Here is a 144,179-nt window from a genome sequence, read left to right as displayed (position 1 = left end):
AAATTCTGAAGAGCTAATGGTCTAAACAGACCAGTGTCTTAAAGGCGATTGGTGAAATAAGTTTTCTAGCAATTATCTTAGACCTCATGTAGAATACAGACACCAAACTAAATACTCAGCCTGTCATATCCTATCAACAAATAGAAACCTCAGACAGCATGTCAGACTCTAGCACCAAACCAATCTCTACCCAGACCTGTCAGAATTCAGGGGCTACAACTCACAGCTTGTGATGTCGTTCAAGCAGGAGCAGATCCCAGAGTTCCAGTCTCTCGTCTGCAGCTTGTCCTTGCTGACGAGTACCAGGGTGTTGCCCGTCCCTCCCCCCGCCCCCACCATGACTGTGTTGTTTATCATGTTCATGTTGTTCATGGGGATGGCCTGGGGTTGGATGACGTAAGGTACCCCTGGCTGGGGTTGTTGGGGTTGTGGTTGGACCACGTAAGGCATGCCCTGCTGAGGTGGTTGTTGGTGGTACTGTAGAGGTCAATAGAAAGTTTTATAAGGGCAGTGTTGATAGCAGCATTTTAACAAAAACAATACACTAGTTTTATAAGGGCAGTATTGTTTATAACATTCTAACAAGGACAACACAATAGTTTTATAAGGGCAGTATTGTTTATAACATTCTAACAAGGACAACACAATAGTTTTATAAGGGCAGTATTGTTTATAACATTCTAACAAGGACAACACAATAGTTTTATAAGGGCAGTATCTATCCGATGGGGGTGGGGGGGGGGGTAGGGGAAAGGAGGGGGTGGGGGTTATCGTCCTTAACGAGATACTGATAGTGTTTTAAAAAGCAAATATATTCAGTGGCAGCATGGGTACAGTAGAATTCACAAATTATGAATTACTGAAAAGTAGAAAATAAAACAACTAAATAGCGGCGTATGATACGCTGCGGGTCGGCTCGTTGTTTATAACATTCTAACAACGACGACACAATAGTTTTAAAGGCAGTATTGGCTCTAGCTGCTAGGTAACTCCTCGGGTACATTTGTTAGGAGTAAAGTTGGATGTGGTAAGAGATTCTGAAGTTTTTTGTTGTATGTATAAAGTTCGAAATTGTAAGAGAAACTGAAGTTTTGTGTTGTTGTATGTGTAAAGTTTGAAATTGTAAGAGACAGTGGCGTAGCCAGGATCGTCTCAAAGGGGGGGGGGGGGGTTCCAATTTTTACCCGGGGACAAACTTTCGATTTGCACCCCCCCTCAAACTTTCGATTTGCACCCCCCCCCTTCAAACTTTCGATTTGCACCCCCCCCCCCCCTCAAACTTTCGATTTGCACCCCCCCCCCCTCAAACTTTCGATTTGCACCCCCCCCCTCAAACTTTCGATTTGCACCCCCCCCCCCCCTTCAAACTTTCGATTTGCACCCCCCCCCCCTCATACTTTTTATATATACCGAGGGGTCTATGGGGGGGGTTATGACCCCCCCCCCCTAACCCCCCCCCTGCCTACGCCACTGGTAAGAGATACTGAAGTGTTGTGTTATTATATGTGTAAAGTTTGAAATTATAAGAGATACTGAAGTTTTGTGTTGTTATATGTGTAAAGTTGGAAGTGGTAAAAGATACTGAAGTTTTGTGTTGTTGTATGTGTAAAGTTGGAAGTGGTAAAAGATACTGAAGTTTTGTGTTGTTGTATGTGTAAAGTTTGAAATTGTAAGAGATACTGAAGTTTTGGGTTGTTATATTAAATTATGTGTAAAGTTTGAAATTATAAGAGATACTGAAGTTTTGTAATGTTGTATGTGTAAAGTTTGAAATTGTAAGAGATACTAAAGTTTTGTGTTGTTGTATGTGTAAAGTTTGAAATTGTAAGAGATACTGAAGTTTTGTGTTGTTATATGTGTAAAGTTTGAAATTGTAAGAGATACTGAAGTTTTGTGTTGTTGTATGTGTAAAGTTTGAAATTGTAAGAGATACTGAAGTTTTGGGTTGTTGTATGTGTAAAGTTTGAAATTGTAAGAGATACTGAAGTTTTGTGTTGTTATATGTGTAAAGTTTGAAATTGTAAGAGATACTGAAGTTTTGTGTTGTTGTATGTGTAAAGTTTGAAATTATAAGAGATACTGAAGTTTTGTAATGTTGTATGTGTAAAGTTTGAAATTGTAAGAGATACTGAAGTTTTGTGTTGTTATATGTGTAAAGTTGGAAGTGGTAAGGGATAATAACATTAACAGCAAGTTTTAGGTGTATTTTAGGTCGATAAAAAGTAAACAGAAATAGTTTAATAAGGGGCATATTGGCAGTTCATATATAGCTGATAGTGAACTCTTAGTAAACATTTGATACATTGTTTTGGGAAACTCAATAAAACTAAATGAAGTAATCGTGTAAACACTAAGTACAATCTGTTATCAACAAAAACCGGATTAAAAACTAACTAACCATTGTATAAAATAGTACAGAGTCTGGTAGGTATTCAATACCCTCGGAAAATGTCCAAATCCAAAGATCCAGTGTCCTCAGTAAATGTCGTGTCTCTTCTGCGGAACACACCTGACCTGGTACCATGTGTGTTACCGGCCCGACACACCTCCATGATTTCCTACTCACAGATCAGAGTCAGTCAACCATACCCGTCACCAGTCATACAATCAAACACTTCATCATTTGGCTATTTCAAACAACAACAACATCCTTAAGACATTTTCAACAGACTTTCTTAAGTTCACCCTATCACTTGTTAACCCTAACACAGCTATGTAAACACTAAGAAAATATTTGATGCCTTCTGTTTATTGTGTTGGATTGTGTATAAGAATACAATACAGGCACAACAACACGGTATTCAGATCTGCTAAACACAAAGGACACAGTGACAATTTGACGTCAATGTAACTTGATTACAAGGACACCAATGTGTAAACGTTCACTTTCGTCTTTCTGTGTTTGGGTCGGCGTGGTCGAGTCGGTAAAGCTCATGGTTGCGAAACCGAAAAGTTCGAACCCTCGGGCAGATGAGGCTCGTTAGCTGATGACAGCCACTCTTCTAGGAGAGACAACTCCAAAATCATACAACTACTGTCCTGTAGTTTGTTCTTGGTTGGACAAAGGCTATGGAAGCAAATCATAAAAGAAAAGCAGGCTGAAATCGGAGTCAATGGCCCCAATGGCTCATAACCAGTTGGCACGTATACTTAATTGTGTTGGAGGGGATGTCTTCCAATAATAAATTAAGAACGAACAAGATCTTCCTGAACCACACCTCAACATTATAAAATAAAGCCATATCCCACCGTAATTATTACACGTATAATACCACAATTTTATTCCACGTACACACAAAATAGATGTACCAAATCCCACCATTAAAATAGCATACCCATCATTTAATGATTACCTTTTTAGTACCACCATTACATTATAACACAGCAAAATACCCTTGCCTTATAATACTACATCGCACCTTTACTATTACCTGCATAATATCACCATTATTTATAAACACCACATCCCGAAATTACCTACACACACAACATCCCACTATTACATACCCACACCAGATCCCACTATTACCTACACACACCACATCCCACTATTACCTACACACCACATCCCTCTATTACCTACACACAACTCATCCCACTATTACCTACACACATCACATCCCAATATTACCTAAACACCACATCCCACTACTTCATACACACACAACATCCCACTATTACCTACACACAACTCATCCCACTATTACCTACACACACCACATCCCACTATTACCTACACACAACTCATCCCACTATTACCTACGCACACCACATCCCACTATTACCTACACACACCACATCCCACTATTACCTACACACCACATCCCACTATTACCTACACACCAGATCCCACTATTACCTACACACACCACATCCCACTATTACCTACACACCACATCCCTCTAGAACCTACACACCACATCCCACTATTACCTACACACAACTCATCCCACTATTACCTACACACACCACATCCCACTATTACCTACACACACCACATCCCACTATTACCTACACACACAATATCCCACTATTACCTACACACCCCACATCCCACTATTACGTACACACACCACATAGTACTACTACCTACCCACACCACACCCCACTACTACCTACCCACACCACATCCCACTATTACACACACACCACATCCCACTATTACCTACACACACCACATCCCACTATTACCTACACACCACATCCCACTATTACCTACACACCATATCCCACTATTACCTACACACCACATCCCACTATTACCTACACACCACATCCCACTATTACCTACACACACCACATCCCACTACTACCTACACACCACATCCCACTATTACCTACACACCACATCCCACTATTACCTACACACCACATCCCACTATTACCTACACACCACATCCCACTATTACCTACACACACCACGTCCCACTAATACACACACCACATCCCACTATTACCTACACACACCACATCCCACTATTACCTACACACACCACACTACCACTTTCCCCCCCACACGCACACCACCACACTACCACTTCCTTCCATCCCCCACACACACCACACTTCCACTACCCACACACCACACTACCACTTCCCACACACCACACTACCACTACCTGTGTACCGTAACCTCGCACTTTATAACCAACACGTGCAATCATCCCTCTTTCATCGATCTGTGATCACGTGTTTCCCGGATGTGTACTCTCTCATCATGACATGATTGGCAGCCAAAGGAGGAGGGGGCGTTGTAGAAAATAATCCCGGTATCATTTTCCTCAACTTTGCTTCATTGCCGATGTGAAGGGACACAACTCACCTTAAAGTTCTATCTCATCAAGGGAAACAACTCACGTAAAGTTGGCCCTTTAGGATCACACTGGATTTCGGACTTCAAGAAACATAGATTTTATCTTCCAACCTAAATATGGTAAAATGTTATTCTTTATAAATATATTATTTTGCCCGCAGTCATAAAGCATGCTCAATGAATAAAATATTTATAACTGCATATTAGTCTAAACGTATTACGTTTCAATTAACTGTAGTTTAATAATACGTATCGAGTTTCATAATGTTAATGATAATTAAAACTTCAATAACGTCACAAATTTTAATAGTATTGTGTGAAAAAAAAAAAAAATAGTATTGTGTGAACAATCAGCCCACCACTCACGCCGAGAAAAAAAAATCCCTTGAATCATCATTTAATTACACATTTGCCTTTTCAGTTTCAGGTTGGTACTTTTATTATTATTTTTTCTTTATATTTAGACGTTTTGTATTAGATCTATGTATAAGTAAACCATCTTTAAATGAATGAAAGCAGGCTACAAGTAAGAAAGAAATATTACTATTGTAAATCTGTATCAGTCCTCACAAGCCGATGATGAAAACTGTAATACTTAAGCGAACACACAACTGACGCTATAAATTACGTGTCTGAGGCGAAAAAAAAAAAAGAATCCACTAAAATAGCCCGGCCCGTCATTGGTGTGGAGACTAGCATTAAATATATGAACAGTGAAGCTTTTGTTAAAGTTTATGGAGATAAGCCTGTGTGGTTTCATTACAGGAGAAATCATAAAGGTCGAATTCCCCCAAGAACCAGAAAGAATTGCATTAGAAATGGTCACATAGACACAGCAAGTCCCTGTCCTATTTGTCGAGATGAATATCTCAAAAACTCTAAACTGCTGGAGCAGTTCATATCACCTTACACAGGAGAAATTTTGGATTCCCGGCAAATTGGCTTGTGCCAAAAACAGCATAAAACATTGTTGGTTGAAATATTTAAGGCTTGGGATGGAGGTGAAGTTGAAGCACCTATTCCCTTCCGTACATATAACTATGATGATTACAAGAGCTGAAACATTTATTACAAGTTTATTTACAATTAAATCTGTGTACTATAAATCAAATAATTAATAAAGTATAAAACAAAGCTAAAAAAAAAATTAATAGTAGTGTGTGATCTATTAATCATAAGCAATATATCGTCTATATCTGCTAGTGCTGACACGATTTATTAACACGGGCCACAGAAATTATTTTGGCTTATTTGATACAAAAAAAAAAAAAAAAAAACGACTATTATAACTTTGGCTTCGTAAGAGTGATTCCCATCTAATGACAGCTACAATGATCATATGCGCAACTTCTCCCAATCAAATATCATGCTCCGATTTTATTGATTATCTCCCTTTTAATTACCATTTTGAAAAAAAATAATTGAATGTTATTCTTAGCCGTGTGTAAACATTAATTACGGCAGAGTGAATGAGTTATTGAACTCTTAACAGAGAAGTTCGTCTGTATTTGTACACATTTTAAAGAAACTAGATCTATTTTTTGTGTACTTGATCTATCTTGTGGGAACTAGATCTATCTTATGGGTACTAGATCTATTTTGTGTGTACATGATCTATTTTTTGTGTACTTGATCTATTTTTTGAGTACTTGATCTATCTTGTGGGAACTAGTTCTATCTTATGGGTACTAGATCTATTTTGTGTGTACTTGATCTATTTTGTGTGTACTTGATCTATTTTTTGTGTACTAGATCTATCTTGTGTGTACTAGATCTATCTTGTGTGTGCTTAGATTTATCTTGTGTGTACTAGATCTATCTTGTGTGTACTAGATCTATCTTGTGTGTACTAGATCTATCTTGTGTGTTCAAAGCTTTGTTCAAATCCCTCATGATGAGATAAAAAAGCCACGATTTAGCCTCCACAGTTTGTTTATATTTTTGTGTTTGTGTAAGGGAATAATGTAAGCGGGCGTGTAAGAGGATGGCAGGATCTGATGCCGACAGAGCACGAGAGGCTAAAGGTTAATGGCTGACATTTGAGTGACATTTGTCTGAATTGTTACATTTTTACCTACGTGTGTGTTGATGTTATTGATTATGTGTGTGTGTGTGTGTGCGTGTGTGTGTGTTGATGTTAGATGTGTGCGTCTAAGCATGTGTAAGTAGACCTATGTGACTGTCGGTTTGTGTGTGCGTGTGTTGATGTGTGCGTCCAAGCATATGTAAAAGAAAACTTATGTGACTGTCGGTTTGTGTGTGTGTGTGTGTGTGTTTGCTAATACTTAATGTGCACATCTAATCTTATGTAAGTAGGCTACGTGTGTAACTGCGAGTGCATATCAGAGCGTGTGAGTATGGATGTTAAACATGCCTGCCTCGTGTGTATGTGTGTATCTCCGTGTACGTGTGTCTACAGATGTGCTACTCAGCCCCCTTGAGTGTGTCACACGACACGACTGTAGGTGGTCACTCCGTGATTTAGGTTTGCTGTCGACTTGAACTGCCTCGCTCTGAGTTTCACCAACCTTGGCTATTTATAGCTATACGCGCGCTGGGGAGTGGGGAAAAAACAACAACAACAGCGAATCAGCTGGGTTCATCCGTCATCCAACTAAACAAAGACTACCCGATCGATTAAGGTCGTCTGACGGTCACGTGATCGGGACTTGATCCTTATCTTTGTGCTCAACATGTTTTGTGATTCCCACTGACACTGTGCTACTGCGCATGCGCGAAACAGCAGCGGAAAACCCGAATTCGCATGCGGAAAACAGGTTTCTGAGTTTTTAGTTATAATTTTTTTTTCTTACGAAAATATAAACAACGACTCAACGGCTCTTCTACAACCACACGAAATCTCAAATCCAAGTGGCTTTCTTCCGTCTACATCTTTCGTCATACGGGGTCACAGCATTGTGCTCAGTGTTTCTTCCAGACTTTTTTCTCCGGGGGAGGGGGTGAGTGGGGGTTGGACTAATGTTTCCGGGGGGGGGGGGGGGGGGCATGGGTAAAAGTATATATATATATTTTTAGCGCAATTTCCATACGGACAATTGAGATTATTAACTCGTCATTTCTGGATGGATGTGCGCAGCTTTAAGTCGTATCTCCTCCTTAACGAAGCAATATCGAGGACTAGTTCCAAAAGCAAATATGTTAAGCGATTTCCGAGGATGATTGTGGGCCAAAAAATGCCCGAAATTCCTTCCTGGATTTGCCGGAAAAGCAAAAAAACCTCGAAAAATGCAGTTTTTGGCACACATATCTCGGCAACCAGACCACTTAGCGACTTGAAACATTTACCAATCGATTCCTGCCATAATTTAGAACAATATTGCCGAAGAAAATTTTCAAAAATATTCTTTCGTTCGGTCACAAAAAATTAATTAAGGAAATTGCGCTTAAATTGTCACTAGACTTTTTATTAACTTGTTTTTATATCAATTCAATTTCGTTCGGGGAGGGGGGGGGGGGGCGAAGAGATGCCTGGAAAAAAACTCTGTTAATCCGTTTTGAATTTATTTTAAATACATTCTTCAGATAATTAGTGGAAAAACGTTGATTAAAACGAACTTGGGCTTGACAAATTAATATTCTAGATAACAATAGTAGTAATAAATGATAACAAATGTAGAATAAAACTTTATTTTAAAAATGGTAATCATTTTGCGTTTAACGAAAGTATGGCAAGACTTTAAATGTTATAATATGATATACCTACATGTATTTCTATACGCTTCTGATTACATCTTGAAAAGTTTTTTAAATAGAGGCCTAGAAAAAAAAGTAGGTTATCTAAGTTAAAGGAACGAAACCAAATCAACAATTGTTATGGGTCGGAGTTATCGCTACATTGAAGTTTGATGTAATGATATTGAGGATATTTTTAGATCTATTGGTTTAAGGCGGGAAGGGTTATTATTCCTCCGAAACTATTTTTAAGCACCCCGGTTACAGAGAGAAATTTCAGTTTCTTAGAAAGCAACACGGAGAAATATTCTTTCGTTCGGTCACAAAAAATTAATTAAGGAAATTGCGCTTAAATTGTCACTAGACTTTTTATTAACTTGTTTTTATATCAATTCAATTTCGTTCGGGGAGGGGGGGGGGGGCGAAGAGATGCCTGGAAAAAAACTCTGTTAATCCGTTTTGAATTTATTTTAAATACATTCTTCAGATAATTAGTGGAAAAACGTTGATTAAAACGAACTTGGGCTTGACAAATTAATATTCTAGATAACAATAGTAGTAATAAATGATAACAAATGTAGAATAAAACTTTATTTTAAAAATGGTAATCATTTTGCGTTTAACGAAAGTATGGCAAGACTTTAAATGTTATAATATGATATACCTACATGTATTTCTATACGCTTCTGATTACATCTTGAAAAGTTTTTTAAATAGAGGCCTAGAAAAAAAAGTAGGTTATCTAAGTTAAAGGAACGAAACCAAATCAACAATTGTTATGGGTCGGAGTTATCGCTACATTGAAGTTTGATGTAATGATATTGAGGATATTTTTAGATCTATTGGTTTAAGGCGGGAAGGGTTATTATTCCTCCGAAACTATTTTTAAGCACCCCGGTTACAGAGAGAAATTTCAGTTTCTTAGAAAGCAACACGGAGAAAAAAAACGAATTGAAATATTTTAGCTAGGCCTAATTTAAAAATTGAACAGAATAGTTTAACTCTGGAGCTTTACTTGACGTCATGTTCTAGATTCACAATAATGCAATACAGTGTGAATCACATGGACCAGAGTGATATGGCTAATTACACTAAAGCTACGACTACTTGTATATGCATATATGCATATATATATATATATATATATATATATATATATATATATATATATATATATATATATATATATATATATACATATATATATATATATATATATATATATATATATATATATATATATATATATATATGTGTGTGTGTGTGTGTATGAAATAACGTTCTTCAGAATTGCGTGGGCTTAGATTCCACGCATCAGAGAATCTAATCTAAAATACCTCCCCACAACCCAATTCATCAGAAATATCTCCCCAGATCCATCTCATCTAAAATGTCACTGATCAGTGATTTTAATCGTTTATCGATCGGCACCTGGGCGAGCAAGATGGCTGCTAAAGGCTAGCAGGGCATGAGCTGGTTAAGACGGAGCTAGCCAACGGAAGACTTTAATACGGCACAGGGTGGGGGTGGGGGGTGGGTGGGGGGTGTAAATGAATTTTCTCCGTACAACAAAATTAAATGAAAATATGTTTGGGTGAGATGATAAGAGATATAAAATACCTCACCCCTCTAACTTCTGCATTCCCACACTATCGATTCCACGCTGCTGATGTAATTACTAAATGTATCAGAATTGAATTATTTAAAATATTTTTTTTCAAATTGCGCTGAAAAAGTAATTTAAATTGATTTTTTTTTTGTTACAATATAACTATATTTTGAAAGTTTTTTTTATAAAGAGACTTACTTATCCCGTTTCTTTGACTATATTCATGCTCTATTTTTTGCACTGACAAAATGATTCCTAGACAAATTGTTTTTCCCTAGTAAATATTTTTATTTGTTCCCATTCGCATGATGACGCAATGTACGACGTCATTCATATCTTGATCGCTGTCGGCACAACTTCCGTAGCCTAAAAATAGAACAAAGGGATGTAAAAATTTTTGATAAAAAGCTGTATAACAATAAACTACTATATTACCAGCTAGTAAAAGTAACATAACCACAGTTGTACCTGTGCTGTTGCTGTTGTTTTTGTCTGTTAGCCTGTGTGGATTAGTTAGTTGTGTAATGTACATGGTCGAACTCAGGATTAGTAGAGTAGGTCCCTGTCCAGTGCAAAGGATTAACCAACTCTGGAACCTATAGCTTCTATGGATTAGCCAACTAGGGGGCCTAACCCAAGGCCTCATTGGAATCAAGAGGTTGCGGCTCCAAATGGATTAACATATATGATGAGCATACACTCAACGCATATCCTAAATTACCATGGTAACACACTAGTAAAGCTTGTTCAACTCAATGGAGCTGAGACATGGAGAATAAGTGCCACAAATAAGAAAAAAATACAATCATTAATAAACTCATGGCTCTGAAATGAATTATTATGACAGAGGACTAATCAACTTACAGCTGAAGAAGAGATCCTCAAGAGAAAATGGAAATGGATTGGCCACACACTCAAAGAGCCTGTATCCAGCATAGCAAGACAGGCCCTCACCTGGAATCCACAGGGCAGGAGGAGGAGAGGCAGACTAAGAAAGACCTGGAGACGTGACCTGGAAGAAGACACCAAGAAGATTGGATACACTTGGGGACAGTTGGAGAGACTAGCCCAGGACAGAGATGCCTGGAAAGCACTTGTCAGCGGCTCATGTCCCAGGAGGGGCGATAGGCTAACCTAACCTACCCGACCACGCCCTACCCCCCCCCCTTCATTTTCTTTACAATCATGGAATTTTAATGATAATTTTAAAAACGACATCTGAAGTTACGGTTTTAGTAAAAGAAATGATGATTAAAAAAAATCAAGATACGCCATATGATGTAAAGTACACTACATATAGTTTCTGTCTTATATTATCGTTCGCGCTAATTGCTCCAAATACATCATTTCATCGAGGGTGACGTTTGCTGAGATCTAGGGGGTCAGTTTGTGGGGGGGGGGGGGTCAAGTTACAGGTTTAAAGACAGATTTAATTGCATGTACATTGACAGTTATGTAGTACGTATGAATACATGTATAAAGACAGGTATATAGACAGTATGAAAACAAACAAGACAGGTAAGAAGACAGGAATGAAGGTTTTGAGACGGGTATCAAGACAGAGAAAGGTACGAGAATAGGTATGAAAACTGTATGAAGACAGATTTAATGACAAGTGTATAGACAGTATAAAGACATATGAAGACAAATAGTTAGAAATGTAGAAGACAGGTAGAAAGACAAGTATAACACATGTATGAAGACATGTATTAAGACAAGTAAAAAGTCAGAAAGAAAACATGTATGAAGACGTATGGAGACAGGTGTAAAGAAAGAGATGATGACATGTACTAAGAAAGGTGGGAAGACAGGTGTGAAGACAGGTAGAAAAACAGGTAGGACCACATGTATGAATACAGGTCTAAAGACAGGTGTAAAGAAAGGTATGAAAAGATATACAAAGACATATATGAAGACATGTATGAAGACATGTAAGAAGACAGCATGACAGGTAGTAAGAAAGGTAGGAAAGGTATGAAGACAGGTAAAAACACAGGTATTAACGCAAGTAGGAATAGGTGAAGAAATAAATAAATAAAGATAGGTAGGAAGATATGTATGAAGACATGTAAGAAAACAGGTGTAAGTAGTATGGCAGGTAGTGAGAAAGGTAGGAAGACAGGTATGAACACAAGTAGGAATCGAAGAAGAAAGGAAGAAACTAAGTGAGGTAGGAAGATATGTTTGAAGACAGGTATGGATACAGGTGTAAAGAGAAGTATGAAGACAGGTGTAAAGAAAGTTATGAAGAAAGGACGTATAGAGAACGAGATGATGAAAGTGATGGAGACATTATAAACAGGTCTAAGCAGGTGTAGCGACAGGTACAGCGACAGGTCTAACCACAGGTAAGATACAGGTATGATTCATGTCTTCTGCTAATATCGGTGTGCCAGACAAGACTCAATCGATCGCTCGACAAGCCAACACACTTGCAGTCTACATCAATTGTGGAGTTCCCTCCCTTCATATGAAGTTGTTTACATTCATTGGGTCAACATAAGGTCACCAGCTATACTAGATTAATGCAGCTTTCTACTTATGCGGTAACTAAACCGTACAATATTCTCATGTAAGTGTTTAACTATCACCACATTGTGTGAATACTACTTCAGCGTTGACCTAATTTCACCTGTCTTTGGGGTCAGAGTATAACCGAGCAGACGCCGCTACACACGAAGCGTGACACACCTCGCAGGATAGTGTCCACCTGTACAGGTACCTGTGTCGGGACATCTTTCATGTGTAATCATGCGTGAGCGGGTCTAGACCAGCCAGCCGGTCACGTGATTTCGTGTTTCGATTTGTAAACAAGTTCTCGAGTCAAACGCTAGGATTTTCATTAAACTCCTAACATCCGCCTCTTTATTCTCGAGGTAGGGATTTTTTTTTCCTTATCTGACATAGATCTACTATATACATAGAGCTACCATCATAGGCTTACATTGAAATAGAACCTACATCGTTCTCGATAGTTTGGATACGATGAACCGAGGAAGTTTATTCTAGACGAGGATAAACCCAAGGTAAGTTAAATTGATTTTTTGTTTTCATCAGTTTTACGAATTTGTATCAATATTTTAGGAGCAACCTTAGTCATATAGTGACATATAGCCTAGATTATTATTAATTAATGAAAGTTTGTTTACTTGTCGTTTATCCGTACCTAGACATTACTACATATTAGTAAATATTACCACATATTACAACATAACCTTTACTAAACATATGAAGGCATACTACATATTACCACATATTACAACATAACCTTTACTAAACATATGAAGGCATACTACATATACTAAATATTTCAACAACATATCACTAAATATTACCACATATTACAACATAACCTTTACTAAACATATGAAGGCATACTACATATACTAAATATTTCAACAACATATCACTAAATGTTACCACATATTACAACATAAACTTTACAAAACATTACTACATATTACGGCCTTCTACATATTACCAAATATTACTACAACATATTAATAAATCTTACCACATGTTACAACATAACCCTTACAAAATATAAAGACATTCAGAACCTACTACATTATTATACTAAAAATTACAACATAGCACTAAATATTACCACATATTACAACATAACCCATTCTCTCCAATTATTTACACAATTGGTATCAGGTTAAGGTTATGGCTGTATTAGTTTTATGTACACAATTAGTACGTTATGGCTGTGTTAGCCTTATGTACACACTTGGTACCAGGTTAAGATTATGTACATGGGTACGTTTAGTGCGGCTTTGATCTATATAGATCAAATTTTCCAATACTTATAACAGCGAAACAAATAGTAGGGATGTGTATGGTACACTGTCGTGTCACTGTTTACATTAGCCCTACGTCGTCTGTTTTTATCGTTTGTGTACAATACAAATGGGGCAGATGAAGCAGAGTTAATCTGTTTTATTGAACTCGGCATACAGGGGCATAGTATAGTCAGCATTAAACACAGCCGCCTTTGATTCCCCAATGTGGGTCCGGTACTCATCAAAGCTGAGTGGACTCACGGTCTTCCTATCGAGACTTTTGGGTTAGCCGTCGTTAAGCTCTACCATCTTAACACGCCGTCCAAATAAGCTAAAATAACACCTCAAGCTCAATCCGAGATTTCTTTACCACGTCTGAGTTCATGTATGGTTGCTGTAACCTGAAAGTTGATTTATTAAGGAATACAAATATAAAACATTGGGAAATGAAAACAAACAAAAAATTAACAGAAAAAGATCGCATACATAAAAAAAAAACCTCCAACGAAAGAAAAGACTGAAGAAATAAACACCTGCAAAGACAAATCAGAAGTTAATAATATAAAAAATGCTTGCGTGTCACTGTGGAACCTATCACTACCTCGGCGAAAAGTGCAGGTTCTGTTCCCTCCCACGCCGACAAAGTGCGTGCTAAGTGATCGTCAACACTGGGGGGTGGAGTGGATAGTTAACACTGATTGGCCTTGTTCGTTAATTAAGTTTGAGTTTACAAAAAAAAAATTAAAGTAAACAACAAAGATATTTAGGCAAAATCTATAAATATCGACCAAAACTGTTACAATGAAGTTCGTTTTATCGTTGGTGTTTCAATTTTTAAAAAATCAAACTTTTTCATGAATATAAACTCAGTTGTGGGTAATAGATAGGCCTATTAGATAAACCAAGTAACAAAGTGTGACCTAACAATATTGCATTTTGCTGCGATAATATGTTATCGTGTACGTATTCTATAAAACACGTAATCATGACGTTGTTTCTACTGTTCCCAGAAAATAAGAAACAGAAAGATACACTACCGAAAACCACGCAAACATAAACATTCGCAAAACTCAATATACTAATACACTTTCATTTGATGATAAAACAATGGTTTACTGTGCTACTATGTAGTACTACATCTACACATTTTTTGTTAAACATCTTTTAATAATCGATTATTTTCGTGCGCAGTTTTCCGTTGCACATTTTCTTCTGGTCCCCTGTTTATACACACACAACCCATATATCGTTTTACAACACACAACTAACATTTTATAGTGTACAAAGTAGCAATATTCCTACCGTCCACACAAAACTAGATAAGCCTGAAACTTACACTACAACATATAACACTGGCTGTAAGGCAAGTGGTAAACCACACATACAACATAATACACTGACTGTAACACACGCAGTAAATCACACATACAACATATAACACTGACTGTAAGGCAAGTGGTAAACCACACATACAACATAATACACTGACTGTAACACACGCAGTAAATCACACATACAACATATAACACTGACTGTAAGGCAAGTGGTAAACCACACATACAACATAATACACTGACTGTAACGCACGCAGTAAACCACACATACAACATAATACACTGACTGTAACACACGCAGTAAACCACACATACAACATAATACACTGACTGTAACACACGCAGTAAACCACACATACAACATAATACACTGACTGTAACACACGCAGTAAATCACACATACAGCCTAATATAACACAACATAATAACAAACATCCCGTGCTATAATGTAACACAAGTTTAAACCACCTCTGCAACGTATAACACGATACAACAAAATGACAATCGTTATCGGTTCCATAGGATACAATTAAACAAATGATTAATTTAATAAACTATCCCTACTCCCCCCCCCCTCCAAAAAAAAAACAACCCACAAGTTAACAAAAAACACCCCACATCTATATCCGCTCACACATACAACATAATATAACACTCTTATACCTTATTCATATCTCATGTAATTTCGTGGTTGAGTGGTAGGGTGCTAGGCTTCAAGCCCGAAGGTTTCGATTCAGATATCGGTCCGGACTCGGGGCTAGCAGGACACCTGTTCTTCACTCAGCTCTAATGGGTACCCGAATTACTTAAGGACATAGTGCTGAGGTCAAGAACATATGAACTCTACCTCCTCTGCCCTAATGATCGTTAGGTCTGAAACCGGAACTTTACCTTTTAAAACACGATATAAAAATGTTGGTCCATGTGACGATCTACACATTGAGGTGACTTAAACATATCTAAATAAACGTCGATCTATTCTGACAATTTGAAGCTATTTGCCACTAGCGTAAACCGCGGTTTGACGTCATTGAGCAGGTTCCTTCTGTAAAGATTTAAAATTAGATATCACGTGACGATGAGAGTGCGTGACCTGAAATTCTCATATTGTGACAGCTTTAAGCCTCGTTCTGACTACAGCAAGGCTACTGTCAGGCTATTGAGACAGGCGTCATGGACACAGTGTCCAAATTAAGAACTGTCATTAAGTCTCTTCTCTCCGTTAAGATTCTAATGAGAATGTAATTGAATAAATTTGACTAGAAGTAATTCGTTATTTCACATAAAGCCGCTTTTATCCTTTGGTAGCCTGGCACGGGAGACAATTGTCACAGACTTGTGCCAGCATGACATGGGAGACAACTTGTGCCAGCATGACATGGGAGACAACTTGTGCCAGCATGACATGGGAGACAACTTGTGCCAGCATGACATGGGAGACAACTTGTGCCAGCATGACATGGGAGACAACTTGTTCACTCACAGACTTGTGTCAGCATGACATGGGAGACAACTTGTTCACTCACAGACTTGTGCCAGCATGACATGGGAGACAACTTGTGCCAGCATGACATGGGAGACAACTTGTGCCAGCATGACATGGGAGACAACTTGTTCACTCACAGACTTGTGTCAGCATGACATGGGAGACAACTTGTGCCAGCATGACATGGGAGACAACTTGTGCCAGCATGACATGGGAGACAACTTGTGCCAGCATGACATGGGAGACAACTTGTGCCAGCATGACATGGGAGACAACTTGTGCCAGCATGACATGGGAGACAACTTGTGCCAGCATGACATGGGAGACAACTTGTGCCAGCATGACATGGGAGACAACTTGTGCCAGCATGACATGGGAGACAACTTGTGCCAGCATGACATGGGAGACAACTTGTGCCAGCATGACATGGGAGACAACTTGTGCCAGCATGACATGGGAGACAACTTGTTCACTCACAGACTTGTGCCAGCATGACATGAGAGACAACTTGTTCACTCACAGACTTGTGTCAGCATGACATGGGAGACAACTTGTGCCAGCATGACATGGGAGACAACTTGTGCCAGCATGACATGGGAGACAACTTGTTCACTCACAGACTTGTGTCAGCATGACATGGGAGGCAACTTGTGCCAGCATGACATGGGAGACAACTTGTTCACTCACAGACTTGTGTCAGCATGACATGGGAGGCAACTTGTGCCAGCATGACATGGGAGACAACTTGTTCACTCACAGACTTGTGTCAGCATGACATGGGAGACAACTTGTGCCAGCATGACATGGGAGACAACTTGTGCCAGCATGACATGGGAGACAACTTGTGCCAGCATGACATGGGAGACAACTTGTGCCAGCATGACATGGGAGACAACTTGTTCACTCACAGACTTGTGCCGGCATGACATGGGAGACAACTTGTTCACCCAGTTCTGTGCCAACATGACATGGGAGACAACTTGTTCACTCACAGACTTGTGTCAGCATGACATGGGAGACAACTTGTGCCAGCATGACATGGGAGACAACTTGTGCCAGCATGACATGGGAGACAACTTGTGCCAGCATGACATGGGAGACAACTTGTTCACTCACAGACTTGTGCCAGCATGACATGGGAGACAACTTGTGCCAGCATGACATGGGAGACAACTTGTGCCAGCATGACATGGGAGACAACTTGTGCCAGCATGACATGGGAGACAACTTGTTCACTCACAGACTTGTGCCGGCATGACATGGGAGACAACTTGTTCACCCAGTTCTGTGCCAACATGACATGGGAGACAACTTGTTCACTCACAGACTTGTGTCAGCATGACATGGGAGACAACTTGTGCCAGCATGACATGGGAGACAACTTGTGCCAGCATGACATGGGAGACAACTTGTGCCAGCATGACATGGGAGACAACTTGTTCACTCACAGACTTGTGCCAGCATGACATGGGAGACAACTTGTTCACTCACAGACTTGTGCCAGCATGACATGGGAGACAACTTGTGTCAGCATGACATGGGAGACAACTTGTGCCAGCATGACATGGGAGACAACTTGTGCCAGCATGACATGGGAGACAACTTGTGCCAGCATGACATGGGAGACAACTTGTGCCAGCATGACATGGGAGACAACTTGTTCACTCACAGACTTGTGCCGGCATGACATGGGAGACAACTTGTTCACCCAGTTCTGTGCCAACATGACATGGGAGACAACTTGTTCACTCACAGACTTGTGTCAGCATGACATGGGAGACAACTTGTGCCAGCATGACATGGGAGACAACTTGTGCCAGCATGACATGGGAGACAACTTGTGCCAGCATGACATGGGAGACAACTTGTTCACTCACAGACTTGTGCCAGCATGACATGGGAGACAACTTGTGCCAGCATGACATGGGAGACAACTTGTGCCAGCATGACATGGGAGACAACTTGTGCCAGCATGACATGGGAGACAACTTGTTCACTCACAGACTTGTGCCGGCATGACATGGGAGACAACTTGTTCACCCAGTTCTGTGCCAACATGACATGGGAGACAACTTGTTCACTCACAGACTTGTGTCAGCATGACATGGGAGACAACTTGTGCCAGCATGACATGGGAGACAACTTGTGCCAGCATGACATGGGAGACAACTTGTGCCAGCATGACATGGGAGACAACTTGTTCACTCACAGACTTGTGCCAGCATGACATGGGAGACAACTTGTTCACTCACAGACTTGTGCCAGCATGACATGGGAGACAACTTGTGCCAGCATGACATGGGAGACAACTTGTGCCAGCATGACATGGGAGACAACTTGTGCCAGCATGACATGGGAGACAACTTGTGCCAGCATGACATGGGAGACAACTTGTGCCAGCATGACATGGGAGACAACTTGTGCCAGCATGACATGGGAGACAACTTGTGCCAGCATGACATGGGAGACAACATGTGTCAGCATGACATGGGAGACAACTTGTGCCAGCATGACATGGGAGACAACTTGTGCCAGCATGACATGGGAGACAACTTGTTCACTCACAGACTTGTGCCAGCATGACATGGGAGGCAACTTGTTCACTCACAGACTTGTGCCAGCATGACATGGGAGACAACTTGTGCCAGCATGACATGGGAGACAACTTGTTCACTCACAGACTTGTGTCAGCATGACATGGGAGGCAACTTGTGCCAGCATGACATGGGAGACAACTTGTTCACTCACAGACTTGTGTCAGCATGACATGGGAGACAACTTGTTCACTCACAGACTTGTGCCAGCATGACATGGGAGACAACTTGTGCCAGCATGACATGGGAGACAACTTGTTCACTCACAGACTTGTGCCAGCATGACATGGGAGACAACTTGTTCACTCACAGACTTGTGCCAGCATGACATGGGAGACAACTTGTGCCAGCATGACATGGGAGACAACTTGTTCACTCACAGACTTGTGTCAGCATGACATGGGAGGCAACTTGTGCCAGCATGACATGGGAGACAACTTGTTCACTCACAGACTTGTGCCAGCATGACATGGGAGACAACTTGTGCCAGCATGACATGGGAGACAACTTGTTCACTCACAGACTTGTGTCAGCATGACATGGGAGACAACTTGTTCACTCACAGACTTGTGCCAGCATGACATGGGAGACAACTTGTTCACTCACAGACTTGTGTCAGCATGACATGGGAGACAACTTGTTCACTCACAGACTTGTGCCAGCATGACATGGGAGACAACTTGTTCACTCACAGACTTGTGTCAGCATGACATGGGAGACAACTTGTGCCAGCATGACATGGGAGACAACTTGTGCCAGCATGACATGGGAGACAACTTGTGCCAGCATGACATGGGAGACAACTTGTGCCAGCATGACATGGGAGACAACTTGTGTCAGCATGACATGGGAGGCAACTTGTGCCAGCATGCCATGGGAGACAACTTGTGTCAGCATGCCATGGGAGACAACTTGTGCCAGCATGACATGGGAGACAACTTGTGCCAGCATGACATGGGAGACAACTTGTTCACTCACAGACTTGTGCCAGCATGACATGGGAGACAACTTGTTCACTCACAGACTTGTGCCAGCATGACATGGGAGACAACTTGTTCACTCACAGACTTGTGTCAGCATGACATGGGAGACAACTTGTTCACTCACAGACTTGTGCCAGCATGACATGGGAGACAACTTGTGCCAGCATGACATGGGAGACAACTTGTGCCAGCATGACATGGGAGGCAACTTGTGCCAGCATGACATGGGAGACAACTTGTTCACTCACAGACTTGTGTCAGCATGACATGGGAGGCAACTTGTTCACTCACAGACTTGTGTCAGCATGACATGGGAGGCAACTTGTGTCAGCATGACATGGGAGGCAACTTGTGCCAGCATGACATGGGAGGCAACTTGTGCCAGCATGACATGGGAGGCAACTTGTGCCAGCATGACATGGGAGACAACTTGTGCCAGCATGACATGGGAGACAACTTGTGCCAGCATGACATGGGAGACAACTTGTGCCAGCATGACATGGGAGACAACTTGTGCCAGCATGCCATGGGAGACAACTTGTGCCAGCATGACATGGGAGACAACTTGTGCCAGCATGACATGGGAGACAACTTGTGCCAGCATGACATGGGAGACAACTTGTGCCAGCATGACATGGGAGACAACTTGTGCCAGCATGACATGGGAGACAACTTGTGCCAGCATGACATGGGAGACAACTTGTGCCAGCATGACATGGGAGACAACTTGTGCCAGCATGACATGGGAGACAACTTGTGCCAGCATGCCATGGGAGACAACTTGTGCCAGCATGACATGGGAGACAACTTGTGCCAGCATGACATGGGAGACAACTTGTGCCAGCATGACATGGGAGACAACTTGTGCCAGCATGACATGGGAGACAACTTGTTCACTCACAGACTTGTGCCAGCATGACATGGGAGACAACTTGTTCACTCACAGACTTGTGCCAGCATGACATGGGAGACAACTTGTGCCAGCATGACATGGGAGACAACTTGTGCCAGCATGACATGGGAGACAACTTGTGCCAGCATGACATGGGAGACAACTTGTGCCAGCATGACATGGGAGACAACTTGTGCCAGCATGACATGGGAGACAACTTGTGCCAGCATGACATGGGAGACAACTTGTGCCAGCATGACATGGGAGACAACTTGTGCCAGCATGACATGGGAGACAACTTGTTCACTCACAGACTTGTGCCAGCATGACATGGGAGACAACTTGTTCACTCACAGACTTGTGCCAGCATGACATGGGAGACAACTTGTTCACTCACAGACTTGTGCCAGCATGACATGGGAGACAACTTGTTCACTCACAGACTTGTGTCAGCATGACATGGGAGACAACTTGTTCACTCACAGACTTGTGCCAGCATGACATGGGAGGCAACTTGTGCCAGCATGACATGGGAGACAACTTGTGCCAGCATGACATGGGAGACAACTTGTGCCAGCATGACATGGGAGACAACTTGTTCACTCACAGACTTGTGCCAGCATGACATGGGAGACAACTTGTGCCAGCATGACATGGGAGACAACTTGTGCCAGCATGCCATGGGAGACAACTTGTGCCAGCATGACATGGGAGACAACTTGTGCCAGCATGACATGGGAGACAACTTGTGCCAGCATGACATGGGAGACAACTCGTGCCAGCATGACATGGGAGACAACTTGTTCACTCACAGACTTGTGCCAGCATGACATGGGAGACAACTTGTTCACTCACAGACTTGTACCAGCATGACATGGGAGACAACTTGTTCACTCACAGACTTGTGCCAGCATGACATGGGAGACAACTTGTGCCAGCATGACATGGGAGACAACTTGTGCCAGCATGACATGGGAGACAACTTGTTCACTCACAGACTTGTGCCAGGATTAAGTCCGGCCTCTCCCAACACTGCCAGAATCCTTTCTCTGACACGCGACTCGGTCGATGTGGAGGAGGGGCGGGGAAGGACGGTTCAAACAAGGGAGGGGGGATGGGGTGTTTGGTGACCTAAGGGTTCATTCATAAAGAAGGAAAGAGGAGGAGGGGGTGAATTATGGGCTCGATGCCATGAAACGACTTCGGGTTCTTCACGATGTCTTAACTCAACTTTTGAAGCATTTCTAAATAAATGTCTTATTTTTAACTTTTCACTTCCGTGCTTAACCGCAAACATAATATCTATATACAACATCATTCAATCAGTTATTCGGGCTACTCATGTTGTAAAGTAAGTCAGAGATGGGTGGACTCAGGGACGGACTACTGTCTCGAACCCGGATTCAAACTCGAGGCTTACGGGTTAGCAGTCTAGGTCTCTATCTCTATGTCACTCCGTCTCATACTGAATGTTTATTAAAAGAAAATCTTAGCCATATCAAGTCGATCTTTTCTACAGTGGAACGTTTTAGCCAGGTTCAAGGCCTAGAACTAAGCCGAAATTATAAACTAAATGTTGGTCCAAGCGAAACATTCCTTCTGGAATGGCCCCATAGACCACAGAACATGTTCTACAAGAGTTCAACATGTATGGTCAAACGTGGTCTAGCCTCGGGCCCATATACCCCCTACTTAAACTAATTAGGAGACCACTGCCCAGTTTGTGAATGACGTTGGTCTTGTTGTTTGATACCTGCGGTATAAATAATATTAATTAAGACGAAACAAGAAGTAGATCTAGATTTTAAAAACATTTCTTCTGATGTTTGCCAGCAGCGTGCATGTTGAAAGAAATAGTTTTAGTATGCTACCGTCTCCTAGAATAACTCATCCAAGTCTAAACGCATGCTAAACAATGACGAACCTAGATCTGTTATTCAGTGATGTTCAATAATCCTTATCAGTTGCTCAATGATGTTGAGCATTTCCTAATCCTGTGTTATTCAATGATGTTGAGCATTTCCTAATCCTGTGTTATTCAATGATGTTGAGCATTTCCTCATCCTGTGTTATTCAATGATGTTGAGCATTTCCTAATCCTGTGTTATTCAATGATGTTTAGCATTTCCTAATCCTGTGTTATTGAATGATGTTGAACATTTCCTAATCCTGTGTTATTGAATGATGTTGAACATTTCCTAATCCTGTGTTATTCAATGATGTTAAACATTTCCTAATCTTGTGTTATTCAATGATGTTGGATGGTGCCTAATCCTAATGTTATTAAATTTTATTTCCCTGAGCGTGGACCCTCCCAGCAAAACTTGGTTGTATACCAGCCTGTAACACAACACAAGCTACCATTAACAATTAAATAAAAGGGAACTAACAACCAACGATGACTAGGGACATGTTGGCTTCAAACAAAGCCAACTTACTATCAATTCATCAAACTGACAATAATATTTTCCCCTACTGCTTTTATAAAAAATAAAACCGACTTACTCGAGGTTCTGAAACCTGTGTTACAGTCTGTATAGCCTTTAATTTGTATCGTTTCGCTTCAGTGAACGTGAATACATAGGTATAGATGTGTTTACCTACTAGTCTCCCTTTATCCATGTTAAGGCAGTGCTATGGAGGCCGATATAGTGTACCGTTCACACATAAACACACATACGCTTGTACTCATACACACACACAAGCTCATAATCATGCATACACAAGCTCATACTCATACACACATGCACTCATACACACACAAGCTCACACACGCTCATGTACACATGCACACTCTCTCATACTCACACATACACACAAGTTCATATTCATACACACACTCAAGCTAATACACATACACTCATAAACACATTCAAGCACATTTCCGGCCTATATAACAACGTTTTAATCTTCGAAAAAACGCAAAAATTCGGTGTCATCTTATACGTCGTCGGATGTCTTACTATAGAGCGCGTAGATCTCAAACTCTATTCTTGTATTTTAACTGGAGAGGTTGTGGTGGGGGGTTAGTCTTAAGGAGGGACCGGTACTTAATTTTTATTTTATTAAAGATCAGCAATTGAACATTGTCTACATAGCTAAAACAAAGATATTAATATGTTTTAAAGATAACATATCTCAAACATGTTGAGAACAAATGTTGAACCCCAAAAAGTTGAGTTTATATGTATTTTTATATGCAATTTTGTATGCTAAAAATCTCAGTACGTATAAGACATAATAATACATAAATTAAAACCCACATTTAGCAATGGTTACAGAACAAACTGATAGAAGGATATTTAGATTAAACACAAACTTTTTAAAATATGAATTTTTTTAGACGTCACTTAGAAAAAAAGAGCCCTTGTGGAGAGACATGAACTTTAAACAACCATAAAAATTAAACAAAGAAAGGTATCATTAAAAGCTTCTATCAGTTTGCAGAACAACCTATATTGTAAAGACTGTGCAAGTTTCAATGTATTCTGTAAGACAGTTTTTGAGATTTCTTCTTTAGAAAATTTGGAGTAGGCCGAAAAGTGTCAATGGCTATTTTTGTAAAAAATAAAATGTTATCAAAACTAGGCATCTATAAACACTAAAATAAGTATTTCAACACATTTTTTTAGTACAATAGATTAGTTCAAGTCATTCATAGGATGTTAGAGTTGCATTAGACTAATAAATATACATAGGCAAAAAGATAACAAAAATGCGATTTTTAAGTACTGGTCCCCCCTTAAGCGCTTAGTCGGAAAATACAGTGTATAAATGTAACATTTCTTATTTATCCGGTTGTCGGATTAAAAATCCAATTTTGTTTTGATCGATGATGATCAATTAGCCCAACATTTCACTTGCTGTTGTGTTGTGTTGTGTTTAGGTTTGTAAGATTAGAATCAGATGGGAATAACATGGCTGTTGTGTTGCGTTGTGTTTAAGTTTGTAAGTAGCTGATCAGATGGAAATAACATGGATGTTGTGTTGTGGTGTGTTGTGTTGTGTTGTGGTGTGTTTAGGTTTGTAAGAAGCGGATCAGAAGGGAATAACATGGCAATACACCTACGGCCGTGCAGAGTTATGTTGCTATTGTCTAGTGTTTACACAAGATTAGCTGATTCTGTATGCTCATACAAAAGTGTCAACTTGTGCTTGTAGCGGGTGTGCCTATAGTTTAAACAGAAAGTCCTAGAACAGGACACTGGACAACCCCCCCCCCCCCCCACCCCTCCCCATGAAATGGGACCAAGTTGGAAATGTTAAAAATATTTTTTTTTCTCAACAGAACTACCAGCAGCAACATTGTCAGGGTGACGTCATTTGCCTTTATTTTAACCCGCTGAACTAAAGACCCCCCTTCCCCCCCCCCCATCAAGACACACCAGAACTGAGTGAATCAACCAACCACCCCCTCCCCTCCCCTAGCTCTGCCTGAATGAAGCCCAGACAAAGTGTCGTTTGGCCAGGGGCTGAGTCAGAAACTTGCCGATGTCCAGTGCTCGGCAGTGCCAGACCAAGGGGACACAATCAAGCCAGGCGAGACAACTCGCACTACGCTGCGCACAAGGGGACACAACTGGTTCTAAATATGGCTAGTTTGGTGTTCGGGATTTCCCTCTTTTGGTGTTGCGCACCGGTGATTGTCTTGGGCCAGGATTTTGAAAATGACGGTAAGTCAACATTTGTTTTGTTTTCAAGCTGAAATGTGAATGTGGCCAGGATAACAGTGTAGCACATCTTCATCAAGTCTTTTAATAGAGGGAGAGGTTGTGTGTGGATGCTAGGGTAGGGGTGGGGGTGGGAATGATTACCTGCGACTCAATTTGTAAAATATCACCCACTCCCTCCCTGTTTTGTATTAAAGATGTAGATTTTTTTCGTAATTATTCTTACTGGACAAAAACAATAACTTTAGCAGTCTAAAAATAAAAATAAATCAACCACATCATAAAAAGTTTCAAACAAATGTCTTCGTCCATGCATTTAAAAAAATCGCCATTTATATAATCAGTTGTTATAAATTAATGCATTATGTGTATTTTAGGAGTCTGGTTTCCATGCCAACAGTGTGTTTATGAATGTTTCCTTTGTCTTCGGTGGGAGATTAGGATACCGTGTCTGTTTATTAGATCAGTGCCGATAGAGCATGCAGGTGTTGTTGTGGATTTCTTTGGTGGAGCCAGGTGGGGTGGTACTGGTGGGGGAGGGGGGTGGTCGTTAAGGGGAGGTGGTGGTAGTGGATTATGGTGATTGTGGTGGTAGTGGTGGTAGTGGAGGGTGGTAGTAGTGGTGGTGGCAGTGGAAGTGGTGATAGTGGTGGAGCAGGAGGGTGGTGGTAATGGTGGTGGCAGTGGAAGTGGAAATGGAAATGGAGATGAAGGTTGTTGTTGTTGGTGAAGTTGGAAGTGGAGGGTGGTAGTAGCGGTGGATGGTGGTAGTGGTTGAGATGGAGGTGGAAGTGGAGAGTGGTTGTAGTGGTGGTTGCGGTTGAGGTCGGAGTGGATGGTGATGATAGTGGTGGTAGTAGAGGGTGTTGGGAGTGGAGAGTGGTGATAGTGGTGGAGGTGGAGGTGGAAGTAGAGGGTGGTGGTTGTAATGAAGATGGTGCAGGTGGTAAATGGCGATACTGCGGCGTGTGCCAGTGTCGGGACTATGATCTCAATGAATGGCGACAACGACAGCGACGACTGTTGAAATAATTTCTCGATGGTCCAAGATGTGGGATCGATATGCTCGTGTGAAGGATTGACTGGTACGCAGGGGTGGGGGTGGGTGTGTGGTTGGGGGAATGGTCCGCGGGAGGTGGGGGAGTGTATTGTGGAGGGGGAGGTGAGATTGCTACAAGTCGGAAAGAGAGGGGTGGAAGGACTGGTACACGGAAGAGGGGAGATAGAGGGGTAGTTTTAGAGCGTTGAAGAGGTTGGGGGGGGGGGGGGGTTACACGTGAACGAGAGGCGAGAGAAGGAGGGAGGGGATGACCCTCCTACTCTAAAATGAGGATGTGGAACTAGTTAAGTGAAATGGGAAGTGGGAGACACAGAAGATGGGAGCCTAACAAATCTTGAGTGAATACATTTTGATGCCTTATACTTTACTGTTAACGTTCAATAAATTTAGCCATGCTTTATACTTTCGCTCTGAGCGTTCCCATGATATTATAACCATCTGTTAAACTTTTAGGCTAAACATTCATGCTATTCATCAATTTTTTTTTACACTTTTACGCTAAGAGAGTTTATATAATTTAGCCATCTGTTTAAACCTAAGACCACGTGATATTTCTCATTGACAGCCCCACTCCGCCTTATCTGTAAAGAGTGTGCAAATATCTGTACTATCTGTATGTACATATCTGTACTATTCTATATCTTATTTACATTAATTTCTAAATCATTTTTTTTTCTTTTTAAATACTCCAACTTTGCGGGTTCCAGCAGAATATTATACATCCACACTCCCCCTCCCCCACCTTGTCTCATTGCCCTTCCCCATTTACCTTTCCCCACCCCCTCACCCCTTGTCCCATTGCCCTTCACCATCCACTCCCCCACCCCCTCACCCCTTGTCCCATTGCCCTTCACCATCCACTCCCCCACCCCCCCACCCCCTTGTCTCATTGCCTTTCACCATCCACCCCCACCCCCTCCCCCATCTCATTGCCCTTCACCATCCACCCCCACCCCTCACTCCATGCCTTATTGCCCTTCACCATCCACTCCCCCACCCTCTCCCCCATCTTATTGCCCTTCACCATCCACCCCCACCCCTCACCCCTTGTCCCATTGCCCTTCACCATCCACTCACCCCACCCCTCACCCCTTGTCTCATTGCCCTTCACCATCCACTCCCCCCACCCCCTCACCCCTTGTCCCATTGCCCTTCACCATCCACCCCACCCCTCACCCCTTCTCTCATTGCCCTGCACCATCCACCCCCACCCCTCTCCCATTTCATGGCCCTTCACCATCCATCCCCCCCCCCCCCACCCCTTCTCCCATTGCCCTACCCCATCACGCACACAGACGAAATTTGAAACACCAAGCTGTTCTTTTAAAAAGCCTTGACCTCCTGCCGTGCACGAAAATTGTTCTCCGTCGGCTGAGCTTTGCTTCATAATCTCAGCATGTGATCAACTGTGATTGTATTGTTACGCGTTGTCAAGGTTACCAGATCAACAATAACAAAAATAGAAATTTCCAGCCATCGGTTGTACACGAGCGTTAGACAGCATGAGGTCATATGACACACTGTCCAGACATTAGGTCATATGGCACACTGTCCAGATATTAGGTCATATGACACACTGTCCAGACATTAGGTCATATGACACACTGTCCAGACATTAGGTCATACGGCACACAGTCCAGATATGAGTTAACATGACACACTGTCCAGACATTAGGTCATATGACACACTGTCCAGACATTAGGTCATATGAAACACTGTCCAGAGATTAGGTCATACAGCACACTGTCCAGACAATAGGTCACATGACACACTGTCTAGACATTAGGTCACTGTTCAGATATTAGGTTATATGATATTTTGTCCAAAAGTTAGGTCACATGATATCATGTCCAGTACTAGGTCACATGATATGTCCACTTTTTATGACTCTGTCCAGTCATTAAGTCATAAGTCATACGACGTACTCGCGAGCCATAAAGTCACACTACACATTGCTTAGCCATTAAATCACACGACACACTGTCGAGCCATTAACTCACATAGTACACTGTCCAGTTTTTAGGTCACATACGCACTGTATAGCCATAAAGTCACATACAGTGTACAGTCACGTACAAAATGTACAGCCATGAAGTCACATACACGGTGTATAGCCATGAAGTCACATGGCACACTGTATTGTCATAAACACACTAAACAGTCATAAAGTCATAGACACTTGTCCGCACATTAAGTCACAAGGCACCACAGTAGCGTAGCCATGAATTTGTCATTGGGTAGAGCATATGGCATAGTGCACTTTATGTGTTTCCTTACCTCTCCAGCATGTAGAGGAAATATTGCATGGTTCACATTCACGTGTTCTAGTCACCTCGGCATATAAGGGGAGGGTGTGGTCGGTACGACACACAGCCACCTTTACATAGCCCAACATGAGCCAGGTACCCATCACAGCTGATTGGACTCGACGACTCGCGACTTTGGGGTTAGCAGTTGTGTGTTCTAGACTACACTGTCCCATAAGTGTTAATACAGCAGGAATTATGATCAAACTATTGTAATACAAAACCTGTATGATCTAGCACTAAACGCAGTCAATCTGAACACAAGGATAGAAGAATTCTTAAAATCAACAGTTGGCGTGAGACGTTGAAGTTTATTTTGTCCAAGGCCCTTTAAAACCTTCTTTGAAACAATAGAAAACAATGAAGGGCAAATGGTACCACCTGAGGAGTAGCGACTCATTCCATCGCCAATGGGAAAAGTATCTATCCCCCCCCCCCCCCCCCGCGCATTTATTCACGTTTGTGAAATAGCCCCCCTCCCCTTTAATTAAAAAAAAGTCGATGGGCTTTTACCAATCACTTACCTTTTGCATTACACGGTGTCTTACAATTCATGCAGTGAACATTTAAATAAGACCATAAAGCCAAGTAGCAGCCTATTTTCTAAACCTCGAGACTGTGGATAAATTAGTTATCAGCTTTAAATATATTTTTTTCTACCCTGTTTGGCGCCCCCCTCCCCCCCCGCCTTTAGAGTCGGCACCCAGGGCATCTGCGCCACTCACCCTCCCCTCGCTACGGTTCTGGCTACCATAGCTGGCGTTATGCAGATGACAGAGATGTCTTATCTTGTCGAAGGAATAAAAGAGCAGTACTGAGTCCAAAATCTAAGCCATGCTAATGCGATGTTACGGAAAGTTATTTGGAATCTCAGACCGCATCTTCAATGACGTAGTGGGTCACATGATCCAAGGGTCACGATGACCTGACAAACGTTGAGAAACTAGCACTAAGTTGTATTTTCTATAATTCAAATCCCCCTCCCCGGGTAGAATATGCAAGTTTATAAATATATAAACATAAAGTAATCACTAAAAACGTGTACTTAGTTTTAAGATGAACTCATTGATCTTAATAATCAAACACAGAAAGCTATTTTCAAAAAACGTAGAATTCAATACAAAAAGAAATTAATAACATAATTTCTATGTTATTTTTATTATTTAAAATCATTTATAACTCGTTGCGCTTAATGCTTTCTGCTGAAATATTTATTATGTCTAGTTCCATTTCAGTTATCTCCCATTCCCAGCAATTTTTTTGTGTTTTGGCATCCAATCTTTTATGTCCTTAAATCAACATTCAGTTACATATGAAGACGAAACGGTAACAATAGTTTTTTTGTATGTTAGGTTTTAGTTAGATATTTCTATTTCCGTTTCTTCACACAACCGTGCCTTGTCTCCTAAAATGAATTCCTCAACTAGCACAGAGAAAGTCCTTGTTTCAGCTTATCAGCAATCTGTATTTCTATACCTTCATTTATTTATATTTTGCTAAAAATATTTATACTTTGTGTCATGTTTTTGTCATCTTTTTCCAGAGCCTTGTTAACAAATGCTGATATTGATGGTTTGATTAAATGGCTATTTCCAAGTTTAGCCATGTATAATCAAATTTGATAATTGGGCTAATTGGCCACACGTTTTCGATTCATAGTGCCTTATGATCAGTAAAGACTTTAATACTACTCTTTAAAAAAATCGTTTGAAATCTCCCTCTCTTTTAACAACTAAACTCCCCCCGCCCCCCTTCTTAACAGCTGCGTAGAACCATATTAGATAGCTTTAATAGAGAAATACAATTAAAGGGACACAACGAGATGTAAAACATAAAAATCGCATCTTTTTTATGGGTTATCTCCCTTTGAGTTATGTGAACACCGCACGAAGGAGACTAATCAGACACAGCACATCATAGTAGAGTTAGTCTTTTTTAACAGCACATTTTGAACAAACGTAACCTAATAATGTAAGAGAAAGCAAAAATTAATTTTAAAAAAATGAACCACTTGTCAAACGAATGAATGCTTTTCGGAGATTTTTGTTAAAATTAAACATGGTTGTAGCGAATTAATGCTTTTCGAAGATTCTGGCGTGGTTTGACTAGCAGTTGAAACTTCGTTCAATTGTTTCATTCCTTTTTAATTCTTCGTGTTTGTTTTTAAATTTCCATCAGTTTATGAAATTAAAAAAAAAACTATATAATCTAGATTTTAAGCCTAGTGTGTTTTGTATTCTGATAGGTAAAATTGTTGCAGTGAGCGTATTTGCATTTGAGTATATTTATAGCAATCATTACACGCGCCACCATTTTAAAACACCACGTGTGGCTTTGAGAAACTAAGACCTTTGTCAACATCTCAACTTTTCTTAAAAAGACCTTCCTGAATAACACGCCAACACATTTATCCAATACATATTTTATTCTATTTTTAATACACCACTTCATAATGATTCTATTCAGATCTTACAAAATTTACATTTAATTACAATATTATTTCTACTCAAATATACATCCCAACAACCACATTATCCTTCACAAAGTTGACCAGCTATTTCCCTATGACCACCGCCGCAGCATACGGAGAGTAGAGATAACTCTCTTCCGAAATCTTCACTTTCCAAATCCTATAATTCGGGCCGCTGTTACCGGTGTAGTCCATACCCCCACGGAGAAACAGTTGAGCCTTGCAGGCAGAAAACCAGAGGTAGCCGTGGTCATCGATGGTGAACGAGTCCGGCCACTGCATCCTGGCATCGTCTTTCGCGATCAGCGTCTGCGTCTTCATCTCCACCTCGTCGTCGTGAGCGTTTTGTCGAGCCTTGTCGTAATCAAAGTCCCATCTGTACACGGCGTTTTCACCCAACGCTCCGAAATACAAATTATGCGTTCCGTACGTCATTCCGCCTGTTTGAGAAACTTTCGATCCGACGTATCTGACATGAGAAGCGAAACTGAGTCTTGAATCTCTCAAAGCTCGAGACGGTACTTGGTATAATTTTTTGCTGCCCAGCGCGCAGTAATACACGTAGTGGAAGTCTTTAGAGATGGCCAGCCCGTCGATGGGGATCCTCATGGTGTACTTGACCCCGTTGACGGTGATATCCGCCCCGTCCCCCAGCTCGGCGTCCATGCTGGGGTGCTGGAAGATGGAGGTCCTGTTGGAGGTCAGGTCAAAGGCGATGAGCTTGGAGTCGATGGCGTCGGTGATGTAGACGTGCCTGGCCGAGAGGGAGTAGCGGCTCCCCCTGTCGATGACGATGTCGTTGAGGAAGTTCGTCTCCTTGATGACTAGGTCTTCTGGGAAAAAATGTCTCCGGACTAAACTTCCGTCTGGTAGAAGAAAAAATTACCGTTTTTATTTTTAATTGCAATACAAGTTTGGAAAAAGGGAAAATAATATCTGCAGATTATTTATTATATATTTATAAGTCGTCTATTGTCGTCACATTTGTTGACGTTTTTTTTTAACTCCCCTACCCCACCCTCTACATCGTCACACATCTTTATAAAGCGCCAAAAACTTTCCTAAGCAGACGACACGTAACAGCCTACTTAACCATCCAAATTTCATTTTTTTTTTACTTTGAAACAACGATGATTCTTTTCGATATATGAACTGCACATAGTGGTCGCTTATTACTACAAGTTACAAGAAAGTCTATCAAAAATTGCAAAATAACTTAATTAATTCACGTTCAAGTGTGACGTCGTACTTACTAAACACCCATACACCATCCTTGTGGTGTCACTCATCTCCACAAAAGTCCGGACAAACCACCCGCTAAGTGTGTGGCATCTTTAGGAACGACTACTTTATAGAACACAATGATACGTAACACTTTTTAGCCGCATAAGTAAACCGTGTGAAGATTTTACCTCTGAGGTTATAGACGACAAGTTTAGCTGGACAGTAGGTGACCCCAGGGATCTTGGTCGTGTTTCCCAAGATGACCGGTCGGCCTGGATCGATGACGTAGATAAACTCAGTGATGGGGTCGATTTCGATACTCATTGCACACTGTAACAAACAGGATGTTATTTGTCGTTTTAGTTTTTTTGTAATCAGGTAATTGTGGAAGTCAATACATTGTTTCTTGATAAAGTGATGTAACATTTTTAAATTCATTCTTCACAACTTGTTACAGTTTAAGTATATCCATTAGATCAGGGGTCTCCAAACTACGGCCCGCGGGCCAGATGCGGCCCGCGAAGTCCTCTCATCCGGCCCGCGGAGATCTTTTTGTCCAAGGAAAAATCGTTTGTTGATGATGGCCGAGGAACTTTGCCCAGAAAAATCAAATACATGCCTGGAAGAAACTGGCCCCCGAACTGAAATTTGATAGTTAATGCGGCCCTCGGACTGAAAAGTTTGGAGACCCCTGCATTAGATCATTGACAGGGATGAGTGGATTTATCGTATGGCACCCCCAGCCCCCACCAGAGTTTCTTCCAGGTCCCACCCCCACCCGCCGAACGTAATGGAATTTATATAGAAAATATATACTTTTAACAGTGTCCGCCCCCCCCCCTCCGAAAATTTCAAGTGTCCCTACCCGGAGAAAAAAGTCTGGAAGAAACACTGGCCCCCGCCCACCCTACTGACCTGTAGGGCATTAGAGTTGCCCCTCCCCCCACTGACCTGTACGGCATTACAGTCAGTTGCCAAGCCCCCCCACTCCCCAACCCCACCCCCACCAGGGTTTCTTCCAGCCCCCCCCCCCCCCCCCCCCTCCCCGAACGAAATGGAATTTATATAGAAAATATATACCTTTTACACTGTCCGACCACCCCCCCCCCCACCCTCCAAAAATTTCAAGTGCCCCTACCCGGAGAAAAAAGTCTGGAAGAAACACTGGCCCCCACTCCCCACTGACCTGTAGGGCATTACAGTTGTCCAGTCCCCCTACCCCCCACTCACCTGTATGGCATTACAGTTGTCCAGTCCCCCTACCCCCCCACCCCCCACCCCCCCCCCACTCACCTGTATGGCATTACAGTTGTCCAGTCCCCCTACCCCCCCCCCCCCCCACCCCCACCCCCCTGTATGGCATTACAGTTGTCCAGTCCCCCTACCGCCCCACCCCCACCCCCCACTCACCTGTATGGCATTACAGCTGTCCAGTTCCCCTACCCCCCACCCCACCCCCCACTCACCTGTATGGCCTTACAGTTGTCCAGTCCCCCTTCCCCCCCCCCCACCCCCACCCCCCACTCACCTGTATGGCATTACAGTTGCCCAGTCCCCCTACCCCCACCCCCTACCCCCCACCCCCACTCACCTGTATGGCATTACAGTTGCCCAGCTCCTGAGCCTCCCAGCTGGGGAAAGGCCTCAGTAGAGTCTTGTTGCCACTGGTTACCAGAACGTTGAGGGTGGACGGGACGCCCGTGGTGTAGCCCAGCCTGGGGACGGTCACGTAAACCTTGTCCCTGGGGAGAAAAAAGTGGGTTGAGGGTGGGGGGGGGGGGGGAATACAGTGAGCGGAAGAAAATCACAGAAAAATCTAACCCAGAAAAAAGTCAGTTTTTTCTAGGAAAAAAAAATCACAGAAAAAGTCACAAAGGAAATATTTTATCCGGAAAAAGTCACAGGAATAAAATCACAGAAAAATGTCACAAAAATGTTCTAAGAAGTATTTGGAAACAAGGAGAGAATTACACACAAGAATTCATTTAGACAGGAAAAAAGAGAAAGGCAATATCAAACTGACTCAGGACGAGAAAAACAAGATACTCGTTAAAGCAAGATATTCATTGGCACAAATAAGGAAGGGAAATGGTATTTGTTGGTTCGGGCAGTAAAATATTTCAGGACAATTTGGTTCCAGCTCTGAATATCAGGCAAGTCCTTAAACCCTAGTCCACACAAAAGTCGTAATCTTAAACGTAATAAATCATTTGATTTCTTCGAAAATATCATAACTTGTTTCTTTTTCACTTTGGTGATGGCTGACTATATCAACGTGTAAACGTCACATCAATGATGTGATAGTTGACTTTATCAACGTGTAAACGTCACATCAATGATGTGATAGTTGACTTTATCAACGTACAAAAAAAGTCACATCACTTTTGTGATCGTTGACTATATCAACGTGCAAACGTCACATCAATGATGTGATAGTTGACTTTATCAACGTACAAAAAAAGTCACATCACTTTTGTGATCGTTGACTATATCAACGTGCAAACGTCACATCAATGATGTGATAGTTGACTTTATCAACGTACATAAAAAGTCACATCACTTTTGTGATCGTTGACTATATCAACGTGCAAACGTCACATCAATGATGTGATAGTTGACTTTATCAACGTACAAAAAAAGTCACATCACTTTTGTGATCGTTGACTATATCAACGTGCAAACGTCACATCAATGATGTGATAGTTGACTTTATCAACGTACAAAAAAAGTCACATCACTTTTGTGATCGTTGACTATATCAACGTGCAAACGTCACATCAATGATGTGATAGTTGACTTTATCAACGTACAAAAAAAGTCACATCACTTTTGTGATCGTTGACTATATCAACGTGCAAACGTCACATCAATTATGTGATAGTTGACTTTATCAACGTACAAAAAAAGTCACATCACTTTTGTGATCGTTGACTATATCAACGTGCAAACGTCACATCAATGATGTGATAGTTGACTTTATCAACGTACAAAAAAAGTCACATCACTTTTGTGATCGTTGACTATATCAACGTGTAAACGTCACATCAATGATGTGATAGTTGACTTTATCAACGTACAAAAAAAGTCACATCACTTTTGTGATCGTTGACTATATCAACGTGCAAACGTCACATCAATGATGTGATAGTTGACTTTATCAACGTACAAAAAATGTCACATCACTGATGCGATAGTTGACTTATCAACGTACAAAAAAAGTCACAACACTTTTGTGATAGTTGACTATATCAACGTGCAAACGTCACATAACTGATGTGATAGTTGACTTTATCAACGTGCTGACTCCCGTCACAACCTTATTTACCGGCTACGTGACACTGGAGGACTAATGGCTCATTAGACACACGACTCATTAGTCAGCTAATTGTATCTGCATCAGTGGAAGCCTACAATGTAGAAGTACATTGGCACTGTCTTACAGTCCCTACATGTCGCTGTGGCCGTAATGTTACTGCCTACAACGTAGTTCTGGATGTCGCATCTATGCAGTAGATAGCCTCTAATGACAACATCCCAATTTAAACCACTGCTAGAAAGTGTTTCTTCCAGACTTTTTTCTCCGGGGGGGGGGGGGGGGGCACTTGAAATTTTCGGGGGGGGGGGGGGGGGGGGTAGACTTTCTTCGGGTGGGGGGGGGGGGGTGGCGGACACTGTTAAAAGTATATATTTTCTATATAAATTATATAAATTTCATTTCGTTCGGGGGGGGGGGGGCGGTAGAATTTTTTCGGGGGGTGGGGGGGGGGAAGAGGGCTTTGCCCCACCCCCCCTCACCCCCGAAGAGATGCCTAGAAGAAACTCAGTTGCTAGATGAAGGAAGTCGGCATTACAGCTGAAAGTCTTAGGATTTGATCTTGTTGTGCCCGACGTGGTCTGGTACTAGAGCTCGTGTTGGCGAATCTCAAAAGTTTGAGTTCCGTTCTCAGTCGGAGAAGAACGTCTCCAAATATGCGAGCTATCCGGCAGAAGGTGAGCATGGTGCTGAGTGTTTACAAGCCGTTTTATGTTACGGTTTAAAGAAACTGACAAGCTCTACTTCATCTGCCCTTGTCGCGTCTGGAGGAGTAAACTACCTATATGTGGGATCGGCGTGGTCGGGTGGCAGAGTGTAAGACTGCATAGCCGAAAGTCTCAAATTCGAATCCCAGCTCAAATGGGTATGACTCGCATTAGGGATACTAAGAGCAGATGAGTATAGTTCTGACCACATAAGCAGAGGTCTCAGAAACAGGTGAACTCTACTTCACCTGCCCCATGGACCATTACTACTTTACTACCTACATTCACTGTGTGATACCTGTCTCGCAGTATACTACTCACCTGTGTGAATACCTGTGTCGCAGTATACTACTCACCTGTGCGTCTTGACGGCCGACAGGTAATTATGCGAGACAACGAACCGGCCGTCCGCCACATACTGGGCCCGCATCGCCTCGGTGGGCCACTCATACTCCACGCTGACCCACTCATAGACCACCTGGGCCTGGCCCACAGGTGAGGCCTGCTTGCTCTCACACCCGTCATGGTCAGCTGACCCCAGCAGACACGACGCCAGCACCAGCAGAAGGATGTACACCTGCATGTCTGAACGTCTGCTAGTGGACCGGTGTTTTATCAACTCACGGTCTGGGGGCTGGTTCTGTCTGCTGTTAGCTCCAAGATCCAAAAAAAAAGTGTCCTCTTCTGAAAAATGCAAATGTATTATTATATTTCTTGATATTGAGGCGATATTGTGAAATTGTTTTCGATAGAACCGTACACTACCTGTCTTTCGAAAATTTACTTTTACTTTAAATACAATCTTTAAAAAACTTTCATTGAAAGAATTAAGATGCAGCTTTTTCTAGTTACCTAAAACAATTTTTAGATGTCCTAATGTTTATTCTTTTACTTATATAAATATTAAACGGGAGATTGTTTTTATATCCAGTATTTTAGACACTGGGGCGGGGGTGGGGGAGGGGGGGTCGCGAGTTTGAATATCCAGGTGGGAGGGGGGGGGGGGTGTTCACCACCTATTTCCATCACTACTCACACTAGACTAGGTACCCATCAGTGACGTGTATGCCAACGTTTACATTTTTAGGCCAACGGTTACGGAAAACTTTAATAAACAAAGTCACTGAAGTACTATGTCTACACCCTAACACCTTCACACACCACACACACTCACACCGTTACCTTTATGTACACATAGATCTACTATATTTCAGCATTTCCGTGGAATTTCGAACGCATTCCCAATTCTATCTGATAAGGTAAACAAATGCTATTTTTACACGATCGTGGTTTGTTTTTGTCCAACACGTCTTACTTTTTATATCCACGGGATAGCAATCTAATGTTAAGCTTTCAACGATCGCATGTCTGCAACACAGGATTGCGTAATGGCACGAAACATATCCGGTCCAAATATTCCAAGAAGTCTGAATCTTATACTCTCTGGGATATTAAGAGAAATGAATATTTGAATTGTGTCCGGAAATCCTGCACTTGAACAATAGGCTTCTGTCACAAACTTAACAAACCCAACCCTACGTTATGGAACTCGAATCTATTGACAAGGCCTAACAAACCCAACCCTACGTTATGGAACTCTAGCCCATTGACAAGGCTTAACAAACCCAACCCTACGTTATGGAACTCGAACTCATTGACAAGACTTAACAAACCCAACCCTACGTTATGGAACTCGAACCCATTGACAAGACTTAACCCAACCCTACGTTATGGAACTCGAACCCATTGACAAGACTTAACAAACCCAACCCTACGTTATGGAACTCGAACCCATTGACAAGACTTAACAAACCCAACCCTACGTTATGGAACTCGAACCCATTGACAAGACTTAACAAACCCAACCCTACGTTATGGAACTCGAACCCATTGACAAGGCTTAACAAACCCAACCCTACGTTATGGAACTCGAACCCATTGACAAGGCTTAACAAACCCAACCCTACGTTATGGAACTCGAATCTATTGAGAAGGCCTAACAAACCCAACCCTACTTTATGTAGTAACAGGATTTACTAACCCAAACGTACAGTCTAACTCTGACCAAAACAAAACTTACTAACCCAAACCTACTGTCTAACTGACCAAGTGACAAGACTCACTAACCCAAACCTACTGTCTAACTGACCAAGTGACAAGACTCTGTAAGCAAAACCTGCTTTGTCTAATTGACAATAGCTCAGGATGTGCGTGTAGATTGACCTATGCGTGTCTGTGTGTACAAGACAAACAAAATGTCCCTACACGTACCAGAGTTTATCTCAGTTGTGTTTCAGTGACTTAGCAGGACAATCATTTAGTGTGGCAGTGGAGGGGTGTGAGGGAGTGATGGTGACTTGGTGGGACAATGGAGGGGTGTGAGGGTGGCTTAGTATGACAATGTACCTGTTTACCATTAAACCCGAGTGCTATTGAACCCGTGTGATAATGAACCCTTGTGCCATTAAACTCCTATGACAATGAACCCCTATGACAATGAAACCGTGTGCCAATGACCCCGTGTACCATTGAACCCCTATGACAATGAACCCCTGTGCATTAAAACCCTATGACAATGAATCCCTATGACAATGAACCCGTGTGCCAGTGAACCCTTGCACCATTGAACCCCTATGACTGACAACCTACTGCACACCTTTGATGATCCATGTCATTTTTCCCAGAACTAACATTGCACTAGCGACTAGACTTCAACTGTACACGGATACAATCTTATGGCGCCCGTCAGTACATATCTTTCCATAATATAACAATAAATCTAGCTATATATATATATATATCGTATTCGTATGTAACACATATCGGGTTATCTATCTATATATGTTCACATACATTCATGCAACTTGTAATGCTATTTAGTAACGCTGCCTCAGCCCTAGGAGTTCCTACTGCAATACGTCATTCATGGCAAAAGTTAATCCTAACAAAGTATTTTAATGTTTTAATGAGCAGGTTTTAGTAGAGTACACGAACTTGAAACTAAAACGTTAACAAACCACCCAGAAATATTGGAGTAAATGTATTTTTTTTTCAAAATCCAAGTATTAGAAATTTTATTTTAAAGCATTTTAAATGTGAACATTTTTAAAAATGTCCATAACATACGGATCAAAAAGCTTAGAGCTATTTCAGCTATAAAACTATATGTGTATAATCAAGTCGATAGCAACTACGGCATGTTGTAATATGCCCAGTAAATAATAAATATCAAATCTGATATTACATGAACAAGTCTTTTAGTATTCCATTGTTAACAACGTGTAATGCAATTTTTCAAAAAAAAAATACAACTCATTTAAAATGAAAAGGCAAATAGCTGTACAACCACAAAGTTTGATTAAAGCTTTGATAGATTATCGTATCCAATCAAAGGTCAAGCGCTTCGACAAATTACCTTACGTCACTGACACGTTTCCCCTCCCCCTGTGTAGTAAAAAAAACATCCGCTGCAGACTTGCCCCACACCTACACGGTAGCTCTACCTGTTAAAAAAAAAACATTACCGTAGTCGTGGCTGGATTGTAGGACTTAGACCTCCTAGAATTAGTTCGGAAATGTGACCCGTGGAGAGGACCCTGAAGCTTTTATACATAGGTCAGGGGCGGAGTCGGGGAGTCAGCGGAGGTGTATGTGGGGGGAGGGGGGGGGGGGGGAGTTGAAGGCCCAGGTTACGGAAATTTAGAAACAAACTAAAAATAAAAACACGAACTGAAACTAAACTGTCAATCATTAAACAATTGGCTACCGTACCATTCGACAATGAGTCAGATTTAAAACTGATTGAAACGGATGCTGATTTATACTGCGTTTTAAAGAAAAAGGCATCTATTTGTGAAGCGTATTAATCGTATTTAAAAACATTTTCTTTCGTTAAGCTTTATTGCCCTCCAAACTCTCAAACCTGAAACAAAAGTAGAAAGGTTCGATCAGATGGAGACGCAGTTGGAATTTACCTGAAAGCCAGTATTTGAGATACACCTTCAACACAGTTGTAACATCCCTGGCACACACCTGGCACTCACTCAACACCTGTAACACACGTGTCGCTCACCTGTAATTCACTTAATTCACTCGTGCGACACACATTTAACATCTCCAGCACACGGATATCACACCGGCAACACACCTATACAAATGAAACACAGCCACAACATATAGCCTGTAATTTTGTCACAGACCTTCAACACACTTCCAACACACGTCCTACACACCTGCAACACACGTAATACACACGTAATACACTCTTCCTACACACTTTCAACACACTTCCTACACACTTGCAACACACTTCCTACACACCTGATACACACTACCTACACACCTGATACACCCTTCCTACACACAAGCAGCACACACACAACACCAGATATAAAATGATTGCTCTTGGAATTCGGCCGTGCTGACCTAGTCTAAAAGGTACATCTGAGATTTTCCCAAAGATAAGAATGGGCCCATAGTAGTGCAATTATAGCTGATTACATCTCCCTAGTGTCTATTGTAGTTGATTACATTAGTTTCATTCTCCTAGAGCATACTGTAGTAGACTACATTAGTTTCATTCTAGAGCATACTGTAGTAGACTACATTAGTTTCATTCTCCTAGAGCATACTGTAGTAGACTACATTAGTTTCATTCTAGAGCAAGCATACTGTAGTAGACTACATTAGTTTCATTCTCCTAGAGCATACTGTAGTAGATTACACCTTTCTCATTCCCCTAGTGCTTATTGACATTGTATGCATTACCGGTCTTAAATAAACGACAAAAACTAGAAAGATAAAGTAATCTTACACAGTCAAACATCTTCTTTTAAAGTTTTTTGTCATGTTCGCTACCCCTCATTATCTGAAAAACCTGGCTACGCCCCTGTAAAAGTTGTGTATGATTTACACACACACAACAAACCTTGGCCGAGTTTTCCGTGAAAGATGATTATGCGGAGATATCACACTAGGTAGGATAAATATAAACAGTCGGAAATTTCCGAAAGACGAGAGAAACAGAAAGTAAATATCGTAGATTGAACTGTAACAACACAACACCGAAGCATCTTGTGTCGGGGGAATCACGACGTACATACAGACAGAGTTGATATCGATGCTAATGAAATGGTTGGGAGCATGCAAGTTCCTTAAATTTTAGTAAATTGGTTCGTTTCTTTTGTCGTAGTTCCTTAAATTTTAGTAAATTGGTTCGTTTCTTTTGTCGTAGTTCCTTAAATTTTAGTGAATTGGTTCGTTTTTGGTAGGAGTTCCTTACAATTTAGTAAAAAAAATGTATCATTTTTTGGTCGTGTAAAAGTAAAAGAAGAAGATGAGCTTGTCCAGGATATCTTTCGGACATTGTTTCTGCGGGGAAGGTGTTAGCGGCCACTAGTTGATTGATTCAATTTTTTCTTTAAAAAATTATAGGCCTATATTGGTTCTATTTCATCCGGGATTTTAAATCCCCCCCCCCGTAAGATACGAAAATGAAACACTTTCTGCATATGCCTTCTGTCCCCCACAAGGTACTAGGGGCTCCCGTATTTTTATGCTTTAGCCCAGGGGCGTAGCGAGGGGGGGGTGCGGATCGCACCGGGTGACACCATTTAGGGGGGTGACACCAAGGCAAAAAAATAGCAAAATATATAGAGAAAAACTCGAGGGGGGTGCAAATCGAAAGTTTGAGGGGGGTGCACATCGAAAACTTGAGGGGGGGGGTGCAAATCGGAAACTTGAGGGGGGGGGGGGGTGCAAATCGAAAGTGAGGGGGGGGTGGTGCAAATCGAAAGTTTGAAAGTTTGTCCTTTGGAAGGGTCTCTGTGCCTCTGGGGGGGGGGGGTGACACCATTAAGTGCCGCACCGGGTGACACCCGACATCGCTACGCCACTGCTTTAGCCCTATCTTCAAAATCAATTCGACATAGTTGGTCTACCATCAGTTTGACTTAAAAATCAACATCAGACATAATTAAAGGACTCAAAAGTGTTTAGTCACCGAGTCTCACAACAGCTGTTTGCTGTCAGTCCAATTAAATTTTAATGTAGTGCTCTGCCCGCCAGCAAGTAATGAAGATTCAACGTTTTAAAATAAATCTGACTTAAGAATTTTTTTTGTCGTTAGAACACACGATATCATACACTAGTTCGTTTCAACTTATCGTCGTTTTGGTTTTTGTTACTAATGGCCACTAATTCATTATGATTTTAGTTGTGGTCCTTTGTCAAATTGCTAGCCAAATTGTTGTTGTTTTGTTGTTGGCCTGTAGTAAAAATTGTGTTTGTGTTTTTGTTTTTGTTTCCGCTTCTAATTGTTTTTTCCCAAACTGTTCTTGTTTTTATTTTGTTCGTCTCCTACTCCCTGTTCGTGTTTTTTTGCTGTTGACATCGAGTCAAACCCCAGTACACATCTTGTACTTGTCAATCCGGATATAAATTTCTACTTGTACAGTCCAATGTATACCCGTTGAAAATCATTATTTAGTTTTTCAGAGGCGTTAAAATGGTTTTTCAAAATTGAACAACGTCGAATCAACCGGATTCAAAACGATTTGTGAAATCAGCGATTGTGAAATGTTTGCCTTGAATAACATATATTTTTTAAAACAAACGTATTGCCTATTTCATGTTAGTTTTATTTGTATTTTACTTCGTACCAAGAAAGATAATTTTGTTGCAATAATTTTAAGTATAATGTGGATCAGTGACGTCACCAGGTCTAGGCGTAAAATGTATTTAGTAAAAAGATTTACTTGTGGCTGTGTTTAACTGAGTCTCCGTAGATGTTGCCTACCACTAGACTATGAAAAACGCCTTATCAGGTCATCAAGAAGAAGAACATGACACAACTGGCATTCCTTGTTGATAGCAGACTTTAATCAGGCTCTTGCTGTTAAGTGATTCACGGTTCAGTGGTTTTGTAACTTTTCCATCGACGCCATGTAGAGAGGCGTATGATAATATAGTTTTACAATCTTGATTTAATACTGAAAGCTGACCTGTTTGTTTCAACTGCCTGCTTTATGTAATGAGTGATCCAAGCTTCCAAAAACGTGCTTTGTATAACGATTATATAACGAAGCAACCTGGCAACAAACAGCTAGATAACACTGAAGCTATTCTAGTCCCTGGCTACATACGTAACATTGTGATGGAAAAACTTGATTCTTTGAAGAGTGGAGATGGTGACAACAATTTGGTGCTCATCTCAGATTTATTGATATATTTTTTAAATGGTAAAAAGAGACATTTTAACTAGAAAAGCAGTTCTATCATATAGACCCTAAATTAAGTCTTCTTAAATTTTTTTAGCGCTTTTTAGGCCTTGTAAGCTACATGTAATTTGTTTTCAATTAACGAGAAAAAAAACAATAGAATAACAAGGAATGAAAAGTATTTGCGCTTGCAATTTCGAAGCCTTTCTTTTCGGCCACGTTGTTTGCAACCCGGATTGAAATGGAAGATTGATTTTTAAATGCTTAATTTAAAATGTCTGTTCTTTCTTTATTTATTTTAAATATTCACCAAATGATAAAAACCAACTCTTCCGCGCGTGACCTACACGTGCATCCATCGAACCAGCTAAGGGGTGAACTATATAACGTATTGTACTGCTGTGTGTGAGCTCTTATAAGACGATACATTTTAGTCAATCTTTGTCAACAGTCGCTCACTGCGAAAAAGAGACTAATTAGTGGTGTTTTGGTATTGACAGTATAAAGACGAGTATAGTGGTGTTTTGGTATTGACAGCATAAAGACGAGTATAGTGGTGTTTTGGTATTGACAGTATAAAGACGAGTATAGTGGTGTTTTGGTATTGACAGTATAAAGACGAGTATAGTGGTGTTTTGGTAATGACAGTATATAGACGGGTATAGTGGTGTTTTGGTATTGACAGTATAACAGACGGGTATAGTGGTGTTTTGGTAATGACAGTATATAGACGGGTATAGTGGTGTTTTGGTATTGACAATATAATAGACGGGTATAGTGGTGTTTGTGATAGTATAACAGACGAGTATAGTGGTGTTTTGGTAGTGACACTATAACAGACAGTATAATGGTGTTATAAATACCTTTCAGTATAAAGTACTGGTATATTAAAGTTAGAATCACATCATAACTGTTATAAACACCTTTCTGTATAACGTTCGGGTGTATTTGTGTTATCTAACACACCCTTTAAAAATCAGCGAAGCGTAGCTACAGGTTGTGTCCACAAGTGCAGGTATATTTTCCTGTGACGTCACCTAGCTATCTTTGTCACATCCTGGAAAAAAAAACGGGGCAGTTACACTAAGTTACAGCTGACGACACTGTGTACAAGTGTGCTGGATACAGTGTCAGCATGCCGCGTAGATTACATGGCCAGATTACACGGATACTGTTATATGGCCAGATTACAGTGATACTGGTGTCTAAAGATAACACATTTCACAGAAGTTAAATTTAGAATTATTGGCACGACGTCAGTTGTTCCGATACACCGTAGGACTTTTTAGGGTGGTGCTTTTTTACGGCGCAGTTTTTTTTCCAGGATGTGACCATTTGCTACTCCACGCCCCATTTTTACATATTCTCAAACATCCTGAATGTGCATATGTACAGGCTGCATAACAAATATACTTTACAGTGTAAATTAAACTAATCAACGGCGGAGCTAGGCACTTTGGCGCCGGATACTCAATGTTGCCTTTCCCCTTTTTTAAAAACATTTATAATAGTGTCACCCTAGGATAAACACGCACCTTAACTAAGTCACTGACAAAATTATTTAAGGATTCTTAAAATACATCAGTCAATTTTATACGATTTACCCCCCCCCCTTTCCTTTCCCCCATCCCATCCTCCCCCCCCCCCCCCCCCCACCATTTCATCCTTCCTAGCTTCATATGTCGTCACATCCAGGATTACCGCTTAGATGACATCATAAAATCACCCCTGTCTCACCAACCAACCATCCATACACACATGCTTTTCTTAACTATGTGTTTAGTGTGTGACAGAGTCAAACCTCACTTATTGAGTGTACTGTGTGTATGAACGTGTTAAACGTCACTTATTGAGTGTGCTGTGTGTATGAGCGTGTTAAACGTCACTAACCGTGACTGACCACTCAAGACTCAAGGCCACCTACTTGGACTGAACGCTCCAGGTGGCCCAGGGGTCAGGCAGTCTAAAATCCGTACCACAGTGTCCTTTGCAATTAGATAAGCGCGCTTGTGTTTGCGATTATAAATTATCTTATCTAGACAAACGTTTTCTTTAATGTAAAAATTATGTTAGCTAAGTGTGCATTACTTTTACGTTTCTTAACGGTTAGAATTTATTTGATACAACCGTTGAATTAAAAAAAAAAAAAACATGTTGGTTAGATGAGTTTTAACATGTTGGCGTATTTATTCCTTTGCATCTTAATTTTTTAAATAACTTTAAATTTTGTAGTGATGGTTAGAGTGTTGAACGGTAACTCGAATAACAAACACACCATAGAAAGAACTTTCCGAAATCCGATGAACTATACAAAATCCAGAGAACGTACCGAAATTCGGTGAACGAACAACCCTAGACATACTTACTGTCTCGTACGATCGAACGGTCTGGGACGCTAGCAGATTTAGTATGAGTAAAAGTTGGTGTATAAAAACAACATTCCACCAGACTAAACTGCTGCCGCCAAAAACGTTTGGGCGAATATGGAGAGGCTCTGGAGTTTATAAAAACCAAATTAAGTACTAAGTACCCAATTCAGCTGACGCCAACATTATCAACTATCTCTACAATCACAAAGTTGTCAAACATTTAGGTACATTTAATGAAAAGACAGAAACAAAGCGCATTATGATAGTAATTTTTTTCAAACAGCTACATGCCAAGAAGCGATTGATGGAACACGGAGGCTGGGGCGTCACTAGGTCGGGGCGGGACGCACCGGGTGACACCAACTAAAAGGTGGACCCCAGAATGGAGAATCGCACGTTGTATTGTGAAAATTTGCCTGGCTCGTCCAGTTAGCTTAAGAACTTATTAAAGTTAAACCTCCTGATATGGTGACTCCTCGTTGACTATAGTTTTAACACGTCTTAAATTGACTCATCGGGGTGGGTGACACCCTAAGTTACCGCACCCCGCCTAGTGACGCCACTGATCTCCACATATCATGTTGACTTTTGGTTTTATTATGTTAAAGTACATTCTTCCACAAATTATATTATTAGCTACTAATTATTTAAAATTTTGCTGACCTTTCAGATGAAAACACCACGTATATCGATGATCAAACAGGTGGGTCAAATTTAAATATAACATACACGATAGAACTCTTTGGGAGAAGTTTAGAAAGGGTGGGTTAGCGTCTTTATCAGATTGTATCTTGCTTCCTGGAAAACCAGTAGGCCAATATGACAAGAGGGGAGGGGTTGCGAGGACAATATTTTAAAAACCCGATACTGCTGATTTAAATAATAGGCCTAAGATGTAATCTGACCCGTGACGTTTTTCACTGCTTGGCTTAAAATTAAAACTTTGTAGACAAGTGTAGGCTTATAGATCTACATACTGATGCTATGTTTTAAATTCTTGTAGCCCATTGAAGGCCTATGTAAATAATTAATTGATTTTACTAAATTACTTTTATTTAAACTGAAATGTTAATCAGTCAATTCAGCTTAAGGTTATGTAAACGAGCGTGAGAAAATTAGGTTGACACAATAGTAATAGGGTAGGATGGAGGTTTTTCACTTTGCTATAGATCTATTATATAGATCTATATATATATATATATATATATATATATATATATATATATATATATATATATATATATATATATATATATATATATATATATAATTATTATATTATAATTGTGTGTTGTATAGGTCAATTTTATAGACCTACATCATAATTTTCTTTCTTTCTTTTTTTTTTAAAAATTGACCTAAATGGTTAAATACTAGATCTATATACAGTTGACACTAGTCAGTAGGCCTATCGGCTACTTGTGCACACTTTCTTTTAAACATGACATAGGGCTTAAGGCTTAATGGGTAAAAGGGCTTGATGAGTCTAGGGCTTGATGGATATAAGGCTAACATTCATGTTGAAATTTTTCTACTGTTGAAAATGCCTGAATTTATTTAATTTTTTTTATATGTCTGTGTTTGGCAATGAGTTTTCAAAATGTCCCTATTTTTGTATTCAACATTAAGCACATATCCATATTCACCCATGATGCCTAACTATATATTTTTTTTTTTACAGAAGATTGCCAAGTTTGTAACAACAGTGGTCAAATAGCTGGAGCTGTTATAGGCTGTAAGGAAATATCATTAGTCATTTGACTGTAGTCTCTTTAGTTATGTGATTACCTTTACTTTTAAGCCTAACTATTTCATTTGCAGTAGCTTGAATGTTACCTTAGTAGCGATGGAAAAAGACAAATAAATACATTTAAAAAACAAAACAAAAGAAAACAACCAAATACTTAATTAATCAGAAGAAAAGATGAAGCAACACAGAAATAATTAGATTTAGATCTATTTCAAAAATAAAATAAAAATTCCAAACACCCAAAAGAAAAATTTAATATTAATGATGAAAGTCACTTTAAAAAAACTAAACTTTTCAAGTAGACTGTCTGTTTAACTTGTGTAGCTATTGGAACTGTAACAGACTGAGTGATTGTTTTTTTTAGATTTTAGTTATAAATCTAGATTTAGACTAGATTCTATATTTTAAAAATTCATGATAGTAACATTTTAAATAATAGGATCTAGACTCAGTTGTTAACACCACAAAATAATGATAAATAATTTTATGATTAGTTGAGGACAAACATCTAAAATCTAAAGTTTCTAAGCAGAAAAATTTAAAGTAAATGGATGCAATTTAACTTATCAATATCAATTATCATTTTATGAATCTTAAAGGATTTTTTAAATTTAATTTAATTTCTGGTTCCACCAATAGTGACGAACTAGTCATGAATAAAAATAATTAGGTATAGTCTTATAGTATTATCAGTGATACAGATATCTCCTTGCAAAATATCAAGCATAATGGTCTTATATTTGCCTTATGATAACATGAAAGTAGTTTAGCTTCTAAAACAAATGCAAATTCAAAACAAACAAGATAATTTGATATCATTACACAAGCTTTTTTATTTTATACTTTACAAAACACAAATCTTGAAATACGAGTTAAATTTAAATGAAACGATTTGAAGTTGTTGTAGTTTCTGTCCTAAATAAAATACCACATAATCATATATAAAAATTGAATTTTTAAATTTGACAGCCCTAATTGGTGGTTTTCTTCTTGGTGCTGCTGTTGTATACTGGTTCATGAAACGACCGTAAGTATCTGGCAACTTTGATCCAATATTTGCACATTTATCATATTATATCTGATAATATTTGTATTACCTCGAACTGATTACAACTTTATCACTAGTATTCTTATTGTAGACAGCAGAAGCAATTTTTAGATTAGTCTGTATATTTTTTTTTCCTTAGCTCCTTGTAATGAATTCTTGATTGTTTAAAAATGTATAAACTACTGTGCTGACTCAACTGACTGGTATCAGTAGCCAAATGGGTAGTGCTGGTGACCTATTAGCTCGTTACACAATTTTCAATCATGTGGAATCTCTTTAGTGAAGGATAGTACTATTTACTAATCTAAAACTAATCTTTAGTAACATTTTAACTCTGTGATGTAACTAAGTTAAAAACAGGCCTATCAAAGTCTCGGGTAGTTAAAGATCAAAGTTGTATGGTGTTTAGAGCTGCAGATAGTGGAGATTTACTAGCTAGTCTACATGTTTTTTACAGTATTTTGTTATTATTATCTAGTATATAAATATAACACTATCCCATTATATGCCAGGGTCACAACAACCAATAAACTCTACCTCAAATGCCCTACATGTCTTGGGCACAAAAGGGAAAAGATGATGATGATATAAAATATATAAATCAAATTCTACCACTTCTTGTCCATTTCTAATGTTTCTCTTACATCAAATTTGTCCTAGTTAATTAAGCACTTACCATGAAATGTTGATTGAATTCAAAGTTATATTTTAGTGAAATAATAATAAAATATTTTCGCTGCAATGTACCTGCTAGCTTGAAAGTCTTGGGTTTGAATCCCGGTCTGGAATCATAACTGTTAGACGTGCATGAGTCCACTCAGCTCTGATGGGTACCTGACTCACATTAGGCAAAGTAAAAGTGGATGGGCATAGTGCTGACCACACCACCCCTTAATATGCCGTGGTCAAGACAAATATGAACTCTGCTATATCTGCCAAATGGATCATTAGGTCGGGGCGGGACGCACCGGGTGACACAACCCAAATGGTGGACCCCAGAATGTAGAATCGCATGTTGTTTTGGGAATATCTGCCTGGCTCGTCCAGTTAGCTTAAGAACTTTACTTACACTATAAAATTCTAATTCTTTAGTTTGAGCAGACTGAATTCACCCAAGCAAGTTCACATACCAAGGAAAGATTACGACCAGCCTGAGGCCGCCCACTTTGATGTCAACAGAAATGATGAGGCAGTCTATGAGACGGCCTATCAGGACACGGAAGTCAACACAGACTTGGCTGGGGTCAAAAGTCACAAAAAACTTGAGAGAATCGCTAAATCCACGCAGAAATCACCAAGTATGATAGTACTTTGATTCACGTAATTTGAATGCAATGAAAATAATTTTTAATAATTAAAATTTGACACAAAACTCATGAGGTACAATAGTTCCGATTTTTACATTCTTGAGTTTTTAAATACATTTTAATTATATAAAAACCATTAAAAACACTAAGTTTAATATTTTTGGACTTAAGTAACAACTTTCAATAGGTTTTAATTTTCACTTAAATTTTAATACTGTTAAAAAATATATCAGAAACTAAACAGGAAAGAAAAACAGACAAGATGGAGTTCTAGATTAAAAAAATTTGTTTCAGCAAATATTGAAATCCCATTGGCTGCTACGCCATTGATTGTGTCCCTTGAGAGCCCAGGAGAGGACAACCACGGGGTTGTGACAACGCCAGTTGGTACAAAAACTATCCTGGCTGACCTGGGCAACAGCATGTACACCAACACAGGCAAGGAGAGTTTGCTGAGCCAGCCGTACGAAACACTGGACATAATACCTGAGGAGGTGGAGTACGAGAACTCAAAGTACAACACGTACGAGCCCATATCTTAGGTGTACAACATATAACAGCCCATTTTTTGCCAAGTAAAACATAAGGTACAAAAAATTAGCCCATATCTTAAACAAGCACAACACATATGAGCCAATATCTATGACAAGTAAAATTTAAAGTACAACACATACAAGCCTATTTCTTAGACAAGTACAAGATATAAAAGTCCATAACTCAGACAAATATACCACAATGGAGCCCATACCTTATGTTGGAATATAATAGACATGTGCAACACATACAAGCCAATGTGTAAGACAAATACAACACATACAAGCCAATATCTTAGACAAATACAACACATACATGCCAATATCTAAGACAAATACAACACATACAAGCCATTATTTTAGACAAATACAACACATACAAGTCTATATCTTAGACAAATACAGCACATACAAGCCAATATCTTAGACAAATACAACACATACAAGCCAATATCTTAGACAAATACAACACATACAAGCCAATATCTTAGACAAATACAACACATACAAGCCAATATCTTAGACAAATACAACACATACAAGCCAATATCTTAGACAAGTGAGAGACAAGCCTCAAAAAGCCTACTTACTGCTAAGGCTACTGATGTGACTTAACGCACAATATGACATTGTACTACGCTTTTGGTACTGACATATTCAACTGCCAAATAGCTGCAGGCAAAAATATTGTATCAGACTGTAACAGGGTTATTAATAAAATGTTTATATTAAATGAATACATTTATTGAGGAAAATATTGTGTCAAGCTATTGGTACAATTTTTTTATTTATTGTGCTTATACTGTCTACTTCTTTTAATGTTCATCTGGTCTGTTTTGAAGTGAACTTTTTTGTTATCATTGCTCTTACTCTGGCTTTGACTCATGCTCTAATAGTTTACTAATGCTGATCCGAGCAGGGAGATAAATCTTGATGTTACCCCCCCTGCTGGATATCGTAGTATTTAAAACCACAATTAAGAAAGTTAACACTATTGTGTTCACAATGTTATTGATGAACTCTCAGCTTTATTAAATAGACTCTCACCAAAGTTACCCTCAATGTATTAAATCCTTAAACCCTCTATATTTTTATGAAAGTTTTTTTTGCTTGCGGTTGTAAAAAAATATTTAGTAACATTAATGTCCTGTTGTAAAAAAAAGGTCGTGTGTTGTAATAAAATGTCCTAATATTGAAATTAAATTGTAGATGTTGTGTATTGTAAATGAATTCTTTAACCAGAAGAAACTTTAAAGATATACAAAAGGCCAACTTTGAAAATTTGTGTACATTCAATTTATGATATCCTTTTATTTAAGTTTTTAAATGTACATAGTGAAACTAGAAAAATCTACCCTCAATATTTAATTATTTTTGTAATAAAATTGTATTGCACACTTTAAACTTTATCTAATTTGGTTAAGAAAGTTTGGCAATTATAACTGGCAGTATTAATTGAATTAAAATCAAACTCGGCAATATGTTAGTGAAAATGCTTCAAGCCACAACTTATAGATTAGTCCCACTGGAGCTGTTGAAGTGCCTTGTTGTGGTTTTAGAAACTTAGCTAATGTATTGGGAACGACTATTGTGAATCTTTTCAACAGTCCCAGTTCTTTGAATGTGTGTTTCTCTATTAAAAAATGATAATAATATAAATATTTGATCATATATATAATATTTCATTAACTATCAGTTTTAAACTGGTACTTTTGTTACTTTGATTCTCATGTTAACCCTAATTAGGTTAAATTAAGAGAATCTCATATCAATGCTTTGTGTCTTTCCAAGTCAACTGTAAACAAAAAGAAATTACTTGAGAGTTGCTTGAATTTGCAACTTAAAATTTTTCGTTACACTGTTAAGAACTGTATAACATTCCCAATATTTGCAATCAGAAAATTTAATTATTTAGAAGACTGTCATTTATAATCTGTATGAGTATGGAATGCAGATTTTTAGCATTGTACTTTCGCAAGGGAAATAACCTACAAAATGTATCTTTACTTTTAACTGACTAATGCATAAAAGATAAAATCAGATGTTTAAATGCAGTAAACTTAGAATGGGTACCAAAAAGATTTAACTAACATCAATGTATCAGCCTTGTTTATCTGCTATGCCAATGAAAAAAAGCATTCCATGATTTTCAAATGTATTTTCATACAAACTCTATTTATATAAATTGTATACACCTGTTAATTGCCCTTGGCCATTCTTTTACCATGGTTAATGTTCCTGCTGGTTTTCAGGAGCTGTGGTAGATTCATGGTTGTCTTCTCTTGGTTCCACTCTATGGTGTGTATCAGATTCAGTCTTTGATGCTTACTTAACTGATTCAGTGACATAAACCATGAATTATTTGTATTTTAATTTTACTTATGTATGTTGTATGTCAATTTCATAAGTATTTTTTTAGTTAGAGTACAATTTTAAAATATTATCTACTTTCCATCTACTTAAACATCACATTGAAAAGGGATGTTTTTTTTAAAGGAATAGATATAGTTTAATTTTACTGATTTCTCTGCTTTATTTTAAAATTGTTTTGATGTAGCTTTGTTTTAAGAAAATACTTTCTTTAATGTATTTTTTATTGGACATGTAAAAACATGTTAGCTTTTTTGCCTGTGTAACTCATGTTCAACATTTAAAATCTTACAACAAACATCTTGACATTGATGCATTTGACATTTCTATTAAGTTATGGTTAAGCTTTATAAAATTAATTTGAACACAAATATAACATTTTTTTAAAGTTCATGCCCAAGACACAAAGTTTAGATGATGTAGAATTAAGCTTAGCATATGAAGAAATAGTGTGTTCAGCACTACACCTAGCCGCCTTTATTTCCCTAACGAGTCAGGTACCCATTAGAGGTGGATGGACTCAAGGACGTCCTACATTCAAGTCTTTTGGGTTCTATTAACACAGATAATGCAGTGTCAAGTTTTTGTGATCTCGTATTGACAGACATCATCAAATACATGCCAATAAATTTGAAAGAAAATGGTAAATTGTTAGAGGTTTTTTCTCCTCGGAGATTATTGCATTGAAATTTTTTTTGTTTCATACCAGTTTCCTTGTAAATATTTAAATGAAAAAACCAAAGTAAGTTTGCACTAGACCACATTTTGGCAGCTTCATTTTCTTAAACAATCTGTCCTTTTAATGGACACTTGCAAATGGTCTTCAAATTATTTTATTAGTTTGAAGTTTTTTTCAAGGTAAATTAAAAAAAATAATAAAGCCAAGTTTTTAACATTACTTAAGTCTTGCTTAAGTAAAAATTAGCCTGATACTAATATTATTTCATACATGGAAGGCTAATGGACCAAGTGTAATTACATTCAGTAATAATTTGGTAAAACTTCTGGTACATTTCATTTATCCTTTTGCAAATAAAAAATTAATGAAACCCTGGAAATGTTTATTTTTATTTTGGCTGACACACAGGGGCATAGCTGAACAATGGCATTGGTGAAGCTGTCATGTAATGACATCAAAACCCACCACCACCAAAAAGAAAATCAGTATTCAGACTTCTTAATTTTAAGTGTTGGAAGGGATCAAGCTTTATCTGTCAGAGGGTTTGAAGTTGAGACTTTTTCGAATTTTTCAACCATAAGCTTTCGCAGACTCGACCACACCTCCATCACAATTAAAGATACGTGTCAACTGGTTATGCACCATTGAGGCATTTGACTCCGATTTCAGCCTGCTTTTCTTTTTCGATTTGCTTCCATAGCCTTTGTCCAACCAAGAACAAACTACAAGGCAGCAGTTGTTTGATTTTGGAGTTGTCTCTCCTAGAAGAGTGACTGTCCCCAGCTAACGAGCCTCATCTGCCCGACGGTTCAACTGTTTGGTTTACCAACCATGAGCTTTACCCACTTGACCCCTTCAGTATTCAGACATTTAGTGACACTGAAACCCCACCCTTTTCAAATCAGTGATCAGTCATTCAGTAACTGTCTAAATCAAATATAAATATAAGCAAATAAAAAATGTCTTTGATTAATATAATTTTAGAATAAAGTTTTGTTGGCATGAACACAATGCTCTGTAGTCATTAGAGCCAAGATTATGGTTAGAGCTACAACGAGGGTTAATTTTAAAGAGAAAAATTTCACTACATGCTGACTTCACAGAAGTACCAATTTTTATTACATTATTTGGTAACATTGAGCATAATTTAGAAATATAATTTCAATAATTTTGAAACCTTAAATTAATAATTTAAACTGAAAATTATTATGGCACTTTTTAGTGACCTTTCATATTAAAATATATATAGGCCTATAAACTGTTCATAATCAAATCACATACACTAAAACAAATCTTTCATTCATTAAAAACATTTTCGCAACCACCATCCCCTTAGGCCAGCTCATTTTTACCATCAGAAAAAAAAACTGTTGATCTTCAGTCATAACACCTATACTCATTGAAGTAAATACATTATAAATTCAAGAAACAATATTACTACATGATTCTTATTTTAATGTTAGGCTAAGCAATGGCACCAAAACCTATTGTCACAAGTTTATACTTGTCATTTGATCATTGGAGGATGGGAGGCTATCTTTGTCTGATTGTCTGCTGCCAAGGTCTGTCTGCTGACCCCTCTGACAGGAGCCATCTTGTGCTGAACAGCATCTTTGGTTGCTGGATGAACTGGTACAACATCTAGTCTTGCTGGATGAACTAGTACAACACCTGGTCTTGCTGGATGAACTGGTACAACATCTAGTCTTGCTGGATGAACTGATAGTACAATCAGTGCCTGAATTTTGTAGTGATAAACTCTTTGCCTGCTGTTCTAGCTCCTCTTCCCACTGTAAACAGAAAAACTATTCAATTGTACACAAGTTGTTTTGGGACATTGTTCAGAGGATCAGGCAATGGACAAACTTGACCAGTGGAGTATACAAGGACACGTATGGACAAATAAGGACCAATTGGTAACATGGATCATACAGTACACAAACTAATTCTATCCAATAGACAAATAAATCTTCATCAACCAAGACAAGGTCTAATAACACCTATCTCACCTTCCTCCTTTCTTTATGTATTTTTCCTATACCAAGCCTGCAGAAACAAACATTGTATTTGGTTAACTAAAACAAAAGAATAATAGCGCTACCTAGGAAATAAAAACAAAGTAAGAAAACCTGGTAACTTTAAGCACTGGAGCCTTACCTGGGTCTTCCCTTGTTCAGACCTTCCAACATGACACAGGCTTTACACACTTCATTACTGGAGATGAAGTTGCACCTCTTGCAAATAGCTAAAAAAAAATTTTTTTTTTAAATGTAGATTGTGTTTTTTTAGACGTGACAAATGCCTGTCTGGCTTCAACAATATAGTAGTGCAATTAACTTAATTAGCCATCAGATGAACTATGAAAATTCCATAATTATACCATTAGCTGTAGTTAGCCTCACATGCCACTAAGACATAGCAGATCAATCACCATTAATATTGGTAGAGTTCATCTTTATCTAGACTTTGGTTTGTACCTAATGTACAACACATTTCATCGTTGGTAATGGTGTTGGGAATTAAATTTATACTGGAGTATCAAGAGTTGTATGGTCAAGTGGTAGAGCACACAACAGCTAATCAAAGAAATTCAAGTTCACTTATTGGCTGGAGATTGAGGGATGTAAGTCAGGGGAAGTAGTGGTGACAGGGCAGATCACACTAGAAAGGTAAAAGACATAGTGTTGATCATGTTGAAGGCATGGTGTAGTGTTGATCCATAGTGTAGTATTGAAGGAACAGTGTTGATTGCATCATAAAAGCTGTAAGGCAGATCACACTAGAAAGGTAGAAGCACAGTGTTGATACCATAGAAGGCATAGTGTTGATCCTGTTAAAGGCATAGTGTTGATCCTGTTGAAGGCATAATGTTGATCCCGTTGAAGTCATAGTGTTGATCCCATAAAAGGCATAGTGTTGTATTGATCCAGTAGAAGGAATAGTGTTGATTACAGCAGCATAAAAGCTGTAGGGCAGATCACACTAGAAAGGTAGAGGCATAGTGTTGATCCTGTTAAAGGCATATTGTTGATCCCAGTGTAAATGTGATCACACAATCTGTTTTATTGCTGTCTAAGGTGACCATATTCTATTAGACAACATGATCTACCAAGATTTGAATGTGGAACCTAAACAAACCATAGCATACACACATAACCTGTACTGACCAGTATCACCATATCTCTGCATGGTTTGGTGACCTATGCTGTCTTAGTTAACACCTAGCCTATTCAGCATTTAAACCTGTTGTAAACATGCTCAAACAACTTGTATCAAACTTACTTTGAACTGGCATCCGCACTTCTTTTTTCACACACAAACTTTCTCCACTGTGAATAATATCTGGGGAATGTAACAATGTATGAGAACAATATCTGGGGAATATAATAATTAAAGTGAATAATACCAAGTAATGTAATGATGAAAATAAATAGTATCAAGGGAATATAACAATGAAAATACATAATATCTGGAGAATATAATGATGCATGGGAAAAAAGAAAATGTATAAGCGGGTAACTTTTATTTGCCTTATACATACCAATAATTGAACTTGGTCTAATTTTTTCAAGGTCTTTTATGTACGCTCGTGCAAATCCCCTTTAAAAGAGAAATGAAACATTTTAAGTTCTAGCATTTAATGGATAAATTTGGCTTGTTAATTGTATCAAGAGTGAAGAGATGTAACTGGAAAATATTGTTACATGATGTTACAAAATGACTTCAAATATTTATGTTCTATTTTTAACATTATCTTTGCCCACCCAAGAACAATCTGCAAGGCAGCTACTGTTTTGATTTTGGAGTTTTCTGTCGTAGATGGTTTATGGTCCCCAGCTAATGAGCCTTATCTACCCAGTGTTGTAACGCTAGATTTTTGGAGTTAGCAAACATACAAGCTCCTGCCCAAACAGAATGTATCTTAAACTGACCTAATATTTGTGACTAATATACATCAGTGACAATTTTATTACTGGATAGAAAACTAAAATCAGCACCAATTTCTAGCAAGAAATGTGTGTTATGTAACTGACCTGTAGGCATTTGGTGAGTAGATACACTCTGTTGAGAAGTAGTCAAGCTTCTTGAAGTAAGCATACCTGTACAGCAAGAAAGAAATACAACAGATTTTAGAAATTCTTTCTATTTCATTCAGAATTTTGTTTAAAGAAAGTATTTAAAACAAAATACATCTTTGCTTTAAAATATATATTTTTTTTTAAAAGTTCCCTGCATGCAATAGAATCTGTTAGTAGCAAATGAAGAGTAATTTAAAAAGCTAGACTTAATAAAATAAATTTAATTTAAAAATGAAAGGTGATAGATATTTCAATACTCACATTACAATTTCTTTTTCATAAGTATATTTAAAAGGCTTGCATCTTGGTAGATAACCATCAGTGCCCTGGGCAGAAAATATGAAAAAGAGAATGTGACATAGAAAAATATGACAGAGAATGTGACATAGCAAAATATGACAGAAAACGCACTAGTCACTTCTCACTAAGGGCAAAATATGTTTGCCCAACACACCTTGCAGAGGGTCTGCTTAGCTCATGAGCAATCATCAAGTTATGACTATATAAGAAAAACCTGAGGCAAACAAAACTTACTGTCGTAATGGCTGTACACCTACGCAGCCTAGCTATGTCTCCACGCAGGACTGAAAGGTAAAATGGTTCATTACTTTGTTAGTAATATACAATCCAGTTACAATGTACTTTTTTAAACATGTAACTTTCATTTTCTTTGAAATAGATTTTTCTAGTCTATTTGAAATATTTGTAGATATTTTATGGGTAAAACAGAGCCTTCAATCTGTAAGCAAACTGTTATGGTGAATTTCTTATAAGTAAATCAGATATTTATTCAGAGAGACTCCTACTGTATATATCTTTTTTTATCATTAATTGAATACAATTTAAAATAAAACATTTGCATAGTACAACTTTACTTACCATTCATTATGACTGTTTCTGCTATGTCATCAGCATTGTGCCCTAGATCAACAACAATGTATAAGACAAATTATGACTGAAGTTATTTGACTTGTTTGACAAAGCTTAATTCTTATCATTGAAATGTAAAACTGCTGAGAATGATGAATACAATAAATGTATGATGGAAGTTATAAAATATTAATTACCTGTAATGAATATAATAAATGTATGATGGAAGTTATATTAATTACCTATAATGAATATAATAAATGTATGATGGAAGTTATATTAATTACCTTAATGAATATAATAAATGTATGATGGAAGATATATTAATTACCTTAATGAATATAATAAATGTATGATGGAAGTTATATTAATTACCTTAATGAATATAATAAATGTATGATGGAATTTATATTAATTACCTGTAATGAATATAATAAATGTATGATGGACATTATATAATAAAATTAGTGTATGATGTAAGCTATATCAATTACCTGTAACAATTTTAGTGGCCCCAAGCTTCATTGCTCCCCTGTCCAAAGCCTGTCTCCTGAATACCCCACAGAATGTACCTGATGAACATTACAACAATTTTAAAAAATTAGTAATTTAATTTATTTTAAAACTATTAGCTTGAATGCCACACCATTATTATTCTGATAGGATAGACTTCATGCTGGTTTTAGAAAAAAATAAAATGCTTACAGTTATTTTTTAGGCCAATCTGTTGAACTATTGCATCCATGGTCCATCCATAAAGTTCCTGTCATAAGTTTAGTGGCATTGTTAGGTGAAATAAATTATAAAACATAGCTCATGTTTAGACATTCCATCAGGGTGAATAATCAGGAATAAAAATAAAATGAGTTATTTTTCTTTCAATTATACAGAAAATTTTTTTAGAAATGTTTAAAATAACACTGCTGAACTTTATTTGATACAAACTAGTTTAACTTATGTTATAAGTTAATAATGCTAGAAACATTAATATTTTTTTTAAAAGGCTGTTAATGAAATAAACATTTAAATTTAAGTATCTTTAAAGTGTATTAAAACATTTAATTTTCTTTAGGCAGTCTGTAGTCCCAATATGCTGCCACTACAGCAGGGGAGGAGTTACTCTACTCTGGCACTTCAGCCTTTAGGGGTCATCCATTTATGACGTCCACAATTTTTTTGGATTTTGGACCCCCCCCCCCCCCCCTGTCCACAAAAATCCACCTTTTTTCCTTATACAAGTCCATATTCGTCCACAAAAGACAGTTTTTTTTCGGACCCCCCCCCCCCCCCCCCGCGTGTACTCAACTGCTTTATAGTTAGAGGCACAGAGAAAAACTTACCTCATAGGAAACAATGGTCAATGGCAGGTCATACTGTTGCTGGTTCCTCTTCACAGTCTATCAACACAAGAAAAAGTTAACCGGATTAGAAAGAACGCCAATTGTGATTGGTAAAATGTTATAGTAGTGATGGTATAGGATATTTTATTTTTACATTTTTATACTATCACCTCTAGAGAATCATCCCTGTACCCAGTGATGCCTTCGTCCACAGAGAGCAGTATCAGATTCAGGCCATACTTGTGACGTTCATTCAAGATTTTCATGGTGTGTGCCAGTACTGTAGAGTCTGGGAATGTCAAATGCTTTTAGTTACTGGATCAATGTAGGTGTTTAAATAAGTGTTTAGTGTTCACAAGATGTGCGATAAACAATAAGATCTGATTCACAACTCTATAAGATCTTTAACAAAAACTATAAGGTCTGTCATTAACACTAAAATAAATCTGTCACAAACACAATAAGGTCTGTCAACAACAATAAGGTCTTACACAAACATCTGTCACAAATGCTATATGATCTGTCACAAATCTAAAAGGTCTGTCAAATACACACAAACCTGTCACAAACACTATAAAGTCTGTCACAAACATCTGTCACAAACACTATTAAGGTCTGTAACAAAAACTGTAAGATTTGTCACAAATGCTAAAAGATGTGTCACCAACATGTGTCACACAAAGATGTCTTCCACTCACCTTTCCCACCTGAGGCACCAATGGCCACTGTATCACCTGGAGAGAACAGGTTTGCATGTTGGATGGTGTGGTGGATTTCCTCCTCAAAGGCCCAAAAGAAACATTCCTTACACAGTGCATCAGCCTGGGGGAGAGAAAAAGTTCATGGTAACTGGTGACTGGGTAGGTTAATCAGTTGACTGGTGGCTAGGTAGGTTAATCAGTTGATTGGTGGCTAGGTAGGTTAATGAGTTCACTGGTGGCTAGGTAGGTTAATCTGGTGGCTAGGTAGGTTAATGAGTTGATTGGTGGCTAGGTAGGTTAATGAGTTGATTGGTGGCTAGGTAGGTTAATGAGTTGACAGGTGGCTAGGTAGGTTAATGAGTTGATTGGTGGCTAGGTAGGTTAATCAATTGATTGGTGGCTAGGTAGGTTAATGAGTTGATTGGAGGCTAGGTAGGTTAATCAGTTGATTGGTGGCTAGCTAGGCTAATCAGGTGGCTAGGTAGGTTAATCAATTGATTGGTGGCTAGGTAGGTTAATGAGTTGATTGGTGGCTAGGTAGGTTAATGAGTTGATTGGTAGCTAGGTAGGTTAATGAGTTGATTGGTGGCTAGGTAGGTTAATGATTTGACTGGTTGAAAATTATGTGATAATGTGTAAGTAACCTAATGAAGGAACTAAACAAAGGTTTGAGAAAATAAATAAATGCTATACAAATTGAGGAAAATGTATTGAAAAACTTCAATTTGACTTCTTTAAGGGCAACAAGAATACAAAACCTTTACTACTTTAGACAACACATTCATACCCCCCCCCCCCACACACACACACACACAGAAGTCCACAGTTAAGTAATATATAACTAAAACAACAATAAAACAATTTTTCTTAGAAGTAAAAAAAAATTGCCATTAAATGACTTAATGAATGCAGCTAATATTTTAGGTGTTCACTTTAATTATTTTTAAAGTACTGCAAAATGATTTCTAATATTAGGTGTTTTTAAAGGACTGCATAATGATTTCTAATATTAGGTGTTTTTAAAGGACTGCATAATGATTTCTAATATTAGGTGTTTTTAAAGAACTGCATAATGATTTCTAATATTAGGTTAACACAACCGTCATGTGCACGAGCCTGGCACCTCCCATTATACGATTAACTTAAGACAGCAGTGACACCCGCTAATTGAGGGGAAAAAACTCATTTCACACGTAACCTGTTTGCTAATTACAGCAATAGAAAAAAAATGCAGCTCACTCCTGACACGTTTAAAGCTCATTATCTGCTCGTTCTTCTCTTCTGTTGGCTCGTGTTACATCTAAAAAATCGCCAGGGTGAGCAGAAGGTTGATCTTACGCCGCACACGATTCATGCACGTATATTCACGTGAGCGCCAACAATGCGGCTCATGCACGTACATTCACGTGAGCGCCAACAATGCGGCTCATGCACGTACATTCACGTGAGTGCCAACAATGCGGCCCATGAACGTACATTGAGGTGGGTGTCAACTCATCACGTTCTACACCAGCAGCACCCATGCAGGGAACAGCTCGCTGCCAGCCCTACGTACTACATACATGCGGCAGATGGCCGACAAACGTGCCGGTCTTCTCGCCGGCTCTCGGGCGAATCTCGCAGTTAAATATTCATTGTAGCAGAAGGCGGTGTGCCCCGGCCCCCCGCGCCATTACCGGATTAAAGTGGACCCCACCTGAAAGGGCTGGAAGGTGACAGATCTGCAAGACATAACGCAACTCGCCACCCAGGCCTCGGCGAGCCAGCGTCCCATGACAGTCGAGGCTTACAGTCCCGACCCAGGGCCCGTGGAGGGGGAGGATTAGAGAAACCGTAGACCGTGTTCGGCTAAAACACGTCAACAATTTGGTGTCGATTGTCTGAGACTGGAGCTGTCAGACCTAAAGGGGGAAAAGCTCGCAGTCTTACGGCAAGGCGACGGCAGCTTAACACAAGGCCTATTGAATAGCCCGGCTAAACCCGGGTACCCGGCACACCAGGAGTCTCTGCTTACATATTACGTTACAATGCAATGCGCTGAGATAAAAATAATAAACTTCAGTTATTTATATCCGTGAATGCTGGCTCATAACCTGCTCGGCTCAAGCGCCGCGGGGGCTCCCGGCAATACTGTGTCGGTCTCGAGAATTTTCTTCAATGTCAGACCGACCACAATGCCTTGCTCGGGTATTTAGATTGTTAGTATTATCACATCGGGCAATCTCGACATTTTTTTTTCTTCAAAGCTGGAACACAAAGTTGTATTGAAAAAACGATTTGTATTCAGAATTTGACAAAATTAGTGTTGACATATGGATAGATTTGTCGTAGACCATGGGTTGTCCCGTTATAGGTCAACTAGTTTTTTTTCTTCTTCAATATGTCATTTAACAAAACAAACTATTAAAGCAGTCACTAATTAAGACTAACAGAATGAAAGATTATATTTGTTTACAGTGTCTAAGGGTACGGGCTTCACCCTCCACCCCCTTTCCTCCATACCAGATCTTGGTGCTTCACAAGCAGACGTGCACTCACAACTCACGAACAACTCAAGGAGCTATGGTGATGCCAATGGTGCTTGGGCTACTTATTGTCACAGTTATCTATGAAGTCACAGTCAACTAGTGTACCACGTTATTAGCATTATACTTCACAGTCAACCAGAAGGTCACGTTTTATAATCTGACTTAAGTCAACCAGAGGGATAATTAAAGCATCTGACTTCACAGTCAACTAGAGGACCAAGTTTTAGCTTGCGACTTCCGAACTAGACAGTCAGGTTTTATAAACTGACTAGGCATGCTGCCCAGCTTCGCTTAGGCTTTCGAAACGTTGAGAATTTGAATGCTTAATTAATTCGCCCATATAAGGCGCCGGTCAGTCGAGGTCAGTTTTGACCCCCTCATCGTAGACTTTTCGGCCAACCGGCCCCCGTGTTCTGTCGCCCCAAGGCAAGATCCTGCCAAATTTGAAGCGCCTGCGGCGCCGGGAAGTGCCTTATCGGACACCCGACAATCTAGATCTAGATCTAGAATCCTAATAGAATTTTTTTTTTAAGTTTAGCCCGAGCAAAATAAAAAAAAGTACATTAACCAAGTTGACTTGGTGTGTCTCGAACCCGCACCACCTGCGTGGTTTATAGTACACTAACATCTCCCCTATTTAGGCACCTTATAAAATACAGAGAATGAAAGACGTATTTTAAAATCTTAACTTACGCGAATATGCCTATTCTTTCAAATTAATTTTTTTATCCCAAATTAGCCAGTTCCAAACAAAGATTTTGTATAAATAAATTTTATGAGTTTAGGCCGGAAAAATTGTATTGTATACATTTCATAGTGTACGTAGATCTAAATCAAATTTGAATGAAATAGTTCATTTCTTTTATATTGTAAACACGGCAGATGACGTCATTAGTTAATGTATAAATAGTGACGTCAAAGTTTTATGCGTTCTTTTTCACATATATAAATGCTTTTCCGGTTGCATAAATAATACTGTTTCTCTACATTCGAATACGCCTTTATTTTTTATTTTTCTTCTTTAAATAAAATTGTAGTTATACATTTAAAACATCTAACATATTATTTTCAACAAAAGTCCGTAAAAAGTTCTTCATATATCGCTGCCGATTCTGACGTGATGTCCGGCGAAAATTTTTTGCGGACAGAGAGAGAGAGAGAGAGAGAGAGAGAGAGAGAGAGAGATGTGCGAACGTGGCCCATTATAGATTTAGATTTAGTCAACGAGAGAGTCAGGTTTTTAGAATCTGATTTCAGTCAATTAAAAGGGTCACGTTTTATAATCTGACTTCAGAGTCAACTGCAGGCCAAGTTTTATAATCTGACTTCAGTCAACTAGAGATACATTTTTTAGCATTAGACTTCAGAGTCAACTGCAGGCCAAGTTTTAGAATCTGACTTCAGTCAACTAGAGAAACATTTTTTAGCATTAGACTTCAGAGTCAACTGTAGGCCAAGTTTTAGAATCTGACTTCAGTCAACTAGAGAAACATTTTTTAGCATTAGACTTCAGAGTCAACTGCAGGCCAAGTTTTAGAATCTGACTTCAGTCAACTAGAGAAACATTTTTTAGCATTAGACTTCAGAGTCAACTGTAGGCCACGTTTTAGAATCTGACTTCAGTCAACTAGAGAAACATTTTTTAGCATTAGACTCCAGAGTCAACTGTAGTCCAAGTTGTAGTATCCGACTTCAGTTAACTGCGGACAAGCCTTTTAGTAGCCTTAATGGACTGACTAAATTAAACACACACCACTTCAAATAACGCCGTTCAATAGCAAGCAGAAGACCGTCAGTTCACCGGCACAATCGCAGACGATAACCACACGCTGTTCCCCTCCCTCACACACCGAGTGTGGCACCCACAGAAAGAAACAGTCATCTTTAATAACGGTCAAGTGATCTCATGCCATCTTGTTTTATGTGTAGTGCCATTCAACCTGACGGCTTAGGTACTGCTTCTCCATTCACCCCCCTCCCCTACATCTCCTCCCAACCCCCCTACAAAACAGATGGAAGAATGAAGAACATCGAGGGCCTACCCTCCGACCTTGTAGAAAATTGTCCAACATAATTCATCAAGCCGGGACCAATCCTCCATGTATAATATACGGCTGACAAGGGGAGCAAACCCCGGCGGTTCAGCAATACGTGGGAGTTGTCTAACGTGGATTGCAACATCCCTGAGATATCAAGGAGAAAGGATGAAGAGAAAAAAAACCCACACAGCAGAGGAATCGAATGGCGACCAAGAGAATAGAAGACCGGGTCCGGTCCCGTTGATTTCCCGTACCGCCCCCTCCTAAATCTGTCACTGCCAACCGGCACAACTCCACAATGCCAGTGACAAGTGTCCGCGACGCCCACCCCTTTCTCAATATCAAATCTCCAATTTCATCTCGGCCCGGCCCGGTGGGTAGATACGGGGATTCAATCAACACTCCAGCAAATACAATAGTTTGCTCTACCCCCATCAGGAGGCGACAATAACCGTAAATACGCGACAAAATCCGGAGAGAGAAAAAAACACGTAAATACACGACAATAACCGTAAATACACGACAAAGGCCACAAACACACGACGCCAGGCTTGAGGGTACCACTAGCTTGTGGGGCCACATCTTCACTAAGGCTTGTTTATTGGGTCTCCAGTAACATTTTCTCAACGACCAAACCACTAGTGGCGAGAATTCAATCTAGTTGTAAATGGTGGCCAATTACAACAACTAAACGAATTAAAGAAATGTTACTTTGAGAAACTAGGAGGCTATAATAAATTATTTTAGCTCTAACTCTAATGAATCGATGATGCCTGGTGTATTCGTTAACAGTAAATCGGAACAATTTATTATTAGTAGTTCGTAGTGTGGAGTCATAGTTTTGGTTATTGAAGAATTCGAATATCGGAGTCATAATTTTGGTTAAGGAATAGTTCGTAGAATGGTGTCATAGTTTTGGTCATTGAAGAATTCGAATATCGGAGTCATAATTTTGGTTAAGGAATAGTTCGTAGACTGGCGTCATAGTTTTGGTCATTAAAAAGTTCGTAGTTCAAAGTTTGTTTATAGACGAATATAAGTAACACACACATATGTTGTTCGAATGGCATACAGGCATTGGTAGGTCTAACAAAGAAATATAAGTAATATAATCCTAAGGCCTGTTTATAATACTCCTGCCTTACCGGAAGACGTTAGCACATTTCCCCTAAGGTAATCCCCCACCACAAAAGACCTAAAAACACCGCATTATTTCAAACAACACTAATGCATCTGTACGATACACGATACGCCTAGCTTTCCCACACCCATACAATGAAATATGACGTATCGTCAGGCGTCTTAAAAAAAAAACGTTCGCATGGCACATACTAACCCGGACACCCCTCAACATCATCAAGCACCGACCAAGATTGATTAGCCCCGCCCACCGTTTCCCGTGTCACCATCACTACCAAGTCACCGGCCCAGCAACACCGAGCTAACAACCCGGTGTTGACGACACCGCTCACTGACAATACATAATTATACACCCCGGCACCGGCCAAGTTTACCAATAAATACTGCGGTTAACTTTCCCCCCTGCATTCCATATTTACCCCAATTCGGAGGTAATCTTCTCACAGTATTCGGTTCACCTAGCTCGTTAAACCGTTCAGCGCTTATTTCCCCTGATAAGAGGTAACAAAACATGGGAGACAACCCATGTTTTTTAAGGACCACCGCTGGCGAGAAAAGTTGAGCGTTAATCTGGGTGTGACAGAAGGCTGGATTAGCTTCGGCGGTTTGCTAGACCAACACCTTACTCCGTTTACAGTTCAGCGGTGTGCTGATACATTCTACAGAAAGGTGAATCGCGACATTGAAACAATAGGTTTAGGTATGTTGGCTGATGCACACAAGAGAAGCATTGAACTAGTATGCTGTTAAATTCAACAAAATAAATGTATGCTGTGTTATATTCCACATACAAAGCGTTGTGCAGCTATATTCAACAAAATAAAAGATACAAAGCGTTATGTAGGCCCTATATATATATTCAAGAAAAATATATATGCTGTTATATTCATTATACAAAACGTATACTGCTTTAACTATAAACTTTTAACAAACAAAACAACAGCTACAAGTTTCTACAAGCACAGAAATGGCAAATGGACCCAACCAAGAATAGTCTCGAAATTCTTCGATAGGCTCATACTATTTTTAAACCCAAGAACGTCGTTGTTATAAATAGAGTTACATAAATCTGACTTTTTAAAATTTTTGTTGGACTTAAAGATTTGATGAGTTTTCGGTAACTAAACAAAATTTAAAACAGAAGCCAAAAACAATTTGGTTGTTTACATTTCTCTGGATATGAACCTTTTATAACACTGATTCTAAAAATATAAAATTTCTGAATTATTTTTTTGCTAAGCTGTTTGTTTGGTTTATTTTTTTTATTTTATTTTACGGCCGCTTCTAGGGCAAAAGCTAAACAAGATTTTAAGCCATGTGCAAATTTTGACAAATATTTTTTTTTCTGCCACATTCAACAATGTATTCTACATGCTTTTAAAGATCAGAAGCAAAAATGGCCCCTCAAAGTATCTGCTACTAATACTACTGACAAGATCAGCCATCTCAATTGATACATTCCCCTCCGTCAATTGACCAATCAAAACACCAGTCTGGTGTATAAATAAACTTGAGAATTACCGGAAGTATTTTTCTAAGCAATCTGTCGCGGTAATGGACACCGGGCAGACAGCGGGTGAGCCGGGGTTACCAAGTCAAAGATCATCTGCTGGAAGGCTGGAGGCGGTCACTCATCTGACCACGTGACGGGGACAGTTTGTTGTGACAACATGGACCTGGCAACCAACCCTGAGGCCGATGTGACAACCTCGCAACCAGCCTGGAGGCCAACCAGCCGGACACGCAGGACGGGCGGGTATTGTGGGCTCACGCCATATAAACACTGCAAGCTTTCCTTCGGCTACGGCGCGCAGTGCCGGTCTCTGACGGCGCACACGTGCCAAAATAACCGGAACCGGCGAGCGGTGTTGGTACAGCAGACATTAAAACCGGCACGGTTTTTTTTTCCACGGATGTCTTTCTTCTGGGCAACCCGAGAAGCGGCGATGACTTTATGTGGCGACAGTGGCTCACACGGGTTGGTGTCGGAGGCCGGGATGTTTGGGCGGGCTCGGGTTTCAGTCCACTGTTTACATCAGCCGTACTCCAACAACACGGATATCAAGTCGACGGGAATAACGCGTTGGTCTAGCACAGGCAGTGTGGGACATTAGACACAATGTCATCAATGACTTTTACATCGGTTGTTCCAAATATTACCTCAACATACAAACGCGGCTTCGGGTTTCGAACGCCGGTCCGGTATAAAAGCACCGTGTTTACTAAACATTATTCCGGCTAGGACGCGACCACTGTTTGGTGGAGCGCTAAGTTTCTAAAATAACAATGATCAATCGCGTGTAATGGGGGAAAGTGGATTGACACACACGTGGCCTACACAATTTAATAACTCATATCATGCAACAAACACTACTGTAGACGGGGAGTCATCAGTGATACTATTAATAAGAATGAAGTTTCTCGCTTACTACTGCTTTCCAAAAGTGGTTCGGCTAATTCAATCTCACTAACATAACTTCGGACACACTGCACTTAGAGATGGACATAGAACTGGACACACAGCACCTAGAGACCGCACACACGGCACCAAGACACTGAACAGTGCTGGACACAGCATTTGGAAACTAGACACAACACAAAGACACTGGACAATGGTGGACACAGCACCTAGAGACTGGACACAGCACGTTGAGACTGGACAGTGCTGAACACAGCATCTGGAGACTAGACACAACACAAGGATACTAAACATTTCTGGACACATCACCTAGAGACTGGACACAACACAAAGACACTGGACACAGCACCTAGAGACTGGACACAGCACCTAGACACTGGACACAGCACCTGGAGACTGGACACAGCACCTAGAGACTGGACACAGCACCTAGAGACTGGACACAGCACCTAGACACTGGACACAGCTCCTAGACACTGGACACAGCACCTAGAGACTAGACACAGCACCTAGACACTGGACACAGCACCTAGAGACTGGACACAGCACCTAGAGACTGGACGCAGCACCTAGACACTTGACACAGCACCTAGAGACTGGACACAGCACCTAGAGACTGGACACATCACCTAGAGACTGGACACAGCACCTAGACACTGGACACAGCACCTAGACACTGGACACAGCACCTAGACACTGGACACAGCTCCTAGAGACTGGACACAGCACCTAGACACTGGACACAGCACCTAGAGACTGGACACAGCTCCTAGAGACTGGACACAGCACCTAGAGACTGGACACATCACCTAGAGACTAGCCACAACACAAAGACACTGGACACAGCTCCTAGACACTGGACACAGCACCTAGAGACTGGACACAGCACCTAGAGACTGGACACAGCACCTAGAGACTGGACACAGCACCTAGAGACTGGACACAGCACCTAGAGACTGGACACAGCACCTAGAGACTGGACACAGCACCTAGACACTGGACACAGCACCTAGATACTGGACACAGCACCTAGAGACTGGACACAGCACCTAGACACTGGACACAGCACCTAGACACTGGACACAGCACCTAGAGACTGGACACAGCTCCTAGAGACTGGACACAGCACCTAGACACTGGACACAGCACCTAGAGACTGGACACAGCACCTAGACACTGGACACATCACCTAGAGACTAGACACAACACAAAGACACTGGACACAGCACCTAGAGACTGGACACAGCACCTAGAGACTGGACACAGCACCTAGACACTGGACACATCACCTAGAGACTGGACACAGCACCTAGACACTGGACACAGCACCTAGAGACTGGACACAGCACCTAGAGACTGGACACAGCACCTAGACACTGGACACATCACCCAGAGACTAGACACAACACAAAGACACTGGACACAGCTCCTAGAGACTGGACACAGCACCTAGAGACTGGACACATCACCTAGAGACTGGACACATCACCTAGAGACTGGACACAGCACCTAGACACTGGACACATCACCTAGAGACTAGACACAACACAAAGACACTGGACACAGCTCCTAGAGACTGGACACAGCACCTAGAGACTGGACACATCACCTAGAGACTAGACACAACACAAAGACACTGGACACAGCTCCTAGAGACTGGACACAGCACCTAGAGACTGGACACAGCACCTAGACACTGGACACATCACCTAGAGACTAGACACAGCACCTAGAGACTGGACACAGCACCTAGAGACTGGACACAGCACCTAGACACTGGACACAGCACCTAGACACTGGACACAGCACCTAGAGACTGGACACAGCACCTAGAGACTGGACACAGCACCTAGACACTGGACACAGCACCTAGATACTGGACACAGCACCTAGAGACTGGACACAGCACCTAGAGACTGGACACAGCACCTAGACACTGGACACAGCACCTAGACACTGGACACAGCACCTAGACACTGGACACAGCACCTAGAGACTGGACACAGCACCTAGAGACTGGACACAGCACCTTGAGACTGGACACAGCACCTTGAGACTGGACACAGCACCTAGAGACTGGACACAGCACCTAGAGACTAGACACAGCACCTAAAGACTGGACACAGCACCTAGACACTGGACACAGCACCTAGAGACTGGACACAGCACCTAGACACTGGACACAGCACCTAGAGACTGGACACAGCACCTAGACACTGGACACAGCACCTAGAGACTGGACACAGCACCTAGAGACTGAGCACAAAGACACTGGACAGTGCTGGGCATGGCACCTACAGACTTTAAAAAGTAATGTATACATTAATACATAGCTACTTCATAGTGCCAGACCTCAGCTACACCACCTCTGTTTCCTTGTATATGGAACATCAACGTCTGAGAATGATTTGCCTAGCTACTGGCACAGACACTAATGAAAAGAAGTAACTAGATTTTTAGTGTTAACTGAAATGAGCTTTGAAATAGAGCATGTTGTCTACATTTATTTAATATGTAACTTAATGCCAGTCAGCTGTGATTTCAATGAGTTCTGGTCCCCCCCCCTACACCAGTATATCTATATCTTAAACCTGCCATACAACAACAGAAAATGTGCAGCGACTGCTTGAATTACACACTGCAATGTATTTCCATAAGCAAAAACAATATTATGTGAGAGCATGTCAAGTCTAGAATTACTGACATTATTATGACAAGGACTCGTTATGCTATACAAATTTATGTTTTTAGATAAGTGTATATCGAGTTACTAAAATCGGTTTGATACTTGTAAAGCTATCATGCTTTTAAACGAGCATATGTATCAGTGGGATAAAACATGATATGTGCTGTAAAAAATAATAGCATGCATGTAACACTTATGCAAAACTCTGATAAGTAAACAAGTTGTGCTGAGCTAGACCAGTCAACTAGTTTTATTTTGCCAGACAACTAACAAGTTGTATAGAGCCAGGTTGAATAACATACTTGTACTTAGACAATTCACCTATTGTGTTAAGCTACACAGGAAGTTTAGTTTTATTTAGCCATACAAATATCAGGCTGGGTTTAGCTAGACAAAGCAAAGAGTATTAGTTTTTTTTTAAAATTTCTTATCCAAATATAACATATTTTCCTAATATTCAATAGTGTATACTAATAAAGTTGTTGTAATAATTAAGGGCTATACAGTAGTAATATTAAATATTTTGGTCAACTATACAAAACTATGTGGATACAATAAAAAGCATTATGGTGCCAAGACTATTTTGGTACCGTAACACTGAACTGATTGCTGCAGGGTGAATGCTGTATTTCAAAGAACCCAAATTTTATATTCTCTTTAAGATAGACAAATGCTATCGTATCATAGTAAAGAGGGGGAAAAAATCGAGATTTTAGTGATATAATTTTTTCCTGGGAAAATTAAGTTTAAAAATTAATTTCATAGGCTGTAGCCTATTTATAGGTGAAAGGAAAGAAGCCACAGGGAAAAAGTCAGTTTTTGTTAGGAAAAAAAGTCACCATTGTGTATTAAGTAATATTTTGATTTACTTGATGAGAATTGTAAAATTTCGGGTGTTTATAAACATGGGTGGCAATTTTTAGTAACAATATTTATAAACATGGGTGGCAATTTTTAGTAACAATATTTATAAACTGTAAAAGAAATTATGGTTTTTAGCAAGTAATAGTAATATAAGATGATTTACACAGCAGCCTCAATTTTGTTACATATTAGTTTGAATACTCAATAAAAAAAATAATAAATTAATTATAAAAGAAATGTAGCCACATAGTTATATATATACTTCAGACTAAAAATTTTTATGTGTGTTACCATACAAATACAACCTAAAGACATATATCTAAAATGTCAAAATTACATTTAATTAATTTTATGTTGATTAGCACTTTCTAAAAAATATAAAATTATTTACTAATGCAGTGGCGGAACTAGAAAAAAATGGCCACCCCGCAAAGAAAAAATGTTGGGCCGCCTATATCTATATCTATATATATATATATATATATATATATATATATATATATATATATATATATAAACAAACACAAAATACAAACATAGAATACTTATTTTGAGCCTGATCAGGTTTAGAATAAAAAATTCTTTGCTTTTTTTTTTCATTTTAAACAAATACAACAACAAATCATGTGTGTGAGTGCATAAGTCTGTTTTTAAAATCTCCGTTTCATTTTATATCAGCCGTAATGCATCTTTCACTCAAAAGTATATACATATGAATGCTTTGTATGTCTAATGGTTTCTCGTGTTATGTTTATTTTTATTTATTTTTTGTATTTATATTATTAAGTTTTAACACATTTCTTTTTTATATGAGGTCATTCTTTAGTATGTATTTAAGAAAACTAATAATTAAGAGATGAAATTGCTTATTAATTTGTTTTGTACAAATCAATTAAAAGGAGCTTAAGGGCATTCTTTTTTTACTATTTAAAAAGGGAAATAGTCATGGAAATGGTTTGAAAGTTTACCTATCATTCACACTACAGCTCATGTATATTTGTATATTTTTTTCTTTAACAAAACAGCTTGTGTTAGCTACTGTAGATCATCACTACTGTAGTAGATCTGTTTGTTTTTCCACAACCACTAGCAATGTGCCAGTTGCGGAACTAGAAAAATTAAGCCTATTGTAAAATACTCAAGGGAGACAATTCAAATTATGCACGTTTATTATAACATTTTTTATCTTAAACAAAAAGAAGTAAACTACATAAAACTGAAATTATTGTTATTGTATTATTTTTTAAAATTATTATAGTATAGAATAGTAGTTCTACCAATACAACAAACGTACATTTTACTTTGTAAAACCTCAATGGATTGTGGACCAATTATGGTCGGCTGTGGGCCCCAAAATGGCCTGGGCCCCCCCCCCCCGCATTGCAGGGTCTGGCGGCACTGTAGTTCCGCCCCTGTACTAATGCCATGCACATTTGTGACATTTTTCCTGAGACTATTTCCTACGATCGCATTTACAAAAAGTGTACTGCTGGGTTTAGCAACCAATTAATGTTAATGAAAACAAAGACTGATGTCATGAATCAGATGTACCCTAGCTTTATGTCCAAACTTTACATATTCTGAGTATATGTATACCCATTTAAGTTAATAGATAAAACACCAACCATAAAGCCCAAACTGATTTGGGGATTGAAAATGAAATTATTCAATTTAAAAAACAAGAGTAACTCTGGGAAAATAAATATTAGTCTTGCAAGTTAGTAGTCACGCAATAATCTGGGCAGCGAATAAAACTTTCTTTAAATTGTCTTTGCGCAAGATTAATTTTCCAATATTTATTAAATATTTGCCCTGCAATTTGCTGCAGTTTCATAAGAAATGCTAACCCAATACTTTAAGAGGATTTATTTAAGGTGTATTTTTAGACGCATGGTCTTGTTTTCTAAAACTGAGTTATTTAATCGAAACAAAGCAGGCGCTATATTTCTGGGATCATAGTTGTTGGGGCGCAGGTTAGTCTACATTTCCACACAGACATGCTGCATGAAAGAATTGAGTGTACATTGTACATTAATCACCCTCAGTGCGTAATAACATCGAGGTTGAACATACACAGTAAACAGACAGGTGGAACTTTGGTTAGGGCCCCTAGTTAGGTTCAATCATCAAATGTCATGTGTCTCTCTATGTCCCTATTAAAGGATGCTCTTTAAAAGAAATGAAGGCACCGGACATAAGCGCCAATCCAGTTTTTTAAATGTCAAATATTTCAGGCCCGCCCTATGTCAGTTTGGGCCTTGGAATTTGTGTTTTGTGAACTTAAAATGGATATACTTTGCAATTTAAAAATTATGGTAATCCCCCGGTATAGCGTCGGTTATTATTCCGGAATGGTATAACAGTTAAAAAAACAGCTTATTTTATTCTCCGCTTCTTGTTGACCTCCAGTTGAGCGTATTTTATTATAATAACCGAAACACACCAAAACATTAGGAAAACACAATTTATTTATTTGTATTGTATTTTTGTTTTAACAAATGAATAAAAAATAACAGAGACTGACTTTGTTTTAGATTTTGATAATTTACTTTTGTCAAAACTTGAGAAAAATCCAAATTTAGAATATTGAATGTGCTATGTTTGTGTGTCAGTTAGAATTTTCATTGCCATTGCAATGGGTGAAGTACGTAAACGTAACTCACAATTGCAAGGCCGTTAAGTTTGTATTGTTACAAGTATCTCCCAGGCATTATACTATAAATAAACATTTATGAACTTACAATGACCCCAAAACTGAGGCCAACACAATTTCAAACAGCTATTGCCCGAGCTATGATGTATGCTGATAATTAAAGTCTATGTGAACTCACGGTGAACCCGCGACAGTGTAAGGATTTTTTTCTCCCGCTGATGATCACACGATATTTAATTGGAACAGTTCTAATGCTTTTTTATGTATTTTTTTTTACCTTTTCTAACTAAAAATCATATTCATAAAAAAATAAATAGGCTAGATATAAGTGTTTTCCTAACGTTTATGTGTGTTTTGGTTGTGTTAATTATAAAATATGCTCAACTGGAGGTGAACGTGAAGCAGGGAATAAAATACACTAAAATGGAGTTTTACCCATTTTTTTTTCAAATCATATAGCCCAGGCCCTATCCTCCTCTAAATGTGAAATAATTTTAAAATTTAAGGAGTCACCTGTTTTTCACATTACTAGACACGGGCGATTTTATGTAGCCTACCTAAAACGAAAGATTTTATAGATTCTTGATTCTAGATTTAAGAAGAATTTTAAGTTTTAAGATTATGGTCGTTGCATTCAATTTTCGGTAAAACCTTAGTTTAGCGTCGGAAATTATCGGGTAATGTTTGTTGAGTTTCGGTAACTAGAGTTACGGTAAACCATGGTTTATTTGACCATTGAAATATAAATAAATTGAAAGTCGATTGTAGTAAATTAATGTTTTAATTTTTTAAGTTTAATCAACAAAAAGAAACAAGAATAAATATAATAGGGCCTAGTAGATTTAAATTAGTAGATCTAAAAATGTAAAAAAATATATAGGCCCTATTAATATAATTAGGCCTATAAATAATGAAGTCAAATGTAATAATTTAATGTTTTTGGCTTGCAGCGGATTTGCGACCATTAATTAATTAGATCTAGCTAGATATCTAGCTGCTAGGCCAAATAAAAAAATCTAGATTACGAACATAGTAAAAATGATTACAAAATGTAAAAATGATTACGAAAATAAATCTATCCAAATTTTAAACATTCTGTAGGCCTATAAAAATAAAAGATGACGCCAAATAAAGTATAGTTTACAGTACTTCCGGTGAATTCCGGAAGTGTGTGACAGACTTTGGCATTGTTTTACTGTTTTTTACTGCTATACGATTCCGGAATAATAACCGACGCTAAACTAAGGTTTTACCCAATTTTCAATCATCATTCAACAAATTCAAAATTTAAAAAATTAAGATACAACTGTTTTTTATCTACAAACTTACTGTTTTAGGTCTCTTCAATATTGCATTTTTATCACATCCAGCACACTTTCTAGGCATTTTTAATAGTTTTTCTTTTCCTAATTTGATTTGATGGTCATTGCTTTATCAAATACAGCTGTTTCATAAGCATAGCAGCCCTAAGGAGGCTGCCATCTTTATAAAAGCGTATGAATCAAGCTTTGTAAAAACGTATACGATTGGTCCAATCTAGCGAAGTATCCAATGAAAAGTTACAATAAATATTGCATTTGGTATAAATATAAACAGCTTTTTAGAGTTTAAGCACCATAATGTTATTGTCCAATAAAGTGCCCACTAAATACAACATGAAACATTTTATACCGCAGCGGTTTTCATCACACATTTTGAAATTAGAAGGCGTGAGGTGGTGGAGGGAGGGACGGGTTGAGGACAATGGCCGATTCAGGCGCCGACCCAAAAGGGGTCGAAAAAGAAATTAAAATGTTGATTTTGAGCTGTATTTATCGCGATTTATTCACACACAAAATGTTTGGTAGTTTTGTTTAGATGCGTTACGGGCTTTTATTTGAATGAGTAGACCACAGGGCGTGTTTCATAGTACAATGTTAACTCTACATACGAATTTTTTTAGATACGAGCTGTTGAGTGAGATAAAATTCGCATTGCCATACAAGCAAAGTTTGAGATACAAGTAATTAGATTAGCGGGTTTAACAGTTTGTGGGAAAGAAACGCTGGTTTCTTTCAGACTTTTTTCTCCGGGGGGGGGGGGGGGGGGGGGGGTGGGGGGCACGGTTAAAGTATATATTTTCTATATAAATTCTATTTCTTTCCAGGGGGAGGTATGGTGTATAGATGCTTGAAAGAAACACAAAAAGAAACATCCAGAAAAAGTTGCAACTGATTGTGCTTCGGAGCTATTTAACGACACCTACCTTACTCATTTCAGAAACATTCTGAAAGGGAGCAAAAACAAAATCACTTTGGACAGGTTTATTTTAACGGCCTGCGTGAAAATGCGAGGAAAGCGTGGAGAAAAAGTTAACAAAGAAGAGAAGAGAAAAGCTGTGACGAAAATTAAAACATTCTTCTTCTTCGTTCTTAATTTTAGTGTTGGAAGGGATCCCCCTCCCTCCAACACAATTAAGGATACGTTCAACTGGTTATGCTTTTCTTTTTAGATTTGCTTTTAACCCAGAACAAACTACAAGGCAGCAGTTATTTGATTTTGGAGTTGTCTCTCCTAGAAGAGTGTTCGAACTTGAGACTTTTCGGTTAAGCAACCATGAGCTTTCCCTACTCGACCACGCCGACCGCTGCTTTCCTTTTTGGATTTGCTTCCATAGCTTTGTCCAACCAAGAACAAACTAAAAGGCAGTTTGATTTTGAAATTGTCTCTACTTGATGAGTGTCTTTCTACAACTATCGAACCTTATCGGAACTATTCGGGTCAGCAACCATGAGCTTAACTGACTCGACCAGGTCGACCTCTTCCGTTAGCTCAAATCGTTTGTTTTCAAGATAAATACACTTATAAAACCAGTTTATTTCTTTACATATCCTTTATTCTGTTATTAAACTAGATTTCTATATTTATTATGTAAAAATGCACTTTTTTTCATACAAAAACATAAAGCATTTATTTTGAAATCTTTAAAACGACAATCAAAATATAAAAGCATGTATACATATAAGGCGGGGTTGTGTGTATAGGTCGAAGTGGGAGTAGTTGGACCAAAACACATCGACCTCCACAAGGTAATGTATATGTGATATGTATGTTAAAACAGGCCTGTATAATACACAGATGCCCCCCCTCCCCCTCACACCACTCCTATTCATCACCATCTTATTAATTTTTACTTTCTCGTATATACGAAGTATAGAGAAAGTATTGTAATCGTGCACAAAAATCACTTGAAATTTTAACAATTTTCACCGTATTACACCTCAGTCCTTCATCACATAGAGGACTTATTTTAATCGGACAAAAATTATCAATCCAGATTTATCAAAATTAAGAGGTTTTATGCGTAATCCAGTCTGAAAAACTTGGCTTTGCAATTCTGTCCGTATGTCTGTGTGTCTGTCTGTCTGTCCGTGTGTAAACACGATAACTTGAGTACCGTTACAGCTAGGTTGATGAAATTTCATATATAAGTATTTTATCAAAATCGTAGATCCGTATCAACTTTTGAGCGATTTCCGATAACCGGAAGTGGTACTTTTTCTACTTTGAATTTTTCAAAAGCCTATAACTTGAGTACTATTTCAGATAGATAAATGAAATTTCACATGTAAGTAAAAGATCTAATTCTCTACCTTCTGTTAAATTTTGAGTAATTTCCGTTGACCGGAATTAGTAATTTACGCTACTTCCGATTTCTCAAAAAACGCATGTGAGTTTATAAAGTACTAATAATATTCCGCATTATGATGCACATTTTATTTGGCGTTCACTTGGTGTGCAATTCTTTTGTCTACAAGATTTTATTCTATTTTTAAATATTTAAGTATTTAAAATGGATTACAAATCATGTCTATAGCCCGAGTTCCGATCCCCTGTTGTTTTATATAAGAATATTCGAGAAAGTTTAGGGGAGATCACTCCCGGTTTATTTAAAATAAAGCTTGCAAGTTTGACTGCTATACTTGGCTTAGTACACCACCCCACAGGTTTTTTTTTCCATATATTTTGCTCCCTGGTGGGGTGGGGGCACTAGAAAGTGGTTCAAGTACTTTCCTATTTAAATTCACCATCTTTTAATAAATATATTAGCAACTGTAGTTGAACTAATACTGAAATATGTGGATCACTTCCGACATAAGCTGATATATCCCTTGCCCCCTCTTTTCCCACAACCCGTTAAGAAAAAAGGCATCCCCGATTATTGTCAAAAGTAAAAATAAGAGATTAAAAAATAAATTATAAAACGGGTATCAAGTGGTTGTCTCTATTTTTCTCGGATTCTTTCCCCTGAAATGTGATACGTCATTAAAACAAAAATAGTGCATGTGGAGCATCCATCTTTCTCACTTCACGCGAATAATGAGCTTGGTAAATCCCGTAATAGCTGGTTAATAGATATGATGGATGGTGGACGATGTAATCTGGGATTTACGCTGAAAAATTTTGATTATCTTTTAAGACTGGGGGATTTTTTTCCTTTCATTTTTGTTTGAAAACTTGCTCGAGTTTTTCTAAGTACCGAAAACTCCAGGAGTAGACAAGATCTTCGTCACAAAACCTGTAGAATTCCTGTGGTAATGTTTCAGTACAGAACACTTATCTAAGCTTCTCAGATTTCTTGTTAAACTTCTTGTATTTTCTCATTGCTTAAGTTTAAACAATTTTTTTTTTACAAGACATGTAGACAGGGTACCTTTTCGAACATGACGGTCCATTGGGCAAGTGAAGTAGAGTTCACCTCTTTCTGTGACCTCGACATACGAAGGCCAGCACTAATCCCAGCGCCTTACTTTCCTTAACTGCGTGGACTCAGGGAGGGTTTGCTGATTTTAACCAGGATTCGAACCCTAGACTTGTCGTGTTAGTAGTTTAGCGATCTTCCAGACGGTGATGTCAATGCAGGATAAATGAAAAGTTTTATGGACGAGAGGATTTTAGTATTACATCGCCTGAGTTGTTTTTATCTATTTTGTAAAAAAAAATAAGTGTGATTTTTAGTTAGATAAATAGCGCTAAAGTTAGAGAGGGAAAGTCTAGGATCAGTACAGGTGTGAGAAAGTTTAGTTTTTGTTAAGATGAGATAAAGTTTAGGTTTTGTAAGGGTGGGAGAGGTCCAGGTTTAACACAGGACAGAGAAAGTCTAGGTTTAACAAAGGGCAGAGAACGTCTAGGTTAAACAAAAGGCAGAGAAAGTCTAGGTTTAACACAGAACAGACAAAACCAAGAGACAGCTGTCTGTGTCTCAATCCAGATTAGTTTTGTTGGGTTAAACTAAAACATATTTTTAAAATGTGGCCAACGAACAGTAAAGAGACAGACGATGAGCGTTTCTCAAACAAGTCGACTTCACATCTTCACACTTTGGGTCAATTGGCTCCGATGTCTACATTTGCACATACAGATGTTACTATGATTGGATATACACCTTTTGACCATCACCCTCTACTTCATTATCACAACAGGGGAACACGAAACAAAACTGAGACTGCCGAAATAGTATGTTAAAACATAAGAACTAACTGGCAACTACCGAAATAGTATGTTAAAACATAAGAACTAACTGGCAACTACCGAAATAGTATGTTAAAACATAAGAACTAACTGGCAACTACCGAAATAGTATGTTAAAACATAAGAACTAACTGGCAACTACCGAAATAGTATGTTAAAACATAAGAACTAACTGGCAACCACCGAAATAGTATGTTAAAACATAAGAACTAACTGGCAACTACCGAAATAGTATGTTAAAACATAAGAACTAACTGGCAACCGCCGAAATAGTAAGTTAAAACATAAGAACTAACTGGCAACTACCGAAATAGTATGTTAAAACATAAGAACTAACTGGCAACTACCGAAATAGTATGTTAAAACATAAGAACTAACTGGCAACCGCCGAAATAGTATGTTAAAACATAAGAACTAACTGGCCTGAAAGAACATCTGAGTTGATCAGAGATGGCCAGTTCATAAATTAAAAATAAATAAATATTAATTTGGTAATTTTTTTAAACACAGTAATTTAGGTTTAATTTAAATTTAATAAACCATATAGCCCACTACACTAATATTTATACTAGTACTATATACATCTGAAACGTAAGGCTTTATGTCTAGGTTTTTTTTTGTACGTGAGAGTTTTTTTTTGTCTATATGGTTTATATACAGGCTGGAGGGGGTTATGTCCCGGGGAGTATACATCCGAAAGCCCAAATCCTTAATTAGTTAAAAGATAATTAAATGTTATCAGGCCATGATACCCAGAGCTTGTACTAAAATTTAGTTTATAACAGACTACACAAGTTTTAACCTGTTTAATGAAACTGTGCTTAATTAAATGAAAGGAAAAACCAAAGATGTCATTTCTTTCAAGTGTTTATTTCATTCTATACAACACACAACCCAAGCAGTAGGAAAAGGCGAGTTTAACAAAGTGTGTAGGAATAAGTTCATAAACAAAACAAAACATTACGGAAACCACACACGATTTAAACAGAATACCGTAGAATTTTTCTATTAGAATTCTGTAAAGCTAGCTATATTAATAAAAATAAATTGGTACCATTAAAAAAGTTCGTGAAATTTTTTTTTTATGCATACTCTGACTGTTTACACCTCAAAATGTGCTAGAAGTGGAATTAAGCTTAAGTTGAACGCTCATATGGTAGGTATGTAATTAAATTTAGAAGCCTACAGTTTTATAAGCTGTGAGTCCCCTGTTCTTTACCCCTCGTCACAAAATGCAGCCCCCCCCCCCTACAGAAAAATAAGTTTACTTAGTCTTCAAGTGCTAGCTCAGGGGACTGAAGGGGGTCAAGAAATAGGACGTAGTTTTTATTTTTAACACGTTTTTATTAACTCAGCTTCGCGTTTGTGTGTTTGTTGTTAAAATTGACATCGAAAATTAGCCCACTTCTGATTGCTCTATAGATCTGAAATTTGGCATGCAGGTTACTTTCGCCTAACAATTTCAGATGCAATCATAAAAACTAGCAATTAGAGACCGTAATTAGCTTAATTTAATTACGCCCCAAGGACCATAAAATTGAGGACATGATTTCTAAAGATACCGACAAGACTGGAGGCTTATTGACACAGTTACTTCGGCCCCAATCGATGTGAGCGCGCTGGCCGTGATCGTATAGTGGTTAGTACTTCTCGTTGTGGCCGCGACAACCCAGGTTCGAATCCTGGTCGCTCAAGATTTTTTTAGTCCGTGTATTTATAAACACTTAGTCAATTCATACTTAATCAAGTCATTAGATAAAGTAGAAAATAAACTATATAAAAAACTTTTTTAAAAACCACGTTTTTCATGTGTAGCAACGGACTAAAAAGGAGAAAATAAAATACTTAAAAAAAACTTTTTAAAAAACCACGTTTTTCTTGTGGACTAAAAAGTAGAAAATAACTATTTACATACATTTGATTACAAAAAACGTGGGTCGGGCAGATGGGTCGGGAAATTTGATGGTGAACGTACCCACGTTTTTTGTCATCAAATGTATGTAAATAGTTATTTTCTACTTTTTAGTCCACAAGAAAAACGTGGTTTTTTAAAAAGTTTTTTTTAAGTATTTTATTTTCTCCTTTTTAGTCCGTTGCTACACATGAAAAACGTGGTTTTTAAAAAAGTTTTTTATATAGTTTATTATTAAAGACAAAACAAATGAGTACATTTTCGTTACAATTATGGCTATTTTAGGGGTTGGAGTGGATGTTTGTGACGTCATTTTATGGGGATGGGTCCGAATTGTTGTGACGACGTGTACCGATAGAGTTGGAAAGGGGGGGGGGGAGGTAGGGTGGAATCATTTATGGATAGCACATTTATTTTCGATGTGCGTGAAACTAGTTATCGGCGGCCCCGCTAATCAGAATCTTTGGAACACAATTTTATGTTTTAAATTAAAGAAAAACTACATCAAACGTACACGTATGTTAAAATAACGACCGTGTGACTTTAATACCTAGCACGCATCGCACAGTCAATGTGTGTGTTTAGAAAAAATAAAAATAAAATAGTGCTCGCGTAACAAAATGTCTTGAAACTATAACATGAAGCTTTGACCAATTAATGTAATTTAAATGTTAGGAAACCGCTCCAAAGAAATATATAAACATATTTACAGTGGTTTAGCCTGTGAGAACGTACTGCTATGAAAATCGTCTTAATTAGTGAATTGCTTTAATTAGGACAGGTTTTTAATTAGAACTTCTACAGTGGCCACTATAAAACGTTGTCAGTATTGGTGTTGAAAAGATTTGTTTTGTTGTGTAGGCTACTGTTATAAATAGCCTCCAAAGCTACGATTTAACTCAGTCCATCTATCTGTTTTTTTTTTGCTAAAACAGATTACCAAAAGGTACTCAAGCTGTACAATAATAGCCACACTGGCTGTTTCCGTGATACATTGAAAACAGTTTCTAAGCTTATAATTTTAAAATCCCTATTTCGAATTTCGATTTTTTTTTCAGTGTATGAACAGAGTACTTCGACAATAGTCTTTGTAAAAATTAAAATCGACAAAACAAAATATAATGTAAAACAAATGTAATATGGTAAAGGTGCCATTTTAAAATTGCAAAATAATATGTAGGTTGGCATTTAGTTTGGAATTAGGATTTTTTAACATTTTTTTTTACTAAGTATCTAACCAAACAGAAAAATCAAATACAAAATACTGTACAGATGGGCTTCCATATTTATCACAGATGTTTCACTCGACATTGTCTCCTAACAATGAAGGCAGAGAAAAATGTTGACATTTAAAAACAGTTGGTTGAACGAGTCTATCGTTTCAAGCAACAACATTAATACCAGAAAATTGGTGTCAAGTTTTCGATTGTAAAATTTATAGGTAAAAAAGTTCAAGAAAAATATTTGTTTAAAAATGTAGATGAGATTATGTGGACAACATTAACTGTATCCAAGTGTTTCGTTGTGAATTGAAATGAAGATAGTTAATTCAGAGTTCGTCAAGTTTTTTTTTTTACTTTGGTTAGAGGTACGCAATGTTTTCTTTTTCTTTGCAGGTCACGGTATAATCTCCTTAGCTTGTACCTCATATCGTCTTAAGATGAACAGGTGCATGAAATAAATAAAAGATTGTAGTATGGATATCTTAATTTTAAACAGCCACCTAATTATCCCGCTGATTAAAAAAAAAGTTTAATGGTGATAAAATTGTCAATTTTTTCGATGTAGAGAGGCCGCCGATGACAGGAGTGGATGCGAGAAGCGACTTAAATGTAGTCCTAAAGATAGATGGCCAGAGCCAGTTAGGCATTGTGCGCATGCGCAGGGGACGGGCCAACGCTGAAAAGCATGAGCACGATCGTGAGTGGGGTAGGTTTGAATCCCTTGAATGTCGTGTTTTGGGATTCCGTAGGCGGACGTCAGGGCGCTTAGCTCGTGGGGCGTCAGCCCAGGTACGGGCGTCCGCAGTGCTGTGACTGGCAGCGGGAGCATGGGGCTGGGTAGGTGGTGCCCGGTCATGCTGGCTATGGACATGGTTGGGTGGACTGGTCGAGGTGTGGGGGGTGGGCAGTCGGAGGCTTTACTGCTGGGGGTTTGTGAGCGACCAGGTAAGCTGCGGGTTACGGTGTCACTGCTGGACGTGATGGGACTTCCAGAGCTGACTGAGACAGGTGCAGTAGAGGACACCGAGGTGCTGGCTGTAGACTGAGGAGACGGAGGCAGGGGCGGCAGCGCTGCCGGTAGTCCTGGGGGTCGGGGGGACCCGTGGTAAATATCGCTGACTAATTTCTTCATTTCCTCCAGCGATGAATTCAGCATGAGAATGTAGTTCTTAGCTAGCAGAAGTGTTGCGATCTTGCTCAGCTTTCTCACAGACGGACCATGAGCGTAAGGCATAACCTCGCGTAGGCCGTCTAAAGCAGAGTTTAGATCATGCATCCTTTTCCTCTCTCGGCTGTTGATTTTCAGCCTTAAGCTCTGCAGCTCCTGTTCGTCCATGACCTTGGAAGCCAACCCTGACTTTTTTCTAATCTTCCCTCCGCCGTGGCTCCTCCCGCCGGAGCCGTAGAGCCGGGACGACGAGCTGCTGTTGACGGTGTTGTCTGAAGGGGTGGGGCTCAGGGTGCTGCAGCTACGAACATCCTCGCTGTCGCTGTCGTCGAACTCGTCAACAGAGATGAGCTTGTCGTTGTCTTCACTGTCATCGTCGTGGTGCTCCCGCCCGTCCCGGGAGTCGAACTTGTGTTCCAGGCCGGACTGGAACCCGCTCATCAGGTGCGGGTTGTGGTGGAGGTTGTAGAGGTTCTGGGCGTGGAAGGAGTTCCTGAAGTACAGGCCCGACTCACTGACACTCGTGTCAGCCTCGGTGGACATGCTGTCGTCTGCAGTGGCTTTTGGTTACTTCCCTTTTTAGATCTGAAAATACAAATTGAAATAAATAAATAATATGTCACATAGAACTTGGAATTTACAACTATGTAATTATAAATTGACATGTTCAAAACACATAGCTTTTAAATTCTTTAAGCTAAATTTTAAAAATTAATTCGAGAAAAAGAAAGTCTAAAATTGAAGGAAAATTGAAGTACTACTTTTTTATCACGAACCTATTAAGCGATTAGATTCGAACGATTTTCTAAAGACACTTCTACTATTGTTTACGTTTGGTTTTGACGAGAAGCAGGGGACAGAGTGGTGGTGGTGGTGGGGGGGGGGGGCTTGTTAAACTCCACACCAAATATTGAAGCATCCTATGTGGTGGTGGTGGGGGGGGGGGGCTTGTTAAACTCCACACCAAATATTGAAGCATCCTATGAAAAGCTGGAACCTACGAAATCTTCTAAGAACATCACTCGCAGCGTAAGGAGCGTACAATTAAACAGAGCCTCCATTCTGTAACAACCCGAGTCCACCGAATAAATATGTTACGACCCCTCAACAACCCCTCGCCTTGCCACTTACATCTTGTTTGACTTTAAAGACCTTTGTTCCCGAAAAAAAATCTAAATTGATATAAATTTGAAAACGTGAATTTGGTTTTAAAAATTCCGACAATTAATGATGTTGAGGATGAAAAACATGGCCGTCGTCTTTAGTAGTTGCGCTAACTCCAGTATTTCAAGTAGACTCCGTCAAATAAAAAAAAAATAAAAGATGGGAAAAAAATAAATCGTGCTTGTGAAGCAGATGGCTTAGAGTGCCCTTCTTACGGACGTCAAGTGCCCCGCGTTATTATTTCAATACCCTTGTACGTCACTACAGTTGCCAGATTTTTTAAAGAGGACAAACGAAAAAAAAATGTGCCATTTTTCTCAACGCAACCCCGTGCGATAAATAGCTCGCGTAACTTCGTGTTCTTAACACATACATCTGCATTGAAATCACCTCTATCGAATTCAACCCGCCCACCTTCAACGGCTTCCCCCTTAGCCCTGTCATGTCCGATGCTAATAAAAGAACCGTTGAGATAATAATGATAATGATTTATTTACACCGCGCTTCGAGATCTTGAGAAGAGCCCGCTGAAGATGATGAAGAACCAATAGGAGCCAAAGTGATTCAGAGCTGAACAGCTCTCCGTGTTGAGCTCCCTCGGAGCTGAGCTGCTCTTGGGCAGACGTTTTCAAATGCCTGATTCTCTGGTTGCCTTCTTGACGCGGGTCTCACACAAATGGTCTCACACAAATGGTCTCATTTCTGCCTTCTTGACGCGGTCTTACACAAATGGTCTCATTTCTACAAATGTTCGAGAACAGCGCCCCGGTGAACGATGCATGGGGTGGGAAGACAAAGGTGATGTTAATATATGAGTAGGACCCTATTGGGACCGCGTGGTTGGGAGGTAGAGCGTACGATCACCGACACGAAGGACTAGAATCCTTTGTGATATACCAGCCTTCGTTTCTAACCTGCAGAATTGAGGTCAAACATTATGGTTAGGCCTGGTCCTTGACACAAGGAGCTGTACCGGCGCCAAGGTGTTGTCCTGGTATGCCCATCCTGTCCCTTCTGTGAGGGTGCTGATCACACAATCTATTAGGCCAGGGTGCTGGCCAAACAATCCATTAGGTCAGGGTGCTGGCCAAACAATCCATTAGGTCAGGGTGCTGGCCACACAATCTGTTAGGTCAGGGTGCTGGCCAAACAATCCATTAGGTCAGGGTGCTGGCCAAACAATCCATTAGGTCAGGGTGCTGGCCAAACAATCCATTAGGTCAGGGTGCTGGCCAAACAATCCATTAGGTCAGGGTGCTGGCCAAACAATCCATTAGGTCAGGGTGCTGGCCACACAATCTATTAGGTCAGGGTGCTGGCCACACAATCAATTAGGTCAGGGTGCTGGCCACACAATCTTTTTTGTCGACTTACTAGCTACACAATCCATTTGGTCAAGGTGCTGTCCACACAATCCCTTCGGTCAAGGTACTGACCAATATTCCCTTCGGTCAAGGTGCTAACCACACAATACAATCCTTTCGCTTGAGTTACTAATCACACAATCCCTACGCTTGTAAAACCCACTGAAGCAGAAAAAAAAACAACAAAAAACAAAAAAATAACACGAACTATTGAACTGAGTGGCGGAGGTTTCTTAGTTTAAGCATCAACCGATTCAAGCTTTTAATATCAGACTGAAGTAGTCACGGTTAAGCCCAAACGATTTCCAATATGCCTGTAACTAGAGGTGCTAGAAAAATACATAATCTTGAAGGTTTTTATTCCAATTGCTTGTTATTGTTTAATGCTAGTAATTGATTGGGCTGTGGAGTCAAGGTGTTAGTGGTAATTGGCAAGCCTCCAATAATCAAAATCGAATCTGGAAGCATTTTTTGGAAAGTTTGTATAATTTTTTTTTTAATCTTGTAACTTGGTGGGAGTTGGTGTAGAATAACTCTATAAACGTCCGTTACTTCAGTACCTATAGGCAGAGGCGAAGCGAGGGGGGGAGGGGGGGGGGGGGCGGACCGCACCGGGTGACACCATTTAGGGGGGTGACACCAAGGCAAAAAAATAGCAAAATATATAGAGAAAAATTTTAGGGGGGGTGCAAATCGAAAGTTTGAGGGGGGGGGGGGGGGAGGAGGGTGCAAAACGAAAGTTTGAAGGAGGTGCAAATTGAAAATATGTCTCCGGGAAGGGTCGCTACGCCTCTGGGGGTGACACCATTAAGTGCCGCACCGGGTGACACCCGACCTCGCTACGCCACTGTCTTACAGCTATTGCCAAGATTCTCTGACAAAGTACCTGGTACAGTAGTAGTATGCATAGTATAAATCCCAGTTTAGCAAGACATTGGGAAAAGAAGTTAGAGATAAATACCAAGAACTAGAATCACCAGCAAGACATTAGACATCATTTTTTCCGGAAGGGTCAAGAAAAGGAGGTAGACCCAAAAAACATCTAACTTAGAGGAATAAAAAAAAAGACATGAAAATTACTGGAAAAAGTCGGAAAAAATTTGAAAACATACCATAGATCAAAAAAATCTTGGAAAAGTGGCATGTGCTCCACTGGGGGTTGAAAAAGGCGAAGAAGAAGATGTCAAAGGTCGAAGAGGGTAAGAAGTAATTTACTCACAAACATCCAGCTTTCCGAGGAATCGTTTTGGAAGTTAACCCAAAGCTTTGCTATACAGGCGTGTAACCGAACAACTAATCCTAAGCTATACTCAAATATTGTCGTGACATTTGCACGAGAGAAGACAATGTCTGGAAATTTTTTAAGTCACTGGGTTGAAAGATAGTTACTTTATAACAAGACTAGCTTAAGGTCAGTTTTTCTAGGAATTAGGTGATGTCAGATATGGCTACATCATGTCAGAGGTGGCTAAATTATATCAGAGGTGGCACTCTAATTTATTCAAATTACAAATATGCTCAAACTGTTTTGCTAGGCAACAGTCTTACTTTCAGACAATTTTCTGCGGGAGGGGGGGGGGCATTTGAAACACATAAGTTTTGTATAAAATTATACGCTGATCTGTTATCAGTTTTCTTTATGTTCATTTGTATAGACATGGTCTGATCACGAGATGGAGGAGGAACGTAGAAGCTTAGCCTCCCCCACCCACAGACATATTTATAGATATATCTAGCATCAACCCTCCCCCCCCCTCAAACTGAAAGACTTCATTTGCAAGCAACTAAAAGAGAAAGGTAAAGACTCATGGGGCATTTTGGTACTTTTTCTTTTGCCGTAAGATTTAAATAATATATTGACACGCATATAGCGATACATATGTTTATGTTTTATGCTAAATGATGGTTAGGTAAGGTCCGTGTGGAGATGGTACGGCTAAACGTATAGTAGAGGATGTATGTTTATTGTTTACCCAGAATGTAAAGGTAAAGGCTGAGATGTACATATGGTACAACAATAAAACGTCACGTAACGTGATCGCTGCAATCACGCTATCGTTGACTGTCACGCTGGAGTTCACAACAAGGACATATCGATACTAGCTTCTTGTACGTTCGCCGATAGGAGAATACAATGTCACATAAGTTTTGGTTTCTGCTGGTATTGCTCTTAGGTTAATGATAAGTCCCAGATTAAGTTTGGGATTCGGACAAGGGTTGAGAAAGTGGTTAGGGTTTGGGTAGTGGTATCAGTAAGATGCTCCATCTATTTATCCATGCAGGGGAATGGAAAATGGAAATCAAAGATGTATTTATTAAGGTGCATTAACTAGGTCTAGATCACCTTAGCTCAAGGTTTGCTTCTCAAACTTCTGTTATTTAAAAATAAACTTAGCGCTCACCTAATTGTTATCCAACAGTTCTGGCAGTAGAGAATCAGCAGCTCAGCGATTTGGATAAAGTTTCCCTCAACCTGCCTCGCGTGCACACGCAATTTCTTGCGGGAGTCAGAAGTTGCAATTGTGAATCCCAGAGTAGTTTCGTGCAAGTTTCAGTACTTGAAGTTTTGTATCCTAAAAAACAAAAACTCCCTTGCAGCCAAAAGCTAGCTCAGGAAAACATTGAAACGATCTCGACGTCGGCGGTTTGAAAAGTGATTCATCGTCAGCATAACTAGTCGGGCCCTTCTAGCGCTTCAGACGTTGGAGGGCTTATCTGTCCCTCGGGGACTTTTAGCACCCCCTCCTCCCGCCCCTGGGCATTGTTCACTAAACTTTACTTTGAAATTTAACTAAAATACCAACGCCTTCGGTACCCCGAAATATTAGTTCTCCCCGCCTTTAAACGCCTTATATGGCAGTGGGTGTGGCTAAAGCGCGTGTCCCCGACAAAAGGGACATGCGCCGGACGACGTCGCCGTGTTAGATGTCGCCCCTATTCGTGTCGACGCCAGCCAATCAGACGTGCCCCAAACTTTTTTTTTGTCGGGTCGCCAAGTTTTCACCTCATGTCAGTGAATCGTGTACAGATTGAACATGGCTTTGATACGTTTCACACGGCATTCAATCGTAAGAAATATTGATCAATAATCAGGTATAATCTGTCTGCATGATCACCTCATTATAGGCACTCTCACACACATACATAGATAGGCCTACATCTACATCTACACACAATAGTATATATATATATATATATATATATATATATATATATATATATATATATATATATATATATATATATATATATATATATATATATAGATACATATATATGTATAATATATAATTATATATGGCTATATATACGTATATGTGCGTATATAATTTTGTAGTGTATCAGTTTCAAAGCGCCTTAACAAAATTCTTATTTCCCCCCACGATGTCTTGACATCCAACCTCAACGTTTTAGTTTTACTGATAGACGACTGACCACCATGGCGTAGCAAGGGGAGGTGGGTGGGGCGGCAGCCCCGGGTGTAGAGCTTAAGGGGGCGCCAAAAGGGGTTGAAAAATTAATTTTAAAGCTCATTTTAAATTGAAGTATCGAAATATACACTGTCAAAGTTACGACTTTTTTCCCGAATGTCAATTGCAATTGATCTTTGATGTAGTCTTACTATGTGATGTTGGTCTGTTAAATGCTGAGAGGAGTTCTATTTGGGAAATTGGTTAGGGCTAGGGTTTCTTTCAGACATTTTTTTCTCCGGGTGTATGAAGAGAGTGAAGGCACTGCACATTTCCGGTGATCGAAGACACTGGTTAGAGTATATATTTTGTGTATCAATTATTTTTTCTCTCTGTTTCATCGTGCTCTGGGGTGAGTGCCCCCCCCCCCTACCCCACCCCGGTAGATATACCTGAAAAAGAAAATTCTGTCAGTGTTAAGTTAGCGATAGTTACAGAGGATAACGACTTGAAGTAAGCTGACAGTGTTCGGGTCGGCGAGGGTTACCTGAAAAATAAAAAGTTTAGAAAAACGTGTGAAAACAACGAATACATATTTCTTCCTTTCGGAAATCGAACTGTTGGATTAACAATCTTTATTCGACCATCTTTAGTCGATTGAATATTTTAAGTTCAAATTGCTTTGATTAATTAATCTCTCGGCGTTAAAAATATTTTAATTAACAGGTTTTTTTCTTCTCCAAACTTGCTCACTAATAGCTTGCAAAAAAGTAGAAAATATTTCACGGCAGGGACAGTTCCAATTGATCTTGACGAAGAGACAGCAGTAACAATTACTTTTTAATTTAATGTAAGCTGTTTAAAAAAAAACAATAACAGAAGGCACAAACAGCCATTCGCATACTGAAGTTGCAAAGAACGACGCGAGCCAATTTTCTGCCATTTACCCTCAGTATCACATGTTTTCATAAAATGCTTGCCCTTCCTCATGCTACCTCATGCTACCTCATGCTACCTCATGCTACCTCATGTTACCTCATGCTACCTCATGTTACGTTATGCTACCTCACTCTACCTCATTCTACCTCATTCTACCTCATGCTACCTCATTCTACCTCATGCTACCTCATTCTACCTCATTCTACCTCGTGCTACCTCGTGCTACCTCGTGCTACCTCATTCTACCTCAAGCTACCTCATGCTACCTCATGCTACCTCATGCTACATCATGCTACCTCATGCTACCTCATGCTACCTCATGCTACCTCATGCTACCTCATGCTACCTCCCTCATGCTACATCATGCTACCTCATGCTACCTCATGCTACATCATGCTACCTCATGCTACCTCCCTCATGCTACATCATGCTACCTCATGCTACCTCATGCTACCTCATGCTACCTCATGCTACCTCCTGCTACCTCCTGCTACCTCATGCTACCTCATGCTACATCATGCTACCTCATGCTACCTCATGCTACCTCATGCTACCTCATGCTACCTCATGCTACCTCCCTCATGCTACATCATGCTACCTCATGCTACATCATGCTACATCATGCTACCTCATGCTACCTCCCTCATGCTACATCATGCTACCTCATGCTACCTCATGCTACATCATGCTACCTCATGCTACCTCCCTCATGCTACATCATGCTACCTCATGCTACCTCATGCTACATCATGCTACCTCATGCTACATCATGCTACCTCATGCTACATCATGCTACCTCATGCTACCTCCCTCATGCTACATCATGCTACCTCATGCTACCTCATGCTACCTCATGCTACCTCCCTCATGCTACATCATGCTACCTCATGCTACATCATGCTACCTCATGCTACCTCATGCTACCTCCCTCATGCTACATCATGCTACCTCATGCTACCTCATGCTACCTCATGCTACCTCATGCTACCTCCCTCATGCTACATCATGCTACCTCATGCTACATCATGCTACATCATGCTACCTCATGCTACATCATGCTACCTCATGCTACCTCAAGCTATCTCATGCTACCTCATGCTACCTCATGCTACCTCATGCTACTTCATGCTACCTCATGCTACCTCCCTCATGCTACATCATGCTACCTCATGCTACATCATGCTACCTCATGCTACCTCATGCTACCTCCCTCATGCTACATCATGCTACCTCATGCTACATCATGCTACCTCATGCTACATCATGCTACCTCATGCTACTTCATGCTACCTCCCTCATGCTACATCATGCTACCTCATGCTACCTCATGCTACCTCATGCTACATCATGCTACTTCATGCTACCTCATGCTACCTCCCTCATGCTACATCATGCTACCTCATGCTACCTCATGCTACATCATGCTACCTCATGCTACATCATGCTACCTCATGCTACATCATGCTACCTCATGCTACCTCCCTCATGCTACATCATGCTACCTCATGCTACCTCATGCTACATCATGCTACCTCATGCTACATCATGCTACCTCATGTTACCTCCCTCATGCTACATCATGCTACCTCATGCTACCTCATGCTACCTCATGCTACCTCATGCTACCTCCCTCATGCTACATCATGCTACCTCATGCTACATCATGCTACCTCATGCTACCTCATGCTACCTCCCTCATGCTACCTCATGCTACCTCCCTCATGCTACCTCATGCTACCTCATACTACCTCATGCTACCTCATGCTACTTCATGCTACCTCATGCTACCTCCCTCATGCTACATCATGCTACCTCATGCTACATCATGTTACCTCATGCTACCTCATGCTACCTCCCTCATGCTACATCATGCTACCTCATGCTACATCATGCTACCTCATGCTACATCATGCTACCTCATGCTACTTCATGCTACCTCCCTCATGCTACATCATGCTACCTCATGCTACCTCATGCTACCTCATGCTACATCATGCTACTTCATGCTACCTCATGCTACCTCCCTCATGCTACATCATGCTACCTCATGCTAGCTCATGCTACATCATGCTACCTCATGCTACCTCATGCTACCTCATGCTACATCATGCTACCTCATGCTACCTCATGCTACATCATGCTACCTCATGCTACCTCAAGCTACCTCATGCTACCTCATGCTACCTCATGCTACCTCATGCTACTTCATGCTACCTCATGCTACCTCCCTCATGCTACATCATGCTACCTCATGCTACATCATGCTACCTCATGCTACCTCATGCTACCTCCCTCATGCTACATCATACTACCTCCTGCTACCTCATGCTACCTCATGCTACCTTATGCTTCCTCATGCTACCTCATGCTACCTCATGCTACTTCATGCTACCTCATGCTACCTCATGCTACCTCATGCTACCTTACGCTACCTCATGCTACCTCAAGCTACCTCATGCTACCTCATGCTACCTCATGCTACATCATGCTACCTCATGCTACCTCATGCTACCTCATGCTACCTCATGCTACATCATGCTACCTCATGCTACCTCATGCTACCTCATGCTACCTCGTGCTACCTCAAGCTACCTCATGCTACCTCATGCTACCTCATGCTACTTCATGCTACCTCATTCTACCTCATTCTACCTCATTCTACCTCGTGCTACCTCATTCTACTTCATGCTACCTCATGCTACTTCCCTCATGCTACATCATGCTACATCATGCTACCTCATGCTACCTCATGCTACATCATGCTACCTCCTGCTACCTCCTGCTACATCATGCTACCTCATGCTACCTCCCTCATGCTACATCATGCTACCTCATGCTACCTCATGCTACATCATGCTACCTCATGCTACCTCAAGCTACCTCATGCTACCTCATGCTACATCATGCTACCTCATGCTACATCATGCTACCTCATGCTACATCATGCTACATCATGCTACCTCATGCTACCTCCCTCATGCTACATCATGCTACCTCATGCTACCTCATGCTACATCATGCTACCTCATGCTACATCATGCTACCTCATGCTACTTCATGCTACCTCCCTCATGCTACATCATGCTACCTCATGCTACCTCATGCTACCTCATGCTACATCATGCTACTTCATGCTACCTCATGCTACCTCCCTCATGCTACATCATGCTACCTCATGCTACCTCATGCTACATCATGCTACCTCATGCTACCTCATGCTACCTCATGCTACATCATGCTACCTCATGCTACCTCATGCTACATCATGCTACCTCATGCTACCTCAAGCTACCTCATGCTACCTCATGCTACCTCATGCTACCTCATGCTACTTCATGCTACCTCATGCTACCTCCCTCATGCTACATCATGCTACCTCATGCTACATCATGCTACCTCATGCTACCTCATGCTACCTCCCTCATGCTACATCATACTACCTCCTGCTACCTCATGCTACCTCATGCTACCTTATGCTTCCTCATGCTACCTCATGCTACCTCATGCTACTTCATGCTACCTCATGCTACCTCATGCTACCTCATGCTACCTTACGCTACCTCATGCTACCTCAAGCTACCTCATGCTACCTCATGCTACCTCATGCTACATCATGCTACCTCATGCTACCTCATGCTACCTCATGCTACCTCATGCTACATCATGCTACCTCATGCTACCTCATGCTACCTCATGCTACCTCGTGCTACCTCAAGCTACCTCATGCTACCTCATGCTACCTCATGCTACTTCATGCTACCTCATTCTACCTCATTCTACCTCATTCTACCTCGTGCTACCTCATTCTACCTCATGTTACCTCATGCTACCTCATGCTAACTCATGCTAACTCATGCTACCTCAAGCTACCTCATGCTACCTCATGCTACCTCAAGCTACCTCATGCTACCTCATGCTACCTCATGCTACCTCATGCTACCTCATGCTACATCATGCTACATCATGCTACCTCATGCTACTTCCCTCATGCTACATCATGCTACATCATGCTACCTCATGCTACCTCATGCTACATCATGCTACTTCATGCTACCTCATGCTACCTCCCTCATGCTACATCATGCTACCTCATGCTACCTCATGCTACATCATGCTACCTCATGCTACCTCAAGCTACCTCATGCTACCTCATGCTACATCATGCTACCTCATGCTACCTCATGCTACCTCATGCTACATCATGCTACTTCATGCTACCTCATGCTACCTCCCTCATGCTACCTCATGCTACCTCATGCTACCTCATGCTACATCATGCTACCTCATGCTACATCATGCTACCTCATGCTACCTCATGCTACATCATGCTACCTCATGCTACCTCATGCTACCTCATGCTACCTCATGCTACATCATGCTACATCATGCTACCTCAAGCTACCTCATGCTACCTCCCTCATGCTACATCATGCTACATCATGCTACCTCATGCTACCTCATGCTACCTCATGCTACATCATGCTACTTCATGCTACCTCATGCTACCTCCCTCATGCTACATCATGCTACATCATGCTACCTCATGCTACCTCATGCTACCTCATGCTACCTCATGCTACCTCATGCTACCTCATGCTACATCATGCTACCTCATGCTACCTCATGCTACCTCATGCTACATCATGCTACCTCATGCTACCTCATGCTACATCATGCTACCTCATGCTACCTCAAGCTACCTCATGCTACCTCATGCTACCTCAAGCTACCTCATGCTACCTCATGCTACCTCATGCTACCTCATGCTACCTCATGCTACCTCATGCTACCTCATGCTACCTCCCTCATGCTACATCATGCTACCTCATGCTACCTCATGCTACATCATGCTACCTCATGCTACCTCAAGCTACCTCATGCTACCTCATGCTACCTCATGCTACCTCATGCTACCTCAAGCTACCTCATGCTACATCATGCTACCTCATGCAATGCAAGTCTTGTCACTAATAAAATGAGTTACGTTTTCGAACATGGCAGTCAATGTGGAAGAAGAAGTAGAGTATACGTGTTTCTTTGGCTTCGACATCTAAAGGAATTATGTGGTCAGCACTACGCCCAGCCGCCTTCACTTTCCCTAACTTAAATCAGGAACCCATTAGAGCTAAGTGAACAAGGATGCTCTACTGACTCAGCCAGGGATCCGAACTCGAGACCTTCGGTTAAACAGTCGTACATATATCAATAATTTTACTTGATAATGTCTTTCGCACTACTACCCCTCCCCCACCCCCCTCCGCTATTTTCTCGGAAACAATTAGTCCGAATGTCCCATTTAGCGATACAAGGTAAACCCCTTTTAAAGCTCGGTGATGTGGAAGATTGAGCTATTCAACAAATCACATAATATGACGTGCAGATCCGTTGCACTATAGGCTAGATAGACTAGAACATGTAGCACGTCGGTTCAATTGGCAGAAATTAGAATCGCATAAAGCAGCTCAATACTGAAGGTAGAATGGGACAAACAAACTTCATTTCTAAAGGTAGAATGTGATATATAGCACCTCAATGTTAAAAGTAGAATGTGATAGATAGCACCTCGATATTAAAACTAGAATGTGATATATAACATCTCAATGTTAAAAGTAGAATGTGATAGATAGCACCTCGATATTAAAACTAGAATGTGATATATAACATCTCAATGTTAAAAGTAGAATTTGATATGTAGCACCTCAATGTTAAAAGTAGAATGTGATATATAGCACCTCAATGTTAAAAGTAGAATGTGATATATAACACTCAATAATAAAAGTAGAATGTGATATATAACACTCAATAATAAAAGTAGAATGTGATATATAACACTCAATAATAACAGTAGAATGTGATATATAGCACTCAATAATAAAATGATATATAACACTCAATAATAAAAGTAGAATGTGATATATAACACTCAATAATAACAGTAGAATGTGATATATAACACTCAATAATAAAAGTAGAATGTGATATATAGCACCTTAATACTAAAGGTAGAATATAATATATAGCCCCTTTATAAGTCAGGTAGAATATGATATATAACACTTCAATACTAGAAGTAGATTATGATATATAGCACCTTAACATTAAAAGTAGAATGTGATATATAGCACCTTAATACTAAAGATTATAATTCAATATATAGCCATTTTATACCTCAGGCAGAATATGATATACAACATTTCAATACTAGAGGTCGAATATAATACATAGCACATTAATATTATGGGTGGAATATGATATATAGGAAAAAATATGACAACTGACAAACTGCACTCAGTGACCCTTAAGTCTGTTAACTCTCCATACAAGAGCTAGACAATTATTTTACAGCACCCTTCACCAACGACAATGGAGAAATCTTGTCTGCACTTTAATCCGTGGTGACAAAAAAAAAATATTCTAGCAGCGGAACAATAGAAGAATTACTTGTATCACGATCGCACGAGTCAACACTAAACTTACAATAATCGCGAGCTTTCGTAGGCTTTCCTTCTCCTCCACAAATGTCTACCTTCTCATACCCTTGCAGTGTTGCTAAACTGTTGTTCAGGAGTTTTCTAGTTAACGATACAAAATTAATTAATTAACCTGGTGTTCATTTAGAAAATTTTGTTTAACAATTGCAACAGTAAAGTTGTTTTTTTTTCTTACAGATCGCTATTCTATAAGGTTTAGGGTTAGGGCATACAGACCTAGAGGCGGAGTCTTCTGGAAGAACTAAAGATCGCAGGGATGTCTTGGAAGACAGTAACATTCAAGCAATGTGGAAGACTAGGGTTGAGGCCTTTCCAGAAGGAGTAAAAATACTCACAACGCAGTAAGCGAGAGGATTTTGAATTGAAGTAAGCAGCTAGATGTTAACATGCAAATAAGGAGCTTTGGACTGACGACAAGTAATAACGTTACTTTTGTGAAGTGTAAATAATTAGCTCACTAGCGTTCTTAAGGTGCAACTTCTGATATTTTTAGACACTAAAACGCGTCTTCACTGGTGGTCAGACTAGTTTAAGTTAAAACATATTTGCTCCAAGTGTAAGTCCATAAATGACATAAAACATCTCGGGGACAATTGAGGTAAGACTTGTTGCGATTGGTAATGATTGGGAAGGATGTGGTTAAGATCTTTTGACGCAGTATTTTATTTGTGTATTTACAGAGACAGTAAATCTTGTTAACAAATTGATCGGTGCGGTATTGTAATGTCACTTTAGAGAGTGGATTAGGGCCTCTTATTTTTATTTTTGACGATTTAAGAAGATTTTTGCAAGTGCGGCTAATGTGGCTAAAAATGGACTACTCCTGATGTAAAAGTGGGTAATATTAACTACCGCTGAAGTAAAAGTGGGTAAAAATGAACTACCCTTAAGTAAAAGTGGGTGAAAATGGACTACCCTTAAGTAAAAGTGGGTAAAAATGGACTAACCTTAAGTAAAAGTGGGTAAAAATGGACTACCCTTAAGTAAAAGTGGGTAAAAATGGACTAACCTTAAGTAAAAGTGGGTAAAAATGGACTACCATTAAGTAAAAGTGGGTAAAAATGGACTAACCTTAAGTAAAAGTGGGTAAAAATGGACTAACCTTAAGTAAAAGTGGGTAATATTAACTATGGAAACTATCGAAAATGGAAACAAATAACCCAATGTTATTTATGGACTACCCCTGAAGTTAACAAAAAATTGCAATATTGTTTTGGCCATGCGGGCGATGCTCACACCAGCTATAGTAATTAATGTCTGCTCGCTGTTTAAAAGAGAGTTGAAGTGTGGGGTGGGGGGCAGCGGGGGTGAGGGGGGGGGCTGAAATTTGTTCGTCACATTATACATAGTAATGAATAGAAGACGGTCGAATCTTGGATGAAGGGCAGTCAATTACCGGCGCTTTGGTGCCGGCCCCGCCCCCACACATGTCACGTGTGCACAGCGCACGTGCACACCGAGGTCCAGGCTCCTCACCAGCGCGCGCGTGCGGTTAAAATATCGGCCCGGGAGACAAAAGCCGGTCTCGGACAGTCGTAACCACAGCAATTAACCGCTTAGCCGGCGGTGGGCCAGACCAAACAAAGCTGTCTTGATCAAGTCGGACTTCTCCGGCGAGGCCTTTTTCTACAAGAACCGGACGGGGTGTTTCTTTTTTTTTTTACTTCATTTTCTGTTTGCCGGACCCGGCCATAATTAAACGCCGGCATCTCGCGTGACGCGGCGTGAGCTCACGGTACTTGTCACGAACGAGCTGCTATCGTCTGGTGTCTCGTGACAGCGAGATCTCGCCACTTACGATGAGGGCTTGTAAACACGTGACCTCAAGATGGTTGAAGAGGGGGAAAGGGGAGATGGCGAGGTTCCTTTTTTTTTCTTTGTACGCGTCAGAGTTAGCGTTTTTGCGACAATATTCACTCCTTGGTTAAGTATTTAGCGTCCTGCGTCTTGCGTCAGTTTTGTTCACGTCTTGTTCACGTCTGGCTTCAGTTTTTGTTCCTTCTGTTCACGTCTTGCGTCAGTTTTTGTTCCTTCTGTTCACGTCTTGCGTCAGTTTTTGTTGCTTCTGTTCACGTCATGCGTCAGTTTTGTTCACACATTGCGTCAGTTTTGCCCCAAACAAAGCCACGTGAAAAGCTAAACAGTTTGTTGCAAGAAATGTCGCTTGATATATTCTGAATTTATTGTATTTTTCTTTTAATTTACACACCAAAATAAGAAATTACACTTCAAATTTTAAACGTCAAAACATGACCATAATACGCCAACCATAAGCTTTTTTTAAAAACTTATCAAATTCTATAATGATCAACTTTATATGTATTGCTAACATAATACTCTGTTCTGCATTTTAATGTTAAATCCGGGATCTTTTTCCCTACCTAGTATACTAATCCATCTATTACCAAATTTAAATTTTAACACAATCTCCTTCTTGTTTTGTAAATTTTCTTCTTGAAGTTATCGTGAATTAAAATCTCTGAAGTTTTGTCATGCGTCACCTCCCCGTCCCAGCCAGGTCTGAACCTATCTGTTGTAGATAACGGTTGCCATAAGCTACCTGCTGGCTCATTGAACCCTGCCTTTGATACCTGACAGGTAACCTGTTTACATGAGGTGTGAGTAGGGCTGGGAGAAGGCGCCCCCCACCCCCTACCTATACAACATCAGAGACTGTCTTTAAACCAGGGGAGACGACTTGTAAAGACAGAGAACCGAGATGAAAAAAAACCGGGTGCTCAATTTTCATTACAGACCAGCCGTTCCTGATCAAAGATCTTCAAAGTTGGGGGGCAGAAGAAAAAACAATCGACTGACGCCCGAGAAGTCGCCGGGAGCGATATTTTCGGATTCTTGAACTGGTGCGCCCCAAACTGTGACTCCAGTGAAGACGGGGGTCACGTGGGGAGGCTGTAAGACGCGAATTTTCCCCCCGTCGCCCGAGGGCGTGAGGCTGGTGGTTGTCGCCCCTGCTACACTGTTATCGCTGCACTCATCGTGTCGGGCGTTGTGATGTTGACGCAGATATGCTTGTAGCCAGCTGCAATCGGCCCCCCTACCACGTCGGCCGCGATCAAATCGGCTTTTCCTTGCCCGGAGTCTGTCGGCGAAACGACTAGAGTATCGTCCCCCTGTTATTTGCCCCACAAAATAAGACAAGCCGGGCTTTTCGGGCCAATTAGCAACATGAACGCGATGGTAAAGATCGCTCGCAACACCAACAAAAACGGAAACTGGAGTATTTTGTGGACACCCGTAATTTTCCATCCCCCGTCCCCTACCGTTTTTTTTTTTTGGCGGGAGTGATAGATGGGTGGTGAATGCGCACGTCGGAAGTGAAAGCCGCTTCCCGCGGCTCACACAAGATACACGCAAGAGATTCTTCCTTCATGTCTTGTTCTTTTTGTCTCACCCCCACACACCCCCACACACCCCCCAGCTCCGAACACACTGTGCTGGGTCTCGCCAAATAATAGAAAAGTGAGAACGCTGCAAACCTTATAACGGGTGATTATCTCCCCTCAGTTTTCGCAGGTTAAATAGACGGGGGGTGAGGGGATATGACCCATGTTGCAATTTTCATGTCTCTCCGAGATGTAATTAATCAGAGTGAGTACTACCTACCCCACTGCTGCAAGTATAAAACATGCTGCGACAATAACATGTTTTTTTTTTGTTTCGTGAATTTTTCTATCATTTTCTTTAAAACGAGATTCGGTTTCGGCGTTTATATTCAAAGAACTGTTGTTGTTCTTTCAATAGCTTGGCGTCATCGAGGGATAATATACTGTAACCGTGAGGTAATGATATGTTTGCTGTTAATGAGAGGGAGGGGCTATAAGGTCACGTGTTTCCTCTCATGAATATGTGAAATATATTTCACCTGCCCTTTTTGTAACACGAGTTTAAATACCCGATGATTTGAGCAACCCAACACTTTCTGTATACTAATTATAATTGTTTCGTTTATCAACGGATGCGTAGGATACATCATCCAGTTTTTTAACTAAAAAAAATTAAACACTTAAAAAAAAAAGAAATAGCGTCACATGGATGTTGAGATTTGAACAAAATACTGACGACAAAAAGAAGCTAAAAGAACACGGGGGAAATTCTATGAAAATTAATTGCTGGGTTCTCATGAGAGCATGGAATTCTTTTTTTTTCAGTTGGTAGGGGGAATGGGGGCGGGGAACGTTTGTCGGTTACAGCATAGAGATTAATTTGTTTTTCCCACGTTTTCTTTAACTTGCTTTCTCTGTTTGTGTGTTTGTCTTTCCAATCAAATCTTGCGATCGAAATTTCTGGCACTTCCCAGTTAGCTAGCGCGCTGAAATTTTCAGGGAAGCTTTCTTTTGGATGACCATTGAATATTCAATTGTTATTATTACTAAATTGATCAATGGAAACATTTTATTGAGCATTTTAGACCGCTATATAATCTATATATATAATTCTCCTCTGCTAGCCATTAGAAAATAATAATCATTAAAAAAGTTTTAAAAAACCCACGTTTTCTGATTGAACTAAAAAGTAGAAAATAAATGCTATAGGCCCTACATCACAATAATGCAAGCGATCACTCTACTATAAGCGATCAAAAACGTGGGGCGTCGAAGTAAAAGTTATATTACTATTGATTAGATAATACTATTGACTTTTATTAGGGAGCTTGTAGAGAGTCAACAGTATTAGAAACTGTAAGAAAATCACGGCGCCCCACGTTTTTGCTTGCTTATAGTAGAGTGATCGCTTGCATTATTGTGATGTAGGGCCTATAGCATTTATTTTCTACTTTTTAGTTCAATCAGAAAACGTGGGTTTTTTAAAACTTTTTTAATGATTATTATTTTCTACTTTTTAGTCTTTGTCTGTTTGTTTGCATTAAAATCTTGCTATCGATTTTATCTTTTCACTTTTTTTGGGTAAACGAAGACAACTCGTAAAAAGACAACTCGTAAAAAGACAACTCGTAAAAAACACGTTGTTTGAATACGTTACTGACTAGAACACATAGATTTGAACCCGTGTCGAGTGGGATAGCAATCGTGTGCCCAACCACTCGACCATATCGTCTCCCCCAAACTGGCCTACCTTCTGTAAGTTTAAACTCGGTTCAAGCTAAATTCTCTGCCCCTAAGCCTGTGGCGACATGTGATCGTTCGCTTCACTGCGCGCGAGGTACGCGTCGCTGGTTTTTTTTCTAATGGCTAGCAGAGGAGGATTATATATATAGATTATATAGCGGTCTAAAATGCTCAATAAAATGTTTCCATTGATCAATTTAGTAATAATAACAATTGAATATTCAATGGTCATCCAAAAGAAAGCTTCCCTGAAAATTTCAGCGCGCTAGCTAACTGGGAAGTGCCAGAAATTTCGATCGCAAGATTTGATTGGAAAAAACCAGCGACGCGTACCTCGCGCGCAGTGAAGCGAACGATCACATGTCGCCACAGGCTTAGGGGCAGAGAATTTAGCTTGAACCGAGTTTAAACTTACAGGAGCGACGCGTACCTCGCGCGCAGTGAAGCGAACGATCCCACTTCGCCACAGGCTTAGGGACAGATAATTTAGTTTGAACCGAGTTTAAACTTACACGAGGTAGGCCAGTTTGGGGGAGACGATATGGTCGAGTGGTTGGGCACACGATTGCTATCCCACTCGACACGGGTTCAAATCTATGTGTTCTAGTCAGTAACGTATTCACACAACGTGTTTTTTACGAGTTGTCTTTTTACGAGTTGTCTTTTTACGAGTTGTCTTTTTACGAGTTGTCTTCGTTTACCCAAAAAAAGTGAAAAGATAAAATCGATAGCAAGATTTTAATGCAAACAAACAAAGACTAAAAAGTAGAAAATAATAATCATTAAAAAAGTTTTAAAAAACCCACGTTTTCTGATTGAACTAAAAAGTAGAAAATAAACGCTATACATCACAATAATGCAAGCGATCACTCTACTATAAGCGATCAAAAACGTGGGGCGCCGTGATTTTCTTACAGTTTCTAAAACTGTTGACTCTCTACAAGCTCCCTAATAAAAGTCAATAGTATTATCTAATCAATAGTAATATAACTTTTACTTCGGCGCCCCACGTTTTTCATCGCTTATAGTAGAGTGATCGCTTGCATTATTGTGATGTATAGCGTTTATTTTCTACTTTTTAGTTCAATCAGAAAACGTGGGTTTTTTAAAACTTTTTTAATGATTATTATTTATGTAACAAATAGATGTCTTTCATAGCTTGTACAAGGAAGATATTACAGTTTTTTAGTATTACACTGTTTATTCTTTTATTAAGTTCGCTATTTGGTGTATAGTGGGTGAAAAGGGGTACCCTGGAATATGCTGCCAACGTATGACGCATCGAGTAATTTTAAGAACACAGTGTTTAAAATTGATGGGTACAAGTTTGCTATTTTACTTTTGCTTTATTTAAGGCTCGCTTTTGTTTGTTGTGTGTGTGTGTGTGTGTGTGTTGGGGGTGTGTGTAAACAGGGGTGTAGTAAAATCTTAGAACTGAAATGAAACCAATATCTAATGAAACAGTTTTTCTTTTCAATTCTAGCACGTAAATACATTTCTGGTATCCACGCAATAATATATCATTTGCAAACTAATCGGTTCTGAAGTTAGCCATTTCAATTTAAAATAAAAGGGAGATTTAAAAAAAGGTAGTAGCGATATCTTAATCGGGTGAGATGATGCACACTAATTGTGTTTATCTCCTGATGCTAATATGGGCTGATCGTACTTATGTATTATTTTTATGATGGAAACTTAGCAACATAATGCATATCTAATTACTGATTTAAAAGGAATATATTTGAATACGAGGTAGTATCGAGTTAAAAAGAATATTAACTGGTTATGAAAAATAAGTATTTTAGTAGTTGTTTTTCTATGTATTTTTCCTTTCTTATTTTACCTACCTTTAAAAGCTTTTTGCACACGTTGTGCTGTTCTTCGTATGATTCAAAGTTTCATTTAAGTTTCGCTATTTTTCGTTAACTTCTTTTCCAAATTTTAAAGTTTACATCTAAAACGTACAATCCAAAAGTTTATTTATTTCCCCGCGTAGAAAAAGTGTCGTCTCCTATATTTAAGCTTTTTAAACACATGTATCGTGTTACTTTATATTTTTTATACAATCTCATCTTCAAAGAACTTCGAGGTAAGGGGGCGACACTTTTCACGTCACCATTGAATGATACGGTGGGGTAGAGCGTGACTAGTGTTACGTCACACCCCGGATTTTACATGACCGCTGCATCGGGATTAATCCTTGGGGAGCGAGAAACACCCCTCCCACCCCTTTGAGGTAGCCCCCCCCCCCCCCCCAGTAAGAAACCCTCCCCCAACGTTCCATTGACGTGGTCCTTAGGGCTACACCTTGTCAAGCTACCGACTCGCCGTTTTTGAAACATGCTCGGATTTCGTGAGCTCATGCGTGGCCGAACAATAGCCAGGTACCCGCCTTGTGACCCCATCACGTGACGCCCGTGAATGAGCTCGTCCACCAACTGACCCACCTGGCCCTTTGATGTGGCCACTGGCCAGTGTGATGGCCCGGCCCGGCGGTACCCCAACTTTACAGGACCCCTGAAGCGGACGTTGACAAATTTATTGGCCCCATCAAGTGCCGTGTGCAGATAGTTAGCCGGTAAACTAATCCCCACTGACCACCACTCCTAGGGGTTTTCTACAGATGGTTACTTTAATTTCCGATGACTTTGGAAACAGTATACTCCTTAGTTTATTTCGACTTCAGTGATTAGCTAAATTATTCTTTTTAGGCGCTGTTTTTTCTGTTTCTGCGTGTGGGATTTCCCGGTACAGTGGAAGAAAATGTAAAAGGTGAACGAACAAATTTTTGCACCAGCGAATAATTCCTGTGGGATTTATCACAGGCACTACTGTAGCTACATGTCTTTACTATCAACTGATTCGGGTTGGCGGATTTGACGTAATATTGAAGTACTATTGACGTAATATTGACGTAATATTGACGTAATATGAACCGACAGTGGACTCAATGAAGAAGAAGAAGTTATAGAAATAGGAGAGTTATGTTGTGGGGGATGATGAATCAGTGATAATTAGAAACGGGCACAATCAAAACTTTAATGTTTAGATTCAGCGGATTTTTTTAAAACACGGTGTTTTACTGTATTACTGCTTGCATGTAATTGTGTGAGTGTGTGAATATATTATATATGGACGTTTCTGTGTGTGCGTGTGTGTGTGAGCGTGTTTTTTTTAAAAATATGTTTATGTTTTTACGTTTTTGAGTTTGAGTTTACATGTCAGTGTCATAATTGTGTGTACGTGTTTGCAGAGGCGTAGAGCGGGCGGGGCGGGGGGGGGGGTGCGGACCGCACCGGGTGACACCATTTAAGGGGTTGACACCAAGGCAAATAAATAGCAAAATGTACAGAAGAAAAATGCTTTTTTACCAGTTCCATTAATTATTAATTAAAGTTAAATAGTCTTTAAAGTACACCTTTATTACAAGGGGGTGGGAGAGACACACATTTGGGGGGGGGGGGGGGGTGACACCACGAAGTGCCGCACCGGGTGACACCTAACCTAGCGAAGCCAATGCGTGTTTGTATGTTGTTTCAATTATAATAATGCCTTATGAGACAACATGACATATGGAGATTTTCTATTGAAATCAACAGGACGTTTTAATACATGACTATGTTTTTCTCATGACAATATAACATGTCTAGATTTGACCTACATGATAACAAGATATGTCTATGTTATTCTACATATTTGTCTACATATACAGAACATGTCTAAGTTTGTCCTGCATGAAATATTTGCCCTACATAACATGTCTAAGTTTGTCCTGCATGAAATATTTGCCCTGCATGACATGTCTAAGTTTGTCCTGCATGAAATATTTGCCCTCCATAACATGTCTAAGTTTGTACTGCATGAAATATTTGCCCTACATAACATGTCTAAGTTTGTCCTGCATGAAATATTTGCCCTACATGACATGTCTAAGTTTGTCCTGCATGAAATATTTGCCCTACATGACATGTCTAAGTTTGTCCTGCATGAAATATTTGCCCGAAATGACATGTCTAAGTTTGTCCTGCATGAAATATTTGCCCTACATGACATGTCTAAGTTTGTCCTGCATGAAATATTCGCCCTACATGGCATGTCTAAGTTTGTCCTGCTTGAAATATTTGCCCTACATGACATGTCTAAGTTTGTCCTGCATGAAATATTTGCCCTACATGGCATGTCTAAGTTTGTCCTGCATGAAATATTTGCCCTCCATAACATGTCTAAGTTTGTACTGCATGAAATATTTGCCCTACATAACATGTCTAAGTTTGTCCTGCATGAAATATTTGCCCGAAATGAAATGACATGTCTAAGTTTGTCCTGCATGAAATATTTGCCCGAAATGACATGTCTAAGTTTGTCCTGCATGAAATATTTGCCCTACATGACATGTCTAAATTTGTCCTGCATGAAATATTTGCCCTGCATGACATGTCTTAGTTTGTCCTGCATGAAATATTTGCCCTACATGACATGTCTAAGTTTGTCCTGCATGAAATATTTGCCCTACATAACATGTCTAAGTTTGTCCTGCATGAAATATTTGCCCTACATGACATGTCTAAGTTTGTCCTGCATGAAATATTTGCCCTACATGACATGTCTAAGTTTGTCCTGCATGAAATATTTGCCCTACATAACATGTCTAAGTTTGTCCTGCATGAAATATTTGCCCTACATGACATGTCTAAGTTTGTCCTGCATGAAATATTTGCCCTACATGACATGTCTACGTATGTCCTGCATGAAATATCTGCCCTAGAACATGTCTAAGTTAGTCCACTATAACAACAATACCTTCACACCCTGACCACAGATCAAGATTCCAGTCACACCATGCTCCCCGCCTACCAAAACTTGCAACATATTTGTGTGGTTCCACCGCACCTACACAAAATTGATGTACATGAAACAAGGAGACTCTTTTATTTCCTGCTATTGACTGCCAATACCTCCAGACGTTCAACCCCCGCAGATCGAACTGTATTCAAGCTCAACACTACCGCCTGGGGAATAGGGGCGTTCGCTTGATAACGTAGAAAATCTCTCGAGTTGACGTTTTTCTATTGTCCGCTGTCTTGCACAACTAAACGCCATGATATCCAATCTTACATGGAAAAACACTTCTATACATGACAAAATTGAATGTGTTTCTGCTGACGTTGGCTTAAAGCGCATCATATAACAGCAAGATATAAATGATGGGAATGGTTTGTTAAAATAACGATACGAACGACGAACAGAAGTAAGGTGTACGGGCAGGACCAGGAGCTTATGCACAACAAGATGGTGCTGCTTTATCTACCTCCTCGCCGCGAGCGATTAATTCGACAACCCCGCTGGGCGTCTCTTCAAGACGGGGGGAACGATCGCCCCATCCATTCTGTCACGGCTCCCTAGTCGCCTAGCCAAGCATGACAGGAGGCGGCGCAACTCTGTATAGCGACTTAGATTCCAAGTATCATGATCTGGTCAGGCGTGCTACACATTCTTGCACTACTTATCCCGCGAGCTGCCACCGCTCCGGTCCTTGTTTGACAGGACCGTCAGTTGGAGGACGCCGCAAGGAGCCCCGCGCCCTCTACCGCAGAGCCTGAAAGACCGCCGGACACCTGAATCAGGAGGGTGTTAAAAAGCCTCGACACCGGGGTCCACTCTTTTCACGATTCCCTCGTATAATTGCGGTGTTAACATCGAATAAATCCCACCATGTAAAAGTCCGTTTCTACCCGAAGTCGTCGTTCTTTATCCTCCCGAGTCGCACACAAAAGACGATGATGTGTGACTTAAATCTAGCGAGAAATGCCGGCCGTGCATACTTAGCTGCGTATTGAAAAAAATGGAGTTCTGCGCCAAGACTAGTGTATCATTGGAAGGCAATAATTGTAAACTAGAACGAATTTTATTTAGTTCGCACACACGCGGACAAGATTTAATAGACTGGAATATTAATAAAAACAAATATGCATAGAATGTTTTTTTTTTTCCTACTCCATTTTTTTAAATGTGCGGACAGGTTGATCCCGATTCTGAAGCTTGGATTGGAAATGTAGGGGTCAGTGCCTAAGCCATCCCCATGATCCCAGCTATTCAGTCCACCCAGGCGTTGACTTGACAAACTGACTTTGACACTTGATGGGGAAATAGACACCGGTCTACACAAAGCTTCTGGTATCCAAAGCTTAGCGCCGGGGACGCATGTTTTGTACCGTTAACAGCTGAACACCAATACACGACCGGCGGATGTTTCAACAAACTAGCGACCTGTTTCATTCGTCTCACGGGATCAGGTTTACTCTGTTTTACCTGCCATATTATACATTAGGTCTTTACTTAGGCATAAGTGGGGTGCGTGTGTTTTTGAAATATATAGCTGTTCCTGAGTCTTATACCTATAAACTTGTACCTAAGTAATGTCTAATACATAATGTGCCCGCTAACATTTCGTAAGAAGTATTTTTAATTTCATATTACTTTTAAATTTAGGTAGTTTTATTTCAGGTAGCCAAGGAAGTCCGATGTATACTACACCTAGACAATATCCAATGTAAACAGGTACAGATAATGTATCCAGGTAAACAACCTATTTAAAGTATACGTTTGTGTGAAGTCATTTCAATTATGATTACAAGTAAGCTAAGAATAGACACAATGGGAGATATTATTAACTATGGCCGTGGTTCAAGCAGTCAATGACACAATACAAGCTATCAACGTGCAATTTAAACGGACGTTTCAAACTTTCCAGAGTTGAGTGAAATATCCCAGACATCATTTCACGTCTACACCTGATAACTTAGCCTCTAGGTGGTTTTTAATGAGATAACTTTCACGTGACCGTGCATGTTATTTATCTCCCGTGCGGCAGGTCCTCACCTCTTTATTCACCTGTGGGGAGCTCACCTTGTGGTTATCACCACACGTGGTGAGGGGCACATCACGGTATACATATCCCCGTCACCGCCGGGCATTGTTGCTGGTGCTTTATGTGGAACACTTACCCCTACACACTTGTGCTTTGTCGAAAAACTCTTACCCCGATGCCCATACCTCTTTGTGTGAAACTCTTATCCCGATGCCCACACCTCTTTGTGTAAAACTCTTACCGGCACCCCGGCGCCCCTCGCTCTGCTAGATTAAAACAGAACCCCACCAGATAGAAACAGCGCCGGAGGATATTGACACAAGACCGAGCGGCTTCCAGACACTTCAAACAGAACACGGAGCTAAGATTGGGGTCGTCTTCAACGGCCACAAGCCAATTAAACTATTTGTTTATGTTTTTGTTGGCGGATGGTTTCCGTCTTGGAGCGGGGCATTGCCATCTCCCATGACTGTATCAAGACCTCTCGGCTACAGCAGACGACACAATGAGGCCAGGCAGACACCTCACGGGGAAAGCGATACCCGTACCACACGACGGGTACATGCTGGGTTAAAAAATTGAATTTCGAATAGAAAAACAAATTGTCTTCGTCTTTCTTACGCGCACCTGGCCAACAGTAGGTTGACAAAAATGGCGGGTTTCAGCGCGTCGAGTTGCCTGTTAGGTTGAAACTTGTCGGTATATCTAGCTTAACAAGTTATAAGCTATGCAGAAGTAGGTTTATTAAACGGGAATTAAATATGAATATATTATTTATGTAGAACACTCATGTTGAGAAATTTTACCTGTAGGTTTACATAGGTAAATTTCTTTTAAAAATTAAGGCCAAAGTAGATTAACTAGCTTCATTTGATATATGGAAGGGAAATTTCGACACAAACTTTAGATGTTGTGTTAAAAAAGTAACGTCATTTTTTTTTCCCCAAAATTTCAAGTACTCGATTGTGCTAAATTATAAATAGAAATTTTATGCGATGTAGAACAGGTTATACATGTACAGTAAACGCATTTGATAATTATACATCTAGAGCGCTAATTACAAGAAGCAGTAGACTAAAACTCAATTGGGGGCAAAAATCAAAGAAACCTTGAATAGGCAGGTTTGTGAAGTAAGACAGAGCAGTCTTTGTGGCGTCGTAGCCAAGTCGTTGTGAACAGTAGCAGACGATCGGTCTCTGGTTGCAGACGTATATGTTGGGTGTTCCCGGACTGAGTCAAACGCATTTGAATTGAGCTGTCTTCCTTGTTGATATGAATACGACACAAATTATTTCGTAACAAGAAGCAGAATTTAGATCTAGATAGTATAACGGCACATTTCTTAATGGAATGGGGCCTTAGAACGAGGAGATGAACAAGGAAGCAGGACATACATAATAGAATGGCCCATGGTTTCAACTCAGACAGTCGCAGAACGAACAGAGCAGGGCGTAACAGGAAACACGAAACACGACATAGACAGTAGAATAGCTCATGTCTCGAATTAAAATAATCGCAGAACAAAATGATCAGGGCGTAACATAACATAAACAGGAGAATGGCTCATATCTCCAGCTCTAAGAGCCGCAGAGCTAAATGATCAGGGCTTAACATAACATAGACAGAACAATGGCTCATGTCTTCAACTCAAATACCCGTACAAGGAACTGATCACGTTGTAACAGGAAGCAGGGCGTTGTAAAATGGCTCATGTTTTCAAGTCGTATTGCCGTAACACGACGGCAGATACGACGTTTGACGTCAGATACGACGTTTGACCACTCACCTGTCTGACACCTGGCACCGGTCCAGCCAGGAGGAATATGCTAATGTAGAAACTGTAACAGTGTTCTCAAATGCCGGTGTACAATTTTAATAACTGCGCGTGTTTTGTTCAACAAAATCTTCTGATCGTTAATTAACGCAATACTTGTCTACAGGCGCTGTTTCTATCTGGTGGGGTAGGCTCCAGAAAAAAAAAAACCTTCTTAATTAAAAGGTTTTCTTGATTTATTTGTGTATATCTAAGTTAAGGTACTTAAAGTAAAATATTTCCATGCATCGGGGACTCTTTTGAAAATATGGTTGCCATAGCAACGGTGGCCATCTTGAAAAAAAACATAATTTTCTGGAGTTCTAAACTTTCATAAACTAACATATATATCGGCTATATAACCATTGATCCTTCTTGTACTGACGCTAATAGAGTCAGCTGGCTAATTTTTGTAACAGAAAACACTCTAGAAATTTTTTTTTTCAAAATTTGGTATGGTGAAATTCCATTGAAATTAATGCTAAATTCATTGGTATTTCACCATAAATGAACTTTGAAAAATTGAAAAAAAAAAAAGTTTCTAGCTGTTCTTCTGTTACAAAAACTAGCCAGCTGACTATTGGTGTTAGTACAAGAAGGATTGTTGATTATATGGGCGGTTTAAATGTTACTTTATGACATTTTAGAACTCCACAAAAGGTAGTTTTTCCAAGATGGCCGCCGTTGCCATGGCAACCATATTTTCAGAAGAGTCGCTGGTACATGCAAATATTTTCCTCTAAGTACCATAACTTATACATACACAAATAAATAAAAAAGACTTATTAATTAAAAAGTTTTTTTCCCGTTTTTTTCCGGAGCCAAAGTATTTTAAATGTTGAACTGGATTTGGTTAAACTACAGCACAATTCTACACACCCGTGTCAATAATTTTTTCTGTAACCTTTCCTCTATACTCGTAACTCACATCATCGCATTTATAGATGTATCAATGTGATTTTTATCTTTACTACCAACGTGTTGACATTATTTTTGACACCAGCGGAATTATACTAGTAACATTAACGTGGTATTCTCTATCTGTATTCTGTATTCCAGGAACTTTTAAAAAAAAAAGGGGGGGGGGGAGATTCCAAATTTCTCGAATGAGACTCATAACTTTATCGTTTATTCAATATTCTTGTAACTAAAGCAAGTTGTACTAATTTTCCGACATCATACTTATACTAGTGAAGTGTTCCTCCATATTTTGTTTCCGTATTCTTGTGAGTGAAAGGTGATAGTCCATATTTCTGACCTTTTTCTTACAACTATAAAGTGGTATTCCTTGTTTCTCCACCTACGTTTGTGACTATAAGTTAGATTTTAAATTGCCGTCTTTTACTAGTGGTCGAGTCGGTAAAGCTCATGGTTGCTAAACCGAAAAGTCTCGAGTTCGAACCCTCGGGCAAATGAGGCTCGTTAGCTGGGGACAGCCACTCTTCTAGGAGAGACAACTCCAAAATCAAACAACTGCTGCCTTGTAGTTTGTTCTTGGTTGGACAAATGCTATGGAAGCAAATCCAAAAAGAAAAGCAGGCTGAAATCTGAGTCAATGGTCGCAATGGCGCATAACCAGTTGACACGTATCCTTAATTTTGATGGAGGCGTGGTCGAGTCGGCTAAAGCTAATGGTTGATAAATTCGAAAAAAGTCTCGAGTTCAAACCCTCTGGCAGATAAGGCTCGATCCCCTCCAACACTAAAAATTAAGAACGAAGAAGAAGAAGACTAGTAACTATAAATACATATTCTGTCTTTTGGACCTTATACTTATGAAGTGGATTTCCATATTTCCGTCCTTTTACATGTGCCCATAAGTTGGTATTCCGCAGATTCTTGAACCTGTAACACAACAACACCCCAGCAACAATGGAGGCTGGAGACGATGTGTATTGATGAGACTGGTCCCGTGCCCCCACGGGCAGACCTTCGACCGGTCAAGCTGTCTGCGAGTGACCGGCCACGGAATGAATGACACGGAGAATATTTCTGCCGGAATAAACGACGCTGGGGGTCAGGGGTCAGCCGCCAGTCTTGCATTCTGGGATTTTTATTCTTTATGACAAATGTACACAGAGGTGATAAGGCCGGGCGTGAAGGACAATACGTCATCAACATCACGTGACCCCCATCATGCGCATGGACACTGCGGACCGATGACCTCGCCTTCTGCTTCATTTATCGGCGGCGCCAGCAGACGACGACAGAGCCGTTTTCAATATGGTATGACGTAGATTGTTGACAGTCAGCCCCAGAGGATCAGAAGTGAGGTCTTTCATAGGAGACCAAGCTTAGTTAACCCTGCGTTCGACAGCTACTTTGCAACATTTTCCTCTTCACTTAACGCCCTTGAATTCTTTTATTCCTATTCCTATGGTTTATTTTTAGCCCGCGTGTGAATCGACCATTCGGCATCACGTCTTCAATAAATAACACAAGCATTGTTTGAAGATACTCTTGGACACGGATGCGAAGGAGTTCGGATCTTTGTCGAAATCTTCCAAATGTTATTCTACTGATTATATTGCACTGGATGATGTGCATTTGTGTGTGTGTGGGGGGGGGGGGGGATGGGGATGTGCGTGTGTATATGAAATATATAGAAACAACAGCAGATTAGAAAATGCCCTCTCCGATTCTAGTCGGTAGTGGTCATTCCTTTCTCTTGACTTGAGTCAGGTACTCATTTGAGCTGGATGAACTCTACTACAGTTCCAAGCGGTAAACTCGACTTTTTAAAAGTCAGGTTTGTTTTCAATTTGGGTAGATACATTGACCTCTCACTGTCTCGAGGAGTACTATGGGCTATGAGGTAGATGAAGTAGAGCTCATCTGTTCCTTTGAATTCGGCATATTATAAAGATTTAGTTGTATATAGAAGTAGATTTAACCTCTTTCTGTGAAAAAATCATATAGGCCTACCAGGATAATGTGGTCATCACTTTGCCAAACGGCTTGTACATACAATAACATGCATCCATCAGAGCTGAGTGGACATTGACGGGCTACGTACACAGAGCCCTGGATCCGAACTCGAGACCCTTCAGCTTAGTCGCTATACGCTCTACCATTCGACCAGGCAGTCCCCTCATACATATCTTACTTACCAGACAATTGCTTCAGTTGTCAAGGCCATTACAACAGACCCCCCCCCCCACTTCACTCAGCGGTCAACACCACTCTAAAAGAACGCTTTACACAATTTATTTTTTTATCTAAAAGAATGTGACGTACACAAGAGGTTCTATCAAAGTTTACAAGGGTTTACAAATTTATCGAGGACTTATAAAAAATGCTGTCGATGTAACACAGACAGGCGCCGGGTATAAAGAATGCAGTTTTACATGGATAAATCCAACTTAAGGTCTTTTCTCCTATGGCGCCAACAAGAACTGACGTCTTTAAACTAAAGTGGTGCGCAAGTCTGTTCCCTTGCGCGTGGCCGGCGCAACTGAAAGGTAGATTTGTGAAGTGAACGCTACATTTAACCTGTAGAATACGGAGGGACGAGTTGGTATATTTCCCTCCTTACCTTTATGTTGGGTGTATTCGGGTAACACGATCCGAATCGTGCTGGCATGTTAAGTGAACTGATGCATAGACATGGGCAATGGAGGAAGCTCGCAAGAAACACTGCAAGGGTGGGATCGATACTCTGATTTCTGGTATCGAAATGGCGGAAAATACGTAAGATACAATCTTTGTTTTTGATATGTCGATGTATATTTATACTAGCGTCCTATAATGCCACAAAAAATGGTTAAAAAAATCTTTAAAAGCGTGATAGGCTACTGGTAGTAAAGTATCATATCATTGTAATGTCAACCTTACCAATTACCGAAACCTTAACTTAAATCCTACCATAGCACTAACCCTAATATATGGCCCTAACACTAAGCGTGTTATTACAATATTGTTAACAACATAACACTCCTATTTGTTGGGAGAGTCCACTATGTCGGACACTGGGCATTGAAATAGTCTGACATACCGTACATTCTTATAGTGCTAATGTCTAGATGCGCATGGAAAACTACGTTTGGTTAACAAATGTATGTTCAAATTTTACATAAATTTTTGTTAACCATACTTTATCATTTTTTTAGTGCATATGTTGGATGTCTTACATAAATAGATGATGTCTTTAGAAAAACAACATCCTGTCCTTATCACTCGACGTCATGCTATGTCTAAGATATCGATCCTATGATCCCGACGTATCGCATGCATCAAATCGTCTGCGCCACAGTAGCATCGGTCGTCATAATCCAGCGATTAGACCCGGGGGTGTCCAACGCCGTTTAGAATACGACACCGCACCGTCCCGCACGCTAAAATATGGTTGTAATTTGGCGGGATTAGACCCAAACGTAGACACAGACAATCAGCCTCGGCTGGCAGACGTCTACCCCGGTGACGTTATTGGGGGACCGCCGCGTACCTCCCCGCTGTCAAGAGGATGTATTCCGGCCGGATGTCTCTTTACCTGACGCCCGGATTGAGCGCTGAGCTTTGTGACGCAGACAATGTAAGCTCCCCAGCCTCAGGGTTGGGCTCGCATCAGGCCGCGAACCTCCAAGGTGTCACACTCTATGTGTATTACCAAATGGAACAGGTACAATGTTTGCTCAATGTGACAAATTCACAAGTACCCGCCTCCGTTTTACCTTTATGCATACCGGTCTAAATATGAATATTGCTATTTTATTGTATTTACATTTTAGCGCTATTTTTTTCTTGTCACATAAATCGTCCTTGTCGCATTAATCGATCGCTATACTTATCACCCTGTTACTAACTTCAACACCGCGGCGTTAACATTAAGCCTTACGCTATCCATTACAGATTAACCCAAGCGTAAGAAGCCCGACGAACCGTAGCCTTAATCGAGGCATCAGTTACACCACATAAACTTCAGGACAATATTGCTGCGTAGATCCATATCGGAACACGTTGGGGTGAAGTTGTTAATTTTTTTTTTAAATTTTACTAATGAACATAGAGTATAATAAACATTTCAACAGATTGTTTGACAAAAATTTACTTCCCAGTCTAGGCGTGATCATTTACTGAACTTTAAAAGAAACGGTTCCATTGTTTTAATGATAAGACGACACAAACCAATTTTCTGGCACCGGCGTGTTTTTAGTATCAAATATCCTTCAGGGGTCGGCGTGGTCGAGTCGGTAAAGTTCAAGGCTGCTAAACCGAAAAATCTCGAGTTTAAACCCACGGTTGTTAGCTGGGGACAGCCACTCTTCTAGGAGAGACAACTCCAAAATCAAACAACTGCTGCCGTGTAGTTTGTACTTGGTTGGACGCGGGGTGAACTTTCAATCTTAACACGCGAAAACCCGAGAACGCGTTCACATCGCCTCAAGTTTCACCAGATGGCGCTAAGACATCGCTTGTAATTCAGTTCTGATTGCTTATATCAAACCGAAGATCAAATTCTTTTCCAATTATCAACTTCCGTCGTCTGGTGCGGGTTCTTGACATCTATTAAAATTTTCAGTGCCGTGTTTCCTACTTTCATTTTCTCGCCTGTTCAGCACTTCCGTTTGACAACATCACGTGATCAAGGGGACGCAAATGTGAATACGATGCTGGTGGTGTGATTTGTCAGTGGGAGTGTTAAAGGAACAGCTGTATTGTATCATTTAGTTGTATGTGGGGGGAGTATAAAGGAACAGCTGTATTGTATCATTTAGTTGTATGTCGAGGGGAGTATAATGGAATAGCTGTTTTGTATCATTTAGTTGTAGGTGGGGGGAGTGATATAGGAACAGCTGTATTGTATCATTTAGTTGTATGTGGGGGGGGGGGATAAAGGAACAGATGTTTTGTATCATTTAGTTGTATGTTGGGGGGAGTATAAAGGAACAGCTGTTTTGTATCATTTAGTTGTATGTGGGGGGAGGGGTCGTGTTATAGGAACAGCTCTATTGTATCTTTTAGTTGTATGTCTGGGCTGTTTGTGAGCGAGGTCTAAATGACATTTTTTTAAAAAAGTTTTTAAATATAAGAAAAAATCGTTCCTAGCCTGCCGTTCCATCAGATACAGGCCGACGACAAAAGCTTTCAAGACAAACACATGGTGAGATGATGCTGATGTTTTAACTACCCCGGCTGTCATGAGTGAACCAATGTGTATTCGCTACTACTTACTTTTTCCCTAATCGATTCTTTAAGCTATAGGTACACGGCGTCAAGTACATTATACAGCGAATATAGTTCTTTATTTAGTTGACAAGGGACGGTGTGGCCTAGCAGTAGAGCGCTAGTCTGCTCACCCGATATTCTCGAGCTCGAATCCAGGTTCAAGTCAGTAGAATGTCCCTGAGTCCACCCTGCTCTGATGGGTACCTAACTCACGTTAGGGAAACAAAGGCGGCTGGGCATAGAGCTGCACGCTATCCCTTTATATGCCAAAGTCTTTGAAGCAGATGAACTCTACTTCACCTGCACCACGTGTTTTGGGCACAATGGGGAAATGATGTTAATGTTGATGATGATGATGATTTAGTTGTTGATCAAGAATTGCTCACTTTTACCTTTATTCTCAGCATAGCCTAACGCTAGAGATCTCTTCAAGCATCTACCACTGGTGACGTACTATAGACGCGAGATCAAACCCGAACCCTCGGGTTGGTGAAATGTGCTAACTAGAGACGTATGACGTCACTGAGTCTACTCAGCTTTAATGCGTACAAAATCCTAGTCAGAGAGGATAAATGTGTGAGCATAACCCTGGCGACAACATATGTTCAATGCTGAGATTCATGAAGCATGAACTCTAACTTCGAAATCCCTAGGAACCAATACATTTTTACTTTCTTGTGTATACGAAGTATAGAGAAAGTATTGTAATCGTGCACAAAAATCACTTGGAATTTTAACAATTTTCACCGTATTACACCTTAGACCTTCATCACATCCGAAGTATTGAGGACTTCTTTTAATCGGGCAAAAATTATCAATCCAGATTTATCAAAATTAAGAGGTTTTATGCGTAATCCAGTCTGAAAAACTGGGCTTTGAAATTCTGTCCGTATGTCTGTGTGTGTGTCTGTCTGTCTGTCTGTCTGTCTCTCCGTGTGTAAACACGATAACTTGAGTACCGTTACAGCTAGGTTGATGAAATTTCATATATAAGTATTTATCAAAATCGTAGATCCGTTTCAACTTTAGAGCTATTTCCGATAACCGGAAGTGGTACGTTTTCTACCTTGAATTTTTCAAAAGCCTATAACTTGAGTACTGTTTCAGATAGATAAATGAAATTTCACATGCAAGTAAAAGATCTAATTCTCTACCTTCTGTTAAATTTTGAGTAATTTCCATTTACGCTACTTCCGATTTCTCAAAAAACGCATGTAAATTTTTAAAGTACTAATAATATTGCGCACTATTATGCACTTTTTTATTTGGCGTTCACTTGGTGTGCAATTCTTATGTCTACGAGATTTTATTCTATTTTTAAAACTTTAAGTTTTTAAAATGGATTAAAAATCATGTCTATAGCCCGAGTTCCCATCCCCTGTTGTTTTATATAAGCATATATTCGAGAAAGTTTAGGGGAGATCACTCCCGGTTTATTTTTTAAGTGAAGTGAAATTGCAGCGCTTGACTTAATTGTAAATATTTTTCTCCAATAGCGCTGGTTTTTCCAAGAGTTATTACTTGATGATGAGGATGAAATAAACGATCTGCTGTTTGTTTTTGTGGCGTCAAAGTATCGCAGTATTCGGGAAAATGTTTGCAGTCTGGTATATCGGTATTTTAAATATGTCTGCAGTTTAGTAATTTAGTAAATGTCGAAATTCTGGAAAATTCTCGTAGTAAGGTAGATGTCGAAATCCCGGAAAAGGCCTTCATTCTAGTAAACGTCGGCATTGTGGAAATAGTGTATGGTCTAGTAAATATTGATGTTGTGGTAAATGAAGCTATTCTTCAACTTTTAGTCCTAAAGGGTCATTTCTAACACCACTACCAGATAGTATCAACACCAATCTGTAACCAAGACTACACACAACACGACCTAGCACCAAGACAAAACAGACAGACACAGATCAAAAATCACACGAGAACAAAAACACGTATAGTTAACAAAGGGAGGTAATTAATATTTTTTTTTTTAAATTTCACATCCCTAAAGCCCTTGTCTGTTATAAGGTGTAAGGTGTCTGCCTCGCTTAAGTACGACAATTCGGGCACAAAAGCCGGGGTCTCTTCACATGGCGCCGGTCCTGGTTGTTACATAAAGCCAGCCCCGTCTACCTGCCAGCAAGGTGAAATGCTCGCCTTGTCGCCCTCATGTTCACATACATGTTCCTCTAGGTCTCAGCATTGGGGGGAGGGAGGAGAGGGGAGGGGGAGGCTGTGGAGAGAGCACCCAAAAACTTCAAAGTTCAGGCCATGTATGGGAGACGACAGAAAGACGCTCTTGATACAGTAGCCGGTGATCTCTTCGTGGACAATGCCGTCTTCTGACTGTCTCCCTTGACTTGTAGAGCTCTTCAGCCAAGCCCGAGTGCTTCTCGTCGTGTCGTCCCTTCATTTCCCGCCCGCCGCCATGTTTTTCAATGCCCTCTGACAAGCGACAGAACCTGGTATCGCTCCCCCCGGGGCGCGGCACAATGTGACCCCGGCCCAGACAGCAGCCCATGAAAACAAATCCCTTCATCTGAACAGCTCCTAAGCTAAGCATCAAGATCGAATCTAAAAGTAAAAAAAAAAAAAAAGACTTCCATTTCAATAACATATTGTTTATATTTCAGCGGTGTAGCTGAAACGATTATAAACCATTTAAAAACGTATGAATAACCTGGTTTAAAACATAATCTAGGTAGATGAAGTAGAACAACGTAACAATGGCGTGACTTCGATTGTTGTAAACCCACATTCAAGTCAAAGCCCGAGCATGAAAATAAATCCCTCGGCAATAACCTCTGGCATTTAGTTTTAAAAAATTACAACAATGAATTGATGGCCTGTTTTATTTCAGGATATCTATATCGTTTTTTTTTTTAAATGTTAAAACTATTTAAAAGTATTTTATTGAAACTGGGTAAATTAATCATACTTAAGATTGGTTAAAGTAAATGTAATTTAAACCTGTTGTTTTAACCAACACACAACCATCAACCTATATTTATACTCGATACATATAATCTAAACATATAATCGACACATATAATCTAAACACTCAGGCCACACAATACGATTGGCTACACGTATAAAGTATATATTTCAGAAAAATGAAGTAGAGTTTTTCTGCCTCTCTCGGCGTGTAGGGGGGATAAGGTGACCAGCACTTAGCCAACTGAGTACTCAATAACTGCTGGGTTTACTCAAGTACACACTATATACTCGAGCCAGTAAACCGAAATGCAGACTTACTGGTTAGCTATCGTGCACGCTGTCACTCAACCATTCCGTCATAGATATACTTACACACACATATAAAACAATGGATGGATGTTTAGCTCAATGTTTTGGTTAATTGAGAACAAAATTAAACACAGCTCTAATTCTCGATGCCTTCAAATAAAGACACACATACAAGTCTCACGGCTAGAAAGTCCATGACTTTTTACATTTCTTTGTTTCGAAAAAAAAAAATCTTTCACTTTTTAATTTTATTTAAAAAAATAAAACACGCAGTTAGGAAAGAAAATGATGCTTGAAGAAGAAGGGAAAAAAAAACTCCAGAAGAAAAAGGAAGATTTTAAGTAGTTAAATTATGGAGTCCAATTAAATTGTTACCCCTGCTTTAAACAAGAACCCGTTCATTTCAAGCTGTAGGTTGATTGTGGTTTAACGGAAGGCGGTTTAACCACCGTGTCCATTGAGCTCGCCCAACGATGGCCGGCAAGTGTCCTTCAACTGAAGCGAACCGCCGCGGTTGTGTGACGAGTATGACGCCTCTATTTTCATAAAACATTGCAACTGTCCATCTTAAGTGACGGGTGTTAAAGATGACACGACACAATAGCCAGATTTTTTTCTCAAACAAAAAAAACAACAACATGCTTTTGACGTGTATTTTCTTCCATTCGCCACAAAAAATCCTCAACAGAGTTCTTCAAACCTGCCTTAGTGGAATCTTCCACAGCCAGCTCCCAGTGAAGTGATTGGCCTGACAAAAATGGCGATCACACTAACTATCCCTTGTGGGCATGCGCCAGCCGGCGTCCCAGCATGCAGTCGCACCGGAACTTGTGATTAACCGTTATTTATACACACCGCAAGAGGCTCTTCAATTCTCTGGTAGTTGTGCTGAGAAAATGAGAACCATTCTGTCGATGACATCTTTAAAAAACTGTAAAGAAAAAAAAAACACGAACATCACTCAACGTTTACACAAACGAACATGATTTGGGCTAACCCATTTTCATTGTTTTGAGCCCCTCCCCCTTTCTACCCACCCATATCCCCTATGTTATTAAATATTTTTTGCTCTGGTTATTGCTATTCATCTCATAAATGCTTTTTTATTTTGCTGTTTAATCACTGACCAGATTTTTACACAAAAATGAAAGCCAAATACAAATTAACATTATTAATTGCGACATGTAAAATTACACTGCATATTTTTATTCGCAAAAGATGTATGATATTTGTCGCCTAATGCTTCAATAAACAAAATGATTATTACGTAATGACGTGCTATGCCGGGCTAAAACTGTATCTGATTGTATCTAGCCGTATATTAAATTCAAGGTTGAACAAAAAAATAGTTTTTTTACTCTAAGACCCCAAAACTGTACGTTTGTGTATGACGTTATAATTATATCTGTGCGATAAATTGATATTGAGATTAGTGTAAGACGTCAGACGTGTAGACGTCACTCAGTGTAATAAGTTATATCTGTCGAGGTTACTTGGTATAAAACGTCATATCTGTCAAGGTTGTTTGATGTAAGACGTTATATGTAAGGGTATCTTGGTGTAAGACGACATATGTGTCGATGTTGCTTGATGTAAGACGTCATATGTAAGAGTAACTGGATGTAAGACGTCATATATAAGAGTAACTTGGTGTAAGACGAGACGTCATATGTAAGAGTAACTTGGTGTAACATGTCATATGTAAGTATCGTGATGTATGATGTCATATATAAGAGTAACTTGGTGTATGCTGTTGCTGTTATGACGAGGAGGTGTCAGACAGTGCCTCTAGCTGTCCGTTTTATGGCAGGGTGCCAGAGATTGAAGTTCCAGTTTAAAGGGGTGTGGTGAGAGGTTGGCTGGCCAGGTTAAAGGCATAGGGTGAAATGTTGAAGGTCCTGGGACATAGGGTGAAATGTTGAAGGTCCTGGGGCAAAGGGTGAAATGTTGAAGGTCCTGGAGAATAGGGTGAAATGTTGAAGGTCCTGGGGCATCGTGTGAAATGTTGAAGGTCCTGGAGAATAGGGTGAAATGTTGAAGGTCCTGGGGCAAAGGGTGAAATGTTGAAGGTCCTGGGGCAAAGGGTGAAATGTTGAAGGTCCTGGGGCATAGGGTGAAATGTTGAAGGTCATGGGGCATAGGGTGAAATGTTGAAGGTCGTGGGGCATAGGGTGAAATGTTGAAGGTCCTGGGGCATAGGGTGAAATGTTGAAGGTCCTGGGGCATCGGGTGAAATGTTGAAGATCCTGGGGCATAGGGTGAAATGTTGAAGGTCCTGGGGCATAGGGTGAAATGTTGAAGGTCCTGGAACATAGGGTGAAATGTTTAAGGTCCTGGAGCATAGGGTGAAATGATGAAGGTCCTGGGGCATCGGGTGAAATGTTGAAGGTCCTGGGACATAGGGTAAATGTTGAAGGTCAAAGGGCATAGGGTGAAAGGTTAACTGTGAAATGTGGAAGGTCCACCTTAGGGGTACATTGTTCGCGGTCTCCATTGGGGAAATACGATTAACAGTTAACTTTTGGATCATAAGGTTGAAAGTCAACGTTTGGGGCATAAGGTTGAAAATCTAATAAAGGGATATATAACTGACAGTTGACAACTTTAGAGCATAGTTTTTACGATCTCCTTTAAGGAAGTAGGGTGAACGACTGTCCTTTAAAACGACGCGTTAACTTTTCACAATGGAGGTATAGAGCTGGGTGTTCAGATCAACTTATACAACACTGTTCTATCAACATTTAACACTCTATGTAACATAAAGTTACCTATTCATGTGCCCAATACCGGCTGTTGAGGCAGTCAGGTGGAACGGTCTGCTGACACGCTATGCCTGGAAGCGCAAAAAATTAGATTGTCTTTAAAGATTCGGGACACCGAATATAATGGAAAATACGTTAATTGGAATCACGTTCTAAATATAGTAATGAATGTTGATAACAAAAGAATAATTATCAATCAGTATAAAAAATAATGCTTTATGTGTATTGAAGTTGTGGGGGCGGGGAGTGAGGGACGGGAATGTAATAACGCACCTTGTAGATAAAAATCACCCAAACGGTGTTTCTTGTACATATGCTTTACACGAAGCTTTGTTATTCATTTCATTATCTATTAGCTATCGGCTTTACATACATTAACATTCAGCTACGTCTTGCCTTAAACCACGTGGTTATTAAAATGTGCTAACGTCTAATGATTACTTTTCGCTTTAACCGCTGAAGTGTGTTTGTGCTATTTGATCTTCGTGTTCTTTATATCTGTGATCAGAAACGAAACAAGATCCGATATTTAACTCTTTAATACAAATGGCAATAAATTTTTTCATGCACTGATGAAGCGTGTTGAAACTAACGACCTATCGAAAAGAATGAAGTTAAAAATATAATTCTCAGTACAGGTAACGAAGTTTATTTTTAAAGCCGACAACTTTCAAGTTATTGCCGCAATCAAACACAACACACCCCTGAACTTTAAGCCCCTGGTCGGCCGTGGATCCACCCCCCCCCCCCCCCCCACCCCAGGAGATACCGTCTGGACTCAAGTGGACCCCTAGACGAACAAGCCGAGCTCAAGATGGCTAATTAGGATGGTGGAGATGAACAGTTTCACATATCCCCCTCCCCCCTCCCCCCAAATCCTCTAGGGCACATCTTCATCTTACCATCACCAACAGATCACCGCTTTGTGTGTCTCCTCACCCCCACAACCCCTCACAACCCCTCACACCGTAGGCGTCTGAGCCAGGAAACCCACCATAGGGTCTCTGGGACTATATCATTTTATCCCCCCCCCCCCCCACAATACGAGGCCGGCTTAATCACGGCGCGTTACCAGCTCCAGGAGCCGGGTCCCAGCTCCGACAATTACGTTACACCAGAGCGGAATGAGATTGCTCACGACTCCCCCCACCAGATGGCGTCGAGGTGACAAAGACACTTCCTCCCGGCTTGTTTGTGCTGGTCATTAGACGGACCGGCGTCGCCTAGCGACAAGGATAAACAATACTGCTGTAATAGGAACATCGTAGGCATGTCGTTATACATCTTTCTGATGTTTAATTGGCATTTTATTGAATATTTTATGATGTTTGAGTATCTTGTCATTACACGTCTTTATGATATTTGGTTAATATGTCATTCAACATGTTTCTGATGTTTAATTGGCATTTCATTGCATCTTTTTCTGATTTTTGAGTAACATGTCATTACACATCTTTATGATGTTTGATTAATCTTTCGCATGTTTGAGTCGAACATGTCATTACACATCCGAAACATTGATAACATTTTTAAATTAATTCTTCCAAGTAATATTCAGTATTCCAAAGCCTGATTCACTTCTATTCGGACTAAAATATACTAAAGACTGACTTTATTTCTATGAAAGCTACTTTTCTTGGACAAATGCCGTAGTCTCATTCTATTAAGTAATAACTAACAATAGTTTTATGTAATATCTGACTAAATTGTATGTCTGCTACTTTTAAATTCAGCAATCTGATCATAACATGATTTTTTAAAACTCGCCATAATTTCAACTGATACAATAGCTCAAATCCTAAGTGCTATAAAAGACTAACGTTTGTTATCGGCAATTGTGGGACGCAGGCAGGTACGACTATCGACTCAGGGATGTACAACTATCGACTCAGGGAGGTACGACTATCGACTCAGGGAAGTACGACTATCGACTCAGGGAGGTACGACTATCGACTCAGTGAAGTACGACTATCGACTCAGGGAGGTACGACTATCGACTCAGGGAGGTACGACTATTGACTCAGGGAAGTACGACTCATGGAGATACGACTCAGGGAGGTACGACTCAGGGAGGTACGACTCAGGGAGGTACGACTATCGACTGGAATAGGTGAACACTAAAATTTTTCAAAGAATTTTTTTTTCATAATCGGACATTTTTCCTGGTTAAATCTTGTGAGCACTATTCTACTGGTGAATTTGATGAGCTAATTTCGGATGTCACCCTACCTGGGAACGATGTCACCTGACCGCCTCCACACGTCAGATGGTACCCGGTACCCAAAGACCGCCGTAACCCGAGCAGGCCTTTCTCCCCCCGGCTGATCCAGTTGGTAACCCAGTGTTAGCTAAGCGGCCTGTCAGTGTTGGGTTAAAAAATGGGGTGGGGGTGGGTAGGGAGTGGGGGGGGGGGGGAGATGACTGCTGAAACCCCAGTCAATTAACCACCGATCACAGCGTCACAATGGGCCACTCGTCTTTTCTCCCTGATCCTGATTGTCTGAAGTCAATGGTGCGTGACTAGTGGTGTACGTAGGAAGTGGAGGGGGAGAGAGGGTGGTTGACCTTTGATTGTGGTGTTGGATTGTGTCACACAATGTGTTTTAACAGACGCCACCGTTGAAAGACTCGACATGCCAATTTTTTTTTTTACGAGTCCTAATAAACTGAAAACGAATTGCGAAATATTTTACCATTAGGCTTTATAAAGGTAAAGTATTAGCATACCTCCAAAGGTAATACGATAGATGAATGTAAGAAAAAGTAGTAAAGTTAAACTTAACTTTTGGATCAAATCTATTGTATTCTACTGAATGCCAACTTGTACAATTAAATTTTTTTACTATTATACAGACACTGTTTAAATATCCACTGGGGACTAATTTAGTTGAAAAGAAATTTCTGTTAAAAAAAAGTCGAATCGAAGAGTTTTTGTCTAACAGATAAACACCTGAAGTGTTTGGCACTAAACGCCCACACATAACACGTCTCAAGATTTCTCCAGGTTCCGGTTTGCATCCCCACTTGAGTGCCAGACATTTGGGCGAAAATTGCGGTAGATGGCTAGAAAACTCAGACGTTGTGTGCGTGCATGAGACAATTGAGGCGATGTGTCTGCGGGCGGGTACTCACGTTCTATAGAGCAGCGTCACGACATGCGCGTCCATGCATGTCGGAGACGCTCGTTTGTCCCGAGTTCATCAGGATAATGAAGTGATACAGCCGTCAATCGACCGTTACAGCTTCAACCGGAAACAGTTTCCAAAACCACAAATCATCCATTTTATTTTATAAAACTTTTTTTTTGCACGACGTTCAACATCAATAAAAAGAAAAGCGCTTTGCGGTCAAGGGGGGTAATGGACGAAATTAGACTTTTTGAATGAGTTTGTTAACGGATTATCGTTCTTTGTTTCGGCGATGTTCAATGCGTGAATTTGCTCGTGATTTGAAGACATGAAATTTTTTTTTCTAGAGGATCCAAGCGTGTAACGAGGGGGTGCCCAAGTATGAGACACTATGAACGACAGACTTGCATGGGGGGGGGGGGGGGGACCCAAGTATGAAACACTATCAACGACAGACTAGGACGGTGGGGGGGGGGGGGCACCCAAGTATGAAAAAAAGAAGCGACGGAGCTGTGATTTTGTAAGGAGTCTGGGACCTTCTCCCCGCTGTTTAAATTTTTAACGCCTAAACTATGCCCGACCCCTAGGGCCCGACGTCCTCTTTAGACCAATATCCGGGCACGTTGAAGATCAATTAAACGGGATTAAATCCCAAGTGACATAATGGGCTTCCATACACGCAAGGGGTTAGCTGTCAGTTTTTGAAGTCAAATTTTAAAGTAAAATTTTTAACAATGTATATCTTAGTTCTATTTATTAACACGATTCATATCTACAACGGGTGGGTGGCCATTTGGAGAACAATTTTATTTTAAAAGCGATCAGTCTAATTGTAAATGTTCAATACAACTAGCATTATACACACATACACGCATGCACAAGCACGCACGCACACACACACACATATATATATATATATATATATATATATATATATATATATATATATATATATATATATATATATATATATATATATATATATATATATATATATATATATATATATATATGTATATATATATATATGTATATATATATATATATATATATATATATATGTATATATATATATATATATATATATATATATATATATATATATATATATATATATATATATAATTATTTACACACCCTTCATTGCGTTTAGTATTTTATCTCACCATTGTTTGCTGAGGTACCAATCAAATATAACGTCAAGAGACCACCAACAGAGATGATGAAAAAGCTAATGTACGACCAGCAGTGCTTTAATAGCCCCAGTCACTAAACCTGTTGTCGAACCTCACCAAAGAACAAAACCTACTAGAAACCCATTCAGGGGCGAGAGTGTGTGTGTGTGGGGTGGGGGGGGGGGGCAACCTAACAGCACCAGTCCCATCTTGGGGGCGAGTCTTTGATGGTGGCGTCAACTGGGGGTGGGGGGAGCGGGGTTAGGGCGCAGTGGGAGTGAAGTGAGGTAAAGAGCCACTGCCATCTGCCACTAGTAGATGGCGACTGTCAAGTTTGTGAATAATTACAAGTTAATCTCTGTCCGGGCGACATGTTTCAAGAGCTGCTGATATCAATGAGGTTATTAACGTGTGGGGTGGGGGAGGGGGTGGAGGTGCCACCCACACTTCAGAAAAAAGTTGTAGCAACCGGATTCGACTCCACAGAGGTACGCAAGCAGGTTTTTCTGTTCTTCTAGTTTTATTGTAGCGTTTTACCACGCTGTGTTAAAAGACCTCATTTGCGATTGACGTCATGGCAGGTCGTCACGTGATAAGAACGTGAACAGACTACCGTTCAAGCTCCACCGACATCTACTTGGGGTCTTAGTTCCTTTCACAACCTTTAATGTACGTAGGGTGGGGGAAAGGAATCACTACATGAGATCTGATAGAAGACAACATGTCGATTAACAGTGTTGTGAAATAAAGACATCTGTCTATCTTCTGAGACTACAAGCAGGCATATCTTGTCGGCGCGTAAAGAAATTCGTGCCAGTGTTAGTATCGTTTAAAAACCTCGTTTATTTCATTGAATAGATTTTCCGTCAGCCGTGAAAAGATATCTTTTTTTTTTCACAACACAGCAGACGTTATAAAAATCACTGACGCGGATTACTTGCCAGTTTAGCACGGCGCTTTTCGACTTAGTTCCGCTATTGGCTTGCACTACTTGTCCAGATTTTTTCCCCACAAGCCCATTACAGCCCGATCCTGCCAGGATAGGTCACAAAATGGCCGAAATTCTCCAGAAGTTTTCAGCCGTGCCGGTATTTCCGGCTTTTGTTCTTGGTGTTAGTGCCGGACAATGGCCGGGCCGGCGTCATTAGGTTTATGGGTGCACCCCGCCATGTCCGGCTAATAGATCTCCATCGGGCGTCCAGTTTAATTTGCTTGCAAACCTCCTTGACCAGCTGCTTGAAACATGAGAGCTTTGGGTTGCCAGGTCATTGAGGGTCCGGCATGAGTGTTGCCATCTTGGCCTGCGCATGCCCCCCCCCCCCTCTATTCAACCACCCCACCCCCCTCACACACAATTAGAATAGTGTGGTCAACTGATCGCTACACATTTAGTTTGATTTTAGCCAAACCTTAACCGCACCACGCTATTTTTTAAGCAGTTAAAAAAACACTAGATCAATCTGTTTCTAAACCTTTAACTATTACACGTCTTCCGGCTCTAAATTAAGTTCTATGAAATCCAAACTTAAACCCTACCGTAACCTAACTCCCGTGGTTTAATATGTCTAACATAAAAGTCAGTTTTTTCCTGAAGTTAAACAACAAATAATTAGTTTAATAATTTTAGGGATTCTATACTTGTTAGCATGTAAAGTAGCAGAATGAACTCGGCACTCTTGGATTAAAATATAAAAATAAAGAACAAAATTTTGAAGTTGTGATAGACTTAATAATAACATAGAAAAGTAGTTTTCTGTTTCTCATAATTTGTATAAAGAGTTGGGACGCGTAAAGCATATGTCCATATACCAGATAGGCTCAGTTGTTTAAATATGTACACATGTTTGCTCAGAGATATCATACACACATCTCATGTATGGGTGTATAACGCGGTTTAATTTTTTATAGAAGATAGCTTAAGATGAGTGTGTGTGTTGGTGTGGGGGGGGGGGGGGGTCAGACCTTGAACGGCGTCTGAAAGCCATTAAGACACCGAGATCATGATGGGCGTGAAATGTGGATGGAGCGGGAGGGGGGGGGGGGGTAATATTTGCAACGGTCGATGGTCAAGAGTGTCCAGTTGACCAGGAGCGACCGCTGTCACCTAAACCATCGACGTCACGTCCGGCCAGTTTGAAAAGCTTTGTCGAGCCGAGGGCTTCATCAGCGCATGAATACACTCCGTGTTTTGTCCCGACGCCGCGGTGTTTTGTTCCCGCGACCGCGGTCCGGCCGGACACTACAAATGTATTGTGTCTTAAACACCTACACGTCACCGGTCCAGCCGGGGAAAATACGGGCGGGTGTTAGGTACGACAGATCATTTGTTGGGGCTCGGGGGGAAAATAAAAATGGACAGACAGGAACAAAAAAAAACAACAACAGCGGATGTTCCCCAACACTCGCCCTCAATCCTCACCGCCGCACGATGAACTGTGAAAACTGATGCTCCACCGCGCCCACAGACTGACGACACCCGACCCCCAGGAAATGTCGCAATGGGGACACCCTGGGGCTCTGATTCTGTGAGCCCGCGGGGCGTCCTGATACTTGAGAGATAGACTAGCCAAACTCGTGACAGGGAAAATTAAAAACTCGAGAAAATGTGTAAAGTTCCCCACCCCCAAACCTCATCCACCCCTGCCCTAGACATCGAACTGAACAGCACAGATGAAAAACTAGAAATAAACAAGGCTAACTTAATGAAATCTACTATAAATCTTGAAGGATTGTTTAAATAAATTATAAATAAACAAGTTTTCATTCAACATCAATATAAACTTGATGAAACCCAGAGCCACACAGTGTGGGGAGGTTTGATTGTCACTGGGTGGGGGAGGTTTGATTGTCACTGGGTGGGGGAGGTTTGGATGTCACTTGGTGGGGGAGGTTTGATTGTCACTGGGTGGGGGAGGTTTGATTGTCAGTGGGTGCGGGAGGTTTGATTGTCACTGGGTGGGGGAGGTTTGATTGTCACTGGGTGGGGGAGGTTTGATTGTCACTGGGTGGGGGAGGTTTGATTGTCACTGGGTGGGGGAGGTTTGATTGTCACTGGGTGGGGGAGGTTTGGATGTCACTGGGTGTGGGAGGTTTGGATGTCACTGGGTGGGGGAGGTTTGATTGTCAGTGGGTGGGGGAGGTTTGATTGTCAGTGTGGGGGAGGTTTGATTGTCACTGGGTGGGGGAGGTTTGATTGTCAGTGTGAGGGAGGTTTGATTGTCACTGGGTGTGGGGGAGGTTTGATTGTCAGAGTGAGGGAGGTTTGATTGTCACTGGGTGGGGGAGGTTTGATTGTCAGTGTGGGGGAGGTTTGATTGTCACTGGGTGGGGGAGGTTTGATTGTCGCTCAGTGAGTACAGCGGATGTCTATGGTGGATGTATGCGTTGGTATACACAGTCAACAGTCATGTATATATCTTGTCACAGTCAACTTTCATATCCAACCAAAAGCTGCTTAAAGTAATCTCTTAACTTTTAAAAAAAGATGAAACATTCTATCTACCTATTTTTACAACAACAAACACGTCCCAATGATATAATATAATTATATGAATGATGTCAAGAATTATTTTTGTGTTTAGCCTGCATATAGTAAACTCAATATTTGAATAGCTAACAATGTTCAGCAAATGCTGTAGAACTACAGGCTACCCCTTTATGTTTCAATGGATCATACCTCAAAGCTAGACATTTTTACTATACACGTATAGCTGGACTTAATTGTATACTTTAACTATAAATAATGTTATGATAAACATTAATGAAGGAGCATATGTTACTAGATCTATTTGTGGTTTAAGATTAGTTCAACTTAAATTACCTTAGAAAATTTTACGTTTTTAAATTTTCTTGATTCCTACTAAAACTAACAAATGCAGAAAGACGAGTAGCCAAAAAAGTAGGATTAAAAATATAAAATGTAACCACACATCCGAAACAAATTGAAACCGATTCGGGAACATGTTATTATTCCAATAACAGTTTTAGTTGAGAAGAGTTTAAAAATAGGAAAAGATCTTCAGGGAATAGATCTGTAATTAGGGGAAATTTCATAAACTACCACGAAGATTGCAGGTGAAAAATACCTGCTCTAATTGGTTAAAACAGGGCCATGGGACTGACACGCTTCATTGATTTCTGATTTAAGATTAATGTAGATATCTGTAATTACGTCACACCATAGGTTTTAATCTAGTCGCAGGTACGGAAATAATTAGCTTCACAATTTAAAAGCTGTGTTAGAGAAATTATTAGAGATTCATCTGGTTTGAAGGGTAGGGTGTTTTTGTATTAAAGCTTTAAAATACCGATTATGTCCCATTATATTACAGACTGAAAGATTTAATAACTGGTATGTCCGTTAATTGTAGAAATTAGAGGCAAAATGCGTATAATGTTACACCTGAAGGTCTTTGATCTTACAAGGAGAAAATCAAAGATAAAACCTGTTTAATTTAGATTGGAGAAGTTTTCTTATAGACAGGGGTTCTGCTTGAGTTGCTCCAGTGTCTTCCTGTGTTACTTTGTGGCATTTTTCACACTTGGTGTCAAATAGTACATCAGTCGGTTAGTGTCAAACAGTACATGAGTCGGTTAGTGTCAAACAGTACATGAGTCGGTTAGTGTCAAACATCAGTTGGTTAGTGTCAAACAGTACATCAATCGGTTAGTGTCAGAGTTTATACTTATGTCTTAGTACTCTTAGCCAGCGGTTTTATCTCACAGAAGGATATGTCCATATTTTAAAAACTACTTAAGCTTAACTATCTCAACCTATAAATGACAGAGTTAAGAATTGAAACGTATTTAATCACAGGAAGTTCCACTTCAGACCGACCCTGTTTACCTTACGATGCCAGTAGTTACAGATATAGTACAGATAGTTACAGACATATTTGCTGCATTGAAAACCTGTGATAATCAACATATTGTAGTAGTCCATAAGTAAAACAACAGCTGCACATTTTGAGAAGGTATTTAATGGTCTTATTTTGCATGAACTATCATTGAATAGAAGGACATATTTTAGTCATTCTTACACTGAGCAAACTTAAAGTTATGAAAACTCGTGTTTTTTTTTTTAATTTTTGGAACAAAGACGCCGTATCCAGTGGTTGGGTTGTGATAGTATCAACCATTCTGCAGTAACTGATAGAATTACAAAAATATCATAGTAACTAGTAAAGAATTACAATTACACATTCGTGATTGATAAACAACAAAATCGGCACGTTTTCACTAAGCTATTAGCTGTTTACCAAATGAATTAGATATTAGTCTAGATCTATATAACTGATGACGAATACATTACTTTGAACAAAAAATATAACCATTGTCTATTATATTTTAAAAATCCATGTTTTATTTATATACAGCTCTATAAGATGTGTCGGTGAAGTTGCAATCTTTGTTAGTTACGTGCGAGACGTTTTCGTTGAGGACCTTTACACAACTGAGGTCCCACACACTGGCAAGGAGCTCTACACAAGAAAGGACCTTCAATCAACTGACGACCCTCACAAAGTGAAAAACTCGACACAGCTGAACACCCACACACAAAAAATCTACACACAACTAAAGAAAAACACACAAGTGAGAACCCACCCCCCTCACACACACATACACGGGCACCATGAACACACCCACAACGCCAGCCTCCCCGTCCACCACACCCACGACGCCAACCACGTCGCTCAACACAACCACAACAGCGGCCACCCCCTTCAAACCGCTGGAGATATTCGTCACCAACACCCAGCTTGACTACGTCGAGAACCTTCTAGACGTCGGCCTAATCTCGGTACTGGCCGCCGTCGGCGTCGTCACCAACACACTCGACATCATCGTCTTCACCGCGCAGGGCTTCAAAGACAGCGTCAACATCTCCTTGACAACCATGGCCATCTGGGACTTGGCCAGGTGCGTGTTTGGACTGTTTATCCGCATCTACGGCCCGCTAGGCTGGTATTCACCAGTCTACAAGAAAACCTGGAAAAACTTGACCACGCCTACGATCAACTACCTACAGGTGTTCACCAACTACGTGACCTACGTCTTGGCCGCCTACGTCGCCTTTGAGCGGTGCCTGTGCGTGTGCGTGCCCTTTAAAGTCAAGGCTATCTTCACGCCGAAGCTCACGTTCTTCATGATGCTTCTCATATCGATACTCGTTATAGTATCGTTCGGCGTCATCTTTTTCGTCTACGATATCGTCTGGGTGTTTGACGTCGCCCTCAACCAAACCATAGTCGTGTATCGATACAACGATGTCTATAAAATCCACGGCGTAAAAATAATCGATTACTTCAACCTCATAGGCATCCTGAACCCGATTTTCTCTTTCGTCGTCATTCTCGTCTGCACAATCATCATCTTCGTACAGCTTCAGAAGATGTCGAAATTCCGGTTGAATTCTGCGCACAAGACGAAAACAGATTCGAAACGAGCGGATATGACGTCACGGGATAAACAAGTGGTGAAGATGTTGTTGGTGGTGATTATCGTCTATATCGTGGCCCTCATCCCCCGACTGATGCTGTACGCCGGCAAGATGCTGGAGCCAGAGTTCTACTACCTAAAGAGGTACCACAACCTCTTCAACGTGTGCGCCTACACCGTCATGGCCGTGGATTTCATTAACGCCTCGGTCCACCTCTTCATCTACCTCTCCATGAGCACTAATTTTAGGACAACCTTTCAGGAAATTATTCTAAGACAAGGGGGTAAGACAAAGTTGGCCAAGAAACTAAGTTATTGATAAACAACTGTTTTTTTAATGGTTTGTATAAGGTTGGGTTAGGTTTAGAGCCACGGTTATAGTTAAAGAATAGAGAATCATACTGGCAAAGTTTATTTTACGGCAAGTTTTGTGTTTAGTATTGGAATTGGAATTGGGATTTAGAATTACACATAGTGTTGGTGAATTTTGTGAGCTAGCACTTCTCTGTGGAGGTGGGGGTTTAATAAAATGTGACGTACCATATTATTTTTTTGTATTTAGATTTGACTGAAGTACAGAAAAACACTTTATTTGATTTGGTATTTGAGTAATTTTGAGAATGGAGGGTGTCAGTTTGCGATGTCATTTAAAGGATATTAGAGGCATTTTGCGACGACTGAGGAATAGGGATAAAATTATCTTAGTGTGAATTTAGCTAATTTAAAATATTTAATAATTTTTAATAACTTTCACAAATCTGCGACTACAAAATGGGATTAGACCTCCGATTATTGTAGTGATTTGCTTCGAGCTAAACAAAAGCTACTATTGTTGGTGTTGTACATATAACGTAGTATCTGGACCCGTCTTGTTATGTATTTTAAATTGTTTCCGTATTGAGTGAATTGTTTGTAGACATGCTGTCCAAATATTTAATAAGTCGGTACCAGTAACGTAGACCTCCACATCTTTTTAAAAAAAATATAAGTTCAACAATTTTCAAAGAAAACAAGACACATACATGATAATCACTTTATTTCGTGTGTAGATGATCAAAAATATAAAAAGTCTAAAACTGTGTAAATATTTTAACATTTGATTAAAGACTAGGAAAATAATACAATGGTATCACATTTGTAACAGGGTGTAACTTTTAAATAGCTTAGATATGACTGAAATGCATAATTTTTGTAACATTATCGATCAAAAGTGAAACGAATGAATTAGTAACAATCTTGTAACAACATTAAAACAGTATAAAATATAATACCGACTTTTCAACAAGCTGTTATATTTGTGTTTACACTAAAACTAAACAAAAACTGTTGCGGGTAACGCCAGACCTAGACAATGGCAACAGACTTTTTTTGTATTTTTGCGTTGAGTGTAGGGGTAACCAGCCCCCTACACCCACCAATGCTTTAAATCCATTTATAACTCTAGCCCTGGATTTGTCTCTCGCTCCTGGAATCATCTAAAGAATATTTACGTATATGACTTTAATCAACCATGTTACTGATACAAGCATAACTTCGTATTAAAACTTGCACCATTTATTTTGGTGTCACCCCCTTGGATTGCGTCACTCCGTGCGTTTCTCACCTCCATCCCCGCCTTGTGACGCCACTGGTTCTAATTTTAGTTTGTTATAAAATGATTTTATTCATAATTATCTATTCTTAAATCTCAGTAATCATACTTTAATGGTAAAAAAATATGTTTTTTTTTTAAAAAATGTATTTAGATTTCTTTTAAACATATTTAAATTTTGCTTGTAAACTGTATCAGTTTTGACCATGAATATTGCTTTAATATACGTATAATCGTTTTTGATTATCTGTTGGTTATAAGCCAGAGTTAAAACTGTGTTTTAGACTTAGGTATGTAAAGGTGGCCCAAACCACTATAGACAATATTCAACTTTAGTCTTCACCCAATAACAGAGTGACTTAAAATGAGATAATCGTCAGTTGACCAGAATTAGAAAAAAGCGCTTTTTTCCAAGCAGGTTAGGTCAATAATAAAACAAGTATGCCTATAACAAACCTTTATAATAATAAGCTCAAAAATACTACAATTTTAAAAATAGTAGTTTGTCTTTGGTCGATCCCAAACACAGAAGGAGAAAGGGTGAGCGGGGGGCTAGCAATCCCACCTCGCAAAAAAAAAAAGAACAAGTGCAAATACACCCAACCAACGTCATCTTGGTAGAGAAGGTGCCTCTTATGAAGAGCCAATGATGCATACTAGTGAAAGCATCAATGAATCTGGCTGGATGTCAAACCTCCTAACGCCCAAAACAAAATCCAGGGAATGGACCAGGTACATCAAATCCCTGTATGGTGGCAGATGATAATCACAGGCGGTATGGGATACGAAAAGGTGAACACTAAAGTTCTGGGGTCAAGCGAGATAGTGTGGAATGGCAGTGGCCAAACCAGGTGGATTACGGGAGCTGCTCAGGCCATGAGGATAAACATCATGAACACACCCAATGTGTAGCTCTAATGATGTTTCCAGAAGCAACGAATGCTTTGATTGCATGGAAGCCTATCTCGTCATGACTTAAATCGTTTCAATGTCAAGGGAAGAAAAACAACTTTAATTCAGGGATATGCACCATAGATCTTGGAACAGACGAAGAGAAAGAGGACTCCTACAATGCACTGCAAGCTTTGCCCAAGGAAAGTGGGCAAAAAAAAGTGTTTAGCAAAAATAGCTAGAAATACAAGAGCGTTTTGAATTCAGCATGTAATGAATTGTAATGATGTGTTGGAATAGAAAGAAAAATGAACAAAGCCATGGATCCCGCCAGAGATGTGGGCTAAGATGGAAGATGGGAGAGTTAAGACAGAAGATGAAGCAATTGAGGACGACAAAACAAAACAACAACAGAACAAAATATTGGGCAGTAAATCTAATGGTCCATAGAAGTCCAAAAAGATACAATTTCTTCCATAAGATGACGGTGAAAACAGAAACTACAGTAGGGCAAGGCAACAAGAAGAGACTATGAAATAGCTAGAACCCTCTCAGGCAAGAACCTAGATTCCAAACAATCTAGTGGAGGATAACTAAGAAAAGATCTTAACTAGTGACGTATACTTAACCGATCCCCCGCCCCACAAAAAAAAAAGATACCTGTTAATAACTTAGAAAATGTGAGCACACGTCCAGCCACAGTTAGAAATGGAGCAATAGAAAGTACGAGAAACATCAAGCGACAAGAGCCTAACTTTTACAAGTTTAGTTCACGTATACCAGTTAGAAATATTGGGAGCAATAGACAGTGCTGGAAATATTAAGCAGCTGGCCCAGACGGCACTCAAAGAAGACCACGCCGTATATGCAGATGATTATATTGCCAGCCTAATGTACAGATAAACTACCAGCCATAGCTGCAGATATCCTCAAACGTCTACTAAAGCAGATCTGGGAAGAGGAGAGTCACATCCTACTGAAAACTGGGCTACCTTGTAAAACTGCCAAAAAAAAAAAAAGGAGAAATGCCACAATATTACAACTGGAGAGAGCTAATACTTCTGTTTGTTTCAAGTAAGGTACTTACAAGAATCATCACAGAGGGGCTGTGACAAAATACTTGGACAAGAACAGATTGTTTTCGACAAGGCAGCGATCACATTGCCACGCTAAGCATGACTATTAAAAATTCCCATGAATGGCAATCCCCCCCCCCCCCTTTTCGTGATCTCTGTAGACTTTATAAAGGGTGTCGTTTGAAAGGTTGAATAGATATGTTAACTAGAAACTGAGTAATTATAGTATACCCAAGAAGTGGTATCCATCATATAGAATCTATAAAAGGACTGTACCTGTAAGATAATTCTCAAATAGAAAACAACCAAATCCTTTTCACAGTGAGTAAGGCCGGGATGAGTGTTAATTGTTTGGATCATGTTGTGGACCTCAAACAACTAAACAGAAATCACGAGAAACCTCAGTAAAATGGGAAGATCTTGATTTTGCAGAGGTCTGCCTCAAATTGACAAACAACAAGATACTTTAACTAAAATCTAACTAGTGATATGAAGAAACCTCAATCACAGGAATAAAAACCTCAAGAGTTAAAACACAGGACATCAGAATCTGTCACGCCAGGTCCTCACCAAACATCTAGCAGGAAATAAACATGAGATAAATTCAAATTGTCTCAACAAACATTTAACAGAAGACAAGCAAATGATAAATTCATATTGTCTCGCCAAACTTCTAACAGAAGACAAACAAGAGATAAATTCACATTGTCTCACCAAACATCTAACAAGAGATAAATTCACATTGTCTCACCAAACATTTAACAGAAGACATACATGAGAAGATAAATTCACATTGTCTCACCAAACATTTAACAGGAGAAGACAAGAGATAAATTCACATTGTCTCACCAAACATCTAACAGGAGACAAACAAGAGATAAATTCACATTGTCTCACCAAACATCTAACAGGAGAAGACAAGAGATAAATTCACATTATCTCACCAAACATCTAACAGGAGACAAACAAGAGATAAATTCACATTGTCTCACCAACATCTAACAGGAGAAGACAAGAGATAAATTCACATTATCTCACCAACATCTAACAGGAGACAAACAAGAGATAAATTCACATTGTCTCACCTAACATCTAACAGGAGACATACATGAGAAGATAAATTCACATTGTCTCACCTAACATTTAACAGAAGACAAACGCGAGATAAATTCACATCGTCTCACCAAACATGTAACAGGAGACAAGCAAGACATTAATTCACATTGTCTCGCCAAACATCTAACAGGAGAAGACAAACAAGAGATAAATTCACATTGTCTCACCAAACATCTAACAGAAGACAAACAAGAGATAAATTCACATTGTCTCACCAAACATCTAACAGGAGAAGACAAGAGATAAATTCACATTGTCTCACCAAACATCTAACAGGAGACAAACAAGAGATAAATTCACATTGTCTAACCAAACATCTAACAGGAGAAGACAAGAGATAAATTCACATTGTCTCACCAAACATCTAACAGGAGACAAACAAGAGATAAATTCACATTGTCTCACCAAACATCTAACAGGAGAAGACAAGAGATAAATTCACATTGTCTCACCAAACATCTAACAGGAGACAAACAAGAGATAAATTCACATTATCTCACCAAACATCTAACAGAAGACAAACAAGAGATAAATTCACATTGTCTTGCCAAACATCTAACAGGACAAGACAAGAGATAAATTCACATTGTCTCACCAAGCATCTAACAGGAGAAGACAAGAGATAAATTCACATTGTCTCACCAAACATCTAACAGGAGACAAACAAGAGATAAATTCACATTATCTCACCAAACATCTAACAGAAGACAAACAAGAGATAAATTCACATTGTCTTGCCAAACATCTAACAGGACAAGACAAGAGATAAATTCACATTGTCTCACCAAGCATCTAACAGGAGAAGACAAGAGATAAATTCACATTGTCTCACCAAACATCTAACAGGAGACAAACAAGAGATAAATTCACATTGTCTTGCCAAACATCTAACAGGACAAGACAAGAGATAAATTCACATTGTCTCACCAAGCATCTAACAGGAGAAGACAAGAGATAAATTCACATTGTCTCACCAAACATCTAACAGGAGACAAACAAGAGATAAATTCACATTGTCTAACCAAACATCTAACAGGAGAAGACAAACAAGAGATAAATTCACATTGTCTCACCAAACATCTAACAGAAGACAAACAAGAGATAAATTCACATTGTCTCACCAAACATCTAACAGGAGAAGTCAAACACGAGATAAATTCACATTGTCTCACCAAACATATAACAGGAGAAGACAAACAAGAGATAAGTTCACATTGTCTCACCAAACATCTAACAGGAGAAGACAAACAAGAGATAAGTTCACATTGTCTCACCAAACATCTAACAGGAGAAGACAAACAAGAGATAAATTCACATTATCTCACCAAATATCTAACAGGAGATAAATTCACATTGTCTCACCAAACATCTATCAGGAGAAGACAAACAAGAGATAAATTCACATTGTCTCACCAAACATCTAACAGGAGAAGACAAACAAGAGATAAATTCACATTATCTCACCAAATATCTAACAGGAGATAAATTCACATTGTCTCACCAAACATCTAACAGGAGAAGACAAACAAGAGATAAATTCACATTGTCTCACCAAACATCTAACAGGAGACAAACAAGAGATAAATTCACGTTGTCTCACCAACATCTAACAGGAGAAGACAAGAGATAAATTCACATTGTCTCACCAAACATCTAACAGGAAACAAGAGATAAATTCACATTTTCTCACCAAACATCTAACAGAAGACAAACAAGAGATAAATTCACATTGTCTCACCAAACATCTAACAGGAGAAGACAAGAGATAAATTCACATTGTCTCACCAAACATCTAACAGAAGACAAACAAGAGATAAATTCACATTGTCTAACCAAACATCTAACAGGAGAAGACAAGAGATAAATTCACATTGTCTCACCAAACATCTAACAGAAGACAAACAAGAGATAAATTCACATTGTCTCACCAAACATCTAACAGGAGACAAACAAGAGATAAATTCACATTGTCTCACGAAACATCTAACAGGAGAAGACAAGAGATAAATTCACATTGTCTCACCAAACATCTAACAGATGACAAACAAGAGATAAATTCACATTGTCTCACCAAACATCTAACAGGAGACAAACAAGAGATAAATTCAAATTGTCTCTCCAAACATCTAACAGAAGACAAACAAGAGATAAATTCACATTGTCTCACCAAACATCTAACAGTAGACAAACAAGAGATAAATTCACATTATCTCACCAAACATCTAACACGGGAAGACAAGAGATAAATTCACATTGTCTCACCAAACATCTAACAGAAGACAAACAAGAGATAAATTCACATTGTCTCACCAAACATCTAACAGGAGACAAACAAGAGATACATTCACATTTTCTCACCAAACATCTAACAGGAGACAAACAAGAGATAAATTCACATTGTCTCACCAAACATCTAACAGGAGACAAACAAGAGATAAATTCACATTGTCTCACCAAACATCTAACAGGAAAAGACAAGAGATAAATTCACATTGTCTCACCAAACATCTAACAGGAGACAAACAAGAGATAAATTCACATTTTCTCACCAAACATCTAACAGAAGACAAACAAGAGATAAATTCACATTGTCTCACCAAACATCTAACAGGAGACAAACAAGAGATAAATTCACATTGTCTCACCAAACATCTAACAGGAAAAGACAAGAGATAAATTCACATTGTCTCACCAAACATCTAACAGGAGACAAACAAGAGATAAATTCACATTGTCTCACCAAACATCTAACAGGAAAAGACAAGAGATAAATTCACATTGTCTCACCAAACATCTAACAGTAGACAAACAAGAGATAAATTCACATTATCTCACCAAACATCTAACACGGAAAGACAAGAGATAAATTCACATTGTCTCACCAAACATCTAACAGGAAAAGACAAGAGATAAATTCACATTGTCTCACCAAACATCTAACAGTAGACAAACAAGAGATAAATTCACATTGTCTCACCAAACATCTAACAGGAGACAAAGGAGATAAAATCACATTGTCTCACCAATCATCTAGCAGAAGACAAACGTGACATAAATTCACATTGTCTTACCAAACATTTAACAGAAGACATACATGAGAAGATAAATTCACATTGTCTCACCAAACATTTAACAGGAGAAGACAAGAGATAAATTCACATTGTCTCACCAAACATCTAACAGGAGAAGACAAGAGATAAATTCACATTGTCTCACCAAACATTTAACAGGAGAAGACAAGAGATAAATTCACATTGTCTCACCAAACATCTAACAGAAGACAAACAAGAGATAAATTCACATTGTCTCACCAAACATCTAACAGGAGACAAACAAGAGATAAATTCACATTATCTCACCAAACATCTAACAGTAGACAAACAAGAGATAAATTCACATTGTCTCACCAAACATTTAACAGGAGAAGACAAGAGATAAATTCACATTGTCTCACCAACATCTAACAGGAGAAGACAAGAGATAAATTCACATTGTCTCACCAAACATCTAACAGGAGACATACATGAGAAGATAAATTCACATTGTCTCACCTAACATTTAACAGAAGACAAACGCGAGATAAATTCACATCGTCTCACCAAACATGTAACAGGAGACAAGCAAGACATTAATTCACATTGTCTCGCCAAACATCTAACAGGAGAAGACAAACAAGAGATAAATTCACATTGTCTCACCAAACATCTAACAGAAGACAAACAAGAGATAAATTCACATTGTCTCACCAAACATCTAACAGGAGAAGACAAGAGATAAATTCACATTGTCTCACCAAACATCTAACAGGAGACAAACAAGAGATAAATTCAAATTGTCTAACCAAACATCTAACAGGAGAAGACAAGAGATAAATTCACATTGTCTCACCAAACATCTAACAGGAGAAGACAAGAGATAAATTCACATTGTCTCACCAAACATCTAACAGGAGACAAACAAGAGATAAATTCACATTGTCTTGCCAAACATCTAACAGGAGAAGACAAGAGATAAATTCACATTGTCTCACCAAACATCTAACAGGAGACAAACAAGAGATAAATTCACATTGTCTCACCAAACATCGAACAGAAGACAAACAAGAGATAAATTCACATTGTCTCA

The 144,179-nt window shown here is 39.8% G+C and overlaps 8 protein-coding genes across 8 annotated transcripts in view; 4 read left to right on the top strand and 4 right to left on the bottom strand.

Moving 5' to 3' along the window:
- LOC131951810 (uncharacterized) overlaps positions 1-2,536 on the bottom strand; it is a 3,984-nt gene extending 1,448 nt beyond the window's left edge. The window contains exons 1-2 of the mRNA XM_059314211.1: positions 2,399-2,536; positions 225-477 (exon numbers count right to left, since the gene is read on the bottom strand). Of these exons, the coding sequence (XP_059170194.1) occupies positions 225-477; positions 2,399-2,524 (379 nt within the window). The 5' untranslated portion in view covers positions 2,525-2,536. The remainder of the gene's footprint in view (positions 1-224; positions 478-2,398) is intronic.
- Positions 2,537-5,519: 2,983 nt separating this feature from the next.
- Positions 5,520-5,873, top strand: LOC131951788 (small ribosomal subunit protein mS40-like). Its single transcript, XM_059314181.1, has one exon. It carries the CDS (start codon positions 5,520-5,522, stop codon positions 5,871-5,873), a length of 354 nt encoding a protein of 117 aa, XP_059170164.1.
- Positions 5,874-25,549: 19,676 nt separating this feature from the next.
- Positions 25,550-51,323, top strand: LOC131951791 (uncharacterized). Its single transcript, XM_059314184.1, has 6 exons — positions 25,550-25,862; positions 47,197-47,229; positions 48,208-48,261; positions 49,246-49,303; positions 50,417-50,622; positions 50,926-51,323. Exons 1-6 carry the CDS (start codon positions 25,628-25,630, stop codon positions 51,171-51,173), a joined length of 834 nt encoding a protein of 277 aa, XP_059170167.1. The 5' UTR covers positions 25,550-25,627; the 3' UTR covers positions 51,174-51,323.
- Positions 31,622-40,519, bottom strand: LOC131951790 (uncharacterized). Its single transcript, XM_059314183.1, has 5 exons — positions 40,465-40,519; positions 37,297-37,624; positions 34,512-34,662; positions 33,109-33,250; positions 31,622-32,562 (listed from the first exon to the last, which is right to left on the bottom strand). The coding sequence occupies exons 2-5, from the start codon at positions 37,521-37,523 to the stop codon at positions 31,781-31,783; spliced, it is 1,302 nt and encodes a 433-aa protein (XP_059170166.1). The 5' UTR covers positions 37,524-37,624; positions 40,465-40,519; the 3' UTR covers positions 31,622-31,780.
- Positions 51,324-55,539: 4,216 nt separating the features above from the next.
- On the bottom strand, positions 55,540-77,022 carry LOC131951808 (cytoplasmic tRNA 2-thiolation protein 1). The gene is made up of 15 exons (XM_059314210.1): positions 76,862-77,022; positions 61,201-61,324; positions 60,673-60,791; positions 60,503-60,559; positions 59,868-59,925; positions 59,657-59,734; positions 59,172-59,213; positions 58,827-58,876; positions 58,554-58,618; positions 58,248-58,313; positions 57,755-57,813; positions 57,496-57,555; positions 56,371-56,458; positions 56,223-56,259; positions 55,540-56,003 (listed from the first exon to the last, which is right to left on the bottom strand). The coding sequence occupies exons 1-15, from the start codon at positions 76,916-76,918 to the stop codon at positions 55,704-55,706; spliced, it is 1,260 nt and encodes a 419-aa protein (XP_059170193.1). The 5' UTR covers positions 76,919-77,022; the 3' UTR covers positions 55,540-55,703.
- Positions 77,023-84,227: 7,205 nt separating this feature from the next.
- On the bottom strand, positions 84,228-90,505 carry LOC131951796 (oligodendrocyte transcription factor 3-like). The gene is made up of 2 exons (XM_059314194.1): positions 90,277-90,505; positions 84,228-85,931 (listed from the first exon to the last, which is right to left on the bottom strand). The coding sequence occupies exon 2, from the start codon at positions 85,887-85,889 to the stop codon at positions 84,726-84,728; it is 1,164 nt and encodes a 387-aa protein (XP_059170177.1). The 5' UTR covers positions 85,890-85,931; positions 90,277-90,505; the 3' UTR covers positions 84,228-84,725.
- A 17,011-nt stretch (positions 90,506-107,516) lies between these two features.
- On the top strand, positions 107,517-108,577 carry LOC131951787 (uncharacterized). The gene is made up of 2 exons (XM_059314180.1): positions 107,517-108,032; positions 108,245-108,577. Exons 1-2 carry the CDS (start codon positions 107,517-107,519, stop codon positions 108,575-108,577), a joined length of 849 nt encoding a protein of 282 aa, XP_059170163.1.
- Positions 108,578-134,574: 25,997 nt separating this feature from the next.
- On the top strand, positions 134,575-138,312 carry LOC131951786 (uncharacterized). The gene is made up of 3 exons (XM_059314179.1): positions 134,575-135,664; positions 137,968-138,069; positions 138,197-138,312. The coding sequence occupies exons 1-3, from the start codon at positions 134,575-134,577 to the stop codon at positions 138,310-138,312; spliced, it is 1,308 nt and encodes a 435-aa protein (XP_059170162.1).
- The last annotated feature ends 5,867 nt before the right edge of the window (positions 138,313-144,179 follow it).

The sequence above is a fragment of the Physella acuta genome, unplaced genomic scaffold (genome assembly GCF_028476545.2).
Source record: "Physella acuta isolate Inbredline_101_S28 unplaced genomic scaffold, ASM2847654v3 ptg000829l, whole genome shotgun sequence".
NCBI lineage: Eukaryota > Metazoa > Mollusca > Gastropoda > Physidae > Physella > Physella acuta.
The sequence above is the reverse complement of the archived record's forward strand: the minus strand, read 5'-3'. Positions and strand labels throughout refer to the sequence as shown.

Coding starts and splice junctions, on each gene's coding strand:
- LOC131951788 (XM_059314181.1), top strand. CDS start 5,520: ATGAACAGTGAAGCTTTTGTTAAAGTTTATGGAGATAAGCCTGTGTGG.
- LOC131951791 (XM_059314184.1), top strand. CDS start 25,628: ATGAAGCCCAGACAAAGTGTCGTTTGGCCAGGGGCTGAGTCAGAAACT. Junction 25,863..47,196: donor CCAGGATTTTGAAAATGACG/GTAAGTCAACAT, acceptor CTGACCTTTCAG/ATGAAAACACCACGTATATC. Junction 49,304..50,416: donor TACTGGTTCATGAAACGACC/GTAAGTATCTGG, acceptor CTAATTCTTTAG/TTTGAGCAGACTGAATTCAC.
- LOC131951790 (XM_059314183.1), bottom strand. CDS start 37,523: ATGCAGGTGTACATCCTTCTGCTGGTGCTGGCGTCGTGTCTGCTGGGG. Junction 34,663..37,296: donor TCGGCCGTCAAGACGCACAG/GTGAGTAGTATA, acceptor TTTTCTCCCCAG/GGACAAGGTTTACGTGACCG. Junction 33,251..34,511: donor GCAACTGTAATGCCATACAG/GTGAGTGGGGGT, acceptor TGTTTGTTACAG/TGTGCAATGAGTATCGAAAT.
- LOC131951808 (XM_059314210.1), bottom strand. CDS start 76,918: ATGCCTAGAAAGTGTGCTGGATGTGATAAAAATGCAATATTGAAGAGA. Junction 59,214..59,656: donor GGCCACTAAAATTGTTACAG/GTAATTGATATA, acceptor TTGTTGATCTAG/GGCACAATGCTGATGACATA. Junction 56,459..57,495: donor AGTGCGGATGCCAGTTCAAA/GTAAGTTTGATA, acceptor ATTTTTTTTTAG/CTATTTGCAAGAGGTGCAAC.
- LOC131951796 (XM_059314194.1), bottom strand. CDS start 85,889: ATGTCCACCGAGGCTGACACGAGTGTCAGTGAGTCGGGCCTGTACTTC.
- LOC131951787 (XM_059314180.1), top strand. CDS start 107,517: ATGTCTAAGTTTGTCCTGCATGAAATATTTGCCCTACATAACATGTCT. Junction 108,033..108,244: donor TCCATAACATGTCTAAGTTT/GTACTGCATGAA, acceptor GACATGTCTTAG/TTTGTCCTGCATGAAATATT.
- LOC131951786 (XM_059314179.1), top strand. CDS start 134,575: ATGAACACACCCACAACGCCAGCCTCCCCGTCCACCACACCCACGACG. Junction 135,665..137,967: donor AATTATTCTAAGACAAGGGG/GTAAGACAAAGT, acceptor TTCAATGTCAAG/GGAAGAAAAACAACTTTAAT. Junction 138,070..138,196: donor GCAAGCTTTGCCCAAGGAAA/GTGGGCAAAAAA, acceptor GGATCCCGCCAG/AGATGTGGGCTAAGATGGAA.